The sequence below is a fragment of the Coloeus monedula genome, assembly GCF_965178545.1.
Source record: "Coloeus monedula genome assembly, chromosome: 22".
NCBI lineage: Eukaryota > Metazoa > Chordata > Aves > Passeriformes > Corvidae > Coloeus > Coloeus monedula.
The window spans coordinates 5,045,183-5,184,490 of NC_138802.1; the positions used below are offsets into that span (position 1 = coordinate 5,045,183).

At 46.2% G+C, this 139,308-nt stretch overlaps 11 protein-coding genes across 20 annotated transcripts; 5 read left to right on the top strand and 6 right to left on the bottom strand.

The window, feature by feature from the left end:
- Nucleotides 1-13,469: 13,469 nt before the first annotated feature.
- LOC309581192 (C-type natriuretic peptide 1-like) lies at nt 13,470-14,778 on the top strand (the record flags this gene model as incomplete). Its single annotated transcript, XM_082295647.1, has 2 exons — nt 13,470-13,562; nt 14,473-14,778. The coding sequence occupies 2 exons, from the start codon at nt 13,470-13,472 to the stop codon at nt 14,776-14,778; spliced, it is 399 nt and encodes a 132-aa protein (XP_082151773.1).
- An 8,387-nt stretch (nt 14,779-23,165) lies between these two features.
- On the top strand, nt 23,166-25,106 carry NPPA (natriuretic peptide A; the record flags this gene model as incomplete). The annotated part of the gene is made up of 2 exons (XM_082295582.1): nt 23,166-23,285; nt 24,789-25,106. The coding sequence occupies 2 exons, from the start codon at nt 23,166-23,168 to the stop codon at nt 25,104-25,106; spliced, it is 438 nt and encodes a 145-aa protein (XP_082151708.1).
- A 7,665-nt stretch (nt 25,107-32,771) lies between these two features.
- On the bottom strand, nt 32,772-48,322 carry CLCN6 (chloride voltage-gated channel 6; the record flags this gene model as incomplete). 2 transcript variants are annotated; one of them, XM_082295503.1, is made up of 23 exons in its annotated part: nt 32,772-33,415; nt 34,719-34,844; nt 35,250-35,357; nt 36,042-36,198; nt 36,992-37,149; nt 37,548-37,734; nt 38,333-38,439; nt 38,584-38,743; nt 38,838-38,991; nt 39,322-39,448; nt 39,810-39,936; nt 40,812-40,978; nt 41,239-41,352; nt 41,754-41,886; nt 42,539-42,597; nt 42,694-42,761; nt 43,332-43,458; nt 43,691-43,797; nt 44,191-44,257; nt 44,919-44,984; nt 45,523-45,588; nt 46,640-46,699; nt 48,245-48,322. In XM_082295503.1, 23 exons carry the CDS (start codon nt 48,320-48,322, stop codon nt 33,335-33,337), a joined length of 2,604 nt encoding a protein of 867 aa, XP_082151629.1. In that variant the 3' UTR covers nt 32,772-33,334. The 2 variants fall into 2 exon arrangements, with proteins under 2 accessions (XP_082151629.1, XP_082151630.1); XM_082295504.1 differs by lacking the exon at nt 48,245-48,322 and adding an exon at nt 47,474-47,543.
- Nucleotides 47,919-59,852, top strand: MTHFR (methylenetetrahydrofolate reductase). 5 transcript variants are annotated; one of them, XM_082295506.1, is made up of 12 exons: nt 47,919-48,036; nt 50,533-50,784; nt 51,882-52,120; nt 52,417-52,527; nt 52,696-52,889; nt 53,805-54,055; nt 54,794-54,928; nt 55,195-55,375; nt 55,758-55,940; nt 57,287-57,388; nt 57,610-57,729; nt 58,225-59,852. In XM_082295506.1, exons 2-12 carry the CDS (start codon nt 50,543-50,545, stop codon nt 58,420-58,422), a joined length of 1,956 nt encoding a protein of 651 aa, XP_082151632.1. In that variant the 5' UTR covers nt 47,919-48,036; nt 50,533-50,542; the 3' UTR covers nt 58,423-59,852. The 5 variants fall into 5 exon arrangements, with proteins under 5 accessions (XP_082151632.1, XP_082151633.1, XP_082151631.1 ...); XM_082295507.1 differs by lacking the exon at nt 47,919-48,036 and adding an exon at nt 48,751-48,769; XM_082295505.1 differs by lacking the exon at nt 47,919-48,036 and adding an exon at nt 50,367-50,415.
- A 245-nt stretch (nt 59,853-60,097) lies between these two features.
- LOC309581122 (uncharacterized protein) lies at nt 60,098-70,354 on the bottom strand. 2 transcript variants are annotated; one of them, XM_082295565.1, is made up of 12 exons: nt 70,181-70,354; nt 69,419-69,588; nt 69,156-69,252; nt 68,613-68,755; nt 67,890-68,098; nt 67,003-67,147; nt 64,532-64,799; nt 63,862-63,970; nt 63,408-63,612; nt 63,177-63,312; nt 61,162-61,272; nt 60,098-60,438 (listed from the first exon to the last, which is right to left on the bottom strand). In XM_082295565.1, exons 1-12 carry the CDS (start codon nt 70,331-70,333, stop codon nt 60,379-60,381), a joined length of 1,806 nt encoding a protein of 601 aa, XP_082151691.1. In that variant the 5' UTR covers nt 70,334-70,354; the 3' UTR covers nt 60,098-60,378. The 2 variants fall into 2 exon arrangements, with proteins under 2 accessions (XP_082151691.1, XP_082151690.1); XM_082295564.1 differs by having other exon boundaries at nt 69,156-69,306.
- Nucleotides 70,355-70,576: 222 nt separating this feature from the next.
- Nucleotides 70,577-75,088, bottom strand: LOC309581138 (uncharacterized protein C1orf167 homolog; the record flags this gene model as incomplete). Its single annotated transcript, XM_082295583.1, has 8 exons — nt 74,522-75,088; nt 73,936-73,979; nt 73,147-73,363; nt 72,795-72,970; nt 72,221-72,318; nt 71,677-71,863; nt 71,070-71,251; nt 70,577-70,767 (listed from the first exon to the last, which is right to left on the bottom strand). The coding sequence occupies exons 1-8, from the start codon at nt 74,969-74,971 to the stop codon at nt 70,577-70,579; spliced, it is 1,545 nt and encodes a 514-aa protein (XP_082151709.1). The 5' UTR covers nt 74,972-75,088.
- A 5,606-nt stretch (nt 75,089-80,694) lies between these two features.
- Nucleotides 80,695-90,427, bottom strand: AGTRAP (angiotensin II receptor associated protein). The gene is made up of 5 exons (XM_082295915.1): nt 90,341-90,427; nt 85,068-85,102; nt 84,740-84,851; nt 83,947-84,145; nt 80,695-81,863 (listed from the first exon to the last, which is right to left on the bottom strand). Exons 1-5 carry the CDS (start codon nt 90,365-90,367, stop codon nt 81,757-81,759), a joined length of 480 nt encoding a protein of 159 aa, XP_082152041.1. The 5' UTR covers nt 90,368-90,427; the 3' UTR covers nt 80,695-81,756.
- Nucleotides 90,428-97,417: 6,990 nt separating this feature from the next.
- Nucleotides 97,418-103,864, bottom strand: DRAXIN (dorsal inhibitory axon guidance protein; the record flags this gene model as incomplete). The annotated part of the gene is made up of 6 exons (XM_082295736.1): nt 97,418-97,530; nt 100,592-100,681; nt 100,925-101,014; nt 101,370-101,481; nt 101,866-102,053; nt 103,402-103,864. 6 exons carry the CDS (start codon nt 103,862-103,864, stop codon nt 97,418-97,420), a joined length of 1,056 nt encoding a protein of 351 aa, XP_082151862.1.
- Nucleotides 103,865-113,431: 9,567 nt separating this feature from the next.
- MAD2L2 (mitotic arrest deficient 2 like 2) lies at nt 113,432-117,906 on the top strand. Of its 2 annotated transcripts, XM_082295754.1 has the most exons (8): nt 113,432-113,476; nt 113,708-113,826; nt 114,363-114,434; nt 115,291-115,391; nt 115,507-115,601; nt 115,704-115,777; nt 116,759-116,851; nt 117,149-117,906. In XM_082295754.1, the coding sequence occupies exons 1-8, from the start codon at nt 113,437-113,439 to the stop codon at nt 117,188-117,190; spliced, it is 636 nt and encodes a 211-aa protein (XP_082151880.1). In that variant the 5' UTR covers nt 113,432-113,436; the 3' UTR covers nt 117,191-117,906. The 2 variants fall into 2 exon arrangements, with proteins under 2 accessions (XP_082151880.1, XP_082151881.1); XM_082295755.1 differs by lacking the exons at nt 113,432-113,476; nt 113,708-113,826 and adding an exon at nt 113,942-114,069 and having other exon boundaries at nt 116,759-117,906.
- Nucleotides 113,906-122,084, bottom strand: LOC309581261 (F-box only protein 6-like). 3 transcript variants are annotated; one of them, XR_014227038.1, is made up of 6 exons: nt 121,668-122,084; nt 120,917-121,043; nt 120,105-120,200; nt 119,634-119,769; nt 118,462-118,931; nt 113,906-114,466 (listed from the first exon to the last, which is right to left on the bottom strand). XR_014227038.1 is itself a non-coding variant. In XM_082295753.1 (6 exons), exons 1-5 carry the CDS (start codon nt 121,924-121,926, stop codon nt 118,785-118,787), a joined length of 765 nt encoding a protein of 254 aa, XP_082151879.1. In that variant the 5' UTR covers nt 121,927-122,084; the 3' UTR covers nt 113,906-114,466; nt 118,777-118,784. The 3 variants fall into 3 exon arrangements, 2 of the variants coding, with proteins under 2 accessions (XP_082151879.1, XP_082151878.1); XM_082295753.1 differs by having other exon boundaries at nt 118,777-118,931; XM_082295752.1 differs by lacking the exon at nt 113,906-114,466 and having other exon boundaries at nt 118,063-118,931.
- A 1,796-nt stretch (nt 122,085-123,880) lies between these two features.
- Nucleotides 123,881-127,484, top strand: FBXO2 (F-box protein 2; the record flags this gene model as incomplete). Its single annotated transcript, XM_082295757.1, has 5 exons — nt 123,881-124,124; nt 125,218-125,344; nt 125,443-125,538; nt 125,861-125,996; nt 126,391-127,484. The coding sequence occupies 5 exons, from the start codon at nt 123,881-123,883 to the stop codon at nt 126,523-126,525; spliced, it is 738 nt and encodes a 245-aa protein (XP_082151883.1). The 3' UTR covers nt 126,526-127,484.
- Between the last annotated feature and the right edge of the window lie 11,824 nt (nt 127,485-139,308).

A 139,308-nucleotide genomic window follows, 5' to 3' on the forward strand; every position in this document is an offset into this window, starting at 1 on the left:
AAGAGCTGTTTCTTTAAGTCAGTTCAGAGAAGGTCACTGCAGGAGTGTGTGTGTGGCTCCAAGCTTAGCCTGAAGTAGTATCTCTGAAGGTCAACTGAAAAACTGTTTGGTTTTGTACATAAGTAAATCAAAATTGGAAGCTGAAGTCCTCATGATAAATGTAACATGCATATTTCTACATGAGAAAGAATGAAACACAGAACTAACTCCAGCATTGGTGTTTTATGAATCAAGATCAGGTGTCGTTCTAAAAATATACTCACTAGTTCAAGCAAGAAATCTTTCAAGAAAATTCAGTGGTTCAATTCATGCAGGACTTTGCATCAATGGCTGCAATGGGCACTCCAGGCTTACAACTTAATAAAACAACCTAGTAAGGTGCTTTGCTCATCTCAAACACAACCTTCCCTCCCACCTCCCCATATCTCATTGCTTACATGGAATATTTACATGGGTGCAAATACAACTTCATTTCTTTTAAAAGGTATCTGCAAGACTGTGATTCAGGTTTTTCCATTAAGGTAGCTTGGAAGTTGCTCCAATACTTTCACACCAAAGAAAACAAAGGTAAATCACATTAGAGCAAGCTGCATCCTGGAAAGCCACTTCCAAAACACACAAACCAAACCAGAAATTCCTCTTAATTAAAGTCAGTCTCTTGAATCCAGGGGGATGGTGATATGGTGTGTTTTTAAGATGCCTGATGATGATATTACTGGAGATGTTTGGAACCCACACAGCTGTGCTCACATAGATATCTTTTCATCTGGTTCCTGTCAGCACCCAGCAAGTGGGATCAAATGTGGGGAGAAAAATAAACAACAGGAAAAGGAGAGACAGAAATAAATGTTGTTGAAGAGCCACGACTTTCAGCTCAGTGAAGGAAAATGTCTCAGGTGCACATCGTCCTTCAGAGCCAGGCATGAAAGGAACCCCATGGGGAGAGGGACAGGTGGGTACTGTGGGCAGCTCAGAGACACAGCACCCCCACATTGTCTCTAATTGTTATGAAAATCCTGGGTCAAGATCAGAAGAAAATTATTTGCATGGAAAATTGAGCCTGTTCTGATCTTCATCTCTTCAGAGGCTTCAGTGTGAATTTTTAAATTAGGAAAAATGTGTGTGCTTGATAGATGGCAATTAGTGTTTATTAACAAAACATGCTTTGTTTAAACTCCGAGCAGTCCCTTTCCCTTCCTCAGGGAAGAAGGAAGTGATGTGTTCCTTGCTACGCTTGTGGCTGATGCTTTGATATGGTGGCTTGGTTTCCAAAGATTTTTGTGTTGTTTATGCCTAACATACAACAAGGCTTGGACTGGATGAAGGTTAAGGCTGTACCAGGTTGCCTGGCTTAAATCTTAGACTGACTTTGGCACCATGAAACATTTTCTGGACTGAAAACCTTGCTCTGGATCAGGCTAACTAAGTCTCAAGTTTATTATGGGGCATTTCAACCTAGCCAAAGGCACAGAGATATACCTTCAACTAGAGAAATCCTCCAGGGATAAAAGTGCCCCGTTCTGAGTCTGACATACAAAGACAGTTTCTCCACAATCTTCCCCAGTACCAATCAAAGGTTACACCTCATTTCCATAGAGATCATACAGTCTATTTTAGCCATTCTGCATCAATCATACTGCTGAGACACATGGGATGCAGCACCTCGAAAATGAACTGTCTGGGTCCTCTCACCAGATGCGCAAACCCCACAGCGGGATCCTCCCGAGACAACAACCAGCACTTCCCACAGCGGGCGCCAGGTGTCGTTGCGGGCCCGAGCACCGCAGCATTCCCAGCCCTGCCAGCATCCTTCGGGACCCCGGGAGAACCGGGACTTCGGTCACGCACACGGCGACAGCAGGAGAAGGAGAAGGAGAAGGAGAAGGAGAAGGAGAAGGAGAAGGAGAAGGAGAAGGAGAAGGAGAAGGAGAAGGAGAAGGAGAAGGAGAAGGAGAAGGAGAAGGAGAAGGAGAAGGAGAAGGAGGAGAAGGAGAAGGAGAAGGAGAAGGAGAAGGAGAAGGAGAAGGAGAAGGAGAAGGAGAAGGAGAAGGAGCTGTCACAGCATTTTTCTCTCGAGATGGAGAAGGGTTAGGGTTAGGGTTAGAAGCTAAAAGGCCAAAACAAGTCTTTGATGACAAGGCATAAATGGGCATGTGGCCTTGAAACCAGAGAGCAGGGAAAAAGAGAGGCAGACTGCTAAGATGAAATAGAAAACAGCACATGCATGTTCTGGGGTATTTTTCAGCTTCTAGCTGGTCCTTATTCCCAAACCCACTAGTGTTACCCAACCTGTGGGCTCCGCACTGCTTCTCAGGATGTTAAGAAGTTGGCTAATAAAGATGTGTCAAAATGAGAGGAGGGTGGGAAGCTGGAAACAAAACTAGCGCATGAAATCAATCAGTTTGACAAAGTTTTTGCCAGTGACATTTCAAATATCCTGTATGATCCTGCTAGAGAAGAGAACAAGTGCTATGCCAGCCTGTGCAGAAGTTGGAGTAATTCAGGTGCTCACCCAGAACACAGAAGTTCTATCCTCCAAGTCCCTCCTGTCCTCCCATCATCATGCTGGTGTGCTTCTAGCTCCTGCTGGGATGCTCAGCACATGAAGCCCTACTGCCATGTTTGTTCTCATCCACTGAAGCCCAGCTGGAGCCAGGGGTTTGACCTTCAGAGTATCCAGTAACACCAACCACTTTTCACTCACCTTATGTGAGCCAACACTGTTTCAGTCCTCAGCTGAATGGGGGCAAGCTGGGCAGCTGCAGTGAGTAACAGCCTCCCGCCCTGGAGTGGCTGGGCCACCTCACAGTGACCCTGGCAAAGCCGCAGGGATCAGCCTTGGGGCTGCTGCTCCTTGATTGCAGTTCTGCTCAGAAATGGCCCCATGGACAAGTCAGGCCTGGATCTGGTGAGATCCCCAAGGACTTTTTGCCTTTTTCTATTTATCCTTTAAGACGTAGTACACTGGAGACCGCAGGGAGTCCATTACCTGATCAACTGACCCGCAGGTACACGGAGCTGCTTAATTACCAGGTCTAAAGGAACATAAGGGATCTGAGTGTCACTCCCAAGAAGGTGACATAAAGACAGCAGCTGCCTGAAAACACATTTTCCTTTCCTGTTTAGAGAGTTCTTTAAAGATGTGGCTTTTTACACTCTGCTAATTAAAAACAGTAGTTCAGGCTTGCATTGATCCTTCAGTACAAGAGCTCACATATTCACCTCCATGGAAACAGCAAAAGGCAGGAGCATAAGTCCCCAGTAATTTTGTGGAGTTTGTGCTCCTTTTCCTCATCTCACAGTAATCCCTGTTTCTCCTTTAAGTGTTTTTCACTTGTTCTCAAAGCAGGTCACTGCTGCATGTGCCCTTCAAGAACAGCACAGCCAGATAGGAACTGACATCACTGTGGGATCAGAACCAGTTTATTGACTAGGACAGTGCTCACCTAGTTAGACCCCCAAAAAAAGAAACTATGCTGATTAGAGCAATTGTTCTAGGCACACCACAGAGGACACTAAGCCCATTTTTTGCACTTTTCAATGTCATGTCTGGCTGCAGCCAGTCCAGAAGACAAGTTCTTTCTATTGCAATGTCCTTGAAATAGAGAACAACTCATTCAGATTGGATCAGATCCATGCAACTTTGTGATGTGCATCACCTGAGTGTGCCTCTGTGGAACATTCCTATCCTCACAGCTCAGTACGGGCCTAACAGTGACAGCAGTTTCTGGCACAGGCTCTTGTTCCCTCCTAGGGCTTACAGGCCTTAGCTCTGGACCCTAAGGATGAGGGATTTTGTTTTTAAACTCTCAAGTACAAGGCAGGAGAGAGTGAGAATTTATTTTAGGAAGGTGTTTGTGGCAGGCAGGTTAAAATTAGACCATTTGTTCCTAAGAAGACTATGTAGAATGACAAGGACTTGGCAAGAGGCTCTCCACTTGGGAATGTGACACAGGAAGTGCCTACACGGCATTTGGCAGTGATGTCACCTGGCTGCCTGAGGGTGCTGCATGGAAGGGTCCTGGGAAGCTCAGGGATGGAGCACTGGAACTTGTTCAAGCCACTCTGTATCTGCAGGCAGTGAGTGCAGAGCAGGACGCGAGGCAGACGTGTCGACAGGACCCACTGCCCAGCACTCCCAGATAAGGGAATCTGGAGCCAGGACAAAGAACTGGTATTCTTGCACTATTTGTGAGGGGCTTTTCAGCAAAGTATCAGCCTCCTCTTCCTGTCATGCCTCCCTTCTCTTGCTGCTCCAGGAATTCCTGCCTTCTGAGCTTTCTGCCTTCCACGCATGGCTCAGCAACACTTGTGCTTCACAGCCTCAGGCTGGCAGGATCACTAGGGAACAAATTGGTGGGCACTGGGCCTAGAAAACCTCAGTCTGGAGGGTTGGGACGTTTCCTTTTCTCACTGAAGGTACTTGCTCTGAAGCTAAGCTAAGGAGTACCAGGTCAAGCTCTGAGACCTGCACAAGCAGAGATCTGTTCTGAGGTTTAAAGTACAGCGGTATAATGATTAGGGATGTGCGAAAAATAGCTCTGGAAAGCCACAGAGCGTTACAGTGGGGAAGTATGAAAGTTTTAAATGCAGACTCTCTCTTCCAGTAGAAACTTTCTGGTCATGAGGCAATTACTTGCAAAAGCTCTCATTCATTCTTGCCTCCATGACTGTAAAGATGCACAGACAAGAACCTCACTTCATGCCATGGGGGTGCATCACACACACATTTTTGCAGGACAGAAATACAAACATTTGCTTAGACTGCAGGCCAGATCATCAAAGTCATGCACATTTCCACTTCTCAAAGCAATACTTAAATCAGTGGTCAGTCCTGTCCCCCATACAGTTACATAATAAAAGACCTAAAGCAGCTAAGTCTTAGGTTAAGTCCTCCTGCTCTCAGTACTTGATACAAGGTGAGAGATGAACAGAGTGAAATGTTCTCTAGCCATTTAGAGAACAGATTACCTACAAAACCAGCAGCAAGAGAACATGAGACTTATCTGCGAGTCAGGTCTGTTTGAACTTTAACAAAGGTTTCCTGTGCTGTGGGCAAAATGAGTCCAAATGACCCAGCCCATGAACCCACAGGATCATCTCGGCTGACTTCACTGATCAACCCACAGAACCCTGGACTGAAATAAGCCCTCAGCTTTGTAACCCAATCAGTAAGACCTCACAGACAATTTAGCTTATAAACCTCCCTGACTCCCTTTTAAAAAATTATTTTTTTAAACTGACTAATCTTCTGGTTTACATCAGTTAAAAATAGTTGAAACTATTCAGTTTATGAACTAATATTTATAATGATTTATTTTTGCAAAACACCATTGAATTTTCTAGAAAATGTAGTTTGCTGGTTTTTTCCTATTACTAGCTTCCTTCCCTTCCACCCCCCAAAAAAGCCATAGTCATTAATATATCTGTCTTTTCTCACTGGTCATTTTGATGAATCTGGAGGGAATTACTGTTCTAGCTGTGATTGGGAATTGGGACCCGGAATTCATTTTAAGCCTCCTGAAGTTAAATAAAGGTCAGATTTGGAGCAGTCTAGCTATTCAGGCCCATATTCCCTTATTCCTTACTGTGTGAGAGCAGCTCTGATTTATTAGTGTGTCATCTAGAGGATTTGCACCCTGATTCACCTCTGCCTCTTACAAACCATTTCTCTGCACTAAAATATCATCATGTGCTAAAGTGTGAAAGATCTCCTTGATCTATTAGACTTGTCAGGTGCATCTGACCTATCTAGGCTAAAGAATGTTCATTCTTCCCATGGCCAATATTTTAGGCCTTCCTGGTCATTTCCTGATCTGCTCTGGCCTGAGACATGATGTCATGGCTCACAATGGTCTTCACACTTCAACACTACGCAAAACATGTTCTGTTATCCTTGGGGAAGTGACAGGGTAAAACAAATCCTCTTGGTTAAACAACACAGAAATTATGTGAAGAATCTCCAGTGCAAAAGGGATACTAAAAACATTTTCTGCCTCTGAGGTTCTGTAGCCTCTATCTGCTGTGCAACCCATACTGATGAGTTGATTTTAACTAAACACAGTTAAGACATTTAAGGCACAGGCAACTTTACAAATAAGTTTTTTCAAAGATGGGTTTTGAGTGCTCAAATGAAGGCCCTTTGTAGGATACTCCCATGTTTCAGAAAGCACTGAAGCACTATTTTCTATAAAAAGCAGATTGTGTGGCTGTATTCTTATTACCATTTTTTTGCCTTTCCATTACTGCTTATTCTTGCATAGCTTTCCCATCCAACTTTAAAAGCAGAGCAGATAGAACCCAGTCTTTGGGGATAGAGTGAATGGAATTGTTCCCATGATCAGGAAGTTCAGAGAGACACAGATCAAACTTAGACTAGGACATTCTACTCACTGCAGAGGGGCACAGCAATGTTACGTGATTTGTTTAAGTTCTGGCTTAAGGGTGGCATCTGGAGCCCCCTTTTAACATGCCATGGAGGAAAGTGAGTCCAAGATTTCCTACAGCCTATCAGGCACACACAGACACACTGAACAACCCTTCCATGTGCAGCTGCTACTCAAGCCTCCACTGAGTACAAACAAACTGTAAAAATGCTACTGGCTGACTGGCACACATGAAGCTGACTGTGCTCACTGGGAGCTGTACGCCAACAGTTTTATTTGTGCAAAGAGCCAAAGCCTTCCCTGCAGCAATAGAGCTGTAACATTTATAACAGTAGAGAGTTAGTTCCATATCGGTTGAAAATCTTTCAAGGTTTGGACTGAAACATCTCGAGAGAGGGAGAGAGAACTGCAGCTGTACCTGTGCAGCTGATCGACAGCAACCAGTTTTTTGGCTTACCAGTATGGTTAACAGTCATTAACTTAAGTAGCAACCTTAATTCTCCAATGACTTGGTCAACAGAGAACTTTGGCAAAAAATTCCATTCATTTCCCCTATAAGTCCACTGCAAGTGTGGGAATGACACACCTTGCCATTACAAAGAAGCACTTTTGTGAGCTGAAGCCGACATCATACGTGTAGGTGGAAGCTTTTGAACCAGTCCTCATCCTGAAGGACTGGTTTAAAGTCTGGGTTTTGCAGTGATTAAACTATCTTGATTACAGGAATGATTCTTTTGCCCATTGGAACAGCCCCAAAAGCTTCCGTTTTCTAGTGGCATTCAGTTGCTTAACACCAGTGTCTTTTGTCCCTGTAAGTTAATTAAATGAATTTCTGTAATTCCAGAAAACTCTGCCAGCCCATAGACACTAAACAATTTACTCCAAATTAGCTTTTACAGAGTGAGACTGTAACTTGGGAGGAATCATTGCTTTCCTCAGCATCTACAGGCAAGTGTAACTGCCTGCCCTCCATTTCTGTTGTTTCAGAGAATGCATTTGGTGTTTGCACCCACACGGGGAAGCAGCCATGCCACTGTACATTCCCCAGCTCACACCTGGCATACACTACTCCACCCATTCCTCTTTCATCCAGACAGTGCATCCCAAGGGAAAATGGTTGAGTCCAAAGTTCTGGGTGACAATCCTTGGTGACAAATCTCTTCCACCCCACAGTATTCCCTCTAACCAGCTCAATGTCACCACAAGGGCACATGGAACTGTGCAGCCCCTGGTGACAGCAGCACAGGGCCTGATCCCCCCACGCTGAGGCTTTGCAGCAAGTGACTGGTGGGATGGCAGGACCATGGAGTGCGTAGTGTCACAGGGGAGGTGTGAATGTGGTGCTGACAGTGGACTTTATCTCAAGCATGAACACAGCCTCCAGCTCTGTAGCCTGAGCACCTTATCACAGCTTTAGGAGTGTTAGTTTTTGAAAGGCTGCTCGTCCATCACACTGTGCTGAGAAGCAACAGCTAAAATATCCTGCCCCTCTGGCCCATGCCATGCCACCCTCCACCACAAAAGGCTGAAGCTATTTCCAGAAGCTTGGCAAACACAGTGAGTATTTTCTGGGAAAACAAAGAAGGGTTGTCAAATCAAGAACAGTGGGTGATAAGAGCCACCACAGCCACACTGAGCTCCTGAGAGAGAGTGGCTTTTCTAAGCTCTGGATGAAGCTGCATCCTTCCCACTGCAGCTCACCCACCCAAGGCAAGAAGGGGCTCTCTGTTCATGTGCAGCCTAATATGCATCCACTGCAGAATTCCAGAATGGCCGCCCTGGCACAACCAATTGCTTGCAATACTTGACATGAAGGATTTGCCTTCTAATCACAATAAGCAAGTGTGGGTACATCCAAGTGTGCAGTTGCACCTGAACCGATGAGAAGCATTGATGAAAAGGACCATAAATGTTAGCAGGAAAAAGAAGAATACATGCATGAATCCCAAACAAAAATCAGGGTAGCTTACCTCCCTGTTCTCAAAACACAGGGCCCAACCTACACCACTTTCTAGTAAGGCAAAGTCCACAAATCTGAGATATGTCAGAACTAATGGACAATTGGGATCCTGCTCTGGGAATACAAAATTGAGGTTATGTACAGTGCCACTCTCACAGGCTGAACAAAATCTGCTGAGGGTTTTGTGGAGGACAGGCTTTATGTAATGATCACATTTTTAGTTAGTTAGGTTATTTTTAGGTTCATGACCAGTCTGTTAGGGGAGGGAGAAGGGAAGTAAACAACCACTGCAACTTCTAGGACAGGTGCCATTTCATTCCTGTAGCTGTTTAGCCATTTCTAGAAATGGCTTCTCCTTCTGCACGCTCCACACTGACAAATGGCATGCAGCAATAAATAGCACAGTGGGATAGTATGACCTCTTGCCCCTTGATTTGGGTGCTTGGCAAGAAAACCTTGATCAATGGGCACTGGTGACACTATTCCCAGCTATGCCAGGATGAGCTGAGTTGCAAAGAAAAACCTGGAAAGTGTTATCCCAGATAAATTGCTTAAGAAATGTCCTCCCTACACCCATCTCTTCTTACACAAACTTACATTCTGCAAAATCCATTATGAGAGTCCAGATCAACATATCTAGTGCTGAACTAAACTCAGCCATTCATATGACACTAAAACTTTTAAATATCAGCACAACCATTCATATACCACACACATACCACGGGTCTTCTCAAGACATGACCACTCACACACACTTCCATGGCTAAACCCTGAAAAAGAGCCACTCAGCCCCTTGTTGTAGTGCATGTACCATGTTTTTGATTATGAAGTAATTGTTTTATTGAAACCTCCCAGTGTCTGGTCTGTTTTCTCTGCTTTAAGCAGAAGTTGCTCTCGAACTTGAGGTATGTCCTCCACTCGCCAGGAGAGGTCACCACACACCTCAGTAACCAAGTGAAGAGCCCAGATGGGATCTCACAGGAGGGACCTTCTAGTTGGGCTGAGTAAATGTTCCAGCTCGAAACAAATGGGGATATGTCATACCCATGCTGCCCACAAAGGGTTCTCTTTCTCTCTCCTGTCAGAGGTTAGGAAGTGCAGACTAACACCACAAGTTTCCTGCGTGCAGCTGCTCCCACTGAAAGTCCAGCTTTTCTACAGTAAGGCAATAACATACAGACAAATTAGACCTCAGTTCAAACACCAAAGATGTCTCATAAAACACAGAAAATGAAAAACTTGGATTTTGAGCAGTTTAGTGAAAGATTAGCCTATGAATTTCTGAGATCCAACTTAAAGATCATGGGGAAGTAAGAATGGCTGCCACAGGACTAAAAAGACCTACATGGCTTAGAACCACAGCGCATCTATGTTTCAGCTGGAGTGTGAGTATCTATTTACCCATGTAGACATTCCCACCTTTACAAAACAAGATGAACAGATGCTGTTCATTTTGCTAGAGATGAAGCTTAGCCAAAAAAAGAGTTTCAGGTGAGGATTTATGGAACATGAGTACTTCTTTCGGTCTCTGCCTCTCACCAGGGTCTGGTGCCATTGCTCTGAATTCCTCAGCTTGTTTCCTGTTTGTTTGAGGATCCGTTTTAGGATCCACGTTAGGCTCTCCCTTCCCTCACTGAAGCTTCCCTGTTGGGCTTCATTAGCATCAGAGGAATGTGATAAATGTGCCTAACAAACCTAAAATTAAAATTTTGCCATCAAAATCCAATGCTCCAGAACCACCTACTACTAAACCTGCTACTAAATGCCAGCCTGCTGCCCTCCTTGTCCTCAGGTGGCCTTGGCCCCTTCTTATGCCAAAGGGCTAGAGAGGAAAACATCCCCTCTTCATCCATTCAAAGAGATCATTGAGCATTAATTAGTGAGTACAGAACAGATCAAAGGCAAATACATCCTCAGGACCCCAGAGCAGAGTAGTGCCAGCACTGACTCGGTCCCTTTACTGGCCTTTACCCTCCCACAGAAGGTGCTGTGGGACAGGAAGAGGAGACAGGACAGTGTGTAGTGGCCCTATGGGGTGACCAGCCCACAAAGGAAGCTCCTTCCAAATTTCCTGATAGTGAAGGCTTGGTTTATTTCCCATGGATGGGCTATCTCAGACACCAGGAGATCCCAATTCCTCCCAGTCCCAGCCACTCCTAAGGCAAGGACCAAACTCTCCTCTGGATTGTGCTGGAGCAGATGCAGCCAATACATGCCAGCTGTACCCCAGGTGAGTGAGCTCAGTCTCTGTGCTCAGTCCCTTCTCAGGATGGAGAACTGCTGTTGCAGATCCCCCGAGTCCCCTCCTGCAGTTGGGCCCTGCTGTCAGCCCATCACCAAAGGCGAAGGCAGGGAAGTGCCAGAAGAGCACAGAGAGCTCCTGCAGCTGGGCACTGACCGCCCAGGCCTGCGCTCATGGTGACACCAGGCACTGAGCCTGCACAGTCCAGCTCCAGCCCCCTCAGGAGAGGGCAGGGGAGGGGGACACCAGGAAAGCGCTTGGAGACCACAGCTAAATGTTAATGTCTCAGTGAGGGGCTGCTTGTGCCAGCTTCCCTCGTGGACTCAGCAATTCCACTGTGATGAAAGCGCTGTAGACACGTCACTGCCCTTTCAGCCAGCCAGGGAATGTTGGCCGGAGCAGCTGGGAAGGAGAGGGAGGCTAAAGGGGTCACGGAGCAAGGAAGGAGGAAGATGAGTTACTACAGCTGTGCTCTAATGATATCTACCTAAGCCTAGTTGATGTGCTATCAGTTTCAGAGCTCAACTTCCTCATGGGATGAGGCAGGGATACCCCCAGAGGAATAGTTTGCCCAAATCCTACTCTTTAATCAGATTTCTGCTGATACAGGAGAAATATCTCAGGAAGCTTGGAAACAATTTATTGTTGGAGATGAGCAACACACATCAATCTGCTGCCTTCTTGAAACTTCCTTCCACCCTATATGAAGGATCTGCCATACAAAGGAACACTTCAAAAAGGGACACAAACCCATTTCCTACCTCCAAAATATTTTCTATTGTCCTCAGGGGTTCCTCCCTTCTTATAGGCTGACGACTGTGCTGAAGTCTCCGTCTTAGCTGCACCACCTCAGTGATAGATCTCTGTGAATATTCAGACACTGAGTTCAATGCTAGTCTGAGCCCTGAGAAGATCTGGAATGTAAAGCAGACATTTGCTGGATGGCTTTCTAACTACATCTTGCCACTGCACCAAATGTGATCTGAACCCAGCTGTGGGCTACCTGGACCGAAGCTTCCCTTGCTGTCTGGGTTATGCAGCACTATCTGAAACACACTCACATGGAGTGTCATTGTTTGAGGAGATGGAACATCCTTTTGTTGTGTTTATGGACAGCATTCTGCTGCAATCCATTAGGATGAGAGGCAATGACACAAATGGCAACAGGGAAAATTCCAAGTAGATATTAGTAAATCATTGTTTCTTGAAGGTTTTCAAAATTCAACTTGACAAGGCATTGAGAAATTTCATCTAAGTTGGCTCTGCTTTAGCACAAGATTGCACCACAGACCTCTAGAAGCCCTCTCCAGCCTTAATTATTCTTTTACCAACATAGTCATAGATGAGGACTGTGCTAGTGTATGAATGTCCAACAGTAACCAGAGAGACAATTCAGCAGAACCCCAAAACAACTTCAGAGATCTCAAGGTCCAGAAGATTTATTATCCACATTATGCAGACCTGTGACAAGCCAATCAAAGCAACAAAACAATTCTGGGCTTTTGCAGAGGAGAAAAGATGAACCTGAAACTGCCCTGACCTTTTCTTACAGCATTGTTACCCTGTGAAGTACACACCTCAAACCTCTGGGATGATGATTTCATTTACTAATAAGATTCATATCAAGTGTGGTTTTCACCAACATCAAAACCAAAAAAATCCCAACAATATAATAACATCAGACTTCCCTTTCCATCACAGAGGGATGTTTATGTCTCCTTATAACACCCATTTCTAGAGACACCTAAAATTATGCCTTAAACTGATCTGCACATGAAAAAAACATTGAAAACATTAAACCTGCTGGCACATCACAGAATTATTTTTTCCAAGCTTCCAGGACCAACAAGTTGATACTGAAGACTGGTTTGCAAGCCTTCAGTAACTCAAATATCAGATGAAAAATGCCAGATGGTCCTTACTTTCCATTTCCTTCATGTAGATCCAGCTTGATGGCCTTTAACTCTGTGCATCACATGTGTGCAAAAAGGCCTTGAAAGGGCAAGATGTATTATTGCATACTCAGGAACATTTCAATTTTTCAGTGAAGCCAAATTTCAAGCCTGTTCTTCCTTTCAGACTGATTGAAGATTTAATATAAATTGTGCAAAATAGACTGAGAAAGATCATATAAAGGAACTATTTTAAGCTGGATCCAGGGAAAGAGGAATTTCTTCCTCAACTTAAGCCTTGTAGAAGTTGTCTGTGCATGTCAGCCTGTGTTTGGCCACACTCACAGTCATTCAGGCCAGTAACTATTGCAACTTGTCATATTTTTCATACTTGGTTTTCCCTTCTTCTCCAAATCACACTCTTTCATCTCTTAAGTCAATAACATTATATTAATAAGTTATATTATTATGCTATAATATCATGTTATTATGCAATAACACTCATTTCTTACACAGCATGTTTTCTTAGCCCATCTAGCTGGTTTGGTGCTTCACAGTGACAAAGGAGCCAGGTGAATGTGTCATGGATACCATTCACTTCCTGTCTTACTTTATAGTTCTCTCATAATTATTTTTCTCTGGATGAAAAAGAAAGGTTCAGCAGTCAGCCCAAGCAACACTGAGCTGCTCTCACTCATGTACATCAGTGGCACCAAGACAGAAGAATGATGCTGCATTGCCTAAGTGGAAAATGCTCCTTTAATTCACCATTAGGAAAGAGAACTATTTCCTCCCTCCTCCTCCTCCACCTCCTCCTCCTCCTAGGTCGATGAAAACACATCAAAACCTCAAACCAATCCTTGCACTAGCAGGAACTCAAAAGGTAGACTTGGGAGGGGTTGGAGGAAGATATAAATGCTGATAGCTGGAGACACAGAGCAACATTGAACTGGAGAGACTTAAGGGTAGAGGAATCAGAGACACCAAACATGAATCTGAAACTCTTTTTTTGCCCTGGATTCCTTCTGCTGCTCATTGTCAGTCAAAACCAGGCAGAGGCCAGATCCATTTCCAGCTTACAGGTAAGTGACTGGCTGCTCAATAGAGCCGAAAGAAGCTGATGCTTCTTTAGGAATTAGACACGTCATATGAGCTCTGTTTCTTCCAACCCCAGCTTAAAGAGACATCATAACAGCAGGAATGCTGAGATGGGCAGACACAGATTTATTAAACGGAGGAAGCTAAAGTCATTGATCACTGGATTTTAATTTCTAATCACATGAGGTAACTGAAAGGAAAATGTCTGGGGGTTTTTCCTGTGGTTTCAGTTAGGGGATTGTACATTTAGGGTCATCCTGTGACTGAGTGAAGAAATAAGCTTTTGGAGTAAAAGAAATTATTCTGGAAGGACTGTGATCTAAAGCCCTAGAGCAGTCACCTGCATGCTCCTCCCTGAAGCCCCTGGTTTTAGCTGAAAAAGAAATGCAGGATCTCCTCCTCAGCTCAGTTGTGCTGTAATGCAGCCCCTGCTTATGACTACCAGGTGTAGAATATAAGAAAAGAGAAAGTGTGTATGTGTACCTATGTGTATTTGTTTGTGCAGGAATTCCAGGTCATTATAAAACACATTTCATTTACTGCACTAGGGAGCTGGCATTGCCACATATCAAGTAACCTCCCGGTGCGTAAAGAAATGTCTAACATAATCCTTCAGAACCAATTTCAGCATGTCTCCTGCCATTGCATTAATTCTCTTGGATATCAACTATTTTTTTCTTGTTCTTTATTCACAATTTTTTAGGCCTTTTTCAATTTTTTCATCATTTATCCCATATGCCCAGTTCCAGGAAAGACTTAACTGTCAGTCTGGCAGCTCAGACATATGTCCTCAAACTCAGCACTGAGTATGGCTTATATGGAAATAATGAGAGTTTCCAAAATCCCTCCTTCTCCTCTATTCCCTTTCTGCCTTCTACTCTTCCCTTTTTCCAGAGTCTGACCAAATTGTTAGATGAGGACCTGGATCATCCCCCGGTCTCAGAAGAGAGGGACCATGAGCAAGATGACCTGATCCCGGCAGGTGTCTTTGATCAGCAAGACACTGAACTCCAGTGGATCCAAAACACCAGGGACCAGCCCGAGAGCATGTCCATGGGTGATAGTGCAATCCGGAGATTCTTCAGCGACCTCCTGAGTTTATCCCGTAGATACCAAGGCAGAAGCAAAAAAGGCCTCTCCAGGGGCTGTTTTGGTGTCAGGCTAGACAGAATTGGGTCACTGAGTGGACTGGGATGCTGACTCTTCACTATGGTAAGAGAAAGACAGAGGCTGCTGGTCTGTGTATTCATATATAACTTGCAGAAATATGCAAAAGAGCAGAGTTAATTCAACTTCAAGGAAATGGTGCCTTAAAGTAACTTTTACCCTCCTATCACAAACACAGTTTACTATTTCACTTTCCTCAGAAGTCACTGTCTTCAGATAGAGACTTAAAACCTGTGAATGCCACACCTCTGCTTTACCTGCTTTTCCTCCTTTCTCTGAGTCAGCTGTAAGCATTTCATCTTGTCTTAGAAGACCAGAGAGGTTTTTCACCAGCTCCTCAGGGATACTTGTTTCAATCCGAACAAACTCTAAGCAGAACAGTGGAGCTAAATCTGCCACTAGAACAGTAAGAAATCAGTTAACTTCCATGTGTGAAATCCTGTACAGTTCTCTTTCTATTACTTATTCCTCTTCTTTATTGACAGGACTGACTTCGGGGTTTCAAAGCACCTCTTGCCTTTTAGTGAGATATTCAGCTCTTTTTCATACTGGCCTCACCAATCCATCTACTACATGATGTACTGAGCAAATGCAGCCACCTCTCCCCTGACATACTTGGCCAACAGAACACACCTTTGCTGTACTGCCTGTTTGTATCAGAGTAGTTATTTGTGAACATCTATCTGAAAATTAATTACAGAAAACTACATTTGTACTGTTTGTTTACTGAATGTATAAATAAACAAGTCTCATTATGTCACAGATAATAAACTGTTTTCCATAATGTAATGAATTTGCTTCAAGGTTTGCTGCGTGATTTGTTCATATTTCATTCCTGAAATAGAGCCTTAGTTTGCAGTTAGACACTAGAATTCAGGAGCATTTCAGAGGGCTGCTGTCTGGTGAATAGAGACCAAGATACAAAGCCTCAAGTCTCTGACCCACAGTTTGAACAAAGGGCAGCTCTCTTAGCAGACATCACCAGAAAGCAGTGACTCTGCATTTAGATCTGCCACTGACAGAGGAAAACAAATTTTTCTTAGCAGTATACCTCATCTTATTAAAAAAAAAGAAACAAAAAACCCCCAACCAAAAAATCCCAAACCTAACCCCAAAACAATGCTACCTTTCCTTGAAGGAAATTCAAAGGCACCCTGCTCTTCCATAGGCAGATCCAGGTATTTCAAAGCACTGAGAAGAAAATTGAAAAACACACCCTGAAGGCTGAAGGCTTCTTTTTTAAACATTTTTGGTTAGGTCTTATGTTGTTTGCTAGTTAATCTGTTTAAGTTAACTTTAATAACAAAGCAGCAGCAGCTGTGAAAATGCCCTGAAAAGATACTTGTTGCCATTTACATAGACAGCCCTGAGTACAAGTTCTCCAATGATGAATATATGAATATATATGAAGTCCATAATGAATTTATTACATTCTGTATTGCCTTTCCTAAGAAAAAAATCACAAGAAAATTAAGATTTCCACCAATCAAATAAAGAATTAAAGTTCAGAATGAAAACTGTGTCATTCTTTCATCTTCCAGCATAATTCTATTCCAATCACTAGTCTATACATGGCTTAAAACAAACTATTTACTTAGGCTAAGACGAAGCACACCTGCTCCCCCCCTGCTTGGGGGAGCTTAATAGTAAGCATCCAGCTTTCTTAAGAGTCCCTCTTCAGGTGTGCTACCCCGGGGCTGGCCCAGGTGCAGCCCATGTGGTGGAAAGGTTAATCCACACAGCCCATGGACATCAGGGTGTCAAACAATGTAGAGCCAGTATCTTGTGATAGCTGGTGCTAATGGGAAGGTAACAGCCTCCTTTCTAATAATTCTGAGTCTCAAACTTGTTCCCAGCTCCCAGTAACTCTAGAGCAGGGATGTTCTCACAGACATAAAGGCTTTTTACTGTTGAAATTTCACTGAAAACCCAGTGAAGGACAAGTGCTACCGAAGTTTATTTGCAGAAAAATAACAGAGGTCAGAGGAGGTTGAAGTCTGAGCTGTGAGCACTTGTGAACAGAATCCTACAGAAGATGAATAAGAAACAGATAAGAGTTGCAATTAGAGAGGTCGAGCTGGTAATGTGCCATCCCATCACCTGGCATTTTGTGGGAACATTTTAAAAAGGCACTTTTCTGAAAGCAAGAACAATTTATTTCACATAAAAGGCTCTATAATTAGATCCTCAGGACTGAAGCCAGGTGTGTTTGTACTTTAGGTAATTTGCTGAGTTCTATTAGCATTTAAATAATCAAAGCTAAGCTTTGAAGTGAGGATGCCAGTCAGATGGGGGAAGCTTATCTCTAACTGTGCCATTTCCATCTTTGCCAAGCAGCAGTGCGTGAATTTACAGACCAGGGTTACAGAAGTTGCTGAGGAGAAAAGCCTCCAATAAAAGTACTCCTACATGGAAAGAAATATACAGATATCTTTCTTAAATATGTGTGCTTTTGGGGTACCTGATTTTAAGTGATGTTAGGCAGCAATCAAGATTTGGTCTCATCCAAGACTCACTTCTGGCTAGCTTATTAACAGAGGCCCAGTTGTATTTATTCCCCTTGATCATCACACAGATCCTATTCAGTCTCACTGCTTTATCCCTTTCCACTCCCATCTGTCTCCAGTACACACAAAATTGAGGATAATGCACATCCTCACCCAGACCTGCTTTCATTCTCTATCAACAATAACCCTCTCACCTGACATGATCTTCCTTCATTCAGGTACCATGCTTTCAAAACACACATCCCCTTTCTCTGCCAGGTTCTTCTTTGCTGTGTTGCTTTAAACAAACCCACTTGCCAGCTGTTAAAACAGCTGGATGCAAAAATCACTGTCCCACACCAGTTGATATTGCTGGTTTCCTTCAATTCTAAGCAAAAGGACAGAAGGCAGAGGCTTAGTGAAATTGCTTTAATGTTACCCAGGCAGTGAATGAAAGAAAGGACCCTATCTGCTGTTCTGCCTCTTACAGAAGGAAGGGTTACAAAGGTAAGGGTTTGGTGACAATGCCAGAGAACCATTATCAGAGAAACTTTCAAAGAAGGAAAGTCTCCTAAACCCAAGTCTCAGGACACGGTCTACTCACATAGCACAAAAATTTGTATACAGAAAAGAAAAAGCTGTTATCCAAAGAGCTGCTGCAGACAGAGAAATGATCCATCGCTCAGCCCCTTGGAGGGCAAATCAACCCAGCTCTCAGCTCCTGAGTGTCTGAGACAGAGCAAACAGGCTGAAAGTGCAAGGTTCTTTTACTGCATCAACTTCAACCTAACAGTGATGGAGAGCGGAGGAAGAGGAAATCACTGGGAAAATAGGTGCTGCCAGGAGGGGAGATGACTAAGGGCAGTTCTCTCCCCCTGGAGCAGTTGCTGCACTCAGAAGACCACCAGCTCCTGGAGGATGACCTGTGGGGGCAGCTGCAACCAGTTTCCTTATCGAAGCCAGAGGGCACAGCGCAGCACTTCGGCTCCTGCTGGGATCTCGCAGGAGGCAGCTGAGCTCCCTCCGGGGGGCAGAGTGCGGATATAAGGAGGGGCATCCAAAGGCAAGGAAGCAATACAGTATCGAGATGATGATAGGGATAGGGGCAGGATGCAGCTCCCGGCTCTCTGCTGCGTGGCCTCGCTGCTGCAGCTCGTTATGCCGTGGGCAGGGGAGCAGGCGGCCGGTGAGGAGCTCAGTGCTGAGCTGCGGTTCCTGCAGACACCAGGGCCGGGACTCCCAAGGCAGCCACCCGCACCCGTCCCGCCGGGGCGAAGCGACAGGAGCGGGGCTCCCTATCCCTCCTCTCCTCCCCTCTCCAGGACTTCCTGGAGTCGCTGCGGCAGCTCTGGGAAGGGGAACCGAGCCCGGGAGACGAGCCGGTGGTCGGGGCTGAGGACGGCGGCTCCGAGTGGGAGCTCTCGAGGGGCGGAGAGCGGCCGGGCGGGGATTCCGGTCCTGGCCCTAGACCTCCTCAGCTGGCGGAGGGATAGAGCCAGTGGAGGAGCCTCCTGTCCTCCCTCAGACGGAGGCACTTTTCCTGCTGCTTTGGGACGAAGATGGAGAGGACCGGCGAGCAGACGGGGCTGGGATGCGACCAACACAAACCCCGTAGATGCCGGAGCAGGGCAGGCCGGGGCAGCCGCCGGGAGCTGCCGCTGTCCCCGGCTGAAAGCCTCGGAGCGGCTTCTCCCGCAGCTCTCTGCGCTTCTTTTACAGGTTTCTGGAGCAGATGGAGAAGCTGAAGCCGGGACCGGCTGCAAGAGCTTCCTGAGTCTCCAGACCAGTGTTCAGCAGCCACACCACCAGGCTGCACTCGGACACGCCACGGCAGTCTGGTACGGAGCAATAAACTTTTTACAAAGCCTACATTGCCTTTTTTGAGTGGGGCTTTTTTTCGGTCACGGTTTAGCAAATGGTCAGAGGATACAGAAATCCCCTCCAAAGCGCTCCTCTCCCTCTGCTCTAAGGGCTCGGTCCTGACCCTGGCCAGAACATCCCACCCGTTCTGGACAAGCCTTTTGCTGGAAGGTCGCAGCAGCAGGAAGGATGGTAGTTGCATCCTTCCACGACTATGTCAGTAACCCTCCACGCTGAAGTGGCACTGCCAGGCACCGCTGCCAGCTCTGGGACCGTGGCAGGGAATGCCTTTCCCGATGGCTTCACTGCTGCTACCAGAGAATCCTCCCCGGAGGTGGGCACTGGGGCTCGGGGTTAACTCCAGGTAGTGTCCTACACACGCCCCTGTGCCATGGGCTAAGCCGCTGGTATCAGTGCCAGGCTTGGCACCGCAGACCGGCATGGGGGGACCTCTAAGGACAGAGGGGCTCCATCGCTTTGAAAATACACCTGGCAGTGGCTGCCGGTGCAGGCAAAGGGCCGCGAGGGCTTCAGCACCCGGGACAGACGCCAATGGCCCGGCACGCCGAGCGCCGGCCCCGCCGGGCTCCCCCCGCCTGCCCGGGGCTCCCTGTAGCCTGCACTGAGCCTGGAAAGTCCAGCAAAGGAAGGGGCAGCCGCAACACAGAGATAATATATCCCGATCACGAGGAGAAACAATCCGTGTTTAGGATGAAAATTAATTTCTCCCCTTGGAAAAAGTGAGGCACCACTTAATGGCAGTATGGCCATTCCAGACATTTTTACATTTTTACATTTCTGTTTTGATTTTTGTCTGATGGCCTGATCTCTTCATTTCCTTCTCAATCTAACTAAAGTGGAGAGAAAGAGAGCCTAGGGTGGGGTGTGGCATAGTTTTGTCAAAGGTTTTGTCACTGGGAGATGAAAGAAATACAAAACCAGCCTCTTCCTCAGGACAGGAGATTCTGGACAACCAGCTCACACTCTTCAGCGCGGAATGGCAGTACAAGAATGGACATCACTGGAAGGATGTGCAGCAGGTCAGGGCAGCACTTAGGGCAGGTCTATCCATCAGCAGATGGAACCCACATGGCACCAGCCCCCAGGTTTACAGTCCTTAGCCTTACAGGGCTGGAAAACAAGGACATAGAAAGCAAGGACATAGAATCATCTTGCTGGGGAAGGGGCAGTGTGACCTCAGCTGAGCTCTGTCCATCCTCCTCATCACAGGATCCATGCACAGGCTGCCAGCAGCACCCTTGGTACTCTCCCTCTCTGATCTGAGCAACCAGAGCTGCTCTAATGGAGCCTCATGTCCTCACACCTCTCATCCCATACCCTGGGATACAGAGAAAATGTGCCAGATTCCCAGCCCTAAAACCATCCACAGTAAGCTTGTTAGAAGAACCTGCTGCCCTGTTAAGGCAGACATTTTACTAGGGAAATGCCCAGCTGAGCATGGGCAATGCCTAGATCTTGACTCTCCACTGCTGGGCTATAAAGCCTAAAGTTCATATTAATTTACCAGGGTGATGACACTGAGATAAACAAACGAGTTTTATAGCTTTAACAATGATGAGCTGAGTTCTGACATTTCACACCCCATTTGCTTTGGCAGAACTGCAAGATGGATAATTGCGGGCAGAATTTGGCTGTGAAAATACAACAGCTACTGTGACAGGCAGCCATTTTATCCCATCTCTACACTTCACTACATTGTACATGAAATAGAGCACAAAAGCTCCCTGTCTTAGAAAAGTACTGTTGAGGCTGAAGTCATGCTGCGGTATCTCATTTATCTGCCATGGAACACAGAAGATGAAAAGGAACAAACCAGTAAAGAATGGAGTATCTCAGGGTCTGACTTAATGACTAAAATCCTGGAAAATTAGATTGTTTCACAGGGGCACATCACTCAAAGCAAAATATTTCACATCTGAGATTAATATTGTGTCCCTCAATTTCTTGCTGCTGGGTTTGTGCCCCAGGGGCTGCTGTACAAAAAAAAACAGACACAAAGGAAAACTCAGAGCAAGCTACAAAATGTTTTTGTACAGAGAGAGCACTAGAGAATACTTAGTGCATGGGGGGATGTGAAAGGAAAAAAACAAAAACCACAACAATAACAGATTCTAATTATCTTAAATTGAACACTCAAAATTAATGAATAATTCTGGTTTATCTTCTCCCACTTTTGCAGTTTACAAAACAAAGTTACACCTTGGCACAAACAAGCATGCACTCACCAAGAGCAGCAGAAAGAGAATACTTGTTACTAATTAATTAATTAATTATACAGACACTGCAGTATAAAGTGTTAATTAAAAAAAAGAAGCTGTCAGGATCTTAGTTCTTTTTAAAAGCACAAAATAAGAAAGTGTTGGAGCACACAATAATAGAAAAAAATAGTATTGCCTCCATGTTCTGAAAAAATAAAGCATTGAAGAAAAATAGAGAGAGCTTTTATAATAAAGGGCTTCATCAGAACATACACAGAGTTGGGCTGACTTCAGGCTATATTAGGAAAAAGTAGCATTTGAGCGTGACTTCACAACCTTGAGAATGTCCGTTCTAGTATAATTTTGGTAGCTGATCATGTGAACAGTACGTGCACATGTTTGTACACAAACATCATGTTAGACATTTAAGACATGAGAAATACTTTATCATTCTATTATTATTTTGAAAGTGTACTCAGGAGATTCTTTCAAGATTTATGTTCATATGAAGAGTCAACAAATTATTACTAGACTGACATTCAACTTATACATTTCCTGCTGTTTCAATTTAAAGTAACAAGAAACATTAGGAAAATGCAAGAAAAGCCATTGCTTCATGATTTAGAACTCTCTTGCATTTCTGTAAAAAGATTAATTTTTAGTTGTATTATATGCACAAAGACAGCAATGGAAGAGGAATTTGATGCAATTCTGTACTTTTGTAATTTCTCATTTAAGAATAGGCAGTTTCTAGCTAATTTTATGACATTTAGCACTTAAAGAAACAAATACTTTTTGTTTTTAATATACTAAAGATTTTTAACTCCTCACAAAACACACATACACACAAATTCATCCATTCTTCCTTTGGGACAGATTCTGATACCTTTCTGAATAACACCAAAAGCCATCTATTTAAGTTCTCATCGAGCAAGTTTCTTTCTTGTATAAAAGTAAAATAAGATTCTTGCTGAATCTGGCTGCCTGTTTTTAAAATTTTATTGATGCAGGGTCAAGCCTTACCATCGATGCTTAAAGAAATCCCACTATTTAAACATTTGGCTGTTAATAAACACTAGTGTTTTCCAGTGGTGCCGAAGCCGATTGTCGCAGAGGGCTGGAGGCACTCGCTGTCCCCACAGTCAGTCTGCACTGAGGTGCAGATCGAGGTGCTGCTCTTGTTGGTAGCACACAAAGCCTCAGTGGTGAAATCCCTTCAATTGTAATGGGAAAAGAGAAGTGGCCCAAATCTGGGATTTTCAGCCCAGTCTGTGGTATGTGGTGGCCGCGCATATTCCATATATAGAAGGAAAGTGTGCACAATACTTCAGGTGTCCTAAAAGTCGATTTATCTTCATGCTTGACTCTTCACCAAATACTCATCTGAAAGCCTGTTGTTTCCCCTCTAAAAGGCAATTTCCTTATGGAAATCTAACTGAGCAAAGTTTAGAGCAGTTTCAGGATTGTTTCCCATCTCTGTAAATCTGACCATAGGGGTCTCTTGAAAGAGAATTGCTAAGAATTTCCAACTGGACTATGTAATCACAGCGCCTGGTATCTAGAGGAGGGGGAGTGACATGAAATCACTGACTTGTGACATACATTCCTCAGCAATAGCAGCTGCTGCCTAATGACAGCTAATAAAGGGAATCTTCCCTTGACAGAGCTGCATGCCTACAGTGGGACTGGAATGTGCCCAAGATAAACCCACTGATAACCTAGGAAGCAGGGATCACCCAAAGAGTATAAAAGACAAGCTTCAGAAGAGAGACAACAGGAGAAGGAAGAGAGAGACTTGAAGGGACATCTCAGAAGAAACAGCTTGAACTTCCCTATTCCCAGTGAAATCGGCGCCATGGACACTAAGGGCTCATTTTTCTATGGCTTCCTCTTGCTGCTGCTCATCCAGCTCCAGTCCAGCAGTGCCAACCCTATCTACAGCTTCAGCCCCGCTGAGGAACTGGCCAGCATGGAGGTGAGGACCTCATTTAAAAGGTTAAACTTTTGGGGCGGTTAGCAGAGTGTGAGGTGATGCTTTGCCTTCCTTTTGCATGATCAGACCCTAATAACCACATCAGCCATCCATGCTGGGGGACAAAGCCTCAGCTCTTCAAAGGGGTTCAGAGAAGCTCTGTAGGGCAATATTCTCCCATGCTGAGTTTACCGAAGCTCCTAGGCAGTAGTGGGAATCAAAACTGATGTTGTAGGATGTCTTCTTTGGGGTTTTGGTTCTTTTTCTTTCAAAGACACATCTTCCTGGGAGCAAAGTTCCAGGAAAGGAAAAAATCATCAGAGTAGCTCCATGAGAACAAATAGAAAACTTTGATGTGGGGTCCTGTCTATCCCACTAAATGGCAGAATAGTGACGCAGGGCAGCCATATGGCTCTAGCTTTGTGAATTTGAGAGATCTGGTTGCATACGGATGAACAATGAGGCTGTAAAGAGGAGCAACCAAAGACAAACTTTTAGAAATATTACTAGAAGAATAACAATCATTTAGTGTGGCTCATCCAGAAAAGCTTCCAGAGTTATAAAATTACCAGCTAAGAATTTTAATGAATAATAGAGAAAATCCATTGTTATAGCACAGTACAAGCTTGAGACTCTGATGGAATCTAAAAGCTCAAACCTTTCCTTGGGCTGGTACCAGTGACCAGCTTCTCAAAGCTGTTCTCGGGCCCTAAGAACAAACTCCCTGAGCTGGTAAGGACAGTTGAAGATCAAACCACCTCTGGGCTGTTTCCAGCAGCCGGAAAGAGTGGTTTCCAAATGCCTTCACTCTCGGGCAAGCCATAAGGCTCATTCCTCTCTATTCAAATTCTACAGATGGGCAATTACATTCCTCTAATTGGTTGAGCTGCCCTTGAGGAGGTTATCTGAACCCAGTTACACAAAGCTTTACAAATTACAAAAAAATGGTACCCAGGAAGTAATCACACAGCAGGTGTAAATTTACCATACAGGTATTTTCAGTTACTTTAAGGAGCAGCAATCCTGTAACCCCTGGGGCAGAGATTAGTGAAAACACCAAGAGCTTCTCCAAGGGATGTCCATTGAGATAGCCAGGGGTGACAAAGCAGCAACTTCTGAGAACGTGGGAGTGGGCTATGTGGCTAGAAGTTCTCTCAGACTGTGTACCACTGGTGGGCTGAGTGGTATCTCCCTGTGCAACCCACATATTGCATTTTCTTCTCTGCCAAGATATCTTCTAACCTTGCCAGTAAGATACACATGGTGGCAAGCAGCTTCATTCAGTTCACTAGCTGAAGCTATATCTTCCCATAGATGGAATTACTGTGAACAGGGATATAATGCAGAGGACAGAGCCCAACGACCACTAGTAAGGCTGGGATCCAACCTGTCAGTCTCTCTAGAGCGGCCTATGGGACCATCGATGAATGCAGAACAGAATGACTGGAAGAGTTAGCAAATAACCACAAAACAAGGAGTTTTATTAATTTAATCCTTCTCTTATAGGCTCTGCTGGAAAGACTGGAGGATAAGTTTGCAATGATCGAAGCCCTGGAGTCCAATCCTGACCTGCAAGAACGCAAAACCCAGGAGGAGATCCTGTCGGAACTCGTCGATGACAGTGACAACCAGAAGGCTGAACGCAGGCTTGTACCCAACACCCCTCTGTCCTACAGGGACCCCTTCCTCAAGAGACTGAGGGGGCTGCAGATGCCCAGGATGATGAGAGATTCTGGCTGTTTTGGGAGGAGGATTGATCGGATTGGCTCCCTGAGTGGGATGGGTTGCAACGGTGAGTCTTGTCTAAGCCATTTCACTGAATAGCACAGACCACGTCCGTGCCATGGGATAGGGGAGGAGCAGCTTCTCATTTAAGTCTTTAAGAGGACACAGTCTAAGAATGGAATTAATTTAAGCCTAGTATTTAAGGTAGTACTGGTTTTTTAAAAGCACTGCTGACAATGGTGACACGTACCAAGACAGAAACAGATTCTAGTAACATTTATTTCATGTTTGGCTTGCAGGTTCCCGGAGAAATTAGGATCAACCTCCCTATCTCCTGCTCTGAAGAATGCTTTACAGTACCCCTTCCTCCCAAGATGAAAGCCAGATTCTTTCTAAGTTCCTCAACAGAAAGTTATTCCTATTTTTATTTATTTATTTATTTATTTATTTGATGTTTTTTAAAGAACATTTCTTACGCTAGCACTGAAAGACCATCTTTAAATAAAACTAACACATTAGACATCTGTGCTGGACCTCTCTCCTGTCTGTTGCATTAAATTTTCTTGTATTTTCCTAAAGTCAAAATCTTAAGTTTTATTGGTATTCTGGTACCCACAAGCCTGGATCTTACATGAGACAGAAAAAGCATGAACTTGGTAAAAATGAAAATGAGTTTTTCACGAGAGGCTTTTCCTCTGCACTAAGAAATGCTAACAGATTAGCAGGAAAAAAAAAAACTTGCTTAACACTGAAAGACCATAATGAGTCTTTCTATAGACAGGGTTTCAGTAATAAGAGAGTCCTTTTGCTGGTTTTGATTATTTGGTCATGGGAACTGCCATAAATGCCTCATGTAAGCAAAATTTACATGAAAAGAAATAAGAAAAATCATAACACTCCACAAGTTTCAAGATAACCAGAGGGAGGAAAGGGAATTCATTGTATATGCTTTCTAGCAGTGACCAAATAAAGGTTACGAGCATCAACAGAAAGATACATTATTAACTGTGTCTTGTCTCACTCTGCATATGGCTGAGATGCTGATTCCAAGAATTTCTTGAAGGCTCTTCAAAGGGTTTGAATACTATCATGATATTCCTCATGGGCAGGTGGGATCACTCAACTACAAAGCAGCTTGTACAGAACATTTATCACTTTCTGGGAATGGCCCCTCACAAAGCTGTTCTAACATGGCTAATGGGAACACTGGGAGCCTGATTAAGGTTTACTTAACCTTAGTTGCTAGATTTTACTAACTAGGAGCTGAATTTGACCCAAAACATATTCTAGCACCCCAACAAAGAAGTTAATATTGCCAAAACCACATTCAGTCAGCATCCCAAGAAACAAAGAGCTCGGATCCCCATGTGAGCCCTGGCAATGGCATCAAGCCCAGCTAAACACAACTGTCCTGTGATTGACTGCATGTACTGCTAGGAACTGTGTTATTTTGAGCACCTCATGAGTCTCATTCCCAGAATCTCAGTGCATTCCCAGTCTCATTCCCATGTACCTGAGTATCCTGGAAAGCTTGTTCAGGGCTTAAGAAGGCAGCACCAGGACAGACTCAGCTGAAACAGTCCAATTCTGATTTTGCTTATGCAAATGCACATGGGAACAGAAATACTACCCGGTGAGGATAAGGTATTGGAAGGCAGGTGTTCCAGAGCTGCTGACAAGAGCTCTCAGGGACCACAGCTCCAGGGAAAGGGTAAATTCAAGTGCACACCCCTCCTGCACAGGGCCAGTCACAGCTAAGGCTGCTGCAACACTTGATTAGGGCTCATGTCACACATCACATTTCTGACAAGCCACCCTCCCAGTCACTCCCTGCACTGCTGACAGGGCCTCCAAGAGGGATCTGTGTGCTCCATATCGGGCCTTGTGATTCTTTCCTAGGGAATAAGGGCAGAAGTCTAATCTGAGGGAATAATTTTTCTCCACTCCAACAGGAAACCACAGTGTGATACATATCCTCTCCTTCCAGCGGCACCAGCTACAGGTAAAATACTTCGTGGAATAGTGTCCACACAGGTATCCCTGACAGGAGAATAAATTCCCAGGTTAAGATTCCCAGCAGCATGCATGAGACATCTCTGCAGTAAACGCTACAGTGACTTTGCATTTACTCAATTTCACCGATCAAGGGGGTGTGAAGTCACCCTTTGGGGAGCCCTTGTGGGGACAACGGGGCTTTGTATTCTAAAAAGGCTTTCCAAACACACCCACTGCAGCACAGTGGGAACACGCAGGTGGATCCCTCCAAACCAGCAATGGGCAACAGCCTAACTTCCCCTGTGCTGCTGAAAGTAAAAACAATCCACACACTTTTAACAACAGCTCTTGCTGGAACTGAATTTTACCCAGTCAAGCACAACTTCCACTGTAAACTGTCCCTCCCTGTCAGCCCCTCAAGGCACAAAACACTGATTAGTTCAGTGGAATGTGCTAAAAATGGCAAGAAGAGGCAATGCTGCCTGACCTAAAGCCAGATGGGTCCAGTATTAGCAGCAAGCCAGTTTCTGGTGGAACAAGTCTGTATTGGCTTGTAGACAGTATGTTAATAGACCCCGTGGTCTGGGAGAACTTAATTGAGGGTAAGCAGTCGAGGAAAAAAGCATCTCTGACTGGATTTTTACTGCTACTCCAATACACACACTGAGCAGTAAAGCACCCTTAGGGAAATCTCACAGCCAGGTCAGAATAGTGCTGCACTCAGGAGCAAGCACTTTGAAAAGCTGAATGGGAGAAACTCGACACTAATCAGCTCTACAAGCAAAGAACATCACCCCCAACGACAGGCAAAGCTGCCACTGTTGCTGTGAGAGCTGGATCAGAGAGAGCAGGGAACAATCTTGGGTTTGAACAGCCATCATGTAAATGAAGAAATACCCCAGTGGTACCAGGGAAGGACCAAGCTAACACCCTCCACACAGCTATAATGACATTTGCCACCTCCTGCCCTGCCAGACTTCATTCCAACTTCCTGACAGCATTTGGCAGCACCCATGACTGACAGCGCATAATTCAGCAGCTTGCTTTCCTTTGGACTCTGAAACACAGTAATTCCACTGGCGTGCTCCATGCACTCTGTAAGGCATGAGCCTTGTTTGGAATAGGGGTCTGCTTGGTGTGGGGTATACTTGCAAATTAGATTTGATGGTTTCTTTGCCCCTCAGACACTGCACTATCCCTATCCAGCTTCCCACTAAACAAAATGCTTCCACTGAAATCCAAGTTGGCAGGCAATAATACTAAGAGGAGCTGTCAGCACTGCTTGGTTTCTCTAAGAAATCATATGTGAAGTACAGGGCATACACCCTCTGCTGCTGCAGGGAGATGTGGAGCTGTGCCCATTCACATCCCAATCTGGCCACAGCCAGCTTGCTTGACTTACTTACCCTGAATCTTGGCCCCTAAAGGCCTTTGCTGATTGACATCTGCTTGATAAGTGTGTCCCACACTTTTATGTGGGAAAGAAGGAAGATTTGTAAGACCTTCCCCCTCCATTACCATCTCCTGACTGCTCTCTTGGAAAACCAGCACAATCCTGTACAGAAAATGCAGAGTGGGGAGGAAGGGAAGTTTATGAAAACAGAAGGTGGTGGGAAGGCAGCTAGAGTCAGGCCTGCTATGCTGGGAATGGGGAGGATAGAAAAGAAAGATAAAACTGGTGTGGTAATTCTGCCATTCCAGAGATATTCTCTAGTATAGGCATCAAAGAGCTGCTGGGGGAGCCAACAAAGGTCTCAACGTTGTCATGTCTTATCTGTTAGTCATGAATTTTCAACACAATATTGTTTTCTACTGAAACAGGCATATATGGGTTCCAGTCTCTGCTCCAAAATGCTTAAAGGATCAGTAAGATGTGTGTTAAACCATACATAGCCCATACAGCAATTGAAACAGCCTGAAGAAAAGGACACCCTGCTCACTTTTAAACCGTGATCTCAACGTCCGAACCTCACCGACCGACTCCCCTCCCTTCCCAGACAGTGGTGGAGCTCACTGCCGTCTCATCCCAGCTCCCACTAAGCCTTTTCAGACACAGCATTTGAACAAACAGTGGATGCAGAGGAGACTGAGTGTATCCCACCACTGCTGGAAAGCCCTTCAGCGCCCTGGACAAGAAGAGCAGCTTCACTCTCTCCCTACATTCCTGCACAGACAAAGCTCTGGGCAGACATCCTCTATTCCTTCCAGTGCATGTTGCACGATGCACACCTAGGAATGCCCTTGCCTGTATGGGAATGTACATGCCTGTATGGGAATGTACATGCACTGAAGAGGCAGCTTGTATCCTGCTAGCAAAGCAAAAATTTAAAAAATAGTAATAACCTCACTGAACACCACTAAATTTTTCTGCTAGAGCCCCAGTGTGCTGTTACAGGGACAGTGACACATGGTTGGATTCAATGAGTCTATAAACCTCTCCCATTCCCTCCTGCATTTATGATCAAAGGCAGAAGAGAGCTGAAGCAGAGTTGCCCAGTCCTTTCTCCTGATGACTCCTTCCTACCCTTGCTATGTATCCTTCCTATTCCTTGCTTAGTTAAGACCACTGTGGCACTTGTTTAGCTCCCCAAACCAGATTTTCCGCCATTCCCTCCCAAGAGATGGTTTTACCTATCTCAGGCTTTCCCTGGCATCACATACCCACCAAGGGAGTGCCAGAGGGCAGGAGCCAGACAAGTTGCTGGCTAACTCTGTGCTAGAGTGCCTCAGAGAGTTACTATGTGCATCCTGTACAACACAGCCCCTGATCCACAGAAACACAGAAAGGCAGTGAGCTTTTTGGGTCACATATTTCTACACAAAAGGGCACAAAGACTGTACTTACATGTTTGGCTTGTAAGCATGTGATGAAAGCTCAAAAACTGTGATAAATTCTTTTCTGTAAGGCAGACAGCAGGACAAAGTAGGAAAGAGCCACAAACTGAATAAACATTAAAGATGAAATTAACATCTTTCACACCCTGGAGAAGCCAACTATAAAACAAGAGGTGTCACATTGTACTCTAAACTTCCGTCATTAACTTACTGGGAGGAAGGTGAGTTCTCAGGTAAGAAAAGCAGCACAATGTGCACAATTTAGCTACCTATCAAACATGGCAATTCTCTCCTTTGAAACAGCTGTTGTGAGAGAATGTAGAACTACAGTGGTCACAACCTAAAGGATCACAGCCATTCCTCTCTGCCTAGTCTAAGAGCACCTTCTGCACAAACTGTTAGATCCAGACAGCTCATAAATAGCAACTACCCAACTACCTCAAATCATGCTCTTGGATGTTGCCATGTTCTACTAGTTTTATTTTCATAAAGGGCAAAAACAAAACAATACTAGAAACATCAAAAGGGCAAAAATAAAATACTACTAGAAACATCAAAAGGTCTTGAAAGTGCTGAAGGAGACACACAAACATTTTACTCTCAGACATGTTACAGTTACATGAATACTTCCCAAGTGCCATAGTTCAAACAAAAATATATTCGTACAAATTTAAAAAAAAATACAATTTATATACACACACCATGGAATTAGCTTACATCACTTCATAACAAAAAACAGTGCAAAAAAAAAAAAAAAGGAAAGGTGAGTTGCTACCATTGGAATGGCTCACAATAATTAATAATTCAAAACAGCATAATTAACACTGCACAGGAAACCATGAGGCAAGGAAGAAGGTTCCAGACTAACCCCCTAACCTTGCCATCAGAACTAATCCAGTTCTGGATTATTTTTCCCTTAGTGGTGCTCTGTTAAAATGTTACAGGCACCTATGTTAGAGTGAGTCTCTTGGTAAATCACTAAGCAACTAGAGCCAGGGTAGAAGCAGTAAGTGTGCTGTAAGAAGGGATTTAAGTAACTAAAGTGTGAAAACAAGACTGATTCAACACAAGTACCTTGGCATCAGTCCTCATCAGAAGGGAAATGCCGCATCTTCAAATGTCAGGTGAACCTTGTAATTCCTTTTCTGCAGTCTATAGAACAGTAACTGCATGCTGAGATTTCCCTTTAAAGCAGCTGACAGGGTCACCCACCATCCTCATTGAAAACTTCTTTACTGAAAGAATGGAAGGGTGTGTTTTCTAGCTGAAACACTTGAATAAGATGCCGAGGCAGAGCAGCCAGTGCTGCCAACAGGTTGAAGGCAAGGTGCCTTCTCATGGGGAAGCATCTGGTGCTCAGAAAAGCCTTGACGAGATTCTCCAGCCAAACTTGTCTGGATTGCCCAACTCCAGCCTCAGCAGCAATGACAAAGACATCCTGCAGCAAAATATCCTGCTGTTTGTGTACAGAAATAAAACAGGACCAGCTCAAGGCAAACGACCTAAGGAGCCCTATTCATGTGCAGAGACAGAGGGAACCTTCCCTTCCATACACACTCAACATGAGCAAGAGGAAAAACATTTGTCATGGAGAGACACAGGACATTCTTGACAGGTACTCTAACAGTACAGGATTGCCAATTCCACATTTGAGTGATCTGAAATCCCACTAAACCAGGATTCCTGTGATTTGTAACTACCCAGGAGCACAAATCCTTTGAATGAAAGGTAGCCTAACATAAGCATATTTCAAACTTAAGAGTCCAGCTTCAGGGAGTGCAAAAGGGTGCTGCAAGTTTCTTGGGAGAGCTCAGAGCTCAGGGAGCACAGGCATTTTAGACATCACCTGCAGAGACTATCCAGACAGAACAAACATCCTTTCTCTACTTACAGGGAAAGAACTCGCCAATCAAGAGTAGTAGCTGATGCCAACTCCTATGTTTTAAGGAAATACAGCAAATCAACAAAGTCTACCTTCCTTCTGCCCCAGCTCCCACCTAGCTAGTTCCTTATAGCAGACAACAGGTTAACTGGAGGGCTCAGAGGCTGTATAGAAGCTTTTCTGGAATACCTTCCCCAAGTAACTTGGCCCAGTCTCTTGGCTGAGAGAATGCTCTGTGCTTTATCAAGCCAATCAGTTCTGCAGTCCCTGAGGCACAGCACTGGCTTCCCACTGAGGGTTATCTGCACAGAGAACTCAGGAGGGCAGGTGCCTGCTGGAACAATACAGGTGCTGGCCAGGATGGTACCTGCTAAAGCACTGAACTGGCTGCAACTGGCTCCTAAGTGCTGATTTTACCCTCACAGATTGTTGCAGTTGCAAACATTATCCCAAGCATTTTTAGAGCACAGACAGCCCCACTTATCACCTGCAGCAGATCCTGCCTAAGTTACCAGCACCAAGTATCCCTCCTTATGGCAGCCTGAAACTACAGCAGCTCCTCTCATGACACAGAGATAATTCAACCAAGTCCAAAGACCCTCAGTTCTATTTGCCTCCAGAAAGCACTGGAGGTTCCCTGGTCTCTGACTCCAGCTGGAAAGGTGCCCCAGGCTCTCACTGTTTGAGCAGTGCAAGGACAAAGTGCCTACAAATGCCAAGAAATGCAGGAATGTCAAAGTGGAGTGCCACCAAGCACCTTAGAAGAGTCTCTTACAGGGAGATAATAGCAACAGCTAACAGGAAAGAGAACTCCCTTCTCTGAGATGCTTTGCAAACATATTTATAAACATATATAAATATATTCATAAACCCAAACAGTAACTGAAATGTAACCATTTTGAACTACAAATCTGCTGAGCTGCTCTCAAAAGTCATCTGCTGTCAAAAACATCACAGCAGAAACATTTCTTCATGGAAGAAGGAAAGAAATTAAGAACAAATGAAGACAGTGAAAAAACACAGGCAAAGGGGAACACTTGCAAAGAGCGGTATATTTCCAAAATGCTGGATTTTTTAATACTGCTTTTGCAAAAAACCATCCTCCAGAGCAGCTATTTGGTCTCTGCAAACTTCAGTATCTCCTCTCAGCTGTGACAGCAACCCCCTTCTCACAAAAATAAGGCAACAGTTGCAGAAACAAGGGAGGAAGAGGAAAAGGCAGTCATACAGGAGGAAGGGAAAGATGCTGCAGTTCTTTGCCCAGGACATAGTGGCAATGGTTCTTTTTTCCAACTCTTAAGAAAACCCCAAACCAAAACGGCAGAACACACAGTGTTAGGACAACATCTGATGGAAAGAGATAACTGGGGGACAGGGGAAGAAAACACCTGGATCAAGAGTTGTCAAACCAAGTGCCGGAGGCCAATCAACAGCTCTGGGCTCAGGCAGCTCCTCTAATTCTCTGGCTAGCAAGATGTTTTCCAGTTCCCCAGGCTTGATATGCATGTGAGAAGCCAAACGGCAAGTCTTGGGCCTTGTGGGGTCCAAGCAGAATGCGAGCGTGTGTGCAGGCTTGGAGGAGGGAGGAAGCCACACTGACAGTGGGGCAGGGGCATCAAATGGTCTGATAGTGTTGTCTCAGTCTTGCCTGCAGGAATTCATGGGTCAGGTTGTGCCGAGTGATTATCCCAACAACCTTAAACAGGAAGAAAAGAGGAAGAAAAGATACAAGTTGGTATCAGAGATGCGCCACTAAGAGACATCCACAACAGAGTGGTCATTCTTTTCAACACCCCAAAAGGAGGAAACCTGAAAGCAGTTCTTGGCCAGTGCTGAGTTAGAGTGGATTCAAGTTCAAACAACATCCCTCCCTCTCCCAACACTTACTCTCCAGGCAAGAATGCTGATTTAACTACCCAAACAAACAGTTTAACCATTGTTGTGGTGGAACCAGCAGGACCCCCTGCCTAGGAAGGGAAATCCTTTCTGTGCCAGATGGCATAAGGATGTAACTAAATCCTTCGGGAAGTGAAAACTGCAATTAGAAATAACAAAGCTGTCTTTTATGGCTTCATTCAAGACATTTCTGGTATTCCACAGGGCATGACTTCAGATAGCTCCTATCAGATACATTCAAGGAAGCTCTATAGGCCAAAACAGAGAAATGGTCAAGACTAGCTAAGAGGTGACTGCACACTGGCAGGTGACAAAAGGGACTCTCTCCCAGCCTGCTGTCCACATTTCAGCTCATGAAACACCTCACTGATTTTACATACTGAAAGAGTTTAGAACTAGGTTGTTCTCTAGTACTGCAAGAGCATCTTGTACTAAAATGGAACAAGCCAACATCTCTTGTTTGCAACTCACAGGCTCTGCAGAGTAACTACGGGGAACCCCAAGGCAGAAAAAGCAGTGCTGCCTCACACAGACCCGGTCAGGCTTAAAGGAAACAGCTTCTCATTGTGGTTATAGGAAGTTGCTGACATCTACCGACAGTTCCTGAGCATTGTAGATGGCAAAGAGACAAGGACAGTGAGTCAAGCACAAACCATTTAAACAGTCCTTTGCTTTGCTGCTCCTGTGAGTAGGAACAGAATACAATTCTGTTCCTACAGACAAACCTCTTGCCCCAACATATAGGAAATTTTGCTCTTGGCCTTGAATAAAGCTGTGAAAGGAAAGGCAAATTAGTGGCCTCCGATGAGCTCAAGGCCTCTCAATAGATACAAGAATGGGACAGCTTCTACAGGCTGCACACCTGAAACAGGGGAGATGCACATCCTGCTCTTTGCAGGTAAAGGAGAAGCAGGCTGGGACACAAAAGATGGCAACAAAGTCACAGTAATCAACAAGCCTTCAGGGCCCTAAAAAGATCACATTCTGATCTCTGTAAAGCATTTCTGTTTGATGTTAGAAGAGATCCTAATTGTATCAAAGATGGAAAATGTTGCACAAACACTGTGGCCTCCTTGCTCAGCTAAGAAAAGACAAGGACTCACCTCTCCAACTGCATTTACAACTGGTAAATGCCTGAGTCCCATTGTCCTGAACAGGTTGAAGACTTGTGACACATGAGTATTTGGAGAGACAGTAAAGGGTGATGGGTTCATGTATGGGGTGACATCCTAAGAAAGAAAAACAATCATGTTATTTACAAGAGGCATTTTCACTGTCTCTAGGAATCACCAACCAGCAATTCTTACAAGTCCTCCATGGCACTGATGCCTGGACAGGGTATTTGACTGGGATCATCTTCTATTTCTGCACAAATATGACATTATTTTCATTTGGTTTGTTGGGAAGTTGAACTGGACAGGCAACACCTTATTCTAGAAGTAAAGCAACAATAGACATTGTTACCTCACAGCAGGGGATTTCCACATGCAGAGAAGGCCGAGTGCTTGAGGAGCACAGGATGCTGGTCACTGCACCAAAGGGTGTATTAAGCATGCTCTCAATGTTTTTTAAAGGCTTTGGACAATCGTGAATATGTATCAGGAGACACTGTCACACTGCAGTGCATATCTTACCACTATCATACGAGGGTTCAGCAGTGTGAGGTCCAGATCATGGATATCTGGATAGCGGGGATAATCCTCTGACATCTCTGCGTGGGACAGACGGGGCTGACTTGCACTCTGCAATTAAAACAAACCCCACTGAACCCATGTGTCACCATTCCGGACAACACAGGGGCTGCAAGCAGCACAGGAAACCATGCCCTGCAATTGCTCCCCCAGATCTCCTTCTCCCACACCCACACATCCACCTTCTGCAGAGGTGCTGTTACCCAAACCTATGCAGGCCTTTAGCTGACACAGAATGGACCTGCTCCCCAGCTTCTGACTAATCTACACTTGACATTAGAGGGCAGCAGGAAATCAGCCTTATAGGAGCTGGGCCTCAGATACTCTCACTGATCTCAGTGACACAGCTGACATTGTTCTTGTGAGACCTCAACACACAGCAGTAGAACACACAGTATATACAGCTGGGTGCTCTATGTGCATTTAATATCTGCCCTCTATTCTCCAGTTCTGACAGGATGACATCGTTGTGCAACGAACGGGTCTGCTGGATGACTTTGTAAACAGTGGCTGTCGTTTTCCTGGGGATACTTAAACAGAAATTCAACTTTCTTTACTCTAAGAGCTGCAAGGGAGAACTCACATTACCTGTCTGCAACTTTTAAAACACACATGCATTCCTTAAAGTGTAAAAATAGGTAAATTCTTTTTGACAGCCCATGAATATTGTTCCCAACCTCCTCAGCTGAGGAGGCAGGGATGTCTATGCTGCAATTCCTGAACCGGAAGACTCACCGACTGGCTCTCGGAGTAGCAAACCCCCCGGTCAAGAAGGGTGACCAGCTGTGAGCGCAAGATCAAGCCATGGAAGGTCAAGGGTCTGAAGCGTTCCTCCATGGTCCACTCCTCACTGGGAGACTGGTCAGGGTACAGGTTGGGGTAAGGAGTGTATCTGTGATGGATTTAACACCATGTGTTACAAGCTTCACATACCCCAACTCCCAAAAGAGCAGCTATTTCAGCTCTTTGCAACCTTCTCCTGAACATTTCAGGGGCTCTTGCTAGGGACAAGCAAGTCTTCACAAAACAAAATAGGAGAAAGGGGTCAGGAGCCATTATGTGGTCAGAGCAGCAGAATGGGACAGTCTCCTAACTCAATTTCAAATCACTTGCTATTAAAGCAATTTTCAGTGCCAAATTATTCAGATTCTAATAAATGCTAAAGCATCTGGCAAAATGTCAGGGTCAGGATGCCACTCATGAAAGTCACAATCACTAACTTAGAAAATGATTCACTAGACTGGCCTTCTGCTTGGAAGCAATAGCAACGCAAGCCTGGTGACTCAGGCCATTTACCAGAAAGGTGGGATCAGTATCGTGGCACCAGGTCATTACCTAGGATAAGTGAGCTTTCCAGATCACTCATATTTTTGCAGACAAGAGGACATCGATTTCTGCAGAGATCTTCCCAGGTACTCCATCCTCTCCAGGAAATATATTTGTGTAGGTGTTTGAAGGAAATTTAAGAGGTTGGACATAATCAACCCACTTGCCTGGGACTCGGTCACAGGTGTGAGCCAGAGCACTGGCTCCTGACACCTGACAAATCACTTCTAGAACATGGACACCAGCACTGTTTCTGCTGACATATGGAATGACAGAACCTGTATGAAGCATTCTCTATAACACATCTCAACACATGGAAAAACCCTGTTTCCATATGTTTGTGCCTACCAGGATCTCACCTTCTCTCCAGCATTTGTTGCAGCAGATCCTCCTTTTCAGGAGGCTCCTCTGTGGCTATGTGCTCGTCACACATGTTACGCAGCTCACTCGAAGGGTAGGATTTCATGGACTGGCTACGCTTGCGCTGCTCTCCAGCTCGGGTGAGGATGCTGGATTTCTGGATACAACGATTTTCAGATACTCACTAAGCAAGTCAACAGTTATCCAAGAGTGACTATGAAATACTTGATCATAGCTTTGTGCCACCACGTAACATGTTCATTAGCCACTGCTGCTGCAGGACTTCTAAGAATAGCCAATAGGACTGCAATATAATAACAAATCCAAACTTTTCCATGTCTATCCTAAAGATTACTTTGTCCTCTTAACTTTTGCCTCCAGGAATACAGCCCGCTCTGCATGGAATGAAATGGAGTTCTTAAAAATTTTGTATTGCAGTAGGTGCTTATCTCTGACCTGAATTCTGCCCAAAAGCCTAAATAACTAAAGCAAGGCTATTTCATATGCAAAACAAAGCTCTCTACTCTTCAACCTATCAAACGAGCAACTCTTTACCTTGAATTTGATGTTGTTACTTATTAGTTGATTGCCTTTCATGAACTCCCTCTCATTGCCCCGATTCTCTGTCACCACAGGGAAGGCATGATGGACAGTTGTGCGCAGGATGCTAACAAGGGACTGAATCCGGGTGTGCGGGTACACGTATGTCAAGTTGGGTTCCATGATGTCACTGGCTCGTAGTCTGAAGAAACAGAAATCCAAGATTGCTGCATGCGTGTCAGTGACAGAAGGCTGGCGATGAACAAACATGGAAACAAACCAGTCCCTAAACAAGATCCTGAAGGAGTCTGCTGCAGTTAAGTTCTGCTAGCTTCTTGCACCTGTGTGCTCACCTTCATTGTGGTATCAGCAGTGATGGCACAATTGATTTTTTTTTTATAACAGAACATTGTATCAGTGATGCACTAGAGGAAAGGTAGAATGTTCCAACTTAAAATAAAGGAAGTTTTTAAACACTGCTGGGAAGAGACAACAGGTGGGAAGAAGATGACACTCCATAAGAAGCAAAGTCAGATGGAATGTTTCACAGAGTTCTTGATGAACCTCCCAAATCCATCCTGCAGATTTCCATCCATCCACCCCCTCAGAAAGGGCTTCAGCATCTCTTTCCTGCCGCAGGCCTGGTGCACAACTCCTTTCACAGCAGCCCTCACAGTTGCTCCCCAAAGCAACCAGGTTTGTTGGAGATGAAACACCATCTCCCTGCATTAAAGCATTTCTGAGCAAGAACCCCCACCACAAACTCTAACCCACAGCCTGGCTATGAGGAGCAGCCTTACTTATCCATTTCCACCCCTGTTTCCCACTCCAGAAGAGGGACTCCTCGCAAGTTCACATGGATGTCATAGATGCCTTTGTTGAAAAAGTCTCCTGTCCACTTGGCTACCTGCATAGCAAACAGAAGGTCTACTGAGTTGTTGCTCCAAGTACAAGACTCCTTGGCTTATGACAGCCCTGGAGTAACAAAGATTCAGGGCCAGCACATGTTCAAGCAGTCTGCAGAAAGCCAGAGCTAAGGCCCTGCACTCACCATGAGAGTGATCATTATGGGGAGTCCATAGGTGATCTCATTGGTGGACTCAATGAGGATGACAGTCAGGCTGATGGTCATGCGGACCACTCCTCCCAGGAATGCTGCTGCCCCAATCAGAGCAAAGGTTCCTGAGTAGATGTGATCCAGGCCAATGTAACTAGAGCAAACCACAGAGCCTTCAGATTAGAAAAACCTGCCTGAGAGCTCATGGTGCACCTGCAGCACATCCCTCACACACACACTTGATGCACCTTTTGAGGAGGTTGGCGACAAGGCGTCCGAAGGCAGCCCCACAAAGCAGTGATGGTACAAACAGACCACTGGGCACAGAGATCCCATATGTCCAGCAGGAGAGTAAGAAATAGAGAAGGAAGAACAGGGACAGGGTGACTGGGCTGAAAGTACCTGTAACACAAGAAGAATCATGACTAAAGGGGCACAGATCTGTCCAAGATAGAGTATTGCACCATCCACCCCTCAGCTCACAGCAGGCTCATCTCCCAACAGCTACCAAATCTCCCAGTCCAAACACACATGCAGACAATGAGTAAGTGAAAAGAGAGGAAAAGCAGGCCTTCCCATCAAGGAGACTTTCACCAGTTGTACTAGCAGTCCTCCAGAGCCATGAAGGCCTGAAGAAGCTCCTAGCCTTGTGGTGCTTATGTCAAGGCTGTTCCAGGTAAGATGAAGCTCTGAAGCTTAAGCATGGGATGAGGCAGTCTCCTAACTACTCACCATCCTGGTGGAAGAGCTGCAGGATAGCTGACTCCTGAGGGTTGAAGAAGAGTGTGGCCATGTCATTGTACGTTTCATTTGGGCAAAAAAAGGTTTTGATGCTTGAATTTACGTCCTCTGATATATCCTAATGCAGGACACAAAAGACATAAAGGGTTAAATTTGACTGTCTCCTACATTAGCCTTTGGGCAGAATGGGAATAACACTTCTGTTACAGTTAGCCATCCTTTGGGAAGTTCAGACCAAACATCAATAGCAGAGATAGGGCCTACAACATCAATGGGCTCCTTGACTCAGAGCCCGAGTTGCTTTGTACAAAAGCACAATGTAGCTTTCATTATTAACCCAAGCTCCTGCAACCCTCCACAGGCTCTCACTGCAGTTCTGTTATGTACTGCACACTGTCAAAAGCTCATTACATGCCTGTGCTACTCTGCAGGGTGAACAATATGACAGAGAATATAATCTTCACATAAGAATCCCTCACCTGCAGGCTCAGGGTGTCATTGCCACTGTGCCTGCTGGAAGACATCTGCCGGCATTCCCCCAGAACCATGGAGGCTAAAAAGACCACGACGGTGGTGGTTAATGACACAAGCAAGCTCTCCAAGACTCTGAAAGACACAACAGAAACCATACACTGATGCCACACTCAGCAATGTAACCTAGTCCCAGCTCTGCACATGACTTCGATAAGGCTGCGAGAAGCAGCAGTCACCATAGCTTAGCATCAGAACAAGGGATGCTGCAAATCAAGTTGAATTATGACTTGGTTCCCAGGGATTGCCTTAGCTCCCCTTTTTAATTGCTTGCCCCAAAAAGAAGCTACTTCTGGCCAGAGAACACATAGCAGTCACACATGAAAAGCCCCAGGGTTCAGTAAGGAGGCTGTTCACATGGAAACAATGTTCTGTACATCCTTACAGGGAAAAAGGGTAGATAGGACTGGGCAGGGTGATGTACAGTCTCTCAATCTCTTTTCTAACTGCTGAAATACACTTCTTTTGCTTTTTAAACCTGGGCTTTGTGTTTAGGAGCTGTCTAGAGCAAACAAACAGCTACTTTCAGAATGACACAGCAGTTCCCTCCCTAAATAGCACAGATATTGTGGATTTAATAAACCAACACAAATTTAAAAAAAAAAAAGTGAGATCAGCTATTCCTTCCACATCAGTTTGGACAAGGACACAAAAAAATCCTGCATGGAGACAAAGCTCGGGTTTGTTCAGCCTTTATGATAAAGAGCTCCCTTCACTGCCCTTACAAGAGGGATTACAATTTTCTCTGTCTCTCTGAGTCATCAAAAAATTACAGGGACTGTAACATTTGGTTTCTGGTGTTCACTTTTTAGTTCTGTGGAGGCTTCATTTTGTGATTTTTTAAATAACCAGTCTGGGATTTCCTCCAGTCCTGCTCACTGGGTCTTCTAGGCTGATGCTTTTGCTTTGGGTGCAGAGATCCCTGCACAAACTCAAGAGAGCACATATACCTGACCAGCTTTGGCTTGGGATGCACATTGCGCATGCGGTACTTGGCAAGTCTCTTGTTCAGGCAGTTAAAGGTGGCTCCAAGAAGGCCTCCTACAATCCCCATCAGAATGAAGAAGCCCAAGTCCACAGCTGTCCAGAGGTGGCATTTCTTATCAGATTCAGAGCACTGTACAGAAAAGTGTAAAAAAAAGCATTACAGTAGTTGCTGTAATTTCCTACCAACACTTCTGTCTCCACAGCTGGAGATTTAGAGCAGCTAAGACCAAAGAGGAACAATTCTGTCAGAGGATATCAGTGTATTGCAGCTAAGTACCAAGTGCCTTCCACTGAAATACAAGCACGTGTCAAAAGAAACCTCCAAACTAACAGACAGAAACACAGGACTAACAAGAGATTGGAGAGTGCGGAAATAACAATAAATCTTACCTTAAACTCCCCAAAGTTCAGTAGCCCAGGGAGCTGGAAAGACCCCCAGCTTCCAAACTGAATCCCAGAGCGGAAAAAATTTAGGGTGAAGGTGGCAGCCATGGAACAGAAAAGCTGTGGAAGTAGGACAAAAAAAAAAAAAAAAAAGGAGGGGAAGCAAAGGTTCCCAAAATGAAGATTGGCACAGTCAGTTCTTCCTTGAGACTTATGCCTGGGAAAAGGAACTGACTGGGGAAGGGATGAGACTGTAGAGAGCCCAAGCACAAAAGCCCTCTCTCCCAGGTACACTAAATCTGCTGCCTAAAGCTGTCCCACAGCTCCAGATAATACCAGGCTCATCTCTGCCCTTGATCTCTAGTAGTTCTGGAGAACTGATAGAGCAGGCAACCTCCCTCCTGCCAAGAGAGCTCAGGAAGAGATACGATAATCTGAACACCCTCAATGGACAAGCTCTCCCAAGGGGAGCCCTATTCTCAAGGAACAAACACACATGAAGAGTCAGAGTCATCACTCACCACTTTCCATGTAAGTCCCTGGTTCCAGAAGGAGGAACCTTCTTCCAAACTAAAAAGAGTGCCTCCAATTGGGGCTCCAAAGGCAGCTGCAACCCCTGCAGCTGCTCCGGCAGATACAAAATCCCTTTTATCCCTGAAATGAAGAGAAAAACAATCTCAGTTTAGCAAATTAGAGCTCTGGAGATGCTTAGGTTCTGAAAAGTAAGAGATCATCCCCATGTATGGATATATCCCAGGGATTCAGGAGTGAGAGCTGGGCGCAAAGCCGGCCATGGCAGACACCACCATTTGTTCATTAAGCTGCAGCATTGTGCTCTTTCTGTAGAGCACGAACACAGATCAAAATTCTGGTAGCCCACAACTGCCCAGTGTGTGAGGAACCACCCCAAACCATGGACTCCAACATCACTTGAAAGAATTACAGAGAGGAAAAGGCAAGAATTTGTTCACATTCAGGTGACCTAGCCTTCTCTGTAATATATCCTAATCATAACGGGTGAGTAACTGAGCTTGCTCCCAACAATGAAGCCATTCAACCATCCACATTAAAGGTTTGAATGGGTAGAGATCTGCTGAGCAGCACAAGAGAACATCTATGAACATGGAGACCAGAGGAGCTTGGAAGAGTGACATCCTGGTGTTGTCTTGCTGCAGAATGAAACTGCAGGGCTCTAGAAAGAAACTGATAGAACAACTGACTGGTGCACCCCAGCCCACCACCATTCTTGCAAGGAAGTCTGCTCACTCATCCTCCTCTCCCCTCCTTCACATCCTGGGTACAGTACCTGTCGCTGCGGAAATAGGGAAAGTTAAATTGGATCTTCCTCAAAGAGATGCTCTGGAACTACAAACAAAGTAAAGATTTAGAAACATAGGAGATAGAAACTTACTCTTACAAAACAGTGCCATGACCAGGACAGTGACTCAGGCCAGCACTAACCTGTGGCAAGCCCGCACCCACGACAGCACCGCTGTGAATCATTGGACCCTCTTTCCCAACAAAAAGACCTGGAAAAACAGGGCTCATGAGGCAACGCACTTTCCCCACTGCCACCCTCCCTTGCTGACAATGCCAGAAGAGATCAGCTCACCACTCCCATGCCATGGCACAGCTCTCTGTGCCAAGCCTGTAGCTCCTCACAGGGAGGTGCCGACACCCTCCTCCCTCAACAACCCCAAATGTTTGTGAAGACTTGCACAGATTTTGCACTCCAAGTGGGTGGAATAATTGAAAAACAACTGTTACAAGGACTCTGAACTCTCCAGGTTATTCTGCCCTGCTGCCTTCGGGCTCCTGACAATGTGTCCTGGAACATTCTCAGGTCTCTCGCTTGTGCCACAAAGAGTCACATCTGACTAGTCCACTCAGAAAACCACCCGTTTCCCTGATAGCCCTGATCCTTCTGTTTATTCTCTACTCTGTAAATGCACTCAAGGCTCATGACTCTGCTCCAAACCACCAAAATTATTCTACTGGAAAGACAGGGCCTTCTGTGCCCTATGTAAGCAAAGACAGCATTTTTTCCCCTTCAGTGACTCCTTCCCCCAGAAAGATCAACACGCCAGAGCCCTCCTTACCTCCTGCCACACTGAAGAGCACTCCCATAGCTTTGCACACCACTGTCCGCAGTCGCACAACGCCTGGAACCTTCACCCCATTGAGGTAGCACTTAATTTCAGGAATTCCTGACCCAGCTGCTACAGGCTGCAGAAAAGCAACACTGACACTATGGTGCACTAATTTCATACCTGACCAACAACATCTCATCAGAAAGCAAGGGACCAAGAGACCCTGCTTAGCTAAATCAAACAGCACTGTGAAGCTAGTATGATGGTTTTGGGGCAGAAAGTGCTTCTAGCAAGGGTATTTCATATCAAGGACCTGTGTGAGAGGAAAGGAAGGTTGTGTAAGAAGCAGCAATGGACCAAAGTCTTACTTGGATCAGGACCAGAAGACTGGCAAGAAAAACAAAGGTCAGGTTGAACCCCAGCAGCTCCAGCAAGGACAGCGCAAGGCAGCCTTTCTCAGTGCATTCTTCCACCGCTGTAGGGATGGTCAAGGAAAACAACGTTCCCCACACCAAGACACAATCACTTGGTAATACCTGGGCCTCTGACTGGCATCAAGAGCCAAGCCTGTGCTTCCTAATCCAGCCAGAGCACCTAACAACTGTCAGGAAGCCAGACTTCCTTTTCAAAGCTCAACACTGAATTATGAGGAAGGGAAACCACTGAATTTTCAGTCTCTGCTTATGTACCTGATACTGGAAACATTTCTTGGTTTCAAGGGCTGAATCACATAAGCAAGTTGAAAACTCGCTTAATCATGAACAATATGACCAAAGGCAGAAATGTGAGAGTCAGCTGTTCTTAGCAAAACATGGGAACAGAATGGAAAAGGTCACTTGAGTCTAACAAGGCCCAAGGTAAAAGATACAGCTTTGTACCACCCGAAACTTGAGCTGGGTAAAGAGCCGCACAAAGAAATCCACAAAGAGGCCCACCTGGGAAAAAGAAGACAGAATTGCCATCAGGAATTACTACATACAAATAATAAAGACCACCCTCTAGTTAGTCCTACCAGAAATATGTACACAGGGGAGAACAGACGATGAAGAAGACATCTTCATTTGCTCATTCAGAGCAAAGCAGCTTTGGAAACGCTGATTTCTTCCCTCTCTCTCCCCAGGACAGATCCATCCTAGAATTATTCCTGAAGAGATGCATTTCTGCATCTGATCAGTACCCATTAAAGTACTAATCTGGAGGCATTTTTAACACCCTCAACATACTTAAGGGTACCAGAAGAAAACTGGTGTTTAATTGAGGCATAGTCAGCTCAGCTAATTTTCACAGTTCAGCCATAAACTGGCATCTTTTCTTATTAAGTCTTTGCTTTGGACAAGTTTTCCTGCATGCAAAACTAAAATATTTGCCAGACTACCTTACAAAGAAAACACAGTAAATTCTGAAAGAAAAAAAAGGCTCCCTGAAAAACAGTCTATAACAACACACTGTAATTCCCAAAAGACAACTCCAGCTACTAAGGTCTCATCATCTTGAAAGAGAATGTTTCCTCTTCTTTACTCCTTAGCCATTGACTTCTAAATTATTCCTGCTTAGTCTCCTGAATTTTCCTCATTCCCCAAACAGCATGACCCTTACCAGTCCTGTGCAGACTCCAATAGCAAAAACCAGCATCCACTTCACTGCTTCATATTTCTGGGCTTTCTGTTTAGAAAGAGGATTAAAAAAAAAAAAAAAAAAAAAAGTAAAATAAAAGCAACACAGAAACAGGGATTTTCTGGAAGGTGGCTTTAGGCTCCATAGCTCAATTACAGCCAGAGGGATAAATCAACAGAAGGTGGTGACAACAGCAAACTGAAAATAGGAAACTGAAAGACTGAGCATCTTGCTCACTATAAACCTGAGGATCACAAGAGATGCTGGGAGCTATAATCTCCACCTTTTTTTTTTTTTTTTTTTTTTTTGGTAATAGAGAAACCAGGAGAACACATAGAACTTCTGTCATAAAGAAGAAAAAACCCATAAAGCTTCCTGCAGTGGAGCATATTTAGAATCACAGAATTAGAATCTGGGTTGGAAGGCACCTTAAAGCTCATGTCATTCCACCCCCCTGCCATGGACAGGAACATCTTCTCCTTCCAGGCTGGTCAAAGCCACATCCAAAAAGGCTTTGAACACTTTCAATCCACAGTTTTTCTGGACAATTTCCACCATTTTAGCTAATGAAAGAACAAGGTCCTACCTTGTTGTCCATGCTCTCCAAAATTTCCAAGTATGGGTCATTGATACAGCGATCATAATCCAAGCTCTGAAATGCCAAAAGGTCAATTTAGGAGAATCAGCCGCAACAGGTTGTGAAAAAAAATTATGTCTAGAAGACCTTGTTGAAGACTACAGAAGTCATTATTACCCCCCAGTAGATTTTGCAAACAACAGTAGGAGAAAATACTCCTGGAAACAACTTAATTTAAACATTTCCATCAGTCAGACCCTGAAAATCACAAAGTGAAAGAACGGAACAATTTCACTGCCCAAGCTGAGAGAAACAGTGAAACAAACAGAAGCACAACCGATTTTTATACATCTTTAAAATATTGAAGTCACACTGTACAGTTTTAGACTTCTTTAAGTGTCTCCACTTGGACAGTGCAGGGGATATCACTGGATCTTTATATTCACCCTCTCACTACAACAGGAACACTAGCTAGGAACTCCTCTCCAGATGAACAGCATCAATTCTTCAGTATATCACAGCAGGGAGTTAACAGCAATAGCTTCCCAGTCACACTCACAAAACTCCACTAGTTCTATCCACATCTTCACCTTTTCAAGCCAAGCAGTAACAGGCTGGGCTGGTGACACCCATACTGACAGCAACTGCTCCAAATACTTCAGGGCCACCATATTGAGATGCAAAAAGCAAAAATCTCCTGTAAGCAGGAGAATCTGATATATGGGAAGATCTGCTGTGAGCCAGCACGACAACAGACAGCAGAAAGGCAACTGTGACCAAGTAGCTACAGATGATTTCTACAGTCACCAGGAAACAAGGCTACCAGAGCCTGTAAATCTCACACTAAAGAAGTGGAAAAATGCACCAAACTTTGAAAATGAATTTTCTCAACAAGAGTCTGACTTGAGACCAGACATTCAACCTACTAACATGGCTTTATCCCAGAAACATACAAAGATGAGGAACAGTTCTTTGCAAGCACAGCAACTCTTGCTATTTCTGCTGATGCCAAGGCAACCCAATGATCCATTTTGAGTATCAATCTGTTACAAACTCAAACAGATCAAAACCTCTCTGCAGTTCTTTTCACATTAATATCAGAAGCTGCTATTAGTTAATTCCCCACCTCATAGTCTTTGCGTGGAAGGATCTCATCCTCCTCTTCATGAGTTTCTCCTAGGATCGTCTGCAAAACAAACAAATGCAGGAAAGGAAAACCATGAAGGGAATGAATGCATCTGCAGCTGTTCATGAACACTGCTAGCAAACTCAAAATAACATAAGTCCTATACCATTGTGGCTTATAAATTGAGAGTGTGGGTTATCAGATCACCACCTACTTTGGGGTAATGCTACGGGGTCTGACCTTACAGCTTGTCCCTCAGCCAGAACACACACCTTCTATATAGGAGCTCCCGACAGCAAAGTCCTAACTCACAACCCGTTTCCATCACAGCAACGGGTTACAGGGGAGCACAGGACAACAATTTTGAAGAGAGCACTCGGCAGTGCTGGAGTTAAAGAGAGCCCCTGCCAGCACCACTCCTCCTTACAGCTGCGAGGGGCAGCGGCTTCAGGGGCTAGGGTACGAGGCCCAGACAAAGAATGCGGGCCGCGGTAGGGACAGCGCGGGGCTCCGGCACTGGCAGTGAAGTGCCAGGCCCAGCAGCAAAACGAGCAGAAAGGGGCTATGGCGCCGGGACGAGCATCGGATGAGAGGCTGGGCCAGGAGCCGCTGGCTGAAAACACCGCCCGTGAGGTGCCGACACCGGGCCCTGAGGCGCCGGGCCCAGCGCTACAGCACCGATCACCGTCCGCCTCAGCCGCCCGCCCTTAGGCGTTCCCCAGAGGCGGGTGGGGCCAGGCCGAGACCCGGGGTGAAGGGGCTCTGCCAACACGCACGAGTCTGGGGGGGACGGGGATCGGGGGCGACTAGGGGAGCGCGGGGCGGCGGCCGTACCAGCTCCTCCGGGGTGCGGCTCTCCCGGTCGCCGCAGCAGCAGCACAACCCAACCCCGCACCTCGCCATCTTCCGCCACCGGCCCCGCCCCGCCCCGCCCGCCGCGCGTCACCCCCCCGCGCCGGCCCCGCCCTGCATAGCCACGCCCCCACAGCACAGTCCCGCCCCCGTGGCTCGGACTGGCCACGCCCCCGCTCCCGCCCCCGAAGCCCCCGCGGCCCCGATTGGCCTCGCCTGCACATGGCCACGCTCCCATAACAGGCCCGACCGCGCCCCCGCCCTGCCGCGCCCCCGTCCCTCTCCCGGCAGCGTTTCCGCAGCCCCGCCCGGCTCCGCCCCGGCCCCGCTTCCGCAGCCCCGCCCCCGCAGCCCCGCCGGTCCCGCCTCGTCGGCCCGCTCTAGCCGCGCCCTCGAGGCCTCGCCCGGCCCTGCCGCTGCAGCCCCGCCCCGCGGCGCCATGTCGGGTGAGGGCAGCCGCGGGGCCCCACGTGACCCGCCCGGCCGCGGCCGCCCGTGAAGTACGGCGGGCGGGCGGCCCGCACAGCGCTCGGTGCTGGTCGCAGGTGAGCGGGGTCCGGGAACGGGGGTCCTATCGCTACCCCAGCGCCAGGGATTCCCCGCGTCGGGTCTGTCTGCCGGCTGCTGCGGGCCGGGCCGTGCTCTCGGCGAGGTCAGCTGAAGTGAAGGGGCGATCGAGCTGCAGTGACCTGCCTGGCCCCGACCCTTCCCCCCGGTACCAGGGACTGCAGGTGCTGCTGCTCCCCTTCTCACCCGGCGGCCCACGGGGGTGGCAGGCTCCCTCCGGCCCTTCCCCCCTTGGCTGTCCCTGTGGACGAGCCGCTGCTCCATTAGCCGTTCCAGCGGTGGGCGTAGCCGCGGCCCCCTGAGATGCCTGCCCGGCTGTCAGCCTGATGCCGTGGCCCTGGGGCAGCCCCGTGAAGCGTGTGCACCCTGTGTGAATCGTGCATCTGGTGCAGCCGACTTCAGTCTTGAGGGTAAAACTGAGCTTAGGGGGAGGCAGACTCCACGCTGTGTGTGTTGGTGTCAGCTCAGGGCTGGAAGGAGTTTGAATACCACCAGCATCATAAAAACACAGCAGGTGCATCCATGCTGAGCATCAGCAATGTGCTGAGCCACGGATCTCTGAACTCTGCAATGTGGCCAAGACAGGTGCAGGAGTGTTGACAGATGTTAAAAATTGTCTTACTTTGTTGCTGTTCTTCTTGTTTAGGCTTATCTTTTTTCTCTTTGCAATAACTAGAAGTATCTGCCAGCAAATCTGTGATGCATATCATGGTAAGAAAATTGTTCCAAATGCTGCCTGTAGACAAAAATCTAAGTGGGCCTTTCTCCTGTCTTCATGATTTGATATTGCCAGCAAGATAGGGGCCTTTCCTCAACAGCAAGTCTCATTTTGTAGAGACATAAAGACATGAACCTTTTTTCTATGTGATGGGTGTTAAATCTCAAGCCAGAAAACAAAGCTCCTTTGATTTGCCTACAGTGCTGTGCCATGCTTGCTAGGAATGAGACATTGGGAGCTGACAGCACAGGATTGTGAGCCACTAGCTTGATCACAAACACATGCTTGGGGATAATTCTCCCAGATTAGTGTATGTGGATGTCAGGCAAAGTTGCCTGAGCTTGGTCAGGGCTGTCACTGTGCGCCCAGTTGGTTTTGCTTCACTTCTCAGTAGGTCTGTGCTGCTGATTTTTACCACAGCCGCTATGTTGGTACACAAGAGATCTAAGGCTCCTAGTTCCTCTTGGCAGCAGAAGGCCTGTGCTTCTTTCTCACATCTCCTGCCAGCTGGAGAGGTTCCTCAGGTGGTAAAACTAGACTTTCTCCCAAAGGGTTTGGCAACTGAAGTGTAAACAGTAGAAGACAAGTTCAAAGTCTTCTTGGCTGAACTAAACCCACAGAGCTTATGATAAGGACTGAGTGTGTGCTGGCTCACACAACTGCTTCCTCCAAAACAAGCGCCAAAGTTATGTAATGCTTGGACAACATGCTGCTTCCCAGTGACAATTTTAAGTTTTGGCAGGTACTAAAGCAAATAACGCAGATCTAAATTTTGTGGTAGCTCTCCCGTAACTGTCTGTAATCGCTACCTCATTTTAAAGGCACAGGATGGGACATTTTGCGAAGCTAAGTGGAGTTGGGTATCCTAAACCTACTTTTACCACTGACTTGCAGTGCTGTTTTGCTTTCTGTAAAGCCAAGCAAGCACAGCTGATCTTGTTGCAAGGCAGTGAGATGAGGATGGTCTCTGCTGGCCTTGTTTCCAAGCAGCCACAATTGGTGACAAAGGGAATAGTGTATCTGGTAAAGAGTTAGTTGTGTGCAATGGGACTGGCACAGACGACAGTTGTCTGTGGAGATGGTGTGTCTTGTGGAGAAGGCTAACGTTTGGAATTGGAGCCGTGATGCCAGCAAAGAAAACAAAGGACAGTTTGTGGGGGTGGCCTGGTCAGAGTGGATTCTGTATTTTGTTTCTGAGGTAGCAATACTTTGTGCATTCTTGAGTACCTGCCCCATTAGCACTCACTTTCCGACCTACACTGTAAAGCAGTGCTACCTTTTGGGAACAGAGTGGAAGCTCTGAAGATGGATACAGTCCAAGAAGAAGCTGCAGTAGACAAAAAAAACTTTCTGCTGGCATTCCCAGCCCAAGGCTATAGGATGACAGAGACCATCACCTAATTCACATGGGCATCCTGGCTTGCTGAGTTGTAATCAGGGCAAAAGTGATGTTGACCTGATTCTTCTGAGAGCCAAATTTGACCCAGCAGGCACCAGAGGAGCTGCATGAAAGTGGCATGAAGCCAAGTGCTGTGTTACTTCTCTCAGCACTATCTAAACATATGCTTTTTATTGTGTTTTTGCCAGATCCCCCACTACAGCTTACAGTGAAAGCTGGCAAAAGGGACTCCTTGATGGAGTGAGGAATGCTGGGTCTTTGCATAGGCTTCTTCTATCATCTGCTGCCCACCCCAGCAGTACCTGCTCCTTGCAGAGACCCGTGTGCTGACCATACTCCTTCTGCTCCACTCTCCAGAGCTCTCACCATGGTTAATGAGACCCAGCACACCTGCAGTGCCAGTTCCAGCTCCAGGTCTGATGGCGGCAGCAGCAGTGGAAGTGAGAGCTCTAAGGACAACTCACGCTGCTCTACCCCTGTCCTTGATGCTGACCGACATGAGCGGCTGCGGGACAAGATGCGCCGCCGGCAGGATGCTGGAGACAAGTGGTTCTCCCTGGAGTTCTTCCCTCCACGCACAGCCAATGCTGCTGTCAATCTCATCTCCAGGTGAGCGCTGCAGGGTAGGAGAGGGGAAGTATCTGTGGTGGAGGGCAGGGAAATAGCTAATGAGGCAGGCTCTGCCCCATGCTCTGTCTCCCCTTCCAGGTGACGAAGCAGGTAATGGGGCTGTGCTTTCCTGCTGAGGAGGGTAATGGACACCAGGTAACTTGTCTTCCTTGGAGGCCCTGAAGAGTTAAGTGTCACGGTGGGATTACTGAGGGGCCAGGCTGTTTCCCCTCTCCCATGCCCTGGGAAGATGGAGTAACCCCAATGCCATGTTCTGGGTCTGAAGCACAATGCTGGGGCAGAAAAGTACCTACTAAAAGCAGAAAATATTCCTTGATGGACAGTGTGCCAAAATCTCTGAAACAGATTCCACTTCCTTTCAATATTCATCCAGACACTATGGTTTGTGCCTCAGTATTACAGTTTCAGCCTCTGACAGAGGTGTCCCCATCTACATACTAAATGAAAGCTGATAGGTCTCAGCAGAGGTAGGAGTTATTCTGGAGCCCCAGGAGCCACCATGTACTTACCTGGAGGAGAAGAGGGTATTTCATAATTCTTTTTGTAATTGCTGTATGCCAATGCCATATGTTAAACAGAAGGGCCTGTTCCACCTTGGAGGAGAAGAGAGACAAGTTAGGGAAGCCCTTGTCTTCTCTTTTAGGCACACTTAGGAGCACAACAGAATTCTGGTCCATCTTTTTGTATTTGTGGCCTCTACAGTTTGAGCTGGCAACAGGGGGCTACAGCATAGTCTACCATCTCAAAAGGAATGGGACTTGCATTGCTGTCTGTCAGAAGCTGTACCAGTCTATTAGAGCTTGAAGGGAGAAAGTTTGTTGTACAGAGAACACCTCAGTTGCCTCTTCTTCAAAGAGATTGTAAGCTCTTCTCCATAGAGCCTTAAAGGATGGCTTTCCTTATTTACATCAGCCACTTGCTAAGCTCTTAGTGCAACACTTTTATGGTCTATACTGTTGCTGTCATCCAAGCTCTCTCTGTCTGCTGCTGGCATTCTAGCAGTGAGCAAGATATTCCAGGCATAAGGAGGGGATTTGGCTACCTGGTGTAGGCTAACACAGCTCTAAACCCCACAGGTTTGACCGCATGGGAGCAGGTGGTCCCCTTTTCATTGATGTGACGTGGCACCCTGCAGGGGACCCAGGATCTGACAAGGAAACCTCTTCTATGATTATTGCCAACACTGCAGTCAACTACTGTGGCCTGGAGACCATCCTGCATATGACATGCTGCAACCAGACCAAGGATGACATCACAGGGCATCTGCAGAAGGCCAAGCGGCTTGGGTTGAAGAACATCATGGCACTCCGTGGAGGTGAATCCTTCTGTCCTGTGATGTGTAGTGTGGAGCCTGTGCTGCTGTGGTGTTCAATTCCAGGGTAAAAACAGCGAAGTAAGATTTAGGGACTCCTTCTGCAGGAATTAAATGCTCACACTGTGTTTCTTAGCAGTCCCTCCAGCTCAAGGGCAGACAAAACCAGTTCATAGGTAAAACTGCAGATTTGGGAGTTCATCTCTGTCTTTCTTTTGATAGCAGGAGGTTTTTACAGAACTAGCAGATCGTAGTTCAGCAAACAGTTGGAGAGAGCTATGGATTTGTTCTCTTTTCAGATCCTGCTGGTGAGGAATGGGAGGAAGAAGTAGATGGCTTCAACTATGCTGTTGACCTGGTTAAGCATATTCGCAATGAATTTGATGATTACTTTGACATCTGTGTGGCAGGTAAATGGCTTCTATTGCAGAGTGTGCAGTAGGGCCTGAGACAGGGAAATCAGCTCAGCAGTCCCTCCCTGGACCTGGGCTGTGACAGTACAATCAGATTGGATACTTCCTAATTTCTGCATGTTGTCCTCACCACATTTTTCATTTTTTCTTGTCTTTTCCCCAAAGGCTACCCCAAGGGTCATCCTGAAGCAGAGAGCTATGAGGCAGACCTGAGGCACCTGAAGGAGAAAGTCTTTGCTGGAGCAGACTTCATCATTACCCAGCTTTTCTTCCGACCAGAAACCTTTCTCAAGTTCATGAAGGATTGTCAAGCCATTGGCATCACCTGCCCCATTATTCCTGGCATCTTCCCTATACAGGTGAAATCCAGTAATTTGGATTTGGGGAGGTAATGAGGATCTAGGGTGTTAGGTGTTTGTGGGTCAGGGCCTCAGAGAGGTCTGTAAATTATCCTCCACAAAATTTCAGGGAAGAGAGAGTGCTGAATGTAATGCCTTAGGATTTTAGCTTTTATATTTTTCTTATATTTGTAGTTCAGTAATTCTTTAGTGTATAATTCTAAACTCCATACAGACTGTTAGCTACTGTTCTCCCATTTTGGTCAGACAAAACAATTCCTCTCTAGGCCTGAAACTCAAGGACACCTTACTGTCTCAGGCCCCGAGAAATGTAAACAGAAGTGAGTTGGGGGGAGCACACTTGGGGTAAATGACTTCATTACCTGAAGCTGTAATTGGAGGATTAACCCTGATATGCAAATGGACCAAACTTATAAAAGTATGAAAACCCCGTGACCCATTGGCCATTTTGGGTGTAGCCCCTGGGTGGGCTTTGTCTGCCCTAATGCACCTGAAGGCCCTTCAACAAATATAACTGCTTCTTACTCTCTTAATTTTGTCTAGCCTCTGTTTTTAGGTAGTTCCACAAGGCATCAAATGTGATAAATCTGTAGGTGGTTTGCCAAATTAAACTCTTAGGCAGCTAATAAGCTAAAAAGGCTTCTTGTGCCCATATGGCAAAAAGGGATATAAAAGCACAATGGCCTGCCAGTCCTGAGGTCACTCTCAGCATGCTGGGCTCAGGCAAGGCCTTGGGGAGAAATCACCTAAAGTGACATGACCTGGACAGTGTTACCATCCTAGATATGGGGCCTGGGAATAGACTCCAGGAGCCCCAGTTCTAAATCTCCTGCCACAAAATTGGGATCAAGTACCTGTGTTACTGGGATGGCAAAAAAGGGTCTTGGAAAAATGACAGTCTGCATCCTCATCCAGGGTTACCACTCTCTGCGCCAGCTGGTGAAACTCTCCAAGCTGGAAGTGCCTCAGGAAATCAAAGATGTGATTGAACCCATCAAGGACAACGATGCAGCTATCCGGAACTACGGGGTGGAGCTGGCGGTGTCCATGTGCCGGGAGCTGCTGGACAGTGGAATGGTGCACGGGCTCCACTTTTACACCCTCAATCGGGAAGTGGCTACGACTGAAGTCCTGAAGCGCCTGGGCATATGGAAAGAGGACCCCAGGTGAGCAGAATGTGTTGGCTTCTGTTAGTTCCACTTTCCCATCCATCCATCCACTGAAGGTACAAACAATGGATGGGTTAATACCTCTACTCTCCTTTTTTCCTTTTTCTTTTTTTTTTCTCTTTTATCACCTTTTTTGCATTTAGTAGTTGTTCCGGTTTGTTCACCCTTCCCACATACCTCCAACAAAAGCTGGGAGGAATAGAGGGGACAGCCAAAGGAGGAGTTTGTTTTAGTCAAGTAGCTTTAAAGTAGCTATTCTGGGACTTTAAAAACACAGAGCTTAGAGCTGCCACTTGGAAGAAGCATGTCTTTGGTGCTTACAGGCTAGGGGTATACTCCCAGCGTGGATTTCTAGGGTTCTCTGCAGCTGAGAAAGGGAATGTGGACTCCTCTCTGAGTCCACAGACAAGAGGAAGCAATGGAAAATTGACAGCTGTTTTTTATTTTCCCTTGAAGTAGCTTCCCATAGTGCTTTGCCCTTACCTTTTCCAATTTCAGGTGTCAGTCCTTTACCTTAACATTAAATAGACCCCTACTGAGCATCCTGTGAGGGAACTGAGTAGGAAATATTTTCCATAAAGGAAGAAGAGTTTCCTGTCCTACTTCTTGACAAACAGAACTCTTCTCACCCCCTGTTATTTCTCCCCAGGGGCAAATTGCACCATGGGAAAGGCTTCCAGCCTTTAGTGGAAAGTCAGCAGAGGAACTGTGTTAACATCTGCTCGTCCCATGCAGGCGGCCTCTTCCCTGGGCAGTCAGCGCTCACCCCAAGAGAAGAGTGGAAGATGTCCGGCCAATCTTCTGGGCCTCCAGGCCGAAGAGTTACATCTATCGAACTCAAGAGTGGGATGACTTCCCCAATGGCCGATGGTAAGCTGTCACCTGCAGTAAGGCAGAGCTGCAGTAGGAAAGCCTGGTGTCCTGAGAACACTTTAGGAGGCTTCGTAACAAGGTGGTTCCCCATTGCTTGGATTTGAGTGAGGTGAGGCAAATGGCGCCAAGATGTTGAGACTTTTGGTGTCTAGGTGGGGTTTTGTTGTGTACTTCTCTTGGTGGTTGGCTGTCTTCCTGCATCACCAAATCAACTCATCTTCTCAGTGACTTCAATTCTGACTTCAGTTCTTCTCCTCTTACAGGGGTAACTCCTCCTCTCCAGCTTTTGGGGAACTGAAGGACTATTACCTCTTCTACCTGAAGAGCAAGTCTCCTCGGGAGGAGCTTCTGAAGATGTGGGGAGAAGAACTTACTTGTGAGGAAAGTGTCTTTGAGGTGTTCACATGTTACATCACTGGAGAACCCAACAGGAATGGGTACAAGGTGAGAGCCCATGAAGGGATGGTCAGTGTGGCACAAACAGTAGTGCACATTTCCTCTGCTACCACACTGTTCTTCTAAAGAAGAATTGGCACTTCTCTATCCAAAAGGATTTGCTGGTACACTGGTTGAAGGGGGCCCAGCAGCCAGAGCTAGAGCTCAGCATAAAAGGAAAGGTGCTACAGTATGACAGGACCAGTATCAATTGACTTCAGCAGTCATTCTTACAGTTGAGCATATCCTAACCCTTGAACCAAACATGGGAATTCTCTCCTGAAGCAGGTATGTTTGAGACCATTAAGGCACTCCTGAGTTCCTTCAACATCCAGATGGTAATCAAAGGGTTATTAGATCCATTGTGAGCCATCATTTCTCCTCATGGTAGGTTACGTGTATGCCTTGGAATGATGACCCTCTTGCTACTGAAACCAACCTTCTGAAGGACCAACTGGAGAAGGTCAACAGACGAGGAATCCTGACCATTAACTCCCAGCCAAACATCAATGGCAAACCATCCACAGACCCCATTGTAGGCTGGGGGCCCAGTGGAGGTTATGTTTTCCAAAAGGTACTGTATTACTCTGGGCCAGGCAGTAAAGAGTTATGACCCAGTTTGGTCTTTGTTAGGTTGGGAGGTCCCAGGCTTACATCCACATAATCTTTCTGCCTGCTCCTTATCTTAATGCGTTCTTGGTGAGATGAGGCAAAGCTCCTTTGGTATCTTAAGAGCCACAATGCCATCTCTATGGCTGACTTCACAGCTGTTTTCCCCCACCTCAAAACATCTACTGAACATCTGTAGAGTTTCATGGTTTTACTCTCAGCAAGTAATTATTGGTAACTTATTTCTAGAGCACGGCTGTGACATTTTATTTATACACATGTGCCTGCCCCCTGCATCTGATTCAGTGATGCACAAAGCACCCAGATTTTTCATAAAATGGGAATCAGTGAGGTAGTATCTCTACCACCCAGCATCTCATGGTGGTAAAGGGGTATTTAAAAATTTCCTCTGTCCTTCTGTAAGGCAGAGTTCTCCACACTTGCCCCCAGCCCACGCACTATGCTGTGCTGTTCAGACAACTGTCACATTCCTTCCCTGGCCTGCAAGCAGTCGTGCCTGTCATGCCTGATTCCCACTGTCAGGCATTTCAGGCCCTAGAGCCTTGCCACTAATGGCTGTGATAGGAATATCCCATCAAGGTAAATGCCAGGGAAGTAGCTCATACTGGAAAAAAAAGCATCCTTGTTCAAAAGGCATCCAAACCAGTAAAGCCAGAGACCAGCAGATGGCAAATGCAAAAGGAAAAAATTCCCCTGAGGTGAGGGAAATCCATCATCTCACACAATAGCCAGGAAATGGGGGGAGGGAGAGCAGTTGTTGGGAGCAGCCAAGCACAGACAAGTACAGAATTTGGTTGTATAAGCACATAGGGAGAATTGTGAACAAAAGATGAGGACAGGGAGTGGTGCTTGGGACAGCCCAGCTGACACCCCTTGAGTTCTGCATTCACCAGGTTGGGCTGCCTTGGCAAGACACTGCTGTAAAATAAAGGTTAAGCTCAGGCTTCTTCCAAGCATTCTGGCACAGACTGCTTCCTTGTGCAGCAGTTGTGGTTACACTGGAGTTCATTCCAGCTTGTCTGCTTGTGTGGATGCAAAACAGGAAGCATGTAGCTTTCTTGAGTGCACTGTTCCTGGGCTGTTCCCTCTGCTCTCCCCAATTATTTTTTTACCTAGCTCGCTTACTAATTTGCTCTGCCCTTCGCTCAAGCCTCTGTAGTACGTGTTTCTGGGGATGAACATACAAGGCAGCCCAGACTTGACAACTGTCCTTGTTTACCTGTATTTGTCTCAGTTCTGCTGTGATTTAAGGCTCTGATTCTCTTCTTCCTTCTCCATCCCTCCCTGCAGGCATACCTAGAGTTCTTCACCTCCAGTGAAATTGTCACAGCACTGCTCAAAGTGCTGAAGAAATACGAGTTGCGAGTGAACTACCACATTGTCAATGTCAAGGTAGGCTGTTATTCGCAGGACACTTTCCTTTCACCACCTTGGGAGAGAGACAAATACCAAATATTCAGACATGAGGGCTGATGAAGAGAAAATAAAGCAAGTCAGCTGTGGTGTGCAGCAGCTATCTGGTCCCTTAACAAGGAGAGTAAATACACTTTTTTCCAACTCACTCAGTCCCTCCACCAGAAGTTGCTTCAGAAAGGTTCTCCTTCCTTTGGCAGGGCCAGAACATCACCAATGCTCCAGATCTGCAACCCAATGCCGTCACCTGGGGCATCTTCCCAGGAAGAGAGATCATCCAGCCCACTGTGGTGGATCCTGTAAGCTTCCTCTCCTGGAAGGTGAGTCCTCCCTTCTGCTGGATACATTGCTGTGATGCCCTGGAAGTTCAGAGTGTCTAGTTTTGTTTTAGTCTCTGACAACCCTCACAGTTGACGGCTGTTGCTATATTGGCTTGCAGAGGTACAGGTCTTGCTCCTCCTGCTCTCTCAGCTCCAGCAAGAGTTGTTCCCAGGCACAAAGCACCCAGTAATGGGGATTGAGAGCCACTACTGTCACTGTACCAGGCCTCAAGAGTGCTGGACAGTGGCTTTTCCTCCCTTCTTAACGCACACAAGGGCAGCATTGAGCCATCCATTGTACTGCAAATTTGTCTCCTTTCAGCTCTGGGCACATCCCACTGACTGGAAAGCACAAGGGTCCTTGCTTAATTCTTGCCATTTTTACTGAGAAGAAACAAGCCACATTAGGGCCAGTCATGCGTAACACTGGGTATCCTAAATTAAGTAACATGAAGATGTTACACAACTGCCAACTTTTTTTTGTTCCTGTGGCAGGATGAGGCCTTTGCACTGTGGATCGAGCAATGGGCCAAGCTGTATGAAGAGGAGTCACCCTCTCGCATGATCATCCAGTACATCCATGACAACTATTACTTGGTCAACCTGGTGGACAATGACTTCCCACTAGAAAACTGCCTCTGGCAGGTTGTGGAGGACACTTTTGAGCTATTGAACTCTCCAACTCAGCAGTGAAAATTATTCTTCTAATCTCTTACTTCCTCCTCCCCTCACTGACTTCGGGGAAAGCAGCAGCTCCTGTGCTGATCACACTCCTAAACCCAGTGACCACACTGGTGCTCTGACCTACCCACACTATGTGCTCTTCTGTCCCCAACACAAAGGCTCCCTGACTGTTCTTACTGAACAATAGCCAGAACTACCTGAACCTTTGAGCTGAGACTCCAGACTAAGCCCAAAGGCCAGGGCTGCAGGATGAAGAGCTGCTAATCATGGTTATGCTAACTACAGTATCAGAAGAACACAAGTTTCTGGTAACTTTTGCACGCCAGAAATGCTGGCATGGGGACAGAAACACTCCTGTCAGCTGTACCTATGCAAGGGGATTATTTCAGCAGTTACCAACCTGGAAAAGGTCAAATTGCTTTTATATTGCACTCCTAAAATGTATTTCTTCATAGTTGATCATCAGGCTCTTTTGCACTCCAGAAGAAGGTTCAAATTTTATTCCTAACTTTTCTCCTTGTACTATATTTTCTGTTTTCTTTTTAATAGGACTATGAATATCCATTCTGGATAAGACTAAGTAAGAATCACACTATTTTCTAGATTATGTACAATAAAATACACACATACAAATGTCTCTTGTACTAGGCCATGCTCTAGCAGAGACTCATGTTTGCTAATTAATCACCTGGCACAAGGGAAAATTTTAAGAAAATCGATTGTTTCTGGGGCAGTTCTGCCTTTACTTTCAATGCATGCCCCAGAGTATGGCCAAAGCTCCATGGTAGAGCAAAGAAAGCTTAAATTCTAGAATTTACCAAAAGCAACCACCTACACTATTTGGCTCAGTTCTGCAAGGTCACAGGAGTTGTAGGATCCTTTTCCAGTGCCTGTAGGGAAAGGTAAGCTTAGATCAGGAAAGATAACCTATCTTTCCTGGCCTAATGACTCTTTAACAGCCTTAGGCCTCATGGCATTGGAACAACGGGTTGGGGAAGCTACTGAGGCTCCTTTGTATACTTGACAATCCTTCGAAGCTGCCACAGGCTAGGAAAATGACCTTGGGGCAATTCCCAGTGGGATTTCAAGATCCCCACCATGCTGTGAGCATCTCTTTCAAACAAGCCAAGGAAGAAAAGCCTTTTCCAGATTCTTCAGACCCTCTTGTTACAGCTGTCTGAGACTGGGCTCATATATCCAGGGTAATTACAGGGCATCAATCACAGAGGCAAGTAATGGGAAGGCTGGGGATCAGACACGCCTGTCTTGCCTCAGCAAAGCTTTTGGTGCTCAGCTGTTCCCAGCAGGTTTCTTCATCCCTTGCCCATTCAGCACAGAAATGAACCAGCAGGAAGCAGCCAGGAGGTTGGCCACCCACTGAAAGGCTTAATGAAGAGCTGATAGACCTAGACAGGGGGAGGAGGTGGGAGCCATGTGGAAATCTGCTCCCCCAGGGTAAAAGCCAAATCTAAAAATAAAGACCTGTGTTTGCACCTACCCAATCCAGACTTTGGAATCAACAGGACCTAGCACCCATAAACTCCTGCTCATCTCTAAGACTCTATTTGCATACTCCCCCCTTGACACCAAGCTCCTGTCCAGGGAAAAAAACACTGAGTAAAAGGAAAGCCTATAAGGTGTTTTTTTGACCTTTAATCAGAACTCCAGCAAAAGCAGGGTCCAGAGGAGAAGAGAATGCAACCTCACAACAACTGGGAGTAACTTCTCCATTTGTGCTGCTACGGAGGTAAGATACAAGTCCTTTAAAGAGGACGACCTTTCACTAGGTACCATCTCTTCCTGGTTGTTCTTTGGCTGTCATCCTTCTGGCCTGCAGCACTATTTTTGTCGTAAGAGCAGAGTGTTCTCTTTCTTGATGGCCCAGGACCAGCTCTTTGTTGTGACAGGAGCCGTATCCTCCACATGTCCTGAAATGAGCAGCAGCTGCAGGCAGGCCTACTCCAGTCAGCAGGATCCTTTGTCCTTGCACTGGAATGCTGTGAGCTGCTGCCACCTTCCAAAGGCCTGAAAGAAGAAAGTGGACAAATCAAACACTTGAGTTGCCCTTGGGGGGCTGCAGCCATTCTCACAGAACCTGTAAACATACAGCTTTCCTTCTAGCAAGGGCTCTGCCAGCTCCCTCACCCTTCACTCAAAACCCCTCCCTGTCTTTCCTGGAGCCAGTATGGGGCATGCAGAGTACAAATCAATGTGAGAAAAGAAAGACCAATGCTTCCTCTGCCCTCTATTTTCAGTACCTGCTCCTGTCTCCTTAAAGGAGGACCTAATCCTGCATGACCCTTACGGAGCCAGGCAGAGGAGCACACTGGATATGAGTTCTAGGCTTTGCTCGCTGAAATTCATAGTGATTTGCTTGCCCCTGGGTGCAAATCAGCACAGTCCTCCCGCACCAATGTGGAGCCTGTTTCTTCCCTGAGTGGGGTCTCAAGAGGCAGGGGATTAGAGGATTAACATCACTAATAACAGCAGGGAAGGGGGCACGTGTCAGGGAAACTGACTCCTGACACAAAGCTTTGAAAAACACCCATAGATGAACCCATGTAAAGCTGGAAGCTTTTTTCCTTTTTTACTGGCAAGTCCCATTCCTTGATGTATTCAACTTCTCCCTAATTCTCCCTAAGCAAGTGCATTGTGCAGGGAGAGAGATACAGGGAACACCAGTTGTCCATCTGGGGTGCTTTTTGCACCACTGAGGTCCACTGAATTGAAGCAGTCATAAATGCTTACCTGAGACAGGAGGCTCTTGGCTTCCTCCTCCAGAAGTTTCTGCACCACACAGCTTTGCAAATATCTCCGTCTCCACACCCTCCAGGCCTTTTCTATCAGCTGCTCCTGGTCCTGCCCGGAAAAGAGGCAGCGCACAGATTAATTGGGCTCTGACAGGCAAATTACCTCACTTCCCTCCAGTCCCACCTTGTTCCAGTTGCTTTCCTGGGTCCCTCTTAAATGACTTTGCATTGGTAACAAACAGAGCTGACTAATAACAGAGCTCTTGCTGAACTACTGTCTCTTGCAGATAGTGTGGCTAATTAAGTCCCAGTACCCTGGGGAGAGAACAATGTCCCATTGTGCTCCAGCACAGCTCCTCAGTGACTATGGAGATGCCCACATTATACAGGCATCATTTTGTTACCTGGGCTAGAGCACATCTCACACAGCTAATGCCCAGGAACCAGGCAGAATATGGGTGTAAGCAGAAGGGGAAGCCAAATGACAGTTCTTGGTAAACTGTGGACACCAGTGGGATGTACTAGGAACACAGATGAGGACAAAGATAATAATAATTCCTGTGAACCTTTTGCACAGTCTACAGACAATCTAGACAAATCCTGTTCCAGCTTCCCATCTGTAAGGGCAAAGCACAACTAAGTCTGTGGATATGCCAGCCTGTCAAGCTGGCATTTAGGAAGAACAATGAAAAAACTAGCCACAGCAGCAAACCAGGATTTCTGGTGCACACTGGTACTTAGGAAACCCCAAGGTCTCATCTCCCAGGATGTATGTGAGGCTACAGGCGAAGCAGGCTTGCCCAGTAACACCCATCACTGCCACCCCAGTGGCACCAGAAACTTTCGTCTCCTGCACGCCTAGGAGAGGAGAGTTTTCTCCCCACCTTATCCCAAAATTCAGGAGATCTTATGTCCTCGGAGGTCAGATTAGGAAAGTAGTGAAAAAGCCATCGTACAAAAGATTGAACTAGATTTTTAGGGTATTTATGCCCAGTACAAGAAAGATAGCTTTGAACTTGGTGGTATATTTCTCTATGGTGTGCAGAAACGTCAGATCCCATTATGAAAGCAACACCACAAACCCTCAGCCCCAAATCGCCAAAAAGGAGAGAAAAGAAAGATTGCACTGGCACCAGCTTAAGACAGGAGCCCCTAAACCAGCAGGGAAATACTCACCAGAATTCTGGATTTACCACAGGAAAGCAGGTCCGGAGAAAAAAAACATGCGAGAAGGGTCTTCTGCTTTCCAGCCGTTGCCTCGCCACGTGGTGTGGGGGAGGGTACAGGCTGAGGCTCTGGGCTCGATGTTACACAAAAAGTAACACCTCGCCACACAGAGCTGGCACGGCAGGACGTGCAGAGCTAACTCCAGCAGACGCAGCTGCCGGGACACTCTAGAAGTCTCTCAGAACCGGGGGTCAGAGAGAGCACGTTGGGCGCCAAATGTGGATGGTATCTTTCAGCTTTTTACTGGCTAGGCTAGTGGTTTAATGCCTTAGAAAGCCTCGAGCAGCCTAGAGAGGTAGCACGGGCAATCTAGCACTTTAGTAGCTCTAAAATCGGTACCTGAATCAGCTGCAAAGCGAATACCATCAGCAGAAGCAAAGAGGGAGAAATATAGCTCTCTACTCGCTCAATTTCCCACAGTTAGAAGCTTTCAAAAGAAACAGACAACAAGAGACGTTCACAGGAAGATAGCTGAGCCAAGAGAGGGCGGGGCCTCCCTCGATCATCTCTTTTATTAGGAGAAGGGGAAAGAGGAGGACTGGGGGCGGACCCGGGGTGACCGGCCAATCAGACACTGCTAAAGAGTTTTGAGTTACGTTTGGTTTTGCCCCTGCTTAGAACAAAGGAGCTCAGAGCACGTGGCAGAAGCAAGTGTCTTTGGGGGGGGAAACTCAGAGCAGGCAGCAACGCCAGGTCTCATCTCCCAGGATGTATGTGAGGCTACAGGCAGAGCAGGCTTGCCCAGTAACACCCATCACTGCCACCCCAGTGGCACCAGACACTCACCAACACCTGAGCCAGTATCACCACCCTGCTAGCTTCCCTCCACTGATGCCATCCCCTTGCCAGACAGAGCAGTCTCCTGTCATGCTGGCATTGGTGCAGTACCACTGTGTAACGCCACCACCTCAGGTATTTCCTCCTGCAGGCAAAGGAGACAAATAAGCTTTACATACAATGGAGCCCTTCCCTGATGGTATCAGCAAGAGGAAGCCCAGAGCCCTCCACTCCACTTACCCAAGCCACTTCTTATCCCACTCCTCCAAGTCCACCTCTGCTGTGTTCTCCTGGATCCTTGCATGTGCACGAGAGGGTCCTACCACATCACGTCTCTCCAGCAGCCTTTCAGCCCTGTTTTGGTTCCTGTAGATCACCAGCCAGCGCTGAATGGTACTGGGAAAAAGTCCAGTTGGTGCTGAATCTTCTCTGCCTCTTCTGCTTTCTAAGAAACAAAAGAGGAATGACACAGGAGCTAACCTTGGAGCTAGAGAGGGAGAGATCAAAGCTGCCATGAGGCCTTAGTCCTTTGACTCCTGAACACAGAAGAAACCCACTGAGTTTGATTGCCATGAGCTCCTAGTCCACAGAGGAATCCCAGTCATTTAGCTGGTAAACACTAATCCCCTTCCCTCCTCACTCACACTCCCCACATGGCCCTGTGAAAGGAAGAGAGGAGGGAAAATCATCTTACTCGTGGACCGAGAGAGAGACATCTTCCTGCTTTTCCTAAAACCTATGAGGGTATTGCACTGCCGTAAGCATTGGGAAAAGGCAGCTGCTCTGGTCCAGTAATTGCACGCCTGCAAACAGAAATAACACAGCTGCAGCCAAGAGTAAACACAATGCACACAGCACTCACACAAACCAGTCTTAGAGAGACAGGCTCACAACTCTGCAGGTAGCTTAATGTGCTAGACCCCAGGCTGGAAACTGCACAGATGAGATCCCAGCAGGACTGACTCAGCCCTTCCAAATCAATCGACCTCTTTGTAGTTTGCTAGCTGTGAGTCTTTTGAAAAAAGCTGCAACTCTGACAGCTCACTCTGCTCTGCAGGGACAGTGATTATCCCATCTCATCTTTGAGCAGAGAGGAAGGAGTGCTCTCATCTCTCTGGTCAAAATGTCTCCCTTCCTTGTTGCTGTACTCCATATGGTTGCTGCAATCAGTGCCAGATTATGGTGATGAAGTTGTGTGCACAGTCTGTGAAGAAGTTCACAGCAGGGACTAAGCAGTCACCACAAATCAGAACGGGTTTTTATACAAGCCTTGTCACACTATCTCAGTGCCTCATGACTCACTGAGTCTTCATGAGGGAACAGTTAATAGTAACTGTCTCATAGGGAACTTTATCTTCTCTTACTTGTTTGACAGTAGTCACAGATCCCAGGCGCAGGGCTTGCTGTCCTCTTGCAGCCACTCGCCAGCGGTGACAGGCTCTACCTGGAGAGGGCTCCTGCCACTTGTGGTTTCTCCCTCCTGGCACCCGTTGTTCAGCTCTCAAGAGTTTGTCCCTCCACTTAGTAAAGCTCACAACAAGGAGACGGTGCTCTCTGACTCTTTTAAAATAAGAGAGAGCTTCGTGCTGCCTCAGTCTACACACAGTGACCTGGGCCCAAGTGACAAGGCACCTGAAAAGCAGTTAAAAGCACAGAAAAGACACAGATGCCTAAAGTCACAATTCCATGTCAGACCAAATTCCACCTTCTCCCCTGCCCCGCAGTGTCCCACATAAATGATCAAAGCAAGCCAAAGAGCATTCAACAAGAAAAAAGCCTGTTCCTATTATTCCTTCTGCAATGAAGATTTATGCATTGTTCCCTATGCCACTTATTTTTCCAGTGCCTTATCTTTGGGAGGTGCAAGTTCAGACTCTACAACTACAGTGTCTTTCTGCTGAAAACCTGCCATCATTTTACTTTAGGTTCCCAGCACTGTTACCTCACACCTACTCAAACCCCAAGAGAATGTCTGCTTCCCTCTGGCCATTTTAGCACTTCCTCTTCAAAGGCGTCTGCAAACTGAATCCAATCTGACACTATGCTTTTCCTTTGCCTACAAAACAAATGCTTTTCCTAGCCTGCCTTGCCACTACACATACTGGATCCCTCAAAAAAAAACAAACAAACAAAACCCAGAATTTAATTAGTCAGTCTTTAATCTATTTCTGTGCTAGCAGCTGACCTGAAAGATGGTGTTTGATGAAGGCTTTTTCATTATGGGTTGAGAACAAAACTGCTAAAATCTCCTTCAGCATAGAACCCAGCAGATTCCTTAAGTCTGCTTGCAGCATTTATGACAGCAGCTTGTTGTCAAGATTCAGATTTTGTTTCTTGGCTGTCACAAACTAAGGCCCTGTAAGGCCCTATGTATGTGGGATGTACAACTAGAATCTTTATGGAGACAATTTTATTCCAAAAAATCAACAACTTCAGGAGTTACTATTACCAGCACTGTAAATCTGCACCCACAATAATCCCTCTGTATCTTGCAGGCTGATGCACCAGAAGCCAGTCTTCCTCTGCAACCAGAGAATCCAATCTGCTTTTAACTCCTGGCTTATCCTTTTGGTTCCTTGTTCCATTTGGACCTTCATTATGCAAATCACCCCACTGCAGCATAGGGCAGAGGTGTAAATATCTTGTGCCTGGCAGGCTTTTTGGAAGATCAAGAGAAGCTACTGCAGGTTATCCTAGCATGAAAAATGCCCCCCTCAGAAGAGACAGGGCCTGTACCATATACAGGTGAGAAATTAGAAGCACTCTCTCATCAAAGGAGACTCAGAAGGAAGATTAATGGGGAGACAGACTCAACAGCAAGGAGCAACATTATGGGCTTCTCCCAAATACAATTCCCACGAGGGAGCCACACAGATTTGCAGAGGAAAATGCAATTGGGTGGCATAAGTGCAGAGTTTAAACATCACAGCCACCAAAGTTTTAATGGGTTTTTAGTTGCTCTTTCCTCTGCAGATCTTTGTGTCCTCTCAGTCTGAACCTGCAGTTCCAAAAAAAACCTGCTAGGGCCAAACCCGCACTTCTCATGCCTCAAATGAACCCTTGGCATAAATAATCTTATTCATTCTTATCCTCCTGAATTATTTCAAAGAAACACCTCAACAATCCTGGTTCACTACAGCTGGACACTTCTCTGCACTTCAGGCAGGCACTGGTCTCATACAACATAAACCACAAACAAAACTGTTTTCAATGAGAAAGCCACTGAACACAATTAATTCTTGTGTTTTCAGGATCTGCAACATAAGATTCAAAGACAGACTACAGCTTCACCTATACTGTAGTAACACCAAGATGAGTTGAATATCATGGTTCTCCCTTCATAAGCTTTATACTGCTTTGCCGCAGGAACAAACTGAACTCAATTTTTCACATGAAATAAAATCAACACACTGCGTCCAGAATCCTAAGAGACTCAGATTCGTAAACATCAGATCTCTGTAAGACCTCTGCCCACTATTCCTTCCAGCAAATACTAAGTGAAATGAGGCTTTCAACTTTTAAACTACACAAATTTGTTTGCATCTCTCCCTCACTTAGTGTACAAATACCACCCTGCACAACTAAGACTGAATACAAGTTCTGGAAAGAAAAGAATTTTTGAAAGAGAAAAATGAGGTGGGGTGTGAGGCTATAGGTAAGACATCCCTTAAAATAGACACATCCTCAGAGAAGTGCTCCTACAGAAGCTCCATTTACATATCAGCTATGCACACTTTCAAACCCAAGCTCTGCTCTGAATACAGTGGATACTACTACGTAAATTGTTCTTCAAGCAGAGCTTCCTTTAGCAATGCTTTGAGAGCAAGAAACAAACCTGTGCAGGAGAAAACGTTCCCAGAATAAAACAGCATATTTCTGCTTCCTTGTTTGGTAATACCATGTCTGCAGGACCAGCCTCTTCTTCTCCTGGCAGCTGTGCCGAGCCCATCGCTGCTGCAGTTCTCTCAGAACACGCTTCCCTGGGAGAGAACACACCTTCCTGAGCTCAGCCCAATGACTGTCTCCATTGCAGAGTCCAGACAAGAGCAAAGAATACATCTCCTGCAAACACCAAATGGGACCAAACTTGCTAAGATTCCCTGTCCTCTCTTTACCAGTTAAAGAGACTTTTCAATTCACCTTGTAGTTTTTTGTCTGCAAGGCAGTCAGACCGTCTTTGAAATTTTCCCTGCAAGAGATCACAGATCACTTCCACTCTTATCTGCAAGGCAGTTTTCCATTAAAAATTGGGAGTTTTTCTTCCCTGGCACAGCCTAAGTACTTAAGAGCATATGGAATTCCTTGAGGGATCAGGACTAAGTTTAAGCCACCCCAAAAGATACACCCTGTTTCCGCTGAAGCAAAACCTGACTGCTTGGTCTGAGGAGAAGTGTTCAAACTTGGAATGCTGTATGGAACTCCATTTAACTCCCCAGCTGCTAAAATACACTGCTTGAACACTCTTTTGGTAGTGCAGAGAGAAGTGCCAAAGGAGCATCTTCCCTAATATAAAGCACTACAAAACAGTAGGGCATGGGTCCTGCTGATAGCCAGAAGAATGCAGTCACACATGCACCTACTGACTCCTGGAGTAGTTATGTGCCTTTCCAGAAGAGCACTGCATATAATCACAGCCAAAAGTGTGACTTTCTTCATCCCAACCATTCCCAGAGCTTCCCTCTTCTACAGACACAAGCGATGCAGTGGGATGGGGTAACTCACTTTGCCAGCAAGAATGCCAACGCCACAGAGCATCAGCAGTCATCTGGTGAACATGACACCTGAATCTCTGGTCAACTTCCACTTTCTGGGCCAGTCTCCTTTTCCACAGGCTGAAAGCCATCTGGAAACAATGAACTCCACGTTTTAGGGCTGCTGCTGCTTTTTGGTTCTTATTTTCCATGACCCAGTGGTGCCAGCTGAGAAAGGCTCTGAGAAGGACAAAGGTCACTGCACTGACTGTAGGAACAACTCACAGAGATACACACCCTGGTAGCGGACAACAAACATATACACGAGGGAGTTTTGGAAACACATCTGATCTGTTAACATCCTTTCCCCTTTAAATGTCAGGAGAAATTATGGACAGGACAAGCTGTTGGGAGTAAGGTGTTCTGTCCTGGCTGTGCCAAGGCTGTTGTGCTCTTCATCTTTGGAATCAGTAGAGAGCAAGGCCAGTTCAGTGGACAGGAAGTTACCAGGACTTGTTATCAGCAGAGCTGGGCTTGCTCTAATTTGTGAGGCATCCCATCAAACCAGGAATTACTGTGTTCTGACATAGTCATTTTGAAGCTGGAAAAACCCCAAAATAATGGGCTGCAAAACTCCCACTGAAGACACAAAAAGATAGCTAGAGGAAGAATTTTTTCCTTTTTTTTATTAAAGCAAGTGTAAAGCTTTCGAAACAGAGAGCTTTAGGAAACTTATGGAAAGCACAATCCCTACCGAGACAGCCGAATGCGCCTGCAGTACTGCTGGGCCTTTACATGATGTCGAGTTCGAGCTGACCAGACAATGAAGCACCTTTGCAGGCAGTATTTCTCTTCTTGCTGCCAACAACTCCTCACCTTCTTGTCAGAACTGCAGCCCTGTAATCCCGAAAGGCCAAAAAGGGCCTTGAACTGCTGTTATATCACAGTTACTCCACACAGCTCAGCTGCCTCTCCTTGCCACTGGGACTTCTGTGATTGCCCAGCTCTGTTGCTAACCCACAAATCCCACATCAACACCCAGACATGAGGCTCTAACACATCCCTTTTAAATCCTTGACACCTGCCCCACTTCCACTCAGATGACAAATGGTAGGGAAGAGTTACCCTGAGAAAAGTTTCAATCTCCCAACTCTTCTGTCTGAGAGAGAACAAAAAAGACAAAATAGCAGTGAGACCTTCCATATGCTGATATGGAAACCCAAAGGCTCTTTGCTAAACTTGGCTATGCAGAAAACACTTGTGTATTTACATTTTACACAACACTTTCAAGCCTCACCTCTTCCCATGCAGAGTAACTGGTGAGAGGCTGGGAATTATTATCTGGACTCTGCAACACCAAAGACTGGAACTGATTCCCCACAAACCAATTTCTTCTGCAAGACGAAAGCGTCGGGTGAGGAGGGAAAGAAAGAAGAAGATAAAGTCTCCTGGAAGGATGGTGTGAAATGACATGAGGGATTATCCAGAGGCAAGGGATTCAGACAGTCCAAACAAGGGGTCGCTCCTACCAGCATCCCAAAAAACCAGTCTCCAACTCACCCAGATCCAGAGAAGGAGGTCTGCAAGCACAGCTCCCCACCCAGCTCAGCTGGCAACTCTGTGCACTGGTGGAATTGCAGGAAAGAACTGTGACACAACATGTGTGTGACGTCCTCAGCAGTCAGAAGGGAGGAGAAGCTGTGCTGGCTGCTGTCACTAAGACTGCATTCCTGCAGGTATGAAGGGAGGAACACGCTGTGAGGTGAGTGTTCTCACAGTGCAAGCACTCAGCTAACAGTTTGGACCATGCAATTTACTCCCTTTTTCATCAAGGATTCAGGCAAATCCAGAATGCATCCAAAGGAACTGCAGGCTAGCAAGGACACCTCTAGAGTGCGAACATATAAGTGATGGGAAAGTTATTTCTATACTACTAATTTCCATACTGAATGCAGAAATACATGTATTTCTATACTGAGAAAAGGGGAAATGGGCATAGGCACTGTCTCAGTGAGGAAGCTCTTTATATCTCATCCCTTCCACCTTGCAGCCACAAACAGAAGCAAGTGTACAAGGGAACCTCACTAGCCCAGCACCTTCCCACATCTCTAACTGATGAACCAGAAAAGGCACAGAGAGCATTGACTTTACACTTTCAGATTACATTTCAGCTTCAGGACCCCACAGATTCAGTGCTCTTCAGCACTAAGTTTAAAGCACAGTTTGCTGATGACAGTATCATGTTGAAGCAGAAATTTTCCCCTGAAAAATCCCAGCAATTTAATATCTCAGAGCAGTCTGGGTGTATCAAGATCTTCTCACCTTTTCCAGTGAGCTTTGAGAGGTCAGAGTAGCTGGTGCACTGCTGCCAAAGCCAGATGATGTTGAGAGGTCCTCAGAAGACAGCATGGCAAGAGGTTCCTCATAGACAGATCTATGCAACTGCTCAGAACTTTGTTCAATTGTCTTCAGCATGAGATACTTTTGGTGCCATAATTTCAGAGTTTTTCTGAGTTTACACTGCTCCAAAGTCTGAGAGAAAGAACTAAGACAGGAGATACTGAGACAGTAAAGCGACAGAAGAAGAACACCAGAGGGGGTGACTAGCACAGACATGATGGACAATAGATGGGGTAAAAGCGGTTCTTGCAAAAGGTTCAGAAAGTCAAGTGGACACTACTAATGGGGCCAGGGCTCCAGTGACTGGCTCTTCTGCACTCACTCAGCTTTGTGATGCTGACACAGCCTTGTTTTCCACAGCAGATACACTCTCTGCAGCTTCAGTTTTTGGCGGAAGTCATCAAAAGAGTAGACTGTTTTCTCCAGAAACTGTCTCTCTCCAGTCCATGATGTCTGATCTTCATGCCTCTTTGTCACAGTCTTGTCAGCTACTGAGCTTATAACTGCTCCTGAACCAGTTACATAAAGGAACAAGAGATCGTTTGTCTCCAGGCATTCCAACTCAGCCCATCCCAACCCTCAAACTGCTTCTTTTCAGCAAGGTTTAAGAGTTTCTGTTTGGTTTATGAAGCAGAGCAACAAATCTCCCTTTAGCTTCACTGACATGCCCAGAACTAGCCCACTCTGGTTTGTTCATATCCTGTATCATCTGAGCCCCTCTGTTTTCAGGCTGTTTTCAGTGTAGAAGAAGAGAAGAAGGAGCCTAAGCACCTCCGAAGTTTAGATTCTGCACAAACCCCAAGCTGCTCACCATAATGCCGCCTCCATTGTAGGAGGAAGAGGTTCACCACTGCCTGCTTATCACCTCCTCTGGTCTGCAGCATCACAACCCACTGCTGGAAGTGCTTCCTCAGTGATACTGCTCTGAGATAAGCCAGGTTGCTCCTGTCAAGTGCCTTCTGCTCAACAGTCTCCTTCCATGTACTGAAGCACCTGAGAATATAAAAAGAAAATGCTGAAAAACACTTATACAAGCTTATGTGTCTTCCTGAGGCTGGGTTTAGTTCAGGAAAGACAGACAGAAGCTGTCCCCTGAGCTTCTGTTCCTTTATTTCAGTAACAAGCCACTGTCATGCTTAGAGCACAGCAGCACAGTGACCGGTCTCAGGTTTGGCCTTTCAGCACATCAGAAGTTGGGACAAGAAATTTTTGGCAGTGCACAGGAGGCAAGTCTTAACATCTCTGGCCACAGGAGTTCCTTTTCATGTTTCTACCCCTACTTTAATCTTTACTAATTCTTAAAACAAAAGGATAGATGGCTTTAAGACGGAACAACTATTACTGTCTGGGTTGGCTCTGTTATTCCTTGTTCACAGTGAACATATTTTTCACATGAGAAACAGACCTCATCAACTCACCGGGAGACCAAGTGTCTTTGGATTTGAGTTGTCAGTGTTAGAATCTGTTTCATTTCCAAGCTTTGGGAATGCCACAACCAGAAAATGTTTTGTAGCTTCTTCTTTTCTAGCAGAGCACGGGCTTCCAAAAGCCTGGCTTCCTCTTTGCTCAGCAGCTCCTTCTGCAGGCGCCACAGTCTGAAAGCTACTGTGTCGCAGGGCAGGAAGAGATTGACAGGAAGAGAAATAATAGAACTTCAAACAACTTAGTGTCACACAGCAAACATTCCCTAGCTTAACTCCAAGCTGCCAGAGAAAGGACACTTAAGGAAGGCAGCTCACGTTGCTGGAGCAACACATGCTGCAGCTTAATTCATACAAGGAATAAGGCAAAAGGTGTATGACATGGTGAGTGGCCATCCTCTCACCATCACAGATACTAGCCCAGCTACTTGCACGATCACGTTCTGAAAGAGCTCAAAACAACAACTAGACACAAACCAAAAAAACTGATGAAACAGCAATTATCTCCAAGCTGTTCCAAGGCTATGGAATGTGTGCTTACCAGCCAGCCGTCTGATGTCTCTGATTGCTTCAGCTCTCCAGCAGAACTCCTCTCCTCTCTGCCTATGACGAAGCTGTGTCCACAGTTCTCCCTCCATCCTGAAAGAGCCACAAGCATGCCTTAACATCCAGCTGTCCCAAGAGGCACTCAGAACAGAATCCAGGGCTTTCCTCTCTCTTTTTGTCTCCACTTGTTCTTCTGCCTTCAGAATCAGAAGGCTCAACAAAAGGCTTTTGACACCTCTACTGTCAAACTACTACTAGAGACTGCAGTATTGCCTCATTCCAACCTCATTTACACCAGTATCACATATGCAGGTGATAGCTGAAGCCAAGAATTAGTACAGGAGTATTTCTGTCAGACACTCAAATCAGACTGCAAACACTGGTGCACAGAAGCTCTGAAATAGGATTGTTTGGTTTTTAACACAAAACTATTAATTCTTGCAGTGTTTATCCACAGCAACGCATCCAAGGACATGGAAACAAGTCTGCTATCATTTGAAAAAAGATTTCCCTGTGTTTGTGAACCTCCCCTCGTCCAAGATAACAGAAAGAGAACACTCTATGCTTACCTACGAGCCTGCTCCACTTCCTTTGAGTATCCTGTTGTAAGCTGATGCCGAGCTGAGGTTGTCATAGTTGCTGATCTTCCTAGTCCAAAAATCCCTGCTGATGAACTTTGGGTACAGGAGTAAGGCTCAGGCTGCAGAGCTTCCTTCTTGCTTTGTTTTGCCACAGCTTCCTTCCACTGAAGAAGAAACCACACGATTAGAACAACCTGCAGACAGAGTATGGGTACCAGGGTCTACATCACTGAATTTCACACAGGGTACCCCTTCCTCCTCCCTATCCAAACAGGATTTGTGCCTTCTCTGAGTGCACAGCAGAAAGCTCATGGCACCACTGTCCCTAGCCAGTGCTCACCCTCTGGAAGCTGGCAGCTAGCAGACTTGAAGCACGTCTCTGCTGGCCCACCTCCAATTGTGTCCTCCTCTGGTGCACAGCCCACTGCAGAGCACCTAGGCCCTTCTGAAGCAGCTGGTGTCTGTAAAGCTTCCTGGCTGCCCTCTTGGAAAGGATATGTCTCCTCCAGGCTTGAAAACACCTTGTTAGGATTTGTCTGTCACACAAGTGCTGGAAACTTAAAAACAAAAAGCAGAGGTGAGTTCCAGTTAACAGAAAGGAAAGTTAAACCAGCCAGGAGGTGGCAATCAGAGTTCAGCCATCACATTGTAAAGAGGTTATTTCAAATCATTCTCTCTAAAGAATGGAAAACATGCAATCTCACACCAAATTAAGGAATCGCTGTTGCTAAACTGGTAGCAACCTCATTCACATCTTATCCGCAAATTTGAATTCCACCTCATGGATAAGTCTAGCTCTTGATTTTCATTAGCTGTGCAGTGAGCACATTGGAATTTGCTGTACTGAACAGTAGCATTGATGGTACCAACACTTCTTCATTGCTAGCAACAACGAAGGCTGAATTTAGAAGATAGAATTGAAAAGATACAGAAATTATTTTTTAGATCATGCTCCATTCTAAATGGCAACCCCTTGAAAAAAAGTGGATGCAGCCCCTCTGCCAACCACGGCAGATTAATGTAGGCTAAGTCCTAAACCCAAATGTTCCCAGGGACATGGCTCCTTAGCCACTTTCCAGAAGTGCTCCTCTGTTAACTACCAGCACACTCAAACACAGAGTCTTTTTACCTTTGCTCATTCACCTTCAATGACCAGAAGCTGTTCTTTGAGATCTGCAAACAGACAAAAGACAGTAGTTCACAATTATTCACACTGCTCCACTCTATTGAAGAATTTGTCTTTGTGGCACGCATCATTTTGGACGGAGCAGGGCTGCCTCAAGGTCGCGTATTATGTCAGATGCCTTGGATACTGCTCCCACACCATTGCTCTGTGAATATTCTTACATACTTCAGTCATGAAAAAGCACAAAAAGCCTGAAATCTCAGGGCCCTGCAACAATGCACAGAGTAAAAACCAGTTTAATGCTTTCCCTTGGCATGCAGATCAGAGAATATAAAAAGGTGTTTACATTCCCAAAAACAACCAAGTTGACAAGCTGGTCTTTAGGAAGAAGCATGTGAGATGGAAAGATGCATACACTGGGCTGAAGCAGGACTGTAAGAGACGAGATCTGGCCATTCAGTGACAAGATAAAACTATAGGACAAGCATCCCCATCACTTGTACCTCAACTCTGCACCTCTAGCAAGTGGCAGAAACAAGCACAAGTAATACCTGTGAACAAGGATGCTTCACAGTGAGCACACCCTCACCTCTCTGGGCACAGTTTTCTGTGTCTGGCTCCGTTCTTCACAGCACCGTGGCTCTTTGGCATTCCTCTCTACAGAACATTCTTCAGACTGCTCGAGATTGCCATCAGCTTCCAAATTCCTCCAGCTGCTTTGGTAGGAGTATTTGTTTCTCCTTCCTTCTCTACTCATGTTCATACAATCTACATCAGAATGTTCATTAAAACCTTCTTCAGACGGCGTACCCAAAGGACTGGACTGGCTGCTGCCCACTGCAGCCGTTCTTCTGGCTGCTCGTGGTCTGGAGTCACACACCTCTTCTGACTCTTTGCTGCACTTAACACAAGAGTTGTTGACTTCTACAGTTTTAACACTAAGCTGCTGGCCTGGTCTAAACTCTTTATGTCCAGGAGGAGAAGCGATGCTCACACACACTTCCGTAAGAGTCCCACAAATGCCTAAACCAACATTCATCTGAGCCCCTCCCAAATCTGTCTCCAGTAACACCTGCAGACCCTCTGCATAGAGACTGGCTGGAAGGTCTTTCTTCCAAGACTCAACACATGGAGACGCCCCATTAGATGTCTCTTCTCCTTTAATAACCCTTTTGGGAGAATTACTTTTTCTGTGAACATAAAGACTGCCAGTTTCCAGAGACGGCTTTATGAGGGACTGGCATCTGAAGAAAGGGGAACAACTGAAGGAGGAATCTGCTTCTGTGTCCACTAGCCTGCCAGAGCCCACTCCAGAAGCAAGGGTTTGTGGTTGGACGCCACCTGAAATTTTGGTTCTCCATGTGTTTGAGCCAATGTATCCATATCTGTGAGAGACAGAGAGAGGCTCAGTACGACTGAAGTCCCTTGTCACTGCACTAAGGCTCCAAACTTTAGCAAATGGGACACCCCATTTCAATCTTGCCTGATCAGCACTGGTTTTTACTGCAGCTAGCTGTTCTCCCATGGTCAGGATACTGGGACCTAAATCATCAGGAGCAAAGCCTGAATGACCAATGACTGGAGAAGACTCGGGCTCCAGAGGGAGGGAGCCCCGGATCCCCATCAATGCACTTTCTTGCTTAAGCCTCTGGACTGAACAGTACAAGCTAGCAGAAATCCATGAGGATTGCAAAAGAGACTGAAAAGACTCCAAACTAGATGGATCAAGATTCCCCAGGGTCAGGGCTGAACTGTCACAGGTGTTCACACTTTCACTTGAGCTCCTTAAAGAAGGACCCACCACTAATTCATGCCTAAGAGGGGAATCTGCAGCATGAGATGACAAACATGCATTGACCAGTAAAGGGTTCACAGGATCCATACAAGAAGCAGCATAAAGCTGATGCTGTTTGTTTTCTACTGGATAGTCACAATTCTTGTTTCTTCGTTCTGAATAGTGATGGTGAACAGTGTGTATGGAGCAGCAGTATGAAGCCTTTGCTTCCTGATGGTGTTGTTGAGGAAAGTCAATACTCTCACTCCTTCTCCCTTCTAAACCACAAACCTCAAGGTGCAAGGTCTCTGGGGGAGATTCACAGCAGGGAGCACTGACAAAGCAAGATGGGGGACTCTATGAGCCACACACTTAGACCTGTGCTGCTGCAGCCTAGGGCACAGACTATTCTGCTGCAGCAAACAGGAACTGGAGAACTGGCTGGCAGTGTCTGGGAACAGCTGAGAAGGGCAGGAGAGATTAGTCTGTCTCAGACAGGGGTCTCTTCCCATCTGACAGAGGTGTGGTACACAGCTAGCCCTGTGCTGCTGTCTCTGGGCTTACACCGAATGCTGCAACCTCAGGCCAGGGATGAGAAATGTCTACTCGACTTCTAGTGCCCAAATACAGATTGAAATTCATGTTCTTCTGAATGTTTCTTTGCTCTGAAGAAAAAGAAGAAGAAATATAAGCAAAACACCATGTGTACTTCCTATCTCATCTTGCCTAGTTTGCTAAAGCCTTTGGGTACCTCCCTTGTGAATTTCTTGTCTCTGATCCACCAGCCTCAGTCCTGAAAGTGTTATGGACACTATTCTCTTCCTGTTTTTCAGCAGACAATCACATCTGGCAGAGCAGGAATGATTGAAAGGGACTGATTCAGTTCTCAACAAAAAACCTGGAAAACAAAGACTTCCAGCATTATACACCTGCAGCCTCAGAAAGAATTTGTTGCTAGCAAGGCTGAATTATCCTGCTGCCAAGACAAGGTAGTATGTAGCAGCTTTTCCTGGATGTTCTGTATCCAGATCTACATGACACCAACCAACAACAGGTCTAAAAAAAAAGTTTTCACAGAAGTCAGAGCAACATGATTCCAGCTGGAGTACAATGCTTACCCCTCATCACTTACGGGAAATCCAACTCAGATCTCCTCCACATTCATATTTTCTTCAGGGCTTGTGGGAAAGGTAGGGCCTTGACTCAAAATTCTCTTTAACTGCTTTACAAGTGAAAATTTGTTCACATGCTACAGCCCTGCAAAGGTTCAAGGCTACACAGACTTATTTCTTCTTGTCTGCACTAAAGGATGAAACCACGTTTACATATCCAGAGAAGCCAGACTGTCCCCTAATCTGGAAGATTTACAGCATCGCTGGGAGACCTAATTTGCAGTCTAGCCACTAAGTCTGATGGTTATACATATAACATCATGCTGAGAATGGATTCTTAAGTTGCTGCTAACAGGTAAGTGCAATTTGAGAGGACTGTGCTTCCATTCCCTCAGATTTTAAAAGCAAGTTGTCAATCACTGTCATTCTAACCACAATTCTTTTCCACCTCTTTTAAAAAATGAAAATGGTATTGTATAAAGACACACACATCTCTATCATCTTAAAACCCCCAGATCAATTTGAGAAGAGACAGCAGCAGCCTATGAAATCAATGCCCATTGTCTTTTTCAAACACACTCTAATCCCAGAAAGCCTCCTGTCAAATTGCACTCTGTTTCCAAGCTGTGTTTATCTCATTCTCTTCTAAGAGAGCATTTGAGGCTCAGTTTTCCGTTTGTAACAGCTCGTTTTTCCCTCTCACATGCAAACTCCTTCAATAATCACCACAATCTGGGGAGCAAACACAGTTCCTAAAGCAGCAGGAGACAGTCAGGCAGTGTTGCAATTATCCCTGGAAACTGCTGTTACTGCCTTTCATATATCTCCGAGGGTGCCATGAACGGAAAGATCCCATTATTTTTTCCAGACAAGTTGAAGTTGGCAACTAGAGAGTGAACAGACAAAGCACAGCTGCCTTCCTTAGAGTGCCTATCACTGCATGATGTATAACCACAAAATGCAGTGGACTGGCATTCCATGGAAGCACTCCTTGCATCCCAGAAATACCCAATCGACAAGTAATGTGTCACAAAAGGGTGATTTAAATTGCAAAAGGACATCAACCCACCGTGTTTGTCAGTGCTGTTTTGCTCTGTGAACACCCAAAACCTGGCTCTGGACTACTTTATGCTCAATAATCTGGACATAATCTATTTTCTTGATAATAACCTATTTTTTTTTTGATAACTTGTGATTTTTTTTTTAGCTCTCCATTTCAGTGCTTTGTGCTAGGTACCAGGTTCTCAACACATCACCATGGTTATTTCAGGTGGTGTCCTTCACCTCACCCATTCCTAATTTCAGTCTCATTGAGATCTGGAAGAAAAAGCATCCCTTCAAAATCATGTTTGTGTGCCTTCTGAAATTGCTGCTCAGGACTTTAACATAACCTCTTTTAAGCAGTAGGGTTAATCTCACTCACAACACGATTTTATGAAGATCTTCTTAGAACTTCTTCTGAGGCCAAAAGAGATACTCAAGGCAAACTGCACATTTTATGAACTGCAAAATCCATGACCAATGGATTTTATATTAGTTTTTATGATTCCAACTAAAACTTTCAATGCATGCTTACTATATACACACTTCGCAGCAACACACTAATGCATTAAAACCTGAAACAAATTCAATTAAGCAAATAAAAATTAAGATGATCAAGTTATTTCTGTTGTTACAAGCAAAAGGAAGTAAATAGCACAGTTCATGAAAAGTAAATCAAGTTCTTTCAAGCAAATGCCATTTCAGCAATATGGTAACAACGCCAGACCCATAATAAGCACATATGCGTTGCACAGAGTGCTTATTTCCCCATCCCTGCAGACCAAGGCTGACCCATTTCATATTCCACGTAGGGGCTAGTGTTTACTCCGAGATCACACTTCAAGTGCCTTAAAAGCAGGTTTTTCCTAAACACTGCTCAGCGTTACAAACCAAACAAACCATCGCTGCTGTCGCATGACGCCTGTGAGATCAACAGGCACATACAGGTGGTCTTCCCTCCCCAGTGCTGCCATCCAAGCACCGGCCGGTGTCCCGGGATGCGGTAGTGGGAGCGAGAAGCCCCTCGCCCACGGCCCAGGCCCCGCTCAGCAACCCCCATGACTCCACTTACCCACTCCGAGAGGCACCGGCTGCACTGCTGGGCCCCGGGGACTGACCACACGCGTCTGAGCCGGCACTTCCTTCGCGGCGATAACCAGCCTCGGCCCCCTCAGCGCCCGCTCCAGCTGGGGCTCCGTAAGTAGCTTATCCCCGCGATTAGGTTGGTGACCGGGGCTACAGATGGCCGGGGAAAGCCGCTCGGGGCCATGGCTAATTAAAGCCGGGACCCGGCCAGGGAGAGGGGGGGCTCATCCCGGGCGGGAGCCGTGCCTCTCCCGGGCAGCGCCTCAGGACACGCGCCACGTCTTCCCCTTCCCCCTCCTCCTCCGGACCAGAAGCCGCCAGCGCTGAGGGAGGCACCTGCCCTGGGCGGGCTAGGCTTAATCCTGGGGATCTGCCCGCACACCACCAAAACCCGGGGCACAGCGGGACCTGAGCATTTTTAAAAAAAAAAAAAAAAGCAAAACCAGCCGAATGGAGCATCGCACCTGTCTGGGTGAGGAGATCTCGCTGAGACCCCACGAGAGTCCCACTAGGAAGCCAGCAAAGCCATGCTCTGGCACAGCAGCTCCGTGAATCCCCTCACGCCCTCCTGAACCAGGTACAAACACTCTCTTCCTCCTCAGCCAGGACAGGGGTCTGTTTTTAGCATCACCTCTGATTTATTCCTCAAAATAGGTATCCTTGAGGCACTCTAAGCTGAGTGTTACTCCTGCCTTGCGCTGCTCCCCAGAGCTCCCAAATGTACCAAATTTTCCACAGAAAAACGCATGGCAGGTCAGCTAGATAGGTATTTCCAATGTACATCTGGGAAGGCCTCGCTAGATATAACTGACTGTGCCAATATCCAAAACCCACAGCATTTAATGCAGTCATTTTCAGTCTGTGGTACATAGGTCTAGCTAAAAAAAACCACAAAAACCTGAGCATTTAAATGTGTTATTCAGGGATCTGTGCTGTCACTGTACAGTTCTAAAGAGCTGAAAAAACCCATTCACATAAAGGCTCTGCACTCCACAAGCCCCAGCAATTTCTGCCTACTCTTTCCTTCTTTGCCATCTAATCACAAGAACAGACCAATTCCTATTCTTGTGCCCTATTATATGTAAAACCTGTAAAATGAATGCCCAACACTCCTTTTGAGAGAGTAAAGTCAACTACCACACTTCTATGGCCACTGTAGTGCCTGTGCAGCAGAGTAGAGGAAGCATCTGCTTATGTTTGAAGTGATCAAAGTTGGGAGAAAACTGCTTGGTTTTAAAAATACAAATGGAATGGTTCTGGAGGTTAGAGCAAAGTCAACAGGGGTCTTGGTTACCAAAGAATCAACACAGCAGCAGGTCTTGTCAAGAGAAATGCAGTGGTAAAATAACAGATAGAAACTTTGAAAATTTACTTGCTTCAGGAAAATACATATCTTCCTAGCACTAGAATTCTGCCAAAGCTAACTCCTTTTCTTTTGTAAATGATCCTGTTGGAATTTGTTTGTTTGCTTGCTTCTGGGGTTTTGTTTGGTTTGGTTTTGTTTGGTTTGTTTTCTTTTTTTAGAATCTTACCTGAAAGCCACAGCAGGACAGATTTATCATGCGTAACAAGAGTCTATAGTTTGTCACACCCAATGGAACTCATGTCTACAGTGTAAATAAATCCATCTTTCCCTAATCCCCATTTTACTAGCCCACCTTCCAACTCACACAATTATAAGCAGTATCTTCTACTTCTCAGAGTAAAGCTTAGACTAAAAGCCATCAGAGCCCTGTAAACCTTCCCCCATAATGAACCTCCCAGACTGCCTGGCTACAGTCCCAAGCCCTCAGGGAAAACTACATTTTCAAATGAGACATAAGTGACCAGTGTAACTTTTTCTAACACAGAAAAACTGTGCTCATTTTATAGTTTTCTTAGAAAAATGTAACATTTTTCTGTTAAGTTCTGTTAAGACAGGCAGCTGAAGGCAAAAGGATATTTCAAGGCACAAAGGATCTATAATCTACATTCAACAGTCATTTTAAGTATCCTGAAGGACATTCAACTTGCATAAAAGCATCAGTTAATAAAACCTAATACCAGATCCTGGGAGCACAAGAAGTTAAATAATGCCATCAAAAACAACTCTTGGGAACTCCCAGATTGTTGCATGAAGGCCTTGTTGCCTTTGTAAAATCATGGTTCAGGCCTGTTACTTCGGCTAAGTAGAAAAGGACTGTGGGAAAGAGACACAGCGGAATTAAGGGTAGAAAAACACGCTGTGTGACCATCGTGTGCTCACATCGTGGTGGTTGGTTGAGTTATGTTTGTTGTGCTTTAAAGCTATGTAAACAGATAACCGGCTAAGTGCTTTAAAAGGCCGGGTTTTTGCAATAAAGCGGCTCTCCTTTGCACCTGCCTGGGGAATCTGCATCACTTGTTATCGCAACACCATATATTTCCTGGAAATATATCTGGATAAAATCAGGCTACACTGTATTGTTTTAGGGCAGTCCATAAGCCTTTTAAAGATTGCTTGTGCAGGAGTACTTTGAGTGGTTCTCTTACAATGAAGAGGAAGCACAATGAAACACTTGGAAGAGTGCAGAAGGCGCATTCAGTCACATGTACAGAGGTGGGGTTTAGAGGGAAGGAGGAAAGGAAAGTACTGGGATTACAGTGAGTCATAGTGCTTAACATGACACCTCCAGGATCTTCTGGATTTACTGCAGAACCCATCTACCTAACCTTTAGGGAGGCAAAAGAAATATCAGATCTTCTGTTTGCCCAGTAGCAGGTGCTGCTCCATAGGAAGAATGGAAGGCTCAGCTGGGTGAGGGCAGTGTTGGTCCTGGGCTGCAGGGTGCCTCAGTACGGCGGCTGGGCTGCCTTGTTTGAGGAAGGCCACTGTGGAGGCACGTCTGGCTGATCAATGGGCTCGTAGGTGCTGCGGTCCTGGCCTGCACTGGTGACACCTGAATGGAGATGAAAGAGAACAAGCTTGGGACAAAGGCAAAAGCACAAGAACTGAATGCCCTAGTAGAAACCAACAGCTCGGGAGCACACATTTTACCAGCTCCCAGCACCTGTGATCTGTGATCCTCACTAAACAGGCAGGAGGTAAGAGAAGTCATCCTTCCAACACGCCTATTCTTTCCTTGAGAACTGCCCTCTTTGTAGCCACATGGCTATGTGGAAAGCAAGACCCACAATATCCCGTAGCAGCACAACAGTGTATTTCAGCAAGATAAAGTGTATGAGAGCTCATGGAAAAATGAACAGACAGAGCCAGAAGCTACAGGAACTGTGGCTAGCTGACAGCATAGATTTAAAGACATGATACATCCATGAACCACTCTTTCCAACAATGCAGCTATGCCTCCAGTATGGCACCAAACTTGAATCCAACAGCGCTCCTAAATGTATTATGAAAAAATTGTCTGTGCAAAATCATGTTACTGTCCAGGGGATGAGCAGGGAAAGTGGAGGCAGAGAATGTGCATGGACAGCTCTTTATCTATGGGCCAGGTATTTGCCATGGGGAGAAAGCAACCTGAATCACAGATAGCCACCAGACTATGAGGGATTTGTTCTGAGCAGCAAGGATGCACTCAAGCAACAAAGAGGGATTTCGTGTAGAAGGAAAACAAGACAGAAAAGACCAGGAAAATTTCAACACTGCTGGGTTCTAAAGAAAATGCCAGATAGCAGGAAAATGAGAGGAAATTTGTCAAGCACATTCAGCACAAAACAACACACTACTGAAAATCTTGTAAGAAAGACACTTCAGGAGAGGATATGAAACTACAAAGTGTCTGAATTCCCACCTGTGCCTCAGAGGAGACTCTTGGTTTGGGATAATGTGGTTGAAAAGAAGTGCTCCCAATTTCCAAGCAAAGAGATGGACTCCTCAATGATACCTACACTTTCTATGGGATACACATGTTGAATACACATGTTGTATCCCAATGACAGGCACAGTGAGCAGCTAATAAAAACTGGCACAAACAAGGCACTGCAGGTGACTCATATGCCTCCTGACCCAGGTAAGACCTATCTGTCTGGATTTTCACAAGTAGCTGGCAGAGATGACATCCACGCTGCACTAGCAGAGAAATGCAAATAGCACACAGTGCCCTAAGACATGCTTTCCTTCCATGGCTTCTCCTCCTCTGCAGGTTTCCACCTCTTTTCACAGGAGTGTGATATTTGCTACCACCAAAGCAGAATAAGAGACAGCTTCCAGACACTGTAATGCAGGTACGCCATCTTTTGTCCTGCACAGCCTTCTTAGGCTGACAAACAGAACTCTGCCAAGCTGCAGGTTTTGCCAGCATGAACTCAAACAACAATCCCTGGCAAACAATCAATCCCTGGCAGCTGCCCAGGCATGAACTAGCACCAGGTATGCTTGGCAAAGCTGACCAAGACCCAGAACATCTAGCCACAGCCCATCCTCTCTGGCAAATCTTGCACATTATCATTATCAAGTACAACCAGGGGAAAAATTACATGTCTCCAAGCAAACTCTCATGAGGTAAACATCAGTCCCATTTTCCATGTGAGGAACAAAGTCCAAAGCAGTCGAGGTAAATAGGACATGTGAGGCCCACAGAAAGCATGGAGGTAGAAATCCAGCTTTATTTCCCTCTTGTTCATAATCCAGCCAGAGGAAATACTGCCTCTACTTTCCCCCAGAAGGAAAAGAAAGGCTTGACAAAGAAAGGACACCCAAAAGTTTCCAACAAACACACACAAATGTAGGAGGAGGAAGAGAGGAAAGCCTCTCACAACACCATTGTGGGCAAAGTGGCTGTCAAAAACTTCAGGTCTGCAAGAGGAGAGAGGAAGAATATAAATTTAAGGCCAAAGACACATCAGAACAACAAAATGGGAGAACAAATATGAGCAAGAGAGAGTAAGCACCCCATCTGCCTAGAAAGGAGGGCAGAATCCAGTTGCAGAGAGATCAGGCTGAAGGGTCCAAAGTGCAAGGCTGTCCCCTTAACACCTGAGGAAGTGGCCCACACTGACATGGAAGCAGAGAAAGCATCCCACCTATGTTAAAGGTGTACTCTCCTCCACGCTCCCGATACATTCGATACACCAAATAGCAGGACACAGGTTTGAGGAGGAGGCTGAAGATGGCCATGCCTATACTGAAACGCTTCGCATCACTGAGGAAGTCGCGTGAAGGGTAGAAGATAGAGATGTGAATGATGTCTGTGAGGACTGTGAGCAGCAGGCCAGTCAGGAACTGGAAACAAGGAGAGAGAATGGGACATGAAGCGTTTAACCACTGACAGTAACAGTCAGCATCTGTTTCCTACAAGATCTATGTTACACAATCATCCTTCACCCCAGAATGACACAACACTCTTGGTACTGCCCCAGGCAGACAGATACTCCTGGATGAATGATCCTGTATTTCATGCCTTTTCTTCACATCTGTCAGATACCTTCTCATAATATATTCTAGAATTGTTTCTTTTTGTTTGCCAATCTATTCAGTGTTCAGAAAAGGGTTTTACAAAGTCTCTTCAACTCAAGCATATTAAACACTTTGAGTCCTCATCTGGCATTACAAGTCACAACAGCAGGTAAAAAAAACAAGAATCAAGTATGCCTCATCTCGGAGAGGAAAAATAATTGACAGTGAATGCTTCTCACCATGGTTTACAGAGCTCACAGATTTCTATGCTCTCTTAAAAAAAACCCAAACTCACCCAAACAGGGAATTGACTTGTTCACTGCTGTATTGGGAACAGTTGAAAATCATCACTGGCTCAAAGGCTCTGCCCTCCACCCTCTTCCTGAGCAGCCTGGGGGAGACCAATACTCTTACACTCACCATCATTATGGCATCAAGGGAATCTCGTTGCACAATGGCCCAGATCCCCACTGCAAGGACACTGAAATTTCCCCAGGCATAGGAGAGTGGCAACATGTAATTCATGCATCCCCTGCCAAATGACACACAAAAAAAAAAACCAGCTCACATTCACAATAAGCCTGCAACAGTTTGCTTTCATCCCTGTTCCCATACAAACACCTCACTCTTAGATTTAGGATCTTCTTGCACACAGGCATAAACAGGGAGTGCTGATTCCCAGGGAACATCCCATTCCTAGATTGAAGGAATACCCTCTTCTCCCCCAGGCCAGACACTTATCACTCACCAAACCGTGAGCAGCCAATGTACCAGAATGATAGCCTGTGAAAAAAAAACGAAACAGGAAGACAGGTCAGCATGTTGGGAGAACTCTGGGAGGATCAACACAAAATGACACCATCTTGTCCCCAAGGGATGGGTGGAAGAGTGGCCTGGGCCCATGAACCAGTGCAGAAAGATGGTGAGGCAATTGGGACAGTGAAGACAAAGCTATTTTTCTCCACATCTATTGCGGAATATTTCCTGTGGTGCTACACTGTAGTCATTCATTCTTCTTGTCATCTCTGTCGACAGCTGATGCAGGGACCACTTAGCCTTTTCTAAGTGGGTTATTTTTTGGAACTCCAGAAGAGTTTGCACAGAAAGCCAGACAATTTGATTTACACTGTGCTAGCACAGTTTATACATGACCAGTCTGGCATCCCATCACCAAAAAGCCCATGGATAGCCATGCCTGCAGCTCCCGGAATTTCACTCCAGTCCTCAGCAAATCCTTCTTTTACCTCCTTCCAGTCTGTTCAGAGCAGTGATCCAACCTCACTGCAGTATTAACAGACCTGAAGGCTTCTTCAAGGACTCTGTAAACCTGATCCTGACAGAGCACACAGCTCTTTTCACTCCCAATGAAGCCACCAGGTCCAAAGGCCAGCAGTGCCCTGAGTAGCAGAAAATGCTGCCACAAATTCTGTACTTTGCACGTGTCCTTAATGATCCTGATCCTTGTGCTCAGGGGGACAAATCAAGGAAAAAGGATCATACTGTAATAAGTGATACAAGGATTCTCTTCACCACCACTTGCCATTTTTGTAACCAAGGAAATATACCCTACATGTTTATTCAGAGAGCAAATGGGAACAACAATATATCACTTCAGGCTTTTTCTACATCTATACCCTGCTGGTCACTCCAGCAAAGGGAGATCACTCATATTTGCTCTCTAAACATTTGTGAAAACAAGAATATGGAAGACAGGCTCTATTAACAGCCTCACTAAAGAAAGGCTGAAGCCTGGACATACCAGAGGATCCATGGGATACAGGCATGCTTCCATTTTTTCCTAGCTGTGAGAAAGGCTCTAAATTGGCATTTATGCTGGCCTTGGTCTAAAGAAAAAAACAAACCCACATTACCAAAACCCCTCTGAAGCACACTCCCCCCAAAAGGAAAAAAAAGAAAATTGGGAACTAAGTATGTAGTAAAAGCCTAAGTTACTCAGTGGATACAGGAAAGCTGTATGCAGATAGGAGCATTAAGACACTAAAAAGAAATTTAGATCTACTGACACCCTGCTAGATTCCTTGACTTAAAAACATCTCTCCATGCTCTAACTTAAAACAAAACTAGTTGCTGGAGAAGAGAGTGAAGCTGTGACATAAGTGAAGCACAGTCAGGAAAGCACAGGGGTGGCCCAGCTGCTGTGGCTCACACTGCTCTGCCATGATACCACAAGGCAAATGTCTTACTTCCTGCTCTTCCTTCACTGCAGTGCCCCATCACAGCTGCTGAGCACTCACCAGACTTTGCTGTAACTTCAAACACTGTTTAGACATATTTTTATTAATTAATTTTTTTAATTGTTCATGAAAGCTTACAAAATGCTTCACCACTCCCCACGCTTCCCTTTCTCCCCAACTGTATGGCAGACACAGGGGAAAAACTGCTAATCAGTAAAATACAAGATGTTCCTGGATAAGAACGGAGACATGCAAATAGCATTTACTCAAGAGACTATCATAACATCAGGAAAATTCTTAATTAGGTAGTATTTAATTGCATGTCACACACCCGCAAGACCCCTCAAGGTTCACCAGTTAACATAATTAGGCAGAGAGGGGTTTTTTTAAAGCTGTCTACATCAATACTGCAGTTATTAAATTATGAAGTATTTTTAGTCATCTGCATAAAGTCAGGTAAACTAGGGCTGATACTGTGAGTGACTGCTGAAATAAAACCAAGATATTCCCTTTTTAGTTATTAGTCCAATTTACCTGACAGTTTTGCAGCGCACTATGGAATTGGCTGGTGGTGTTGGTATGCTTTAACATAGAAAATATAGTGTTAATGAAAAGCTACAGTAACTGTGAGATCAGTTAATTTGCAGGCAGTCTCCTGATAAGACAGCAGAAGAATTTAAATTTTTTCCATCTGTCCAAGGATTTAAGTCTGTAGCTAAGACAGACATACATTTCTTCTTTTGAGAAAATAACTCCTAACACTTGAACTAGTGGTGAGAGCAGAAAATAAGAAAGGTGGGTCCTTTGTCCCCATCTCTTCTGGGAAGAAGGATGGCCACGTGATTAGAAGCATCCCATTGGAAACTGGGAAGAGCTAAGGAGAATTCCTACCTCCTTTGCAAATCCCAGCATGTGATGAAACTAATTGCCAAGCATAAAAAGAGCCTAGGTCTGCCAGGGTCTCATTTGATGGGAAACTCTTTGGAACAAGAACTCCTTTAAACATGCTTCAGCACAGAACTTAGCACAAGGTTGAATTTCAACCAAGTTAAAAATTAAACAGTTCCAAATTACAATTATTTTCTTGTTGTATCTAAATTTCTATTTTACTTACTTTTTTTTAGTTTAGAGTAAGCTCATCTACTCTATGGGTGACATTCACCTGAGAACATACAAAACCAAAATGTGAATCTGAGTGGCCACCTGTGAGGATGCTGCTCATTATTATAAGAGAGTGATAATAATGAGAGTGCTTAAGCAGTGGGACAGGCTATCCAATGGGGCTGTCATGGCCTCTGTTCTTATTTTAAAACTCAGCTGATTTTTGAGTTGAGCTATTTGATCTAACTTTTCAGTTTGCCTTGCTTTGAGCAGGAGGTTGAACCACATGACATACAGACATCTCTATTATTCCTTGATGCTGTGACTTAGCATTTAAAAATGCCTTAGCACAAAATGTGTGTTTCCAGGCACATGGACTGTAGGGCATTGTCCAGACTTGATCAAAGTCAAACGTTGTATTTCGAGGCTCTGCATGATTATTTCAGTAATCATAGGTGTCAAGCTGTCACAGCAAAAATATGGCTGTGCTGTTTCCCCCATGTTTTGCTGAGCATGGCTGTTAGAACCGAGCCAGTAGATCCTGTTCCATGAGCATGTTCCCCACCCACTCCAGGGCTACATTAATTGTATAGCTCTGCAAGTAGCTTAAAGAGAGACCCCAAGGCTAAGATACTGCTACATTCTGGCACAAACACAGCTCAGTCATGCAGCTTTCTTGGAGCTACTTCTATCAAAAGGCTCATCTTTATAATCTCATAGAACCCGTAAGCAAATCATGCCAATGAATAGTAGCAGTGTGTGTTATTTCCAGGCCCTTTCTGAGCAAGAATCTTCCCCACCTTTGTGGTATTTTCCAGGGAATCGGGCCCTAACTCAGGAACAGTATGAAGATGTAGGTACAACTATTAACTCCCTATTTCCTGGCTCTTCAGCTCAGAGCAGAACTGGCAGACTCAACAATAAGGAATTTCTTAATGCTGAAAAGAGTTTGCCCAGGACAAGCTCACACTTATCTCGTAAGAGATTGGGGAATGGTTGTCTGAAACAAGAGAAGAAAGGCAACATTTTAGTTTTGTTGTCTTTGCGACTCATTCATTGAAAAGTCAGTGTTTTTCAGCTCCCCTATCTCCATTTCCCATGGTAGAACATGTATTTTGTGTTGGCCAACTTTTAAATTAAATGTCCTTAGTTTTCACTGTTGTTTTAGCATGGAAAAAAAAAATAATCAAGCCAAGTTTAAAAACGAAGCAGAAGGCATGATCTTTTAATCTTCCTAGTGCCCTGGGAATCACACAATAGTCCAAACTTGTCAGAGCAAAGTATCAGCTAGTTTCCAGAATGTAATATAATCCACTTGCCAGGCCTTGAAAAATCTATTTGCTTACTTGCCTCTAACAAGGGAAGTTGCTTTTCTTGGTGAACTAGTAAGAGGGGTATTCATCATTATATGAACACCAATCTTTTATTTAACCCAACCACATGAAAGCTATCCTGTACAAAGCTGAATTAAAAAGGGTAGCTGAGATAATACTGTTCTCCCATCCAGCCCATAGGCTGCCTGGTCAAAGGCCACTGCTCACAGCTTAACGAATCACCAGCAGAAAAACCCGATGTGATGAGTGATGCTTTCACTCTCTGGGCAAAGCTTTAACCAAAGAAACCACCTAAACCATACTGTATTAAATGAGATCACAAAGCAGTGAAGCTGGGAAAAGACACACACACCTAGAAATCTCAGGGCTCTGAAAATGTGAAAGACAAAAAAAAATAGAGGAAATGTCACCTGTCTGGTAGCACAGAAGACAACAGTATCAAACACCAACATCAAAAGCAAAGTGTGATTTTAACATCCACTGGCTTGTCCACAAGGAAGTGCTTCTCCCAAAAGTGAAAAAAGTAACCTAACTGTGGTTAAGTCACTTATATCTCCTGTCTCTAGCTATCAGATATTCACTGAGATTTCCAAAGTGCCCTCAACTGGAGCCTGTCCTCTCCAGGAGAGAAGCAATTGCAGTTATCTATCAGATGATAACCCCAAAGTAAGCGGGCTTATCTGTCTAGGACACTTTGCCTGACAACTGAAAACTTTGTCTCCTCAGGATCTTGTGCGGTGTTTTTCTTGGCTTAGCTCTGGTCAGCTGAGCTGGAAACCTCCACGGACACTAGTTAATAGCCAGCTGTTGTTTCTGCCCAGTCCTTGGCCACTTTAGCAATATCCCTGAAGTAAGAGCAAACTTTGGAGTCATCACCTGGTGGGTTTAACCAAGAATCACAGAATACACTGAGTTGGAAGGGACCCATCAGGATCACCAACTCCTGGCCCTGCACCAAGACACCCCAAGAATTCCACCCTGTGCTTGAGAGCGTTGTCCAAACGCTCCTTGAACTCAGACAGGCTTGGTGCTGTGATCACTGCCCTGGGGAGCCTGTTCAATGCCTGACCACCCTCTGGGGAAAACGTTTTCCTGATATCCAACCTAAACCTCCCACGACTCGGCTTCATGGCATTCACAACTTCTGCAGCCTTTGCCCATGTGATGAAAAAAGCAGAAACATCAGGTTTTCCTCCTCAGAGGGCTCCGCAGCTCCGAGCAGGGCCTCAGCCAGGATCTGGACCAGGCACAGGGCTGGAGAACATGCGAGAGGAGGGATACAGGAAGGGCCGATCCGAGCGTCCGCGGCTCAGCCCGCCACGGAAGCCCCCAGCCGCCCTCCCACTCCCCTAGCCCCGCTCCCAAGCCCCGGGGGCAGAGGAAGCCCCTACCTTGAGGCTGACGGCCGGCAGCTCCATAGCAGCAGCCCCAGGACCGCCGACGGGGCCGCTCACGTTGGGCAGGGCCGGGCCCGGGGACGGCGAGGGGCGGGGAGAGCCGGGACACCGCCCCCGGCCCCGCCCTGCCGTGCCTTCGGACACATAGGGCGGTGCCCGGCGGCTCTGGGGTTCGTCGGGTTGCGGCTCGGGTGCTCTTGTTAGAGTTTGCTGAGTGGCAGCTGGTCAGAAGTGTTCCAGCGGAGGACGCAGTCCGGGTGCTCTGCGTACGTGATGTGAACCGCACGGCTTCTGATCTCGTTAATGCGTCGAAGGCGGGTGCTATGGGTGCCAGACTCTTCTCAGTGGTACCCAGTCACAGGACGATGGGCATAAACTAAGACACCAGAAGTTCCAGCTCAACATGAGAAAGAACTTATTTACGTTGAGGGGGGCAGAGCTGCCCAAGAAGGGCATGGACTGTCTTTCTCTGGAGACATTCCTTGACAGGGGGAGGGGGAGGCAGGGAGTTGGACTAGATGATCTCCAGAGGCCCCTTCCAACCCTAACAACCCTGTGATTCTGTTTCCAAAGCCACCACTATGCACAGAACAGTTTGTTGGCTCCAAACACCCAGTCAAACTCTTCCTGCTGCTTGCACATGCAATGTAGTGAGACAAGGTTGGACATTATACTTTGACTGTAACCAGTGTCCAGGAAAGCTAATGTGTGCAAAGGACTTAGCAGCTTTCTGCAGGAAGAGAGTTTTTATGCATAAGTCAGTGCTGTGACCAAAAAGTGAGGAATGACAAAGAAACTGTTGATAGACACCAATAAAAAGGCTATTTTAAGGTGCTAACTGTGCTCAGCTATGTGACCCAACAGCTAAGTCAAGTTAAGGTCAGTCTTACTGGTTGAGCCAGGTAGCTAAGGATGGCTGGCAGGTACTTAATTGCTTCCTTTGGCCCTGGATTTTTCCCTAGGACTAGATGACTGAACCCTTTGCCTTAAAATCTGGTACAAATAACAAAGTCTTCATTTCTCATTCCAAAAGAAAGCTGGTTTCATTTTAGAGCTAGAGAAGTCGGTAAGTGACCAATTCAACCCCACACAGTTCAGCTATAACTTACCATTTCCCGTCCGGTTCATACCAGCAGCCTTCTCCCCAAGTCTGACAAATGAAGTAACAGAACCCGGAGGTCAGGATGACACTTTTCAAACCCTCCCTTCCTTGCCTAATATGTGCTGTCTGCAGTGTAAGACTGCAATGTCTTACTAGCTCAGTTCCTTTCTTGTCATTATTCCTTCTCACAGAAAAGATGGGCCCACTAAGAAATGAGCTGGGTCAGAGGTTCATTGCAGAAGCTGGATGTGGAAATGCATGAGTCATCCTTCCGTCTCATTTCCAGTTCAAGCAGTGAGAATTGTGCAGTGCTGAACCTACCGTCAGACGTTCTCAAACAAGCCACAAATACAGTGCTATCCAGCCTGTCCTTGACAATGTCCTGAGTGCTATGGACTGCTTGTATGCAGCACACTTCAAGATCTCCCAAGGCAAAGCATTAAATGCCAAGATGAAATTACCTAGAAAATGGCTAGGAAGCATCAGAATAAAACTGGCTGGCTGTGTAGCTCAGAACAGCAGTAAAAAAAACACAAAAAGGCTGTGAAAGTCCCCCCAGGAATCTCTGAATGTGTCACTTTCAAATGAAAGGTTGAAATATAACTCATCTATTGCCACATGACACATGAGCTGTGACTTCACTTCCATTACTGTATCTTGCAGGGACACATTACATGTCTTATAGGGAAGTCCTGCCTCTATTTACAGAAGCAGTGGTATCAAATGGGATCAATGCTAGTGGTTCCAGTAATGTCAAGGAATGACTGGATTTCAACGTAAATGACAAAAATATATGACACTTGGGATGGGGGAAAAATAGAGACACTGAATAGCCATATTGCTGGCTCAGTGCTGTGTGTGAAGTGCACTAGGATGCCCTTCTGCCAAGACAGGTATCTATCAAAGGAGAACTGTTATGAAGACAAATTCCACTGTCCTAGTTGAATGATAAGCACTGTTTGGATGCAGCAGCATGTGGGTGTCTTTGCACCCTTCAGCATTCTCACTCTGACTGAGACAGTCTCATTATCATTTATGCAGCGTGAGCCATAATTTGAATTGTTGTGTCTGCTGTTTAAAGTATTTCCCCTTGTACAGTAAAAACACTTTACTTCATTTTGTTCATCAATGTATCGTGCAATTAATTCAGCCCTGCTTACTATATCCTGGGCTTGCATGTCATGGACTCAAGGGACTTAGAAATGTCTTAATGATATGAAAACAATGAGAGCCATGACAGACATTATGCATTTGCATGTCTCTCACACCTGTGTGATCTGGAAGTTGCTTGTTTTTTATTTCTACTTTGTGCTGCTTGTACCTTGAAAATTGCCTCTCTGTGTAACCCACTGTCTCTCTTCCCTTCCCCAAGCTTGATAAAGCAACACAACATGGAGACGAAGATAAGCAGCAAGTTAAAGAAGACCTGCAGGGAGAAGCAGGTGACCCATGAGACTGGATATGGAGATTTTTGTGACTAGAAGACTGCTCCAGGTGAGTTCAGCTCACTGCAACCAATACCCAGCAATTAGCTGCTTTATGCGAAATCTATTGTTTTTAAAAATCAATTGGTTTGCCTTGTGCAGACTGAGTAAAAGCCTAACACACAGCTGGATCCCCTCCTGACAGCATAAAAGTGAGGCTAATAAGGCAGAAATGCTTTCCTTTGCATTTTCAGGACACTGTACCCTTGGTGGGTAAGGTGATAGCAATTCCCTAGGACGGTAAAGGAGTTAATACAATTGCTCCTGCTGCCCTTATCTGGCCCATGGGGGTGGAGACAAGCTCACCACTCATAGTTCTGCCCTTCTTCCCCTCTCTAGGGGTTTAGTCTGAAGATAACTAAAGACTGCAGCTGACACCACTGTCTCTGAGTTTTGCCCCTGGCTATGGAGTTGAGGGGAATGAAGGCACCCGCTCAGCACAAATACATATATTAGCCACAGAGCCTTTCTGAATGAGTACTAAGGAAGGGCATATAGAAGCTGCCTGGCTCTACAAACTCCCTTTTAAATCCCAATGGGAAATCAGCAAACAAAATCTTTACCTGGACTGGAGGGGAAACAAGGCATTTTGAAATGCTGGCAGCAAGCCTCCTCCAGCAACTGAACTGCGAAACAGACTATGGCAAGGTGATTTGAGGAGTGAAGAGGGTCACACTAATGTGGTATCTTGACAAATGCACTTGGAAGTCCTTTCCAATCTCAGCAGCAACAAGCTGCTCCTCTGATTTTCTAAAATCTAACTAAAGCTTTGAGATAACATTAAGAGACTACTCTTCAAGATTCACTGACACTCCAGAAAATGAACTTACACACCAGAAGTGGTTTTATGAAGTACATGTGCTTACTCAGAACATTCCAAGAAAACAACAGCCCTCGGGGTTTTTTCTGATAAAAAATATGAAAGCAATGTTTCTTCCAAGCTTTATGTAGCAGAGAATGACTGGCATGGATGTGAACAATTTGGTATAGCATGGGTTTGAAATTGAAGCACTTTCACACACTGTGGATTTACAACAGGGTAATTACTGGGGGGGGAAAGGGGGGGGAGGGAAGATAGAGGGTTTGGATAAAACACCTCCAGGCGAAAATGAATGCAGACTATTACAGACCTGAGACAGAATGATTCCCAAGTGTTTTAATTTGTGCTTCCACTCCTTGTCTCTCTTGCAGTCATAATTTTGGCAACTACCAGCAACATCCCTGAGATTCAACAGCATTTGCAGAGCAGGCAGTGCTGAAATGATTATGTCAAATCAGCATGCTGTTCTCTCTTTTCAATGTTTAATGATTCTTACCCTTGGAGAAGCAGTTTAAAGTGATGCATAACCCTTGGACTCTTGGAGGTTACTAACAGCAGTAGCTGTAGAACAGGACTTTGGGTGGTATTTTGTCGCTCACCTTTCTTGCATGCGTGCCCTGCAATTAACTTTAGAAATTATTGCACAGAACCCTGCTATGGCTGGTTTGGGCCTAGTCCAAAGTCCTTTCAAGACAATAGACAATCTTGCAAGAGATCTGACTTAAATTCTCTGGGGGCAGCAGAGAAGCTGAGCTTGTGTGAATTCTTAATTTGAGTTTCTTAAACAATCAGTTGAGAAGAACCTATAAATCAAGTCTTGCCTGATATTTGTATCTCTCTCTTGTTCAGACCTAATGCCCCCAAAGGCAAAACTGTCACTGCTGCACTGTGACTATGAGATACTGGGAAGGAAGGGGAAAGCTGCTGAAAGTAACCCAGTGATGGTGATGCTCTGCAGCTGCTGTCATGCCGCACAGAACGGCACTAAAAAGCTTTGCTGTGCTCATAAGTGGGTTGGACTTCTTGTACAAATGCTGCCCTGAGGTTTTATATCACAGGCTGCTCTTGCATTCCACACCTTTGCACATTATTTACTCAACAGCTTTCCTTTGCACTGCAATTGTGAAGTCAGTAGTTGATCTGGCTGATCCATAATTCAGGCTGATTCTTTTCATGCTGCTGTGGCTATGCAGCAATGTGCCTGTACCACTGCTCACTTTTCTGCTCCACATCTGCAATACCACAGCTTGACTAAGCAGAAATGATACTTGGCCACTGGCTCTCTTTCTGAAACTCCAATGTGAGCAATCAATCCAGTAATCCCTGACTTGACTGATAATAGTTAAGTGAATTTTCACTGACCTTAACTAATTTAACTAATCCCACCAATTAAGAATAATCTGTTCTTTATATTCAGAGTCAGTAGTAGATTGAAGGCTGAAAAAGCACGAGCTGAAGGAGTAAGTCCCTTTTTAGAGTCTAAAAGCTCTGCCAAATTCAGACTTGCTTGTATTTCACATGATTTGCAACAGTCTTGCCCCAGACACTGTCCATGATCCTACAAGGATCCCATATGTAGTGTAAGGGGCAAGGAATACCTGCATCACCAAGGATAAAGATCCCTGCAAAATTTCCTGCTTGCTTTCAGTTGCACTGTTCCCCTCAGATCTTGGCTCCTACACTAAAAAGCAGTGTGATATCAAAGCTGCTTTTGATAGTCCCCGTGCATGTGGTTCTCATCAATGTCACACAGACCAGAGGCTGAGAGCTCTGCAATTGAATGTGATCAATTAGGAGCCTTTTTTCCCTTTATGCTTCCACTGACAATGGCACTGGCAACACCACCCACTATTCTGCATCTGGGCTGAAGGAGAGGCTGCATTGCTCTCCCTGGGTTAACAAATTGAATCCTTGCTGCTGTGGAATCATGATAGCTGAAGGCAAAGCACCTTTCTTTACTTCTGTCTTTTGGGCTAAGACTGTCATGCTGTACAGAAACCTAAACAGCTACATCCAACCCTGTGGTAGGTTTTGCCTAAATGCTCCCATACAAATTCCTCCTTTAGCAGTGCAGGTGTGTGCATGCAGGTCAGAAGTGACACTGTATTCACAGCATCTCTCTGTGGCCATGACTGGGCACTCGTTATATTAGAAATGTAAAGTATAATGCTCGCAGTCTTTGAGTGAGTACACAATGCAAAGTGGCACCACAGCATAAATAGGATTCCAAAATGGAGGTTTGACTAACTAAATGGAACACAAGGGGTTTAGGAAAGCTGTGTAAAGAGGATTCTGCCCACAGCCCCACGATTAATATTTCTATTCCTACAGAAAGTACTATACATCTCCAGGCTCTGGGATATGAAAAGCTTCATAGTTGCCTCCCCGCAGAAGTCAGGGTATTGGGGTGTTAGGAGTAGCAAAGAACGTCTTCACCGGCTACCACTACTCCAGGTTAACACAGGTAGCCTTCGTTGCTCCAATATATCACGGAAGCCAGTAATTAAGTATTAATACAAAGAAGTTTGAAACATCTGGCTGGCTACACCAGGCAGAAACTGTTATCTGCAATTTGAGTGAGAATACAGGCAACCTTGGGCAGCGAAATTTTTCTACCAGTGGCACAATTGCGTGATCACCTCAAGTCATCAGTTTTACCTGCTGGCCAACTTCCTTACAGACTTTCCTGGCTCCTCCCCATCCTTGGGTGCATCCTTGGGGTCAAAAAAGCAGAAGAGTTGCACAAAGGATATCCATCATATCTTTATTTACATATCATGGAAACACACATGCAACATGTCACAGGATTTACTACAACGGAACAGCCTGTCCCTATCTCCTGTTACCAAAAACTTTATTTTTGGCTCACTAGGAAAACTAATCACTTCCCCAGAAAGCTCCTAAAAATAATCATTAAAAATAACATACCTGGCAGGACAGCTAAATGAGTGAGAGCTACAGGCTGGGATGTCTTGCCACATCCTTGCAGAAACCAGGTGGTTCTCTGAAAGCAAGAAAGGAGGGAAGGATGGAGTGGGACTGGATGGTCCCAAAGATGACAGGTAGGAAGTGGTAGTGTGTAACAGCTAGGGAATATGTCTGTAGCAGTGAAAAAGGGAGAGAGCAAGAGGTCTTCCAGTGGGTCCTCTCTCACCTAGGCAGGCAGCTTCCTGCTGATCCATTTCCCATCTTTGATTCCACCTGGACGTTACAAATTTCCTCTCCTATAGGAACTTCCAGTCCTTAAGGAGGATCTACCTACCTTTACTCTCAAACAATAATTAAGGGGTAAAGTTTAAGTTCATATCCCCTTTGCCCTGAAGGATCTTCCACATCTCACCTCTCTTAAGGAGATGAAACTGCAGAGCCTGTTCCTGGCAGGACCATCAGAATGGGAGTCATGATCATTGCTTACTAACTGGGAGAGGGGGGCTCAATTCAATGGCAGGAACGTGCTGAGGGAAAGGAGGGGGAGTGCAGTCCCACTCTAGGAAAGGCTGAAGCCACTCTATTTATAATGAACATGTGTTTCAGTCTAGCTGGGACCTGGCATGTTCAGAGCCTGCAGCTTCCATCATTTGCTCAACTTTTTTCTCTAATTTCCATTGCTAGGTATAAACAGTTTGACCCCAACTCCTGACCATCCAGGCAGGAGTCCCACCCTCCTAAACATTAATGAAAGATCCCTGCTCTCCATTGGCTGATTCAGGCTCCACACAGCGCCCTTTCCTCCGGGTCACTCTTCGGTTCCGGTGGAATTTGGCATAACAGCGTAGCCCTATGGAAAAGACATGTAGAAGTGAGGAGGGACCAGGGCTCACTACAGCAGTAACACCAACTATCTCTCTGCCTCAGATCCTGCTGCACTGGGGACAGTCCCAGTGCTGTCTCAAATAGGGTGGCAGAGAAATGCCTCACACAGACAGGGTATATTGCTCTCCGGGCACCAGCATTTTGTTTCACTCACTGTTCTGGTTTGGGATTCATTGGTTCAGGCAGGTTTCACTAGTTTCTTGAAATACCAATGAATTATTCCAATTGTTTCCAGTGATTTTACAGAAGCCTTGCTTGGTTTCCCCCTATTACTTCCCATTACTGTCTAAATGATCTCTCCATTGGGAAATTACTATAGATTTAATGTGCAGCAGCGATGACTAGGGACCTCCCCTTGCTATTTATTTCCCTGAAAACTTCAAGAGAGAAGGGAAGAGACTTGGAAGTGTTATTACTGGGAGGTCTGATCCAAAGCCCACTGCTCATCTCCTTTAATTTCTCTGTTTTAGATGCTCAATGTGCAGGGTCTGAAGGAAGCTAGCTAATATAGCATTGGTGAATACGAAGGGGAAAAAAAAAGCATTTTATTTGTAAAAACCATGAGTACATATTCTCCCATGGCAGTGGAAGACAATGGGAACCTCTGGTCATGGTAACTAGTTGGTTTCTCGTACCAATATGTTGATTTATGGTGTTTCTTGTCTGACTTTGTTAGACCAGAATGCAAAGCTAGTTGGGCCAGACAGGGTACAGCCTACGAGTAAAAAATTTTCATGAAAACTCTGCTTTTCAGTAGTGCAGGATCTTGTCATTGGGGTTGGCAGGAGCTGATTTGATCATTCTAGAAGCTGCAGCTCTTTTAACTTCCAGAGCAGGGAGCAGATAGCAACAGTGCCAGCATCCCCAGAGCAGGGGAGGCTGAGGATTTATAGCTTTTGTAATGAGACAGCCTAAAACTGTCCTTGGTTATACATTGGAGACCCAGATGATGTCGTAGGTCACAGAGCAGTCTCTTGGAATCATGTCCCTGGGCTACACTGACAATCAGCTACCTTAAAAAGTTGGGTTTGTGTCCCTCATTACCAATCACCCCAGGGCAATCTGGCCTCCTAGAAGGAGAGCATGCAAGATCAGAGCTCTGCTCTTATCTAAGCCTCTTGTCTATCTTACCTGGATCTTCCATCTCTGGAGATCTTTTTTATGCTACACAGGATGCACATTTGCTATCAACTTATAACTAGCTTAAAGATAAAGCAGGGCCTGGGGCAGCCTCATTAGGGACTGCAGAAACACTTTTCTAGGCTAATCTATCAGAAGGTCATCTCTGATTAGGACCTTGAGGTGTTACACAAGACGCCCAAGTTGAAGACTATTATTTAACGTTGCAACTCCGGGAAAGCTACCCCTTTAACTGGGTAAAAAGTAGGTGAACAGCCTGGTCAGATCACTGGGTACCTAATGCAGGTCACAAAACCTGGCAAAGAGAGTTTTGTTCTGGCAGATGAGACTCAGTGCTTGGAGCTGATCCTGAACATGTTCAGACTAGAAGAGTAGCTTTTAACACCTTCGTAATGCACCTCCTAGTAAGGGCTGCTGTGGATTCTTCAGAAATAGTTTTAAGAAACAAAAGCCTGAGTCTTTCCCACACCTACTAAATTGCTACAATCTCAGTTGAAATTAACTCGGGAAAGTCATGTTAGGCACAAGGTCATACAAAACAGTCTGTTTTCATAGCCTATGATACTTGAAAGCACCACTGAAATGTTCATATATTGTGGCTTCTTCTGATAGGTTGGTAGATATCAGGATCTTTGTTTTCAAGAGGGAAAACAAGATATCCTAGAAGACTCAATAGTCACACTGTGAGTCAGTGGCAGAGAAAGGCTAAGAACAGCAGAGCTTGGCCCCCACTTTCACATACAAACCACTATTCCAAGTCAACACTGCCAACTACAAAGTCAGGGAGTGTCTTGGGGATGGTTTATATCCCATAACCATGTTTGGTTTTGTCTTTGTTTTGTGTCTGAAATGGTCACTGCCTCCCCTGGCTCCAGGAATATTGCGATGGGTGAGGGGCAGCCCAGGATCCTGCGGGGGTTGGGGACCAGGGGCTGCACTTCCTTCCGGTGGGGGTGATTGGCTCGGCAGCCACACAGCACAGTGGGTCTGACGTGAGATCCTGTCGCCCTGTAGTTTTTGCCTTTCTCTTTTCTTCCCTTGTGGTTTTTTTTTTCTTCGGCACTGTGACTAGGGCTTGCTGGTTTGCTTCTCTCCTCTGTTGCTTGGGAGCCCAGAGCCGGTGGTGTGCTGTGCTGGGACCACGGCCGGGCCACTCCTTGCCAGTGAGCTATGCAAAGGAGTAATCCCCCCTCCAGCCCCTGCAGTTTCTTGCCACTGCTTCAGGATTTTTGCTACATTTCAGCCCAACACGCAGCATCCACCAGGATCCCCCGCTGCTTCTGCTTTTTCCACGGCTGGGGGCTTAGTGCTACAGTTCGATTCACCACTGTGGGGGGTCTGCTCACCTTTGCTGTTCCAGCCTGCTGCTCTGAGGTTCCTGCTGCAGTCCATTTTGCCATCCAGAGGGGCACTAAGACCAGCTACCCCCCGTGAGTTTGCAGCAGGAGCCCCTTTTTCTCTCTCTTGCCGGCTGTGCCCGGCGTTACCATGTGTGGGAGAGGCAGCTGAGCTCGCGCCACAGCGCCCCCTGCAGGCGCGGGGGAATCACCGCACCTGCCCTGCCCGGCCGGGAGCCAGCAGCGCCCCTGCCGGCCGTGAGTGGAACTGCACCGAGGGGAAAGCGCCTACGGCCGACAGAGGCCGGCACTGGGTCTCTGGTTCTGTTTGCTGTTGCTGCTGTTGTTGTTGTTACTTGCCTTGTTATACATGCCAGTAAAGAACTGTTATTCCTTTTCTCTTATACAGGGCCTGAAAGCCCTGTAATTTCAAAGTTAGAATAATTTGGAGGGAAGGGGGTCATATTTTCCATTCCAAGGGAGGTTTCCACCTTCCTTGGCAGACACCTGTCTTTTAAACCGAGACAGGGAGCAAAGAGCTGGACTCACCTTCAGTGCACATACAGTCATCATAACACTTGTTGTTAAGGCCTCGATTGTGTGGTTTGCAGAGGTGTTCACGCAAGTCACAGCAAGAGCCTGCAACACAGGACCAGGGATCAGCACAGCTCAGGTATCCTCTTACCTGTAGGGCTACTGGCACCCATGACAGCTCCATCGTATAGACATCACCTGGTCTCACAACACACCTAGAGAGCCTCTGCCCTTCCCATGCATACCACTTCCTATCAGTAGTAGAAATCAGGATGCATGTCTTAAAACCTGGGCATGATTTCAAACATGTCATGTTTGGAGAAATGACTCTGCCAAGCTGATCCTGACCTGGGAGGCAGTCAAGGTGGTGATCACATGGCTCTCCTTCAGCTGTCATGGTTTCATTTCCACCATTGGGGCTCTTACTGCGGTGCTTTTCTATGGAAAAAAAAAAGATGCTGATAGAAAATGTCATGCTAGTGTTTTCATTTTGGAGAGTGTATTGTTCCAGGGTAGAAACAGCCTCAAATTTCAAGAGTTTGAACTCTAAACCTTCATAGTCTGATCTCCTCCTCATTTCTCAACTCTCCATTTATCAGTTTTCCTCTGCCCTCCAACTATGCATCCAAAATGAGAAACATTCTGAAACTGAGCACAAAACACAGTCAGCATTATGCTGCTTCCGTCTTTCCCCACCACTATGATCTCATGTCCTTCAGCACATCTGTGAATACTACCTGTAGACGAGCCTTACAGGATGACTTTTGGGGAAGAGGACAGGGAGGTTTAGCACCTTTCTTTTTAGCAGATGGCCACATTTCTGGTTTGAGATCCTCATAATCAGTCCAGTCAAAGAGTGCCATATCTAAGGTGGGCATCACATCCCCATCTTGCCTGAGGTGGGCCTGCAAACCACAAAAAAAACCAGACAGGCAACGGATTACACTTCTGTAGAGACACTGAAGTCGTTGCAAATTTTCATGGTGCTTTTAGACATTAAAAAGGCTTTATGATTCCCCCTCCCTCCTCCACTCTTGTCTTATCCACTGGGGATTCCTAGCATCTCATTTTCAAAAGGGAAGAGTTTTCCCTTGTTGAGGCTGAAGCCAAGAGGGAAGTTTCCACTGCTTCTGTGTGAGAACAAAAGGTGAGCAGTGAGCATTAGGACATGCTGGCTCTTCAGCCAAGGGCTCCTACTGTCTCTCTGGTCCTTGAAGCTCAGTGAAGTTGGATAGATGAGGGAGAGGCAAGGCTTGGAGGTACAGAACAGTTCCTAGCTGTCTCTTTACCTGTGACCGTGGTGAAGTGGCTGGAAGAACAGGAGGCTCTTCTGTGGAAACAGCTGTGTCCAGTGCAGCAATGAGGAGCATGGTGGGAGTCAGACTTGTAGCTTCCTCTTCCCTAAGATTTTGAAACTGTTCTTCAAAGCTTTTGGGTTTCTTGTACAGGGAGCTTGGCATAGCATCAGGAGTCTTCCCTGCAGAGGGCAACAGGTACAATGGCATTACCTTTCTCATCCCTTTTCTCTGTGTGACAGATTCGAGTCAAAGAAATTCACATTTTATCCAGTCGCTAACCACTGTTCCATGACCCTGAGATGCTGTTTAGACCACTGTAAAACAGAGTAATGAGCTATTGCAGTGATAAATCAGGTCCAGAGTATATGCAGCTTGATTTTTACATGTTTGAGACATACGTAATCACACCTTCCTGAAGATACGTCTATCGCTTGCTTAAGAAGCAAAAGATGTCTTTTTCTGGTCTCAAGAGTACAAAATGTACCCGTTTAACCATTTTTAAACCAATGGATTAAGCTGTTGCAAATACCTGTGAATATATTCTTATTTGATTTTAGTAGTGAGTTATTTCAATTTATCTCAAGTCAGGACTTACCTAACTTGAAATTATTATCTTCACAGATATATCCCTCTTCTTCAGAAGTATTAATTTAAATATAGACCTTAAGTTAACCTCAAGAAACAAGCCCTGTTTGTAGTCTGCAAATATTGCTTCAAACCAGCTTTGTTGTATACTCTTCTATATTGCTAACACAAGCTGTTTAGCCAGTCCCCTGAAAAAGCAATAGAGCTCTTCTTACTGAGGCAGGGAGGAGTGATAGATGAAACTCAAGGATGTGACACCCAGCTTGTCACATAGTGTTGATTGACACAAATTGCCTCGCTTTAACAGAACTCAAGGTTTACCACACTGAGCTCATACCACAGAGACACACCCGCAACCTGACCTGCAAAGGAAAGCAGTCCCAGTCAAACACAAGCAACATTTTAAAGTTATCAGTGCAATTTCACATATGCAAAATCTGATTTTTTTTTTGTAGTTCAGCATAAACATAGAAGAATACAAGCTCTGGTGAGAAGAAACTGGTTTTCAAAGCAAAATAAGGGGTTTGTGTTCTTTCTAATTCTGGTCATTTTTTGAAGTCAGTGGAGAGATTGAGCATGGCTTGGAAATACTTGTTCCTAAACCGGGCCATTTGCTAAAAAGGAAAAAAAAAAAAAAAAACCAACAAAGCAGGCCACCCCAAAACAACCCCTCAAGCCTTAGGGACTCTCAGAACTCCCCCTGTAAGACAAACCAGGTCATTTTAACAAAATTGCAGCCAGCACTAAAGTTCTCTGGTTCTCCAGTTCCCCTTTCTTCTTGTGCCTCTTTTGTTTGGCAGATGTCTCCCCAGAGCAGGCACACACCCCACACCCTCCACACACCCATGTGGCTCCACCACATCTGCATCTTCTTGCCCTCACACAAGAGACACTCATTTCCCAGTGACACAACAGCCCCAGCTTCCCTTGGAGATCAAATACCTCGGTGGTGTTTGAGCCTGTGCCTGCGGCTATGTCGACGATGCTCTCGGTTCTGCTTCTTTCCTTTCTCAGAGCCCGGGGACTGGTTTTCCCTCTCAGGATATGGCAATTCAAACCCCAGGAACACATCCTTATTTTGTTTCAGGGCTGCTGGCTGTCTCTCTGCCACCAGCTCTTCCACAGCTGAAGCTCCACTGCCCATCTTCAGGGTCTGTTCCCCAGCCAGCTGCCCTCCTGAAGGAATGGCATAGACCCTCTGCTTCTTGGCCAAGCCTTGCCTGTGATGGTGCCCAGTTCTAGGCTGCTGCAGCCACATCTCTTGGTTTTGAAGGTGGTTGTTCTTCTCTGGGGCATTTTTGAGCTTTGCGCCAGGGTTGAGGGAGACTGCAAGACTGATGTTAGAAAGAACCAGCACACACAGGAAAAGGAAAGAATAGAAGGTGGAAGAAGTTTCCATAATCATGGGTGCTCTGTCTCACCTGCAATTAAAAAAAGAAAAAAAAGTAAGCAACCAACACTTACGACCTGTAAAGGCCATCAAGATTCAATCCTAGGACACTTAGATGAAAACCATTATGGTGTCCTGAGCTGGAAGCAAGTTACTCTCTCTTTGCTTATCTCCTCTTTTCCGGGGCCCTGGTTACGGCAGCTGAGATACATGTGCAGGGCTGAGACACATGTGCAGGGCGTGCAGGGCCTGCAGGGCTGAGAGGTCCCAGTTTCATGTGCAAATGAGGCCATTAATCAGTAGGACACTTCCCTTTGATTCCTCACTAGCCCCCCTACCCTCCTATTCACAGCCACCATCTGAGGGTCTGGGGGGGCTGGCTCCTGCCCACAGCTCCTGAGCCTGGCACAACACCAGCTGCCCAGCTAGGGCTGTCTGCTGCCAGGTTGGCATCCTGGGCCAGGGGCACTGGCCCCTCCTCACAGCTGGTTTCCTTGCAATGAAAATGTCAAAATGAACAGAACTGGGGGCAAATGATGGCCTCACAGGACCAGCAACAGCCCTGAGCAGCTCAAGACAGAGACTTCTACACATGCTTGCATACTGCTTCAGGGTGACTGAAATTGGTCAAAGGAAGAAAAAACACTAGAAATTTTGTGCTGATATCTCATGGCATAGCAGGGAAATAAAAAGGCTGTCAGCAGAGCAGGGGATGCTGGCCTAAGGACCAAGGGGCAGAGAGGCAATCTGAGGTTTCTTTAGCTTCTCCCACTTTCCTTCCTTGATCCTGCACAGGTCACCAGGCAGGGCTGTCACTGGGAGGGTAATTTAAGTCCCAAGAACACTGAGACCAAGTTTCATTGAATCCACCAGCACAGTGGCTGAAGACTATTCTCATTCATTGTGCTTCACTGTCATATTTTTGAGGGTCTTCTTTCATCCTTTTGATTGTGTTACATGTGCTTGTGTTACAAGACGTGCTTGGGATGTTGCACAAGCCAGAGCATTCTCTAATTAAGTCAATCTCCCCTGCCCTTTCCCACAAAATGGGGAAAGGGATTTGCAGTATTTCTAGTGCAGCTTTTCCAGACTGTCCCTCTTTCTCTGGGCAGCATGAAGACATGCTTAAAAACAGAGTTCCCTGGGATACTGACTGCCAGAAAACCAGGCCTATGCTTACATTTGAGAAATACAGTCACAGGGTTACAGCCACAGCTTTTCACTCAACCTCATCCCAGTCTTTCCTGCACATCAGCCCTTGGCTGCACCTGATTTCCATCTGTTCACCAGGAGAACCACTTTGCTGCTTAATTACAAGGGCTCATACTCCCTCCTCCAGGTGATTTTCTGCTTTACCAGCCATTGTCACCTGTGAAGGGCAGCAGGTAACAGCCTTTGAGGCCAATTCTGACTCCAGTTTTTGTGGAGTTGACAGAAGATACCCTAGGAGTAGCCTGGGCTCTTCCTTTCCTCTTTTCTTTCAGCCTGAGAGACAGATGTGGAGAATTTTGAGTCAGTGAAAACTCTGCCATCACAGCAGCCCAGCATCCTGGAGTTTAGAGAGAGATGCCTTCATCCTGTTAATTGAAAAAAGCCTGCTAATGCGTCCACTAGCTAATCCTGACTTTCCAAGATTCCTCTCTGCTGCTGCTCATAGCCTGGAAACAAGTTTTCAGTTCAGCCATTCTCTGGAAAGAGGCAGGCAGCACAGGGACCTTCTTTTCATGCAGTTTTCAAAAAGCAGGTCTTTCTACTGGCCATAAAAGGCAAAAAACTGTTCCCTGAGGACTGATTTAGGAGGCACTGGGAAGCTCACTTGCTGAAGGCATAACACGAAAAATACTATTTTATTGGCAACTACCTGGAACAAAGACAAACTATGCTGACAACTAAATCTACTAAAAAAAGCATTTGAAGTTCTTCTTCAAAACGGTAGAACAAATAGCAACACACAGCTCTGCATGGGGTCATTTGGTTTTTTCCCCAGACCATGGGATCCTTGTTTTTTGCCTAGGGTTTTCTCTTTAAGAACCAGAGCAAACCAACTGGATTAAGACATCACTCAGAACAACTCAAAGAGCTAGAAAGAGCATCTTACCTTTTCATCTGTATGCAAAATACCAAGAGAAGAGAACAAGTGCAAAGAGAATGCAAGGGTGTCTCCAATCTCACTCTCACAGACATGGCCCTTTGATGATGAACCTGACAGACACATTCTGATTTTCAGTGGGAGGTGGGAGGCAGCTAAATGCTGCAGGGTAGTTAAACAGAAGGTCTGCTTCAAAGCATAGGGGACATTTATTTAAGCTGCTCAGCTGTCTTGTTGGCATGAACCAGGATGAAAATGCAGGTAGAGACACAGATTGCCTCATCTCTGCACTGGCAGAGTGGGCAGGTTAACATGCTGCGTTAGTGCCACTGGGAATCTTGCAATAATAATGCAGATAAATACCTGTACTACACTGTTGTCAGGGGAGATCTGAGCTGTTTGCTAAACCAAACCAGTGCATGGACAAGTTTTGGGTTAATTCAACACTGCCGTGCTAGAGGCAAAGCAGCCCCAGCTTTCTCCTAACCACTTGTTTCCATATCCTGATCTATCTTTAATTCCAGAAACCTCTTCATACCTCCTTAATTTTTCTTACCCTATAGAATTCACACTTACAGAAGACAGCTAGATAACGTAACAGCATCCCTAGCTCTCAGTGCTCAGGTTCTTCAATGGCTGAGCACCAAAGTAAACTTCACCCTCTTTTCTAGCAGGACCACAGTCCACAAAAGAAGCCCATGCTAGCCTTGGGCTCATTGATGTAGGTGACAGCAAGGTTCTCACCCTGCTGATGCAGCCTGCAAAGGATAAAAATCTGCCTGAGACATGCACCCGGCAGAAAGAAGTCTGGTTTTGTAAGGAGTTGCCTTTTCTAAATTGCTGTAAACAAACACACACGTTACAACAAAGCCCCAGAATTCATGCTCTTCTTAGGGTTCATATATTAGTAAGGGAAATAGATGGAGTATTTGCCAGGTTAAGCTGCCCCTGTAGTTCTTCACAACACCAAACCTACATCCTTATTGCTCCACCCCTCTACCTGCACTGCCTTTACAGACCCTCAGGATACAAACCACCTGAGTTAGCAAATCTGCCTCTCACAAAAACACCTGTACAGCAAAGATAAGGGCTTAGAGCTGCCCAGAGTACAGACTCAGGACTGGGGAGTGAATTGTAGTGCTGTCTTCCAGCCACTATTTCTGATCCATTTTGGGTTAGTAGTGAATGGTTACAATCCTGTAAGAGAAAATGGGGGGGGGGAGGGGTGGGGTGGGGTGTTTGCATCTTGGATAACTTCACCTCTGTGACGCCTCCTTCTCTGGACTCACTAATATAATTGCTATTTCTCTGCTTGTAATCCTGCAAGGCAGCCATGCGCTGAGCAGGTACACAGAAATAAACGCATGTTTTTCCCCTATAAATACAGTTGTGTCACCTTGGCTCTGAAATAGACTCCGAAACTGCCCCTGGTGTATTTATTTTGTATTTGACAAAGCAGGAACATCACATCATCTACATTCATTCACATATCTCATTTAAAACATGATATCTGACAGTCCTAGCTTTAACTTTTCACATATGTTCTTCATGTCACAGCCAAGAGGAACAAAACCCTTGAACCAAGAGACTTTCAAGATCCTTGATGCAGTTAGTATGCACAAGGGCTGAACCAAGCTGGATCCAAGCATGTGTGCTGGGCCAGATTTCTTTTTGGCTCTGAAAAGCTCAGACTTTGGCAGACACGTGTAAAGATTTCCTGGACTCCAAACAATCCCAACCTGCAGTAATACACAAAGTGTACAGGCATCTACATGGGTGTTGTGTGTATGTGCCTGTGTGGCAGAGATGACAAGACAATAAACCCAGCTTTATGTGCCAGGCTCCTTGTAAATAAGAAGCCATAGAGTGATGGATGGGCTTGGGAAGGCCTGGAGCAGAATGGATGGGGTAGGCTCTATGGTAGCTGACATGCAGAGAGCTGGCTGGAGCCAGGAGGATGGCATTGTGCAGATAAATGAGATTTCACTTCCCTGCTGGGTCTCTTTCCATCTGTTTTTCTGTTTCTGGAGGCAAATGCTGGGAAGCTTCATAAACAATCTGCCGAGAGACTTTCCCATTTCCAAAGGCTCAGTCTCAGCTTTCTAGGGTCTTCCAAAGCAGGCAGGTAATATTCACCCTTCTCTTTTCCTCTCCAGGGCAAAAGTACTAGCACTTTTATTCTTTCCAACACTTCTTGCAGACTCAATTTGTAAAGAATTTTAATTGTTTTTGCTGCTGTCCCAGACATCCTTGGAATGACAGAACAGCAGAATTCCCTGCTCACAGATCTTCAGTACTTTTGTGTTCCTTTTCAGAGCTGTTCTGCTTTCTTAGGTTTCCTGTTTCCATCATCACCATTCCTCCTACCTTGCCTTTCATATTTACCAGACTCCAAAGTTTCTTTGTCCCTCATGACTGTGATGCAAGACATTTCCTCTCTGCAGATATTTAGGCTACCTGAATCCCCCCTTGCCCTTTGAAACATTTGGTTTCCTTTACCTGTGTTGTTTTCTCTCACTTTTGCCATCCCCAGACAGCACTCCAGCTATAGAAAGGGCCAAATTCAGTACTATACCAATTGCATTAGTGGCACAAGAGACAGGACATAAGGATTCAGGCTTGCAGGGGGTTTAGTAGTAGCTGTAGCTGCCCCTGTGCCTTCACAGCCTCTCCCTGGGGCAATTTGTATCCAGTGACCACTTGAAACTTGATCCACTAAACATCCGTTGAAGGGCTGGAGCTGGGACTCCCCTCACCCATCAGCTCTGGCTGACAGCCTGTGCTCTACCCTCCTCATCAGGAGAGAGGTCATCTGTTCACACAGCACAACCCAGGGAACTCCCTCTCCTGCAGCCCAGGCTTGTGAGCTGCCTGAGTCCCTGCTGAGCTCCAGCACCGAGGTTTTGGTCGACACTGGGCACCTTCAAGTCACTACATGCCCCTAGCCACAGCTGCGCCACCCTTTCTCCTCAGCCTAGCCCGACCTGCCCTAAGAGCTTCCCAGCACAACATCCGCCAGGGACAGAGCAGCCCAGCAAGTCACCGCATTGAAGGGGAAGAGGAGCCCATGAATGAATGAATATGCAGTACCCTCTGCTCTGCTTCCCTCTGGGACTTCACGGCGTGGCTGACACAGCCATCACAGGCGACCTGCTATCAAACAGAGTCTACCCAATAATGAGATTAAAATAGCTATGCACCTGAGATGAGCATCCAAGATATAGTTGCTTCTGTCAGCATGGCAGAGAAGACTCTTCAGTTTCGTGCACAATGCCAGGTGACAAATGGGACACAATCAACAGGAAAGGTCATTGCTCACCTGGCCAGAAAGTACTTGCCAGCGTGACAGGGAAGAATGGGGCAGATTTGCCCTGATCTTTGCTGCGAGAGAGTCATGGATGTGTCCTGACTGGCAGAACAGTTAGGCAGGCTGTGCTTTCAACAGTCTTCCTTTCATGACATTCTCACTTTGAACCATACATATAGAATTAATGCCTCCTTCTTCAAGGGAGAGGAGACGGGAATACAAAACCACTTCCATTAAACCCTCCGGCTGACAGAAAACTTCAGGTGTGAATTGGATAAGTGTCCCTTAAATTCTACGTGATTAATTACTAGATGTAATAAACCATTAAATTATGCCAAATTGATTTAGTTCAGAAATGAGACTTCACTTTTATCAACAGAGGAAGAGCAGAGGACAAGCCTCGGGTACCCAGGGGCTAGGTGCATGGCAGCGCAAGGCTCTGTAAACACAATGACTCGGTGGGAAAAGCTTCCGTCACTCCTCGGCATCTCTGGCTCGGAGCCGGGACATACCCCTGGGGTGCGCGAAGGGCTCAGACCCTGCGAGAGGGACGGTGCCTCTGTCCGAGGCGACCTTGCTTCCAAGGAAGGGGAGAGCGATCTGGGGAGGGAGCTCGCAGGAGTGACCCGCAGTGGGGCAGTGGGACGTGAGCCCCAGAGCCCGTACCGCACATCCCTGCGAGGCACACGGCGCAGGGCACAGAGGCGACCCGGGTGGCAGAACCGCGGCGGGAGCGGTACAGCCCGGAGCCCGCTCCCCAGCACGGGTGACAATAGGTCTGGCCGAAGGCACCGCGCCCCGGCACCGGCGCTGTCCGAGCTCGGTGCTCGCTCGCACCGCTTAGCGATACCGCTGTGACCGGAGCTCCGCGCGCATCCCGACGGCGGCAGGACCGGGGGTCCCCCATCACCCCATGTCTTTGTCTCCTCCGGGGCGCACGGAAAGTGGGAAATTGTCCCCTACTCCTCCCGAGTCCCTGCGACAGCAGAGGGGAATCAGCTCGGCGGAGCATCCACCCCCAACCCCGGGGAGGGGTGAGCACGGCACGAGCAGCGCTGCCTACCTGTCCGGAGGTCCCGATCTGGCGGAGCCCGGCAGGCAGGGCAAGGCAGGGCAGGGCAGAGCTGTGCGAGCGGCGGAGGGGAGACAGGTCTGCGGGGGGCAAGGGGTGTCTAAACCCGAGAGCAGGAGGGGCAGGAGGAGGGGGAGGAGGAGGAGACAGTGGGAAGGCAGTGGGGGAATGTGGAGAGGAACCGGGGACGTCGGAAATCCCGAGGGACTGGGGTGCATGGTGCGGAAGGAGGTGGGGCTGGGAGGGGCTCGGGGTGTGCGGCGGGGGGCACAGGGGGAGTGCATGGGTATGCCAGGGGTGCGTGGTGCTGGGGTGCCCGGCGCGAAGGAGGAGGTGGGTGCGATAGCGCAGGGTACTCGTGGCAGCAGCAGTCCCTGCCCCGGGCACGGACGGGACAGACAAAGGCCGGAGACAAAGGCGTGGCAGCCCGGGGGGAGGAGGCGGCGGCGGGTGAGCTCCGCTCACCTGCGCGGCGGGGCGGGCTCCCCGCTTCCGCGGGGTTTCCCCGCGTTATGGTCACGGGGAGGGAGACCTGCTGGGGGCTCAGTGTGCCCCGCTCCCTGAACCGAGCCCCCGGCCGCGCCGTGACGGGGGAGCTGCGGGGGTGGCCGGACCCCGCGGGGGCAGCGGGATCGGCCCTGCGCCTGCTCCTCCCGCCCGCCGGGAGGCGCCCGCCGTTCCCACCCTGACGTCACCCGCACGCGCCGCCACCGCTCCCCGCGCTTGGGGGGTGTGACGGGCGGCGGGCCCGGTAGGGACCGGGGGGGACACCGGGGCGAGAGAGGACACTGGGAGGGGGACACCGGGGAGGGGGTAAGCATTGGGTGGACACGGGGACTGGGGGAGACACGGCGGCAGGTGGCCGTGCTGAGGCGGGGCCGGTCGGCGGGTGCCCTGGGCGGCAGTGGGGGGCGGCGGGCCGTGCGAGAAGCCCCGTTTCGGGAGGGAGCAGCGGTGAACGGGCGGTTCCAAGGCTCGGGAATACTGAGGAAGGCGGTGTCGTGCGTTGAGCGGGACCGGGGCGCTCGAGGGATCCATCCCCGTCCGCCCTCCCTTCTGCTCGGGCGGTTGAGACACCGGAGTGGGCGAGGGAGCGGCGGTGACTCTGGGAGCCCAGGCGCAGGCAGGGCACGTCCGGGCTGCTGGGGTGGCCTGTGCCGACTGTTCAGGGCTAGTGAGGGAGCTCTGGTGATAGGCATGGGGAGGATGGTGGATTACAGTTGCATTATATGCCCCATCCCTGGAAGTGTCCAAAGGATGGAGTTTGTACCAACCTGGGATAGTGGAAGGTGGCCCTGCCTCTGGCAGGGTGTTGTAATGAGATGAGCTTTGAGGTCCCTTCCAGCCCAAACTGTTCTGTGATTCCATTATCTCCCAGCCTGCAGAGTCCTTGAGCGTGTGGTGCTTAGTTCCAACTTTGTGATGATGTGAACCTAAACCTTTAAAAACACAGATTGTTTATGATACTCTGTAGATCTTTTGTACTAATTTGAGAGCCACTGTGACTGGGATGCTAAACTATCTTAGTTTTATTTAGTGTAGCAAGCAGATCACTAATATTCCAGGAAGTCTTTGTATATATACAGTGGTATAACTGATTTAAAAAATGGGGGTGAGAGTAGCCCCCTGTTTTGTGAAGGCTGAAAGACATGTTTTGTTGCAGCCGAAACAGCTTGAAAATCAGTGTCTAAAGAGCTGATTGGAACATCTGTGGTTCATCAAAAGTCTTTGTAGGACACCTGAGTTACTGGTGGATGCTCCAGAGGCATTTAAAGACCTCTACAGTTCATGAACAGTGCTGCTGTTAGTGGTTAGAATTTGCTTACATGCAGAGTGTGGATAAAATAATGAAACAAAATTTCTAATAGATAATTATGTACACTGTGGCTTAAATTGTGTAAGGCATGGAGTCTACTATGCCGGGAAAGCTGTTTGGAAGCTGAACTCCAGCGTCTGCTGTTTGATTGTGGGCATGTGAAACTCAGTTTGTCACAATAATGTGCTGCCCGTTGTAGCTCACAAATTTCAGGCTCCTCAGGGATGTAGTCATGGCCCAAGCTTGTCAGAGTTCAAGGAGCAGCTGAATGATGCTCTAAGTCACATAGTTTAGCTTTAGGTGGTCCTGCGAGGAGCAGGGAGTTGAACTCCATGATCCTTATGGGTCCCTTCTAACCTGAGGTATTCCATAATCCCGTGTGACGAAGTCCATGTTGACTTAATTATGTAGCTCTGCAGAGTTTGGATTCCTTGGGACTGCAGAGAGAAACTTAGAAGCTGTTGGCAGTGGCAGCAAATGAGAACCTGTGTGATGGTGTGTCCGTGGAAGATGGAGCTCCAAGCCTGGACAAGCAGTGGTTCACGGTGGTGTTAGAATTAACCCAAAGACCCGAGAAGTTCTTGTGTTATAATAGGAGATAGGGCTTAGAAAAGGCAAGTACTATGAAGCTTTTACAAAACAGTGTTTCTTGTGTTACTAAAAAGTATTTGTCTGAACTTTCCTGTATCGCAGAAAGGGAGACTGAAAACCCCAGGAATTAAATTATGAATAATCTCTCATCCTGAGGTGTGAGCACTGGTTTGTGCACTGCTGGTAATCCCTGAGGATGTGCTGTGCTTATGGGGGGTGCTCACACTTCTCACTGTGGGCTCACAGAGTCTTGTGGAGTATGGCTTCATGAACTGACTAGATGAATTATTACTGCAGGCCTAGGTCCTAGGGTGTATCACCGTGTCTCACAGCGATAGGGAGGAGGAGGAGAGAAGATCCAGCAGGCAGGAATTGTGCAGCAAGATTGATTTATTTAATTATTTTACAAACTCTTCTATAGACTTTTTTCTTCATAGTCTAATTGGACAAGGATCAGCCACCCCTTGGGAGTGATTGGCTAAAATCCTAAAACATCCATTGTCAAAATATTTTTCTACTGTACCATAAACAAGACTTTCCAAGGTTGCAGGTGGTTTGGTTGTTTACATAACTGCTACCTCTTCTGTGAGAGAGAAAAGTCTCTCACGGACTTAGAAAATAGCAAGAAAATCCTTGCCAGCAGCATTTTTGTATCTACAATGAGCCAGAGAATAACCATCCCTTTTGTGGTTACTTCCAGGGCCTGGGGAAGATGACCACTCTCACACGGCAGGACCTTAACTTTGGGCAAGGTAATGTGTTGTACTAAGCTGCAACTGGTGTCCTTGTGAGGCTCCTCCTTAGGACTGAGCTTGGGGGAGTGTTATTGTAGGGTTGCTCTATCCCTTAAAGTTCCTGCAACTAAGAGGAGGCAGGTGAAATTTATGCAGAAAAAAATACCTGAAAAAAAAATTCCCCTGAGTCTGTGGTATTGCTCTGCTTCCCCCCACCCTATTCCAGCATCCTTTACTTCTGTTTTTCAGTTGTTGCAGATGTTCTTTCAGAATTCCTGGAAGTGGCTGTTCACCTCATCTTGTACGTCAGAGAAGTTTACCCTATTGGGATCTTTCAGAAGAGGAAAAAGTACAATGTACCTGTCCAGGTAGGAGATTCTCCTGGAAGCTGACAGCCACATGGACAAGCAAAATAGGAAGGATCAGTCAACACTCACCAGAAAAAACTTACACTCTGGAAGTGATTGTTTAATGTACAGCCTTATTTTTGAGGAGAACTTAGTTCCTGTCATGACAGAACAGCCCCATAGCTGAGGATACAGCAAATGCTCATGGAACAAGCAGGTCATGGACAACAGTAGTAGAAGGCTGCCGCAGCTCTGTGCAGTGAGGTAACAGGAAAGCATGTTTCCTAGGAAGTAAAGATGGTTGGAATATGCTATTCCAAGTATGCTGTTGTGGGTATACATTCCTGATATACAACTGTGTGGGTGCAGTGATCTGCTGATTAACCCTTCCCTGAAAGAATTGCTGGTTTGAATGGGCAGCTCAGCATTTTTCAGCACTATTTGAAGCATGACTTGAATTCCTTGTACACACTGGTACTTCTGTTTAAATCTTCCCTTTCAGCATTGTCCTGGCTCATATCAAACACAGCTCTGACTCTTCCCTGTGTTTGCTACAGATGTCCTGCCACCCAGAGCTGAACCAGTACATCCAGGACACACTGCACTGTGTAAAGCCGCTGCTGGAGAAGGTGAGCTCAGACCAGGGACCTGGGCAAAGGTACTGCAAGTGGATTTGATAGAAAATAAGAGAACATAAATATTACCTTAATTGCAACATTTGTTTACAAATTTACCATATAAAATATACTAGCTGATAAAAGTTTCTAACAAAACTAAAAACATCATAACCTTTCCTGGCAGTTAAAACCCTGCCTTGCTTGTCTCATATACCACACAAGGACATATGTCTGTATACTTCCAATTACATCATCCTACCATTCTGCTTTACAATCTATCCCAGTTTAAGCACCTGCTGTGGCAGAACAGTTTGAATGCTTTGCTGTGAGCCAGCAAGCAAAGGTAGGTCTGGACTCCAGGTTTTGCGAGAGAAAAGTGTGACCAAAGAAGCATTCTAGGAGGCTGCTGGCAGGTTTTGTATGCCTTGGTCTTTACAGACAGTTTTAATGCACATGAAGAAAATGGAATTAGGTCAGTTTTACATTGTGGTTGTACAAAGCTGCTCTGTTTGGGCAATGGTCTGAATGTATCTTAACTTCATTGGTGTCCATCCCAGAGTGATGCAGTGAGATGGCTGTGCATTTCCTCCTTTGTTCCTAAACGGGATCTAGAGGAACGTACAGTTTAGCACACTTCATAACCCTCAGCCTTAGCCACAAGCTGGCAGCTTAACACTCAGCAAGAAATTGCTTTGCAAAAGCATTTTTTCTGATTGCAAAGAATAATCTGAACTCAGGTTTTGGATGAGGGCTTGTGCTGTGAGCTCCAACAACTGAGTGTACTCCCGCTGCATCAAAGTATGTGAAGCACAATGGGCAGCAGACAGCTCATATTAAGAAAGGGATTTTTCTGTCTTGGTTCCTGCAGAACGATGTGGAGAAAGTTGTGGTTGTAATCCTGGATAAAGAGCACCACCCCGTGGAAAGATTTGTCTTTGAGATCACCCAGCCACCTCTTCTTTCTATTAGGTGAGGTTTCCACTCCTGCTTGCCCATGGCATCCAACAGCCAGCCCTGGGACATATTCTGGGAGCAACTTCAGGCCTTTGCTGCATGCCAGTAACAACTGCTGTCTCCTCCACAGTTCTGAGTCCCTGCTGTCCCATGTCGAGCAGTTACTGCGTGCCTTCATCCTGAAAATCAGCGTCTGTGATGCTGTGCTGGACAACAACCCCCCAGGTAAATGTCACTTGGATCCAAACAGCCTAATGCCTGGCATTGCTTGGCTTGGCTGATCCTCTGGGAGCTGTCCCCTGAGCTGGAACCTGACACTTCTCTTAGGTTGCACCTTCACAGTTCTGGTTCACACACGGGAGGCTGCCACACGCAACATGGAAAAGATCCAGGTGATAAAGGTAAGTGATGTCCTTGGGCACCTGATTCTGTGTGAGAAGCTGCAGAGCAATGACTGGGCAGTGCAGAGTTTTGGCATCTCTAAGGTTGAGAGATAATCTGAACATGTAGGTTGGTGTCACATGAGGCACATCATAACTGTACTTCAAATGTGGTGAAATGGTTTATGCTGGTGAGCTGACAGCACATTCGCCACACACAGCCACATCTGCAGACACCTTCAAGTCTTGAAATAGATTGTAACAATAATCACTGCACAGTGCTTGCTCACTTAGAAATACTCAGGTGTGTAGAATAGGTACTTGAATTTAATCAAGCAAAAAAGCAGCCTTCACCCACCATCCACTGTGTAGATGGCTGATTTTGTACAAAGAGCAAGACAGACTAAAATTCAAGTAACAAGTAGGTTTGGGGGCACAAATACATTTTATCTTAGAGGAAACACTTTCTAAAACAAGATTATTTTTGAAGAATCCTTGCTTAGATACACGGAAACTTTTTTCCTGAGCCAAGTTATTTTAGGTGTCCTAAGGCACAACAAATAAAGCTAGTGAAGTATAAAATTGTTTCAAAATGGAATTCTGTTCTGCACTGCTTAGTAATGGAAACTTGTGGTATAGTAGACCCACTTTTAGGCTTCCAAGGCAGGACGGAAACCCACGCCCTAAGTGTTCTGGCGTTGCAGTTAAATGCTGGTGTAATGAACTGGGCATGGTAACTAAGGACAGCTGAGAGCATTATCTTTTAAAGAAGTGAGATGTCACATTTGCAGTAAGTGAAATGGACTGACCTCATAGTTTGATGCTGTAACTGAAGATAATTATGCTGTCAGGGACAGGTGTGTAAGTGTTTTGTTGTGAAAAGTCTGAATTACCTGTTCCTTCCCTCTGTCTTTCAACTTAACCCAAAACAAGTGCTGAGGAGGAGCTCACCTTACACCACTGCTGGGTTCTGCCAGTAACATCGTGTGTTCCTGCCCCCAGGATTTCCCATGGATCCTCGCTGATGAGCAAGATATGCACATGCATGACCCCCGGCTTATTCCCCTGAAAACCATGACATCTGACATCTTAAAGGTGGGCAGAGCATTTGACCGAGAGGTGCTGAACCTGCTGCAGTTCAGAACTTTGTCTGCTCTGACACCAGCTCTGCAGTTTTCTGTGGTGTAACAACTTTAAATACTGCTGAGCAGGAGCTTAGTCTTGCAGATGTCTGTGCCAGTAATCAAGGCAGGGCAAGACTCCTCATAGTAAAATAGGAAACTTGGTTATGGGGGAAGGTATAAGCACTTCCTATTCAGCCTGTTGCAGGCTTTTTTTTTTCCATTCACCCTCCTGTATACCAAGAAGACTGATGCTTGTTTCTCTCTCCAGATGCAGCTCTACGTAGAAGAACGAGCTCACAAAGGCACCTGATTTCAAACTTTCCTTGCCTTCAAGGTTCATCTGATCTTCCAGCGGAGTAAGATCTCTCACAAACCATATCTTGATAACCATCTCTTCAGCTGGCCTTCTGGGTGAATGTAGAGCAGTTGCTGCCTCTTTATTTCAAGTGCTCTTACCACTGTATATAGAACTGACTTGGAATGGGGAGCCAGAGCCTGTTCCCATGTGGACTCATGTGAGAGTACAGGTGTTGTTACAGTGCATCCCTGGGGAGTCAGTGCTTTATTACCAGGCCAGTTCTCACTGGAAAAGGGCAGCTCCATTGCACACAGGCAGTGATTGACAGCAGGGAGCTGTCACACGATCCACGAGAGCAACACTTGTGTTAAGGGGGAGTGAGGCCTTATGTAGTGTCTGTCCACTGTGACCAAGTAGTCTTCAATAAATACTAAGTTTTACCCCCATTGAACTGGGCTGAGTTCTGTCAAAACCAGGCTCCCTTCTTCAATGAGGAAGTATTTTTATCTTCTGTGGAGCTTCCATTGCTTTTCTGGCCCGTATGTGGACTCTGCCAATTCCTATGAAAGTCTGTACAACCTTGTTCTCTTCCCTTTCACCCAGAGGTGGCATTAGCAATGTGGAATTTGTCTGTCCAGCAAGGACACCTGCCAAGTATCTACTCCTAACAGAGATCAGGCAAGGAAAGCACTGTTAATCCTATGCCTGTCAGAGGAGATGGAACATGGCCTTAGCATTGGTTCTGGGTATATAAGGGTGGCAGACACAGTTCATAGTGAGCTGAGCTTGTTTGTCAGAGAATTTGGTACAACAGCCTGTCCAGCACCTCCTGCTTCCTCCAGGTATCGAATGTAGGAACACTATAGATCAAGGCTGGGCATTGCTTTAACATTTTATATTGGGTTACACTGCTCAGTACAAACCAAGTCCTTTGAAAGCACAGAGGTGATGTGGGAAAAGCCCAGCACAATCAAAAGGTACTTGTGTTGTTAGGCAGCTGCCTGAAGGGACTCCTTACCTCCTTTTTCTCTACCTGTTTATTCAAACACCAAGGGACCGTTTTGGATAGGAAGGCAGGTACCATTTTGATTATACACACTTAGAGAAAAGGGTAAGGAATTCACTACCAGTGACACAGCACTTCGGAACAAGGGGTGACAGGTTCCTGATGCTATGAAGGGTTTGATGCTGAAACAGGAAAAAGAAAATACCATACAAAACAATCTGTAGCAGAGTCCTTGTAGATAGCATTGGTAATCTGAAATTAAATAATTTTGCCTTACCTTTCTTAAGTTCCACAAACAAGAAAGTGTCTTTTAGACTGTGTGTGTTAGCATAAGAATGTATTAACTAGAAAAGATAGATCTCATATTTAATTGTCCCAGTTTTTCTCTGGAAGGGCACCAGTAATTGGAATAGCATCCATGGTAGAAGAGGATGGAAGATGAAGACAGAAGCCCTTCCAAAGGGCTGGGCCTGCAGAAGTCCTGCTGTGAACAAGAGCTGAAAGACAAAGCTAGGACACACCCACAGAGTACAGGCAAAAAGTGCACCTGAGGCCACTTGCTTACAGTCCTGAGGTAAAAGCAAATCCTTACACTGTGCTTCATAATGACGTCTGGGGCCCGATGGTGATGCTGCTGTTTGTCACACGGATCCCGTACCATCCTGCCCAGAACTGGGTGTCCTGGCCTCCGTGCTGAAACCAGATGTAACGAACTCCTGCTGGGTAATTCTGGAAGGTGTAAGAAATCTAGAGAGAACAGAAAAGATAATTCCTCTTAATTTGCCCAAATAAACCACCACTCACCTAGAAGCTCAGAAAACTACAGTGTGTGAGTCTTAGAATGATCTTTTCCTGAGACCAGGTATCTTTCACTGAAAGTGCACCATACCCTGTTGGGGGGGGGGGGGGGAGGAGGGAACCTTTCTCACTCAGCCTTCTCCTCAAAATCCTCTCTGAGTTAAACTGACATTAAGCTTGATAATTAAGTGCATGTATAAGTAACATCTAATGCTGTACATTCAGCAAATCAAACCAGTTAAACACCTGTAACAGTTTAAGAAAAGTTAAGTCTGCAATACTTGGCTATCCATGCAGTAGTTTTAGAACAGCTTTTTGATCCAAAAAAACCCCAAAATGTGTTCTTGTTACTTAATTATTTAGACAGAATCTTACATAAAACCAGGAAACAATTAAGAAGACTGCACTAAAACAACACAGAAGCCCACAGGATACTCTCTAGAAAATGCTGGGCACCTAAAAATAGCACCTGTCTCATTCAGGACACTAGTGCTTCTTCAGCATTGTCAATAGCAAGGACTCACCTCCTGTATGGAGTAGAGGAGGCTAAAGAGCAGAGAAAAGTCCACTGGCACTTTTGGCCAAGTAAGACTGGCAACACACGCGTCACAACACTGCTGTAAAGCTCCTGCCTCTGGAGCTGCTGCTCACCTCTCTCCACTTGGCATCACTCCACTGTTCAATGACCACTGGCTCAGGGTGGAACTCCTCCAGGACGATGTAATCCTTCGAGAGCAGCCTCACCGTGAGCTCATAGCGGCACCCACAGTCAAACCTAGCAGCATACCTAGAGAGGCAGGAGGAATCAAGGAGCAGAGCTCTATATACAGCATTCAGTTTTATTTATTTTTCAAAAGCAGTCTCCAAGGAGATCCCTGTTTGCAGAGGAAAAGGAATGTCATCCCCATAGCTACAGAGAAGTTCTAGAACGTACAGCTATCCCGCCCTTAACAGGATTGCCACCTTGTAATCCACTGAGTAAGTTTAGATTTAGCTTATTCTTCACGCAAGAACTACAACCCCAAAGAATAAAAAATTGATTTTACAGCATGAAAACCTCCAGAAGCCTAGCTTGCCTCTAGACCAGTGCCAGAAATTCTTATTTTCAGTGCTTCCACTTACCAGTCCTTGACTGTAATTTCAGGCCGTTTCTCATCCATCAGCTGATTCCAATAGCCTTCTTTCTTCAGGGTAATGAGTTGAGACTTGAAGCATGGCCTGAAACAGACACAGAAATACAGTTCTACACAACACATCTCCTCCCTCTCACTGTCCTTTCCCTGACAGCTTTAATACCCACCCCAAATCCTGAAGGCCCACAAAGCTGATCCAGCTAAACCCTGCCTTATCCATAGCCAGAACCCGACAAGGAAGTGAACTGAATTAGCTTCACCCCAAGATAAAAGGAATAGTTACCTACAAGCTGGATTAAGAGGAGTCCCTGCGCTTACATATTGGTAACAGGAAACCAGTGCCTAGGGCATGTAAAAGCTGTTGATCCTCCTCTGGTGACAGCTTTTATTACAAGCTGTTAGTGTGACACACCTACCACTCCTGGAGGTTAGAGAGCTTTTGACCTTGTCATCTAAGTGCAGTTGATAAAGTTTGCCAGACCCTTAGCCATTCCCTACCACGTTTGGGAGAGGAGAAGCAGGGATCGCATGTAGATTATCTTACCTATAAAAGTTACAGGAAGTTCCTGGTAGGCAGAGAAATTTAGCACCTGCTAAATTCTCGCAGCAATTCTCAATTCTCTCAGCAGTACCCATCTCTTCAAATTAACTGGCATAAAAGGGTTAGTGAAGTTCCTTCCTTTTCCCACAGGTGATCTAAGGTTCAGTAACCTGCCACCAGCCTTCTAACCACGGTGCCATTTCAGACAGATGGGAGGAAGCAGGTTTCCCAGTTCCAGATTACTGGAATCCAGTTCTTACCCATATGAAGTGACAAAGTATTTGTGTACTGTGGGGTCTGGCATATCATTTCCATGAGTTCCAGGCAGATCCTCAATTTTCCACTTATCTCCTTCGTTATCATCAAGTGTCCAGTGTTGGAAGCTCTCTACAAACACAGGTGTCCAAGGTGAGGGTTAGGACCTCACTGCAGCTACCAGCCGGATCTCAGCTTTTGTTAGAATCACAGCAGGATAATTCTAGGAAGCTACTTGGTGTTTTCAGATCCACTGTATTTTTCCTACAGCTGTAAATGACTCCTGTCATTATGCTGCCATTACCTTTAATGTGGCTGTCAACATCTAGGACAGTAGGCAGCAGATTTCTGACCTCATCAGAATATCAGCAGGAGCAATAAAGTAGAATTACTGTAGTCATATAAATCAGGTCTTTGGTAACAAAAGTTCTCCAGTTGCCCAGATGTTTAATCCCAATACCTGATCATTTCACTACCACATTGTACTTGCAGTGCAAATTAATTGTCACTGCCTGCAGTACTGGGGCCTTATGACTCCAGATTTTTCTAGCTGAAACCACAAACTATTGGTAAATACACACCTATCTACCTAGAGCAGTTTTATTGCAGGAGTTGAGCTGTGAATCTGATCCAGCAGAGCTCCACCCAGTAGCTGGGGAGTCCCACAGCATCAGCAGTAGTTGAGGCATGCAGGACACTGACTCATTCTGACTGTTCGGAAACTCTTAGTCCTTCATTATAAATAATGAAACAAACCTTCAGCACAAGGGTTTTTGATTAAGTTTCTCTTCAAGTGGCAGAGCATATAGAAGATCCTCCAGTCAGAGATGCTTCTGTCCAAGCTCTGACGATAAAACCCGTCGCGCTGGCACTTGCGCTTCCACAGGGTGGTCAGGTCCACCACGTACCGCCACTGCGTGCAAACCAGCCGGCAGGTGCGGAGCAGGTCCCGGACGGGCAGTAGCGACAGCAGCTCCACCAGCACGTCCTCGGGGAGGTCGCCGATGGTTGTCATGGCGGACCGCGGGCCGCAGGAGCACGATGAGGAATCCCCGGCACGACGAGCCGAGCTGTCGGAAGCGAAGGCGGTTTCCCCTCGTTACGGACAGACCCACGGACAGCCCGCCCCGGCCCCGGCCCCGGCCCCGGCCCCGGCCCCGGCCCCGGCCCCGGCCCCGGCCCCGGCCCCGGCCCCGGCCCCGGCCCCGGCCCCGGCCCCGGCCCCGGCCCCGGCCCCGGCCCCGGCCCCGGCCCCGGCCCCGGCCCCGGCCCCGGCCCCGGCCCCGGCCCCACCTAGCTCCGCCCATCTGCGGCTCCCGGACACGGATGTGCCGGGCCGCGGCCCTTCCGCGGGGCGGGGCGAGGGCGGGGCTGCGGTCCTTTATCATCAGAGCCCGGCCCGCCCTCCCCAGACACACGGACCTTGAGCAGGGCAGCTCGGCTCGACCCCAGCCCGCCCGCTCAGCAGTGGCCTAGGTAAGAGCGCTCGGTGCCTTCCCCCGAGCCCCTGCGGCTTTTCCGGGGTGTCTCCTGGGCAGCTTCGGGGAGAGAGGAGGGACACGCCTATGCTCTGGCAACGGCAAAGGGTGGGCGCTGCCCGGGAGCACGCCCGTGATGCAAAGCCGTTCACAGCTTGGATGCTTAACCGGGGTGGGAAAGGAAAGGTACTTCCACCCCTCTCTCGAGTGCGTGAGGCAGCTTGGCTAACAGTGCTCCATCAGCAGGCAGGGAGCAGGAGAGACTTCTGAAATTCCTGTACGAGATGAAACCAGCATGATCCCTACTCTTGTCTACTTTTTAAAAATTACATTTTAGCCTTCGAGACTGTGGTTGAGGGTTGGAAGTCTGGGGAGAATGGGAAATCACTAATGGTGTCTCCCTAAAAGCCGGGGCATTTTAAATGACAGTGCCCCTGCTGGGTGCAGTGCAGATAGAGGATGCATGATGCTCTGTATCTGAACGTCTAGATTTAGGATGCTGTTACAGCAGTGATTCCGTGTTCTTCCCTGCCTTGCCAGGTTTAGCATTGCTATATTTCGTTAAGTTGCATGCCAGGGTATTTCACCTCTGTTCTTAGTACTCTTCCAGGCTTAATGAGTCATTCCTGAGGAGTTTGGCTGTATCCATGCAGTTTGCTGCAATCTTAGCAGCTTCCCAGCACTGGGACTCAGCTGACATAAAAGCAGTGTCACAGTACATCCCTCTCTGATGACATGGGCTATGAACCTGCACACTCACCTTTCCATAGTCCTGCAGCACCTGGACCTGCAACTCAGGGCAGCAGAGAGCTGTTTGGAGTCCAGAATTAGCACATGAAGTTAGAGTAAACACTTCTGATTTAATTCCTCCAGTTACAAGGCCATAGAAAATAGAATATTGGAGAATATCAGCTGAGTTATTTTCAGTTATGCTCAGACCTTTATTTTATACAGGTACCTGACTAAGGAGATTAAGTGCCAGCCCTCTGAGGGAAAGCCTGTCAGACATAGAATTAACCACTGCAAAGGTGGCTGGCAAGATGCTTAATGCTGATATTTGAGTACTGCTTTGCAGTATTTGTTATCAGGGATGTTCTTAAAGGTAGACCAAGCACCCATGTGCCTCCCTCTGCAGAGGAAATCATTACTAAGAAGCTGATTTTTGCAGCAGCAGAGATGCTGGAAGGAATGATTTCAGCCTGGAAAATGAACAAACTGCCCACAATTGCAGTTGTCAAATACATACATTTTGTGGGCAGATTTAATTCAGGGCTTTTACTTAGAATATAAAGATATTAATCTACTTCATGATATTAACTTAATAAGGAACAGGAGACCTTGAGGCTAGGAAGCAAAATCATGCCTTCAGATAATGTACTTATTTCCCCATTTTTTCTACTGCATCAGTATCTGACATTGCTGAGGGTGGGAAGCCCTCAACACTCTTTTCCACCCTCTCTCTCACACAGCTTCACCCAGCCTGCCCCAGGAATGGAGTCCCTCCCTGAAGCAGTCCTGATCCGAATCCTGGCTTCCATACCTGCGGTGGATCTGGTGCTGGTGTGCCGCCTTGTCTGCTGCCAGTGGAAGAACCTGGTTGATGGAGCTGCACTTTGGATCCTGAAGTGTCAGGAGGAAGGCCTCACCAGAGCAGAGTCAGATGCAGAGAACTGGCAAAACTTCTATTTCCTGAGTAAGAAAAGGAAGAATCTCATCAAGAACCCATGTGGTGAAGGTGAGAGATATCACAAGAAGCGTCAAGGTGTCAGAGAGATGTCCAGTCACTGAGAATTGCGTATCTCTAGTCTTTGAAAATAGATCTTAGTTGCTGTCAGGTTGCAGAATTTTCTCCTTGCCCAAGAGTCAAGTCACTCAATCCATGCAGCCAAATCATTTAATGGGCACAAAGGCCTTTGATTATCAGCCTTTGCAAAGGGCTTTACATGACATTAACTTTATATAACCTCTGCAGGGATCTAAATCATCTTTGAGATACAAAGATGTCCTTTGCAGAAACCATCCAACACAGTAATGTCCCATGGCGTTTGTTTCTGTATTGCTTCTTGCCAAGCCATGACAGGAGAGATGAAGCCTTTCCCTTCCCAGGGGCCAGCCTGCCCTCCGCTCATCAGGCCCTTCAGGCTTCTTTCTGTGGAGCAGCTCAGGCCAATCATGTTTTTGCCCTCCTCACCACAGCCCGTATTAGAGGCTGGGCACACACCCCATGTGCCATTATTCTGAATCTATTAACTTCACTTGCCAGAACTATAAGCTGCTTAGTAATAAGCAGCATTAACCAAGCCTCACAACCCAAGCAGCAACAATTTCACACATATAGACCAAAGCAGTATCAACACAGCTTCCCCATTTTGTTTACAGATGAGCTTCTGCAAGCTTTTCCAACATCCAGGTTTCCCTCTCAAAAAGCCCAATGTTTAAGGTCTTGCTGCTTCAAAAAATACCACTTAGTGATGTAGAAAACTTAGAAATAAAGCAATCAGCATCTCCCCCCAGGGTCCTTTGGTGCTGTGACACGGAAAATGCGGACACACTATTCAGAATACCTAAGTTCTTTCCCTGGAGCAGTTTCTTAAACCCACACCTACACAGCCGTTTTGCTGAAGAGTGTTAAAGTTTGGTGTGGTTAGACTCAGTCAGACTAAAGGTTTTTGCCTGACCTTTACTTAACAAACATATCCGTAGTCCACATATAAAATCAGTGCTGTCTAATATCAAACTTTCACAAGCCAGAGGAAGGTTCCAGGGGAAGATGGTCAGGTTCCCCACACCCACAGGACTTATACAAGTCTCTTTTCTGCCATTTGTAGAAGACTTGGAGCACTGGGGAGAGGTAGAGAATGGAGGTGATGGCTGGAAAATTGAAGAGCTCCCAGGGGACTTTGGAAAAGAATTTCCTAGTGAAGAAGTCCATAAATACTTTGTTACATCTTATGAGTAAGGCTGCTTTTCTTCTCTTACTCAGGAAAGGGGGAATTTTTGGTTCCCCCAGTCCCAGGAGAGACTGTGATACCAATTAACGTCTTGTGCTTCAGGTGGTGTCGAAAGGCTCAAGTCATTGACCTTAAGGCTGAGGGCTACTGGGAAGAGCTGATGGATACAACCCAGCCTAAAATCATGGTAAGAGACTGGTAAGTATTAAGGAAGGCTCCGAGGACAGGGAGAGGGTTAAGAAAGATGAGGAAGAGCAGGGAGGGCATATATCTCATATATACTGGGCCTTAAAATCTCAGCTGCCTGGGACAGGGCTCACAGGCAGCTCCCACAAGCTTTAAACTGTTGGAGCACATGAACTCCAAAGCCCAAGTTCCTGTGGTGAATGAGGGGAGGCGGTGGGCTGAGCTAAGAACCATTGCAGAGTTCCATCTCAAACCAAGGCCCCAGTAACTTGATGAGAGTAGAGCCTTTGCAGAGTTCTTACAGGTAATGCCAACAGCTTGGATCTCCTTGTAGGTATGCAGGACGCAGTGATGCTGGCTGCCTCTATGAGCTGTGCGTGAAGCTGCTCTCTGAGAATGAGGATGTGCTGGCTGAGTACAAAAGTGAGACTGTCACCATCCCACAGGACAGTGATGCCAATTGGACTGAGGTGAGTTACAGCTATGGGCTCAGCAGGTGACACCCAACCCACACGAGTCAGGAATATTTTTAAGCAGAATTCTCCAAGGGAAGGAGAAGGCTCTGTCATGTGTTCTCTGGAGCCATGGCCCTATGACAGAACAAGGAAAAAGGGAGGCTGCCTTACAGGAAACTTGCTGAGTCACCACTAGCAGCTGTAAGGTGAAGGAGATGTCCAACTGGGAGTGATTAAGTGGCCTTGGAACAATGGGTTCAAAGCTTCTCCCACTGTAAATGTCCCCACTGTTACCCAGCCTGGTAGGTCTGACTGTGGCCAGTGGGGCTGAAGGCTCTGTGCACTGAACAACAGTAGGTTTGTGGTGGTTTGACACTTACTAACAGCTATTTTGTCTCTTGTCCCAAAGATCTCCCACACCTTTTCCAAATACGGGCCTGGGGTCCGTTTTGTCCACTTTGAACATGGTGGCCAGGACACGCTGTTCTGGAAGGGATGGTATGGTGTCCGTGTCACCAACAGCAGTGTGACAGTGGAGCCATAGCTATGCTGAACCAGGATCTGCATGCTGGAGCTGACTTCCCTCAGGGCATCCCATGGCCTTTGGATGGTTTCTGCACGGTGCTGCTTCTGGCTGGTAGAGCATATGGCCTTTCTGTATAGGAACATGCATGCAAGATGCCAGGAGCTACCACCCATCCTTCCTCAAGAGAACTATGCAAAGAATGTGAATGAATTTGTGAATGCACCACAAGACTCAGCCTCACCACTTGCACTGATGTTCTCCATCAGACAGGAGATCACCTAAAAATCCTGCAGACCTCCTCTCTTAAGCCTCTAATCCCTATTACCCAGCCTGAGTCAGGTATCTCTTCTGCCTGCTTCCCAGACTTGGGCACTCCTTAACTTTAAGGGGTACTTTATTTTCTGGAAGTTGAAAGAGTGGGAAGAAAAGAATAAAGAAAACCTGTGTCTCAAAACATAGCAGGGAAACCCAGAGCCCTGTCCCTAACTGTTCCCATGAACTGCAGTGAGAACCTTGGCTTCTCCCATATATAAACAGGTAGCATTGTTTACCACAGAGGGGCTCTAGCTTGGCTGTCAAGTGCTATTAAGTTTAATTTTTAGTGATGATGCAAAGCAAGAGCAATTGGATCCTTTTACACCATTTCCAGCACCCATTTATCAAGGGAAGTGCTGGGAACAGAAACCTGTCTGGCGTCCAACTCTGGGGCTTCATTTGGCTCCCTCAGATAGATGGCATCTGAGAGTAATTGCTGGGGGAGAGAAAGAGATGACAACAACTTAGGGAAATGGGTTAGAAAAAGTTGGGGATAGGGTCCAGGAACAAATGAAAACAAACTCATTTACCCCTTCCTGGCCTCTGCATGCTTCATGTACCAAGCATCCTGGTCATCCAGTGTGACTCTGCTAGCAGGACACAGAAAGCTGTTGGCGTCACTCCATCTCTACTGACAAGTGTCTGCAAGAAGTACAGGTCTGTCTCCGCCACATGCTTGCTGACAAGACAGCACTTCACTCTCCCACTTGTGCTTCTTGATATCACTCAGGGCTGTGAACCTCATCCTGAACAAACCCTAAGCTTCCCTGAACTAAGACTGTCCCTGCCAGTTATTCCACTCAGAAGAGCATCCCCTAGCAGAGCTGGTGTTGCCTACAGAAGGTAATTATATTTTTGTGTCCATGTCTGTCTTCCCTCCCTGGGCTGCCTAATTAAAGTGCCCCCTTACATGTGCAGTGACTGCTACTGCCTGCAGCCAAAGGAAAGAGCTTCCCACCTGGGCACTGTGCAGGCTACTTCCTCAGGCTTCCTGCACAGCTGCACCTGGGTGCCATGGGCACATGGGACTCCCAAACCACAGCTATGCCAGAGTCCAGGCAAATATAATAAAGTGACACAATTCTGTGTGGATTTCCTCTTGTATACTGGGTATTCGTCCCCTGTGCTCAAGCACCCTCTTCTGATTATGCAGAGTATGTCAGCCAGTCTGGTCCAAAAGCAGGAGTCACTGTACCTTGTATACTACCATGGGTGTCCCTGAAAGAGATATGTGCTCCGTTCCCCAGCACCCTGGACCCACGGGCAGCACTTAATGTGCAATGGGTCTGCAGTGACAGCAAACAGAAGTGCACTTCACACATAGTGGGAATTCATTCAAGGCACAGAGAAGTACATGAAGTCTACAGAGTCCAGCACTGCTGCCCAGGTCATCTGGGCTCTACTGTGAGCTCAACCTTAGTTCTGACCCAGGAGGCAACAGAATCGGTTCAGAATTTAATTGTTTCCCCTCCCTTACCCCTGCACACACTGTCATGCAGTGCTGCTTTACCCACCCTTAGCCTTTAATGCAGCTGTTAGTTAATATTTAGCTCACTGCTAGTTCTCTGCCCCACAGAAGAAACAATCCCTTTGTCTGTCCCTAAGGAATCAGTATAGTGAGGGGATCAATATTTCACATCTCAATGCAATTGTTAAACTGAGCTTTTCCTAAGTCACCATCTTACAGTCAGGACAAACCCCAGGATTAAGCCTTCACATATTGTGGCCCTTGTACATACAGGGTAGGATCATGGTTCCCACTTTATCTAGGCTGAAGCATTAAACGCAGACAGCCTCCCCAGCAGCTCTGTTACAATGAAAGCAGCTGCCTGAGGCCTTTTCTCCCTGCACTCCCCCTCTTTATGCCAGCACACCCCATTTTCACATTGACTGTCAGGGGCATCCTGCAAAGCTTGTTCTGACCTTCCCGCTCCCCTCTGAGAGGTGTTTTCCAAGACACTCAGTGCCTGCAGCCTCACTGCAGAGAATAGCCACCTCTACTTCACAGAGCTGCTCACAAAAGCCACTGCTGACCTCAGAAGCAATTACTCCTTGCATTCAACCATGTCAGTACTAGACTCCCAAAGCAAGTGAGTATCTGGGTACATGGGGGGGGGAAGTCTTGCTCTCATTATAAATATTTTGTTCCAAATGCCTTTTGAATTTTGATCAAACATCATAAGTCTGAACACACTGCACCATACACATACACCCAATTCCAAGGCAATGCAATTCACCCATCAGAGACAGAGTGCAGGAGGGCAGTGTCTTCTCACACCTTACAGACTTCATGGAAATTGAGATGATGCAATTTCACAGGATTACAGAAACTAAGTGTAACTGTGGCAAAAGGCCTTAGATGCTGCTGCAGGCCCAGCTGCTATAAGGGTCTGTCGCTGACCACTTCAATGCAACTTCCTTCTGCTTTCTGCTCTGCCAACACCAGCAAGCAGCTGTGTGACACTACACAGTAGCTTCTGGGAACATGGGTGACCAATGCAGACGTGCTGTACAGACAGAAGGAGGTCTGCCCAAGTAATTTATATCAGATATTTTCATCCCCCAGACTCAGAGTATTTAGAGATCTTAGCATTAAAACACAAAGATTGAGTGTTGCTGAAACATTCATGGTGGAGAAAAAAAACCACCAAAAAGCCAAAACCACGTAAAAGGGTCCCCTCCCAGTCTCAAACGTGGCAACAAGTGCTGCAGAAAGGGCTCGTGTTCCTTTGCACATCATGCCCACAAGGCACCCCAGCAGTGCTGAACTACACCAAACACAGAAGTGTTTTCCTAACACCCACAATGGAATGGAACAGGTGGGTGATGGGACTAGAGAGTTTAAGACAGGAACCTTTCACTCTTTGCCAAGACACTACATGAACACCTCTTACCCCGGGTGCTTTAATACTACTCAGAGGCACCAAGAGAAGCCCTAGTACAGCACAACAGCCCTGTCCTGCTCTTACCAGCTGGGACCTGATGTCCTGGGTAGCTGATTGGATTTGGTGTCTGCAGTTGTACAAAATACCACTGTAATTTCCTTTCCTGCAAAGTCCACCACAGTTCATCCTGGATATAAATGCCATTATAGTTAAAAGGGGTTTGTTTTCTGGGTTTTTTTCTTTTCCCTTGGGGTTTTGTTTTTGTTTTGGGGGCGGGGGGTATTGGGAAGGGGTTTGGTTTTGGTTTTGTTTTGGAGGGGGTCGGTGTTGTGGTTTGTTGGGTTGGTGGTTGGTTGGTTTTTTTTCATATTAACTTCTACAGCAAGTCTCCTGCAGAGGAACAGAACCGAGCAATATGGGGTCCTGGCAAGGAAGTACTATCATACATCTCTTGTCAAGTCTAATTGAATTTTTCTATATGAAGCATCTATTATTACCCACCTGGGGGGTTGTGGACAGATTGAGGAGTTTTCTCCCCCACTAGGCAATTCAAGACTCGGGATGGGACAGTTGGGGGAGAAAATAAAAGTAATCTATCTGACAATTCCCTGTCAGCTGTTCTAGTTGTAACCAGCTGTTCTAGTTGTAAAAGGGAGGGTAGTTTAGGAGCTCAGTTCCTTCTACATCAGCTTACAGAAGCTGGGAATGACACTTTCTGAAAGACAGGATAGCAGAGCATTAACCCAAAAGCTGCAGCAGAGATTCACAGATTGACAGATTATTCTGAGTTGGAAGGGACCCAAAATGATCACTGACTCCAACTCTTATGTAAATGGCCCATACAGGGATTGAACCCACAACCTTGGTGTTGTTATTAGCACCATGCTCTCTAACCAAATGAGATAATCTCAGAGTCAGATATCAGTAAGGTCACAGGTAGTGGGATGGAAAACCAGAGACTTATCCTTGCCTGTCAAGAACAGAAACCTTCCCAAGAACTGGAAAGCATTGGACTAGTGAAGAAACATTCCCTGGGGCATACATCTCCCTTTGCAGCTGCTCTCACACCTCCTTCACTGCTGTCCCACATCATACAGATACCTTAGGGGACAAAGTAGTCCACATGTCAGCAGCCTTGACATTGAGCTAACCTGATCCCTGCTTCTCCTTCCATCCAGTTAGTTCCTTCTGATGTCCTTAAGGCAGTGTCTTGGGGTGACCTTATGATGTGTATCCCATATCGCTGCCTACGCCCAGAAATTAATTTCTGTGCCTTTCTATGCCTCTAAACTGAGCCTGAGAGGGGGAAGGAAAAAACTGAGCAAAACTTTTTCAAAGCAGTTTGCAGCTTGTTCAAGGTCACACAGAGATAGGGGTTTTTTTTCCAGCTGCAGCAGGGGAGGGAGGAGGCATCCGGCTTGCTGGATTTTTTCTAGAGTCAGCTTTTGGCCAGTGGTTCAGCTTCTTTTTCTCCAGAGAAAGACTGAGAGTTGAATTTTTTTTTTCCTTCCCTGGAGTTTCGGATTTTCTCCCTTTTCCACTGGACTGCTTCAATATCAGAACACATCAGGAGGACTTTCCACCGGGCACAGAGGGCCTGGCCCTGGGCCAAGCCCCAGCTCCGAGGCAACCAAAGGGAGGACTCTAACACTTTCCCAGGTTTTTCTCCACAGCGAGAGATTTTATTATTTAGCATTATTTTCCTTTTCCCATGTGTTTGTTAAATAAATAGTTTTATCTCCTTCATTTTCCTTCGAGGAAATTTTTTTTTTTTTCCCCCGAACCTGGTGGGGGAGGGGTGGTTGTGCCTTCCCTCAGAGGATATATTTCTAAATTTGGCCAAACCGGAACAGGCAGTGACTTCCCTGGCCTCAGTCTCCTTACCTAGTAGGGAAATAAGGACCCAAAGATGCTTTGCTACTGGGGAGCCACTCTGGAATTACAGGGGGAACAGCTACCGTGAGTTCAGCTGGGAAGTCTCACAGAAGCTGGCAAGCACAAGGACTGCCTGAGAGGGCTGAGCTCCTTACACAGCAGCCTGTGTGTAAAGCAAAGGTTCACAGACAACCAGAACAAGATACTCATGGTCAAGACTGACACTTGAGGAAGAGATGTCACAGGAACAGAGAAGCCAGGCACAGCCAGGCAGGCACAGCTGGGGGATGTGTCACCCTCCCCAAGCCTGGTCCCTGGGAGGTGACAGCAGAGGGCACTCAGGCTGCAGGCAGGAGCTGCTGGGGTTGCCGGCTCTCTCCATGCCAAGCGATGCACAAGAGATGTAATTGTACCGCTCTGGATGTTGCATTTTGAGTCTGTTTCTGAGCACTGCACCTTGTTTCTTCTGGCTGAAGCTCAGGCTCGAATGAGTGTTTTCTTCTTGTCCTGTTGCAGTGCCTGCAGGCATGGTTTGCAGTGCAGCCTTTGCTGCACAGACCCTAATGCTTATCTCTGCCATCCAGGACACCCATACACATTCTGGAAGGATTGTTGTCTCTTGGGCAGCAGACACAACACACCTCTCTTGGATGCAGGCAGCCTTTTAAACTGCAATGAGTAATCAGAGCAGTGAAAGCTGTCTGAACATAGATCAAGGCCTTTCAAATTCAAGTGGAAGCAGCACAATTTGCTCAACACTATCCTAAAGCATTGAAGTATCACTCAAATTAGTAACACACCTTTCCTTGCAGAGTATTTTCTAACCTTAATGCAGCCCACAAGACTCAGAAGAGTCTCACCAGAGCAGCAGGGCTGTCTGTGTCTCCCGGTACACCATGCCCAGGCACTCACAGCCCCTCTGCCTACCTCCTCTGCATGCAGAGCTCTGCAGCCCTCCCTAACCAGGCAGGAGCCCCAGACACATCACACATGGCCTTGGCTGACCTCCCTTGCAGTCACTCAGAGCAACTCATCTGGAGCTGGTATCTGTGCAGACCCATTAATCACAGTGCAATCAGTGCTCCCAGAGAAGCTCCAGTAAAGCCATAAGAGCACTCGTTGGACTGACGGATCGTGGGGAAACACATCTCACTGCAGCAGGAACGGGCTGGGCGCTGACAGGGAGGGGAGGAAGCTTTGGCAGCAACATGCCTCCCACAGAGCACATTGCAGACGTACCATGTTCAGAAGCACTGAAATGCAGTGGGGTATATATACCCAAGTTTCCCTGAGCACAAAGCTTCTTCTCTGAAGAGCTGAGGGAGGAGTAGAGAGTAGAGTAAGGATGGTATTAGAGCTCTGCTACTTTCAATCCTTGCAAAAGGTCCTGAAGTCAAGAGGTGCTATTTCTACCTCACCACACATAGTGCAGCTCCTCTCATTAATATTGACACATGACGCTCTGCAAAATGAAGCAGATAAAATCCTGATCCAGATATGAGTAATGACTTTGCATTTTTTTGTAAATTAAACCTAATCTTGTGTTGACTGTGCTATACAAGGCGAAATAATGAAACAGATTAAGATGAGATCTTGTTCACTCTTGCTGAACAAAAGCCAATTAATTGTCAGTAGGATTATCATGAAGTCTTTCTTCTCTCAGACAAATACAATCAGATGGAGTCTGTGTGCTGGTGCAGGAGGCCGGTGTATTGGTAACTCTGCCTAGACAGATAAAAACACTGCAAAGACTCAGTTACCTACACAGACACTCCTACCTTGCCTTTCCTCAGTCTCTCCTGCCAACTTGCACACAGGAGAGAGATGCTTTGGAACCAACACATACACTTCCAGCCATACAACCTAAGCCTGCCTGCTCCACGTTTCCTTCTCCTGTCTAACTCAGATCCCTTCCCACCTGTACATCTCTCCTGACAGAGATTCCTCCAGCCTTTTTTCAAAGCTTTCTGTCTAGAAAGGCTTTACCCCTGCAAATCCTTTGTTACAGTCCTCCTCCATGCTGAGATGTTTCCCCTCTCACCCAGACAAAATCCCTGTTGCAGTCTTTCTGCTATTTGCCTGGTCCACAGCAGAGCCACCTGTCAGCCATGATGACAAGCAAAGAAGTAATTCCTGCCTCTTCTCATCTCATCTGTCCTTTTCCCAATATAAAACAGAAATCTGTGAAAAGGCAAGGATTGTGGGAAAAGTTTCTAATGTCACTGCTCTCCCAGAAAAATGAGGGAAGGCTTAGCACAAGGACTGACTATGAGACTTGATGAAAGACTTCAGCACTGCAAGGAATATCACTTGGGATTCATTAATGCACTGCTGGGTACATTCTGTATGTATATGTACATGTACATGTACATGTACATGTACATACACTGTATGGGGGCCCAAAACCAGCACTGGAGTGTGGGACACAAGGAAAGGTGCAACAGATGTCGTGTCATTGAAGGGTAGTGGTACATCACAAAAATAGTCGGCATGGAAAAGAAAATCCTAGTTTTAGCTGAGAAGCTTCAGGGCAGGAAAAGAAACCAACAGAGAATGCCTGGAAAAAGGAGAACACCTGTGCTGAACTCACTGCCCCACTCCTACAGCAGAGTGAAGCTAAAACTCACCCTTGCCTTGCCAGCTCATGACAATCCCACCTCTTCTGACAGTACCAAGAGCTCCACGCATGTCACTAGGGAAGAAGTCTGCAACAGCTAGAAATGAAAGGCATTGAGAGAATTTGTGAACAATTTACTTGGAGAAAATACTTCTTACTTTCACACTAGGTTAAAAAAAACCCAGTAAAATTAAACCCCACCAAAGCCTGCAGCACCAGCATTGACAGACAAAAATGACTTAACAGAAAAAAACACAGGCAGGGAAAGCGATTTTCTTTGCCTGCATTGTCAGGGGAATTAAATCTTGTTTTTTTCCCCGTCACCACTAAGTGGAATAATCCAATATATTAGAGTTAATGTGCTTCTTGTATTTATTGCTGTGTATTTGACCTAACAGAATTTTATTCCTACATTAAGAATAAAACCATTCCGGAAGGCAAACTGCAAAGTTCTAGATGAGTTACTACCTTCTCCAACAGTTGAAAAGTGAGTTATTTCTCATAAGAGAGAAAAAAAAAGTAGAAAATAATAATAAAAATAAAAAATCCTTTTCCCTGTGCAGCAAGTTCTGCACTGCAGACCTGGTGGAGTTCAGCAATACTGAGTTTGGTTTCTAGGCAACATTTTAAGAAATCAGGCAGCATCCCCAGTCACCCTTGTAAGATGGTCATGTCCCCCATACTGCACAGCACTCAGTCACCCACTATCAGTGGGCTGGGCAGAGCCGAGAGCACAACTCCAGCCCACGCTTCCCACTGTGCCTTCAGGGACCACATCAGATTCAAGGGCACCCAGCAGTGCCAGATGGAGAATGATCTGTCCAAGGTAACTCTTGCTGGTAAGCAAACAACACCATGGCCACATCATGAAACACAGCACTCGGGTGTGAGAGTGGCAGGAGTGGACAGAGACAGGGGGATGACTCACTGATCCAAAATCACCAAAATAAATATGAAAACACTCCTCCTTGTGTCCTGTCTTGGGCCAAGCCTGCAGGATAGCACCCTGTCTGGGCAGTGTCTGGACCAGCACACACTAGCTTTCTTTTTTCTTTTCTCTTTTCTTTTCTTTTCTTTTCTTTTCTTTTCTTTTCTTTTCTTTTCTTTTCTTTTCTTTTCTTTTCTTTTCTTTTCTTTTCTTTTCTTTTCTTTTCTTTTCTTTTCTTTTCTTTTCTTTTCTTTTCTTTTTTCTTTTCTTTTTTCTTTTCTTTTCTTTTCTTTTCTTTTCTTTTCTTTTCTTTTCTTTTCTTTTCTTTTCTTTTCTTTTCTTTTCTTTTCTTTTCTTTTCTTTTCTTTTCTTTTCTTTTCTTTTCTTTTCTTTCTAGACCCTTCTTTCTTACTATGGAAGCTCTGACACTTTCTTTAGGGGTGTTAACTGGCAGACCTGGGTCTGGGGATCCCCAGAGGCAAAACCAGCTCCTCGATGACACCTCAGGGAGCTGTTCCCTGGAATATCTAAGATAAGACCCTTCAAATCAGCCTTTCACAGAGGGCAGGGAACACTAATCCTTCCTGATGCACTCTGATTTACTACACCACCTGGGGCAGGGGGTGCTGAAAACATGGCACATTTGAAGAAGCAAAGGATTCCTCTGGATTTTAGTGGTACTATTTATGAGGAAAACTAGATGAAACAAAGGAAATTATACTGATTTGTTGCCACTGAGTGCTTCAGCTCAAAGAAATGAGAAGCTGCAGTACTCATGGTATGACACATTCATTAAAGAGGAGATGCTACTCACAGACAGTCATGAAGGTCAGTGCTTCTGTTCTTAGCAGAGAGTTTGGAATTCAGTATGGATGAAAAAAAGGTGACAAAAGGGGCTTGGATACAGACACATAAGCCTAAAAGGGAAGATCATATTTATTAAAAGAAAGAAAACGACAAGGGATGCGTTAACCCCTGATCTATACCTAGACAGTGCATGCTCCAAGAATGTGAGACATGAAATACCTGTGTGCTTCTGAACTATTAACACATTTTATTACCTTCCATGAGCCATTATCCCTATTTAAGAACAGGGATGGCAGAGACATAAGCCTGTCACACACAGGAAGTCTTTGAGTACAGCAACACCTCCATGCCCACAGACCTGTTTCCTGAACCACATTGCCTCCCCATACAAGCCTCGCTCACTGCTTTGTACAGCCTCCAACACAGCACAAGGCCACTCGGAATGGAAGTTTGGTCACAGTCAGCACACATTCAGAAAAAGTATTTCAAATGTTATGACTTAAGTACGACAGACACAATTCTAAGCAGACAGGGCTAATTCAGTTTTTTATTCTCTCTCCTGCCACCATGCTAAGGACAGAGTTTAAGGCACTTTGAATAGAAAGAACTATGAATTACTATACATGCATAAGTTTCAGCTAGATTTAGCTCTGACCTTCAGCTCAACTGCAGCCAGTAAATCTGAATAAACTAGTCTTTTTCATAATTTCTTGGAAAGTCTGTTCAACTGTTTTGTACATGCAAGCCCTAACACTTACTTGTCTGGGAAGTTTAAATTATTGATCAGGACAAGAGCTCTCTCCCTTTGTGCATACTTCATCTAATCCTTTCATTTACTGTGTTTTTTGCCTGCATGCAAAATGAATGACATTTCATCTCATTTCCAAGTAATTTCCATGATATCTCCAGTGTCAAGGTCTACCTCCCTCAATAACAATTCCTGGCAGATGGGAATGTACACAAGCTCTCACTCCCTGAGCACATCCTGCTGCACACCCCTGTGTGGCAGAAAGTTCTGAAAGGGTTGTTATGTCCAGCAGGCAGAGAAACAGCCAGGAAGTACCCAGGGATGTCTGGACAGTGTCTGCCACATGAAGCGAAAAAAGGAGACCACACTGCCTGTTGTCAGAGAGCAGTGCAGTGCTGGCTAGGGACTTGTCTGGATAGACACTGGAAGCCCATCCTGCACTGCCCAGCCCCTGGCTCAGTGCCAATGAGCACCCTGGGCCCAGAACCACCAGGTTTCAGCCACGCACTCTGAGTTTCCTTCCTTACAGGTGACACTCATCAGCAATGCTACAATCTTCCCCTACACATACATGAGGAGCAGCTGCCTGCAGAGATCTTTGACCCGCCTGAATAACTGAATTATGGCTATTTTCCTGTCCTCCCTACTATGCAGCCTGGCCAGGCAGCTCACCTGCATCTCCAGAGAGCATTAGAGCCAACCAAGAGGCAGAAGTGCTGCTATTTTCCTAATGACTTGTATGCCATGACCCCAGCCAAGCTCTACCAGGCTGCTTTCAAACCCCTTCTTTGCATTCACTCCTTCATAAGTCTAATCACTAATCATGAATGATGTCAGATAGGAGAAGATGGGATAGCCAAGCTGGAAGCAATTCCTGTCCAGATGAACTGATACCTTCCTTTGGACCGTGAACATATGCTTCATGCCTCAATTCACTTTGCTTCTCTGGTCTTTCAAAAGTCTTTACGAAGACTTCCTGGGAACAAGTCCTGCTGTCCTGTTCTTGCAGGCAGAGCTTGCACAGCAAGCACAAAACAAAGTAGATAGAGCACAATAATGGGATGTAACTTACAACAGCCTGAGCATACCAATAGAGACATATATATGAGACCCACACAGAGAGACACAGTGTCTCCTCTCCACTCCTAAGTGTCCCAAAGAGAGGGCTCTGCTCCAGACACTGCCCTGCTTGCCAGAGCAGTGCTACATAGCATCTGTTTCACAGCCACATCTGCAGCGATGCCCACTGTGCAAGTCCCACCCTCTGACCTATCCTGATCATGAACCAGCAATCACTCCTCTCTCTGGGTCTTTTCTTCCTTGCTCATCATCCCAACCCATCCTGGCCTGCTCCCACAGAAAGCTCTTCTTCATCAGTATGCACAGCAGCACCTGTCTCACCTGCACAGGGAATCAGGAGTCTGAGGTTGGTCTCAGAGACCACATAGCCCAATTAAATACTTGATACTATCACAGTCCTGCTTGGAAAGAGATCTGGAGAGAAATTACCCTGTATGTAACTGCAAATTACTAGAAAAGGATGAACAGAACCTTTAGAAAACAGCAAATGTCCCATAAAGAAACAACATGCAGGGCTTGCAACACCTGTGTTCGTACAGAGTGCTAGGGCCGGAAGAAGAGATAAAAGAGCAAAACTCCAGTGAAAAGCAAACTCAGAGTTCTTCCTGGCATGTGCAGGAATGCAAGTGAATGCCAAAAAATCTGATGGTACTACTTCAATATCCTTGGTACTTTGGGGATTGGTAACCTCAAATAGATCTACTCCCAGGCTGAGCTGCTGGACTTCTTCCCAGCATGGTCACCAGGAATTTTGTGTATCCCACTGCAGTCTTCTCATCCCATGTTCACAGCCAGAGAAAGAACCAGGTGATAGACATCAAGGACAGCTTCAATTCAAGACTAGACACCATCAATCACATAATGAGTTAATTGACATAGAGTCCACTGGGGCATTTATTTGCCACTTGGAAATCTTTTAACCACAGCTCTGAAGACTGTTTAATGACAGGGATGTTTCTTTACACTCTCTTCCTTAGGAATTAATTCTAGCACCTTCATTATAAAGAATAAATAACTAAGGTACATGACAAAGGACTCCTTGAAAGTCCAGGGGGCGAAACTTCTCCTGTTCCTAGAGAGATTCCAGGTTTAAAAAAAAAAAAGAAAAGATGTCACGTTCCTGAAGAGATCAGTGAATAATGAACAGGAAATCTTTTTCCCTGCACTAAGTCAGTGGAGCTCCATGAATAATTCACACTTGCTACAAGGAAAAAAATGAATAGAAATGCTTTCCTGCCTCCAGCCCCTTCCCCTGTGCCCGCACCACACCATCCTCCAGGACTAGCATAGCGGAGCATAGGGGTTTCTCTCCTAGAAGTAAGTAAATAAATAAATAAATATTAAAAAGAAAAAAAAAGTTGTTCTGCATGGTTTCCCTGCATGGCTCTTTGTAGCGGGTTGAGTTCGAAACCGGGCAGAAACACCAATTAAATGTAGTGGTTTTGGTTCAAAATATTCATCACTTACTTATTTTCCTTCTGTGAGATAAGAATTAGGAGAAAAGCAAAGCAGGCACAAACCTTAAACAGTTGCAGTACAATGAAAG

What these genes read in the sequence shown, in the direction of transcription:
- MTHFR (XM_082295505.1), top strand. An exon ending in GACTTCCCCAATGGCCGATG is followed by an intron (nt 54,929 to 55,194) that starts GTAAGCTGTCAC and finishes CTCCTCTTACAG; the next exon opens with GGGTAACTCCTCCTCTCCAG. An exon ending in CCAACAGGAATGGGTACAAG is followed by an intron (nt 55,376 to 55,757) that starts GTGAGAGCCCAT and finishes TCCTCATGGTAG; the next exon opens with GTTACGTGTATGCCTTGGAA.
- LOC309581122 (XM_082295564.1), bottom strand. Translation starts at nt 70,333, where the DNA reads ATGCTGAAGACAATTGAACAAAGTTCTGAGCAGTTGCATAGATCTGTC. An exon ending in CTGTGACTACTGTCAAACAA is followed by an intron (nt 63,971 to 64,531) that starts GTAAGAGAAGAT and finishes TTCTGTTTGCAG; the next exon opens with GCGTGCAATTACTGGACCAG. An exon ending in CCAAGAGCCTCCTGTCTCAG is followed by an intron (nt 60,439 to 61,161) that starts GTAAGCATTTAT and finishes TTCTTCTTTCAG; the next exon opens with GCCTTTGGAAGGTGGCAGCA.
- AGTRAP (XM_082295915.1), bottom strand. Translation starts at nt 90,367, where the DNA reads ATGGAGCTGCCGGCCGTCAGCCTCAAG. An exon ending in CATTGGCTGCTCACGGTTTG is followed by an intron (nt 84,852 to 85,067) that starts GTGAGTGATAAG and finishes GTCATTTGGCAG; the next exon opens with GGGATGCATGAATTACATGT. An exon ending in AGAGTACACCTTTAACATAG is followed by an intron (nt 81,864 to 83,946) that starts GTGGGATGCTTT and finishes ATCTCCATTCAG; the next exon opens with GTGTCACCAGTGCAGGCCAG.
- MAD2L2 (XM_082295754.1), top strand. Translation starts at nt 113,437, where the DNA reads ATGACCACTCTCACACGGCAGGACCTTAACTTTGGGCAAG. An exon ending in GGACCTTAACTTTGGGCAAG is followed by an intron (nt 113,477 to 113,707) that starts GTAATGTGTTGT and finishes TCTGTTTTTCAG; the next exon opens with TTGTTGCAGATGTTCTTTCA. An exon ending in TGACATCTGACATCTTAAAG is followed by an intron (nt 116,852 to 117,148) that starts GTGGGCAGAGCA and finishes TTCTCTCTCCAG; the next exon opens with ATGCAGCTCTACGTAGAAGA.
- LOC309581261 (XM_082295753.1), bottom strand. Translation starts at nt 121,926, where the DNA reads ATGACAACCATCGGCGACCTCCCCGAGGACGTGCTGGTGGAGCTGCTG. An exon ending in TACTTTGTCACTTCATATGG is followed by an intron (nt 120,201 to 120,916) that starts GTAAGAACTGGA and finishes TGTCTGTTTCAG; the next exon opens with GCCATGCTTCAAGTCTCAAC. An exon ending in GAAATTACAGTCAAGGACTG is followed by an intron (nt 119,770 to 120,104) that starts GTAAGTGGAAGC and finishes CTGCCTCTCTAG; the next exon opens with GTATGCTGCTAGGTTTGACT.